Source organism: Delphinapterus leucas, chromosome 11 (assembly GCF_059928025.1).
Source record: "Delphinapterus leucas isolate spDelLeu-1000000601 "Yukka" chromosome 11, BTC_Dleu_Yukka2, whole genome shotgun sequence".
Taxonomy (NCBI): Eukaryota; Metazoa; Chordata; class Mammalia; order Artiodactyla; family Monodontidae; genus Delphinapterus; species Delphinapterus leucas.
Window position 1 is genome coordinate 37,878,203 of NC_143139.1, and position 136,484 is coordinate 38,014,686.

General features: G+C 42.1%; 2 protein-coding genes across 12 annotated transcripts; both read right to left on the reverse strand.

Annotated features, from left to right (window-relative positions):
- Positions 1–1,775: 1,775 nt before the first annotated feature.
- On the reverse strand, positions 1,776–104,441 carry RPAP3 (RNA polymerase II associated protein 3). 9 transcript variants are annotated; one of them, XR_016394914.1, is made up of 20 exons: positions 104,396–104,441; positions 101,481–101,664; positions 100,558–100,698; positions 95,349–95,471; positions 94,389–94,516; positions 91,084–91,205; positions 90,282–90,352; positions 89,008–89,133; positions 87,348–87,475; positions 77,302–77,423; positions 75,901–75,971; positions 75,683–75,784; positions 70,637–70,875; positions 67,004–67,190; positions 66,152–66,249; positions 65,583–65,683; positions 58,410–63,016; positions 35,419–35,530; positions 7,452–7,537; positions 1,776–1,958 (listed from the first exon to the last, which is right to left on the reverse strand). XR_016394914.1 is itself a non-coding variant. In XM_089920615.1 (13 exons), exons 2-13 carry the CDS (start codon positions 101,631–101,633, stop codon positions 67,185–67,187), a joined length of 1,293 nt encoding a protein of 430 aa, XP_089776741.1. In that variant the 5' UTR covers positions 101,634–101,664; positions 104,396–104,432; the 3' UTR covers positions 67,077–67,184. The 9 variants fall into 9 exon arrangements, 4 of the variants coding, with proteins under 4 accessions (XP_089776741.1, XP_089776742.1, XP_089776743.1 ...); XR_016394911.1 differs by lacking the exon at positions 35,419–35,530 and having other exon boundaries at positions 104,396–104,430; XR_016394912.1 differs by lacking the exon at positions 7,452–7,537 and having other exon boundaries at positions 104,396–104,430.
- An 11,346-nt stretch (positions 104,442–115,787) lies between these two features.
- ENDOU (endonuclease, poly(U) specific) lies at positions 115,788–131,408 on the reverse strand. Of its 3 annotated transcripts, XM_022571468.3 has the most exons (10): positions 130,630–131,404; positions 125,955–126,077; positions 123,321–123,392; positions 122,659–122,793; positions 122,009–122,180; positions 121,427–121,626; positions 118,676–118,789; positions 117,904–118,010; positions 117,041–117,183; positions 116,205–116,412 (listed from the first exon to the last, which is right to left on the reverse strand). In XM_022571468.3, the coding sequence occupies exons 1-10, from the start codon at positions 130,682–130,684 to the stop codon at positions 116,292–116,294; spliced, it is 1,242 nt and encodes a 413-aa protein (XP_022427176.2). In that variant the 5' UTR covers positions 130,685–131,404; the 3' UTR covers positions 116,205–116,291. The 3 variants fall into 3 exon arrangements, with proteins under 3 accessions (XP_030618972.2, XP_089776746.1, XP_022427176.2); XM_030763112.2 differs by lacking the exon at positions 117,041–117,183 and having other exon boundaries at positions 115,788–116,412; positions 130,630–131,408; XM_089920620.1 differs by lacking the exons at positions 117,041–117,183; positions 125,955–126,077; positions 130,630–131,404 and adding an exon at positions 124,216–125,948 and having other exon boundaries at positions 115,788–116,412.
- Between the last annotated feature and the right edge of the window lie 5,076 nt (positions 131,409–136,484).

Genomic DNA, 136,484 nt, shown 5'->3' on the forward strand with positions numbered 1-136,484 from the left:
CAAGCACAGAAAGCTCAAACAACTTGCCCAATGCTACACAGCAAAGAGTGGTGAAGTAGGGTTGGGGACCCAAGAAGCTGGCTCCAGAGACTGGACTCTTAACCACTAAAGCCAACTACTGTTTTTGGAAACAGAAGGCTTCCAAAAGAGAGTAGAGATCAATGATTACAAACTTAATTGTATATTTTTATTTTACATTCTGAAATACCTCAGACACAAAAAGGTATGAAGAATAATATCAAAAACCCTTGCACCCACCACTCAGTTTAAGAAATAAACCATATACAAACGATGCCCAATTGAAATCCCTGTTTCCTCTTACCAATCCTCTTCCCCACTTCCTGCCAGAGGTAATCACTATCCCGTTTGGTGTTTCCATTCCTACGTATAGCTTGAGTTTTCACTGGCCGTGTATGAATCTCTACACAGTTTATACCAACACTTGCATGTTTTTATGCTTCAATTTGTCAATACACATCTTTCTGCAACTTACTACTCTCAACAAGATAAATCTCAAAAACCTCATGGCGTTTTAAGTCAAACATTTATATCCCCAAAGAGAGGAGCTGTCAGGGAAGTGTCTACTTGGGAGAATTTGCTGTAGAAACAGCAAGATTAAGCTTTGCCTGTATGCAAATTCCTCTTGGCTGAAGGGGGAAATGCACCAGGACTTTGCAGGGCCCAGTATGTGCCCCCTTCTCCCTGTTATGTTATTGTAAATGTTGTGAGCTGAAATCAAGATCCTGGGAAGACAGAGGGAAAGCATTTGGTCTTTCATGATTAAGTATGATGATATTACCAGGTTGAGAAGATTCCTTTCTATTTCTAGTTTGTTGCATGTTTTTATCATGGCAGAGTGTTGGATTTTGTAAAATGTTTTTTCTATGTCCTATACGCTTTTGTATTAGCTATTTATTGCTGTATAACAAACAACCCAAAACTTAGTGACTTAAAACAACATCCCTTTTAGTGACTCTTGATTCTGTAGGTCAGGAATTTGAGCTAGACTCAGCTGGTCTTGCCTGGGACTGGAGTTGGATAGTCTAAGATGGTCCCACTTAAATGGCTGGCAGGTGATGCTAGCAGTCAGCTGGAACCCTTTTCATGTAGTCTGTCATCTTCTGGGTGACTAGACCAAGCTTCTTTTCATGGCAGTCTGAGAGCAGTGATGCAAGAAAGTGAGAGCAGCAGTCGCAAGTCCTCTTGAGGACTTGTTTGGAAATCACAGTTTGTTCTCTCACATTCTATTTGCCAGGGGTAGTTGCAAAGGACAGCCCAGTACAGCTCAGATCCAAGTTCAGCTAGGCTCAAACTTCTAATGGGAGGAGTGACATTTTAATCCACCACATTCATTAAAGGTCTTTTATTCCCTCCTCCTGAGACTCTGAGTGACATCTTCCCATAGTCTTTCTTCCTCACTCTTCTTTACTTGGAATTCCAGGCACAGCATTCTCTTGGGTAGATAAGAACCAATAAAGATCATTTGTTCTGTGGCTTATAACCTTCTCCCCAAGGAAGAGAAAAAGCTAAATAAATTTCACTCTTAGAAGATAAGTAGAAACGTCAGATCAGGGCAATGATAAAGTACAATTTACTGTTTGGCACCAGCTCCCATAAACACGATTGAGAAGCATAATCTTAAAGACTGTAAATAGAATTCAGTTTCTTCTGTTTTCTCTTTGGAGTCTGGTATTTCTCTTAACTAAGTGCATTTACATGATCTATTTGTTAATTGTTTAGAAGCAGCTGGTCCAAAATGAATGCAGACAATGATAGTAATTTGCATATTTTTTTATTATAATTAAAGTTCCAGAAACAAGTTTGAGCCTTTACAATGTAGAGCAGTTATCCAAGACTATGTTTTGCAGAATGTGCTCATGGAAAGTAAAGGATGTTGACGCCCTGGATTTGTCCAGTTGCCTGAAACCTTAAAGTTAACCAGAGTTTTCAGCACTCCACTGTGGAAAAAAAAGAAAGCAGTAAATCATTAGAAAACATTAACAACTGACTTATTAAAACAAAACAAAACTTCTTTCTAGAAGCAGTGCACGTTCAATTTCAATCTCTTGCAATTAGAGAGAGGCACTCAGGCCTGTAAATCAAAAAAAGAGGTTCAATTTTAATCAACACAAGGATGGATGAGGCATATTTAAAAGATTCCAGCATCAGAATGGAAACAAAGTGTGTTCTGGTGCTCAGTTAACCAGAAAAATTGATTGATAGTCTGAACAATCCAATAATGCAAGTGAGCTGGGGTTTTTTTAATTTAAAGTAGAGCCAATTTTATTGTTATTGATAATAATATCTACCATATATTGAATATTATCACATGATTTAGTGTATTATATTTAATCCTCACAATAGCTCTATGGATTAGTTTCCTAGGTCTGCCATAACAAAATACCACATATTCAGTGGCTTAAACAACAGAGATTTATTTTCTCACAGGTCTGGAGGCTAGAATTCCAAGATCAAGATGTCTGCAGGATTGCTTTCTTCTGAGGGCTATGAGGGAAGGAGCTGTTCCAGGCCTCTCTCCTTGGCTTGTAGACGGCCGCCTTCTTCCTGTGTTTGTACGTCATCTTCTCTCTGCATGTGTCTGTGTCCAAATTTCCTCCTCTTCTAAAGGCACCAGTCATATTGGACTAGGGCTCATCCTAATGACCTTATTTTAATTTAATCATCTTTTTAAGACCCTATCTCTAAATATGGTCACATTCTGGAGACCCTATTTCCAAATACAGTACCAGGGGGTAGGACTTCAACATATAAATTTTTGGGGAAGACACAATTCAGCCAATAACAGATATATATTCCACATTTCACAGCTAAGGAAATAGACTGAGAAAGATTGCTACTTGTCCGGAGTCTCCAGTTAGTAGCAGCAGAACCAAGACAAATCCAGATCTGTTGAAGTCCAAAGCCCAGCTGTTAACCATGATACTATACTACTGCTTTTACTAATAGTCAGGTGGATCTTTTCCCATCAGTATCCCCACCCAGTTTCAGGCTCCCATACCCCCAGGGGCTTTATTACCTTATACCAGCTATTCCTCCCCTGCCAGCCTCCAGTTATCCCCACTGTCCCCTCCCCAAGGTCCAGTTGAATATTCTAGCCAGGGCTTTCCTCCAATGAGAGTCCCTGAGTGATTGCCCCCATTCCCAGCCTCCACCACCCCTGCTTCCATCACTACCACCTCCACCTTCTAAGCACTCACTAGGGAGACACCCCTGGCTTTCTTTGAATCACATTTACGCTAAATTTCACAAGGGCTCTCTGCGCCTCTCAACCCACTAGCCTATAAATCAAGCCAAGACAATGAATTCAGGAGATCATTTAAGAGGCCTCCGAAATAATGTTGTGCTCACTGCACACCTGTCTCTCTCTCACAACTCACCTCCTTCATGAGTCTTTCCTAATCCCTCACGTACCCCTTCCAGTAGAACAACTTGCCCCCTCCATGCCTTATAGACCCCAGATAGACTTTTATCAGACAACAGCAATACCTTACTGTGAATATTTATTTTCATATCTGCCCCTCCACCAGACTGTGAGGTAGAAGCTGTGTCTTACTCATCTCTGAATCCCCAGTGTTTAGCATTTTTCAGTACTTATTGGTGAGTATTTAATAAGTGCTTGATGAATGAATGAATGAACTCTACCCTACACTTTAAGATCCTTCCCCCACCCAGCCAAATGATGCATAAAATTATAATGCTAGATGTTATAATATGAGCTTTGGTTTAAGAACTTGTGCCTTACTAAAGGATGAAGGATCTTCAGTTGTTTAAGCCTCAGTGTGAATGATTTCCTTAGGGGGACATGTACAGGGATGTTAGGAGACATGGTTGCTCGAGGTGCCTAATAAGAGGTGAAGGAAGGGGAAGATACAGAAAGATAGATCAAAAGACCAGAGGAGCCTTTCCTCTTAAACAGCTTTTCAGAGCAGCAGCTCTGGTCGCCATAGCAACAACATCAATTTGTGGTACTTCCTTTCAGCTTCCTACCTGCCTGTGAGGAGGACCTGAAAGCCACAACCTCTTAACCCAGCAGGGCATTCTCCTGGCATCTGAGAGTGGGAGTCAGGATAAGACTCAGGGAGATGGCAGCCTGGGCTGAACCAGCTTGAAGATAAGAAGTTGAGGGGGACGGGGCAGGACCACACTGCTGCCAGGAGGTGAAGGCTAACGCGTGGGCACAAGTGACACAGGAATAAAGAAGTAAGCTGCAACAGTCCGCAAATAATCGCAGCTCGGGCCACAGATCTCAGAGCTGATTACCGAGAGATCCTTTTACTTAATTGATTTTATACCACCTCCTGACTGCAAAATTGGGAGCCTCAAACAATAAAGGCAATTTTCAAAGGTCAGCTGCTTGCTCAAATGGACACCCCACACAGAATTGTTTACTGGAGCTTCTAATGACTTATTCTTCTCAACCAAGCCAGAAAATATTTTTCTAAACAAGAAATGGGAAGAATGCCAGATCTATAAATAGGAGATTGTGCATGAGGATGCCACTACAGTATGTACTTAGTAGTCTTCCTAATCAAATCAGCAGCTTTGTTGTGAGATTTGCCCATTTCTGCAGCAGAAATATGATTTGGAAATGCTAACAAAACAGAATCGTCTTTCTAGTTTCTTCTTTCTGCTCATTCTAAGTCTTGAGTATAACTCAGATCAAAAATATTTTTTTTGCAAAGTATGAGGAAAGGCGAGACAGGGGTAATCATAAATTCTATTTGATACATTTATTAATCAATCTCACTTATTTGTTGCTGTGTAACAACCAAAAATTAAGACATAAGAATTGTGAATTCAGAAAAGAATATTGGGACTTCTAAAGGTTTTCTTTTACAGAGAATTATCTTTTCTATCAACACCAAGGGGAAAATTTATCCAAACAATTTCTAGAGTTGATCATGGTTCACTGAGGAACAAAACAGCGGAAACATGCAATTTCACGGCAACTCACACAAAGTGCAGCCTCTCATTACCAGCAACAAGTCAAATAATTTACTTAGCGACTCTGGTGCTGACATTTAGTCTTTGTCTTTCTCACATCTGGTGCTCCAAGTGTGATGCATTTAATAAACATGCTTATAAGCTGGTAACTTATTTCTGGCACTATTTTTGCTTCTTTGTACACCAAACTTCATTCATGGGGAGGAAACATATTAATTCTCTCATTGTTAAGTGACCGTTCTTACTATATTGCTGTGAGATTTTACAAAGCATGCGAATCAGCATGGTCTTAGAAATCAAGCCTGGTATAAGCGGTAGGTTGACATTTTGTACAACAGTCAGAAGTGAAGCATCGAGTCAAGGTGGGGTGGGAGGAGGATCTACCTCAAAACATTCCCTGAGTCAAAACAACATTAGGAAATCACTCTGATGTATCTCATGACCTCTAGATGACAGTGTGTAGTGTTTCATTGTACTGCCATATATTAAGATGAAAAACCAAATAGAGCTAATTTGATTTGGTTTATGAAAATTTTATGTCAAAAAACGGGCAGATGGAGATGCCGGATAGTTACAGAACAACCAAAGATTATTTCATATGTCTTCTAAAATAGAAACTCGTTTTACAAAATCTAAATGGATCTCCTTTGTATAAGAATGTCATCCATGCATCCATGTGGCCTTTGTTGACTCCCTGAAGGGGTAGGTTGCACCAGAGGTTACTTCTCAGAGGACAGAGGATCAGCTCCTCAAGGGGAAGGCAGGTCGATGGACTCGGTAGTCTGGTATGGTAGACGATTCCTAGACAGGGACCAATAAGCAGCTTGATTCCACTCCTAGCTTTGCCGCCAACAACCTCTGTCATATAACCTGAACCTATGGGTCTCTGTATCAGTTAGCGAATTGCCATGTGGCAACAAACCACACCCCAAAACTTAGTGGCTAAAAACAGCAACCACTTATGATTTCTCGCAAATCAATGCTGATCTGGGACAGGCTTCACTGAGCTCAGCTGGGCTGTGCTCATCCCTCTGGGGTCAGTTGGCAGATCACTTGGGGGCTGGTGTTTCTGGGATGGCTTCAGCTTCATGCAGTTAATCTCGTCCTTCAGTAGGCTCACCCAGGATTGTTCTCATGGTAGGGGGCTAAGGGGTGGGCGGGGGAGAGACAGAGGAAGAGAGGAGGGGAGGCGTGGGGAGGAGGGAAGAGAACAGGTAAGAGAAAGAGCGAAGAGGTAAGGAGAGAGGGGGAGAGGGAGAGAGATAGACCGTGGCATCTTGAGACCCAGGCTGGGAACTGGCCCTCTGGCTCATCTCCCACATTCTCTTGGCCTGTCCTTTTCACAGTTGTCTTGAGGACTAAATGAGATGGTCTCTGTGTGGACTTTATAAATCATAACGTGTCATAAAGCAGATATAATGTAATAAGACATCCACTGACATGTCCTGAGTGCTGTCATTCATAAGATACACAGACTTATACCCTCACTAGAGGTGAAACCAGTGATGACATTGTGGGCAGGGGATGTCATGTGAGATATTTTATGTATTTCTGTCCTTGTTCCACAAGCTTTGAGGTAGCTTGCTACAAGAATGCATATGTAAAAATACCAGCATACCATAAATAAGAACAAAGAATCAGGACTAAGAAAAATATAATTGATAGTAGAAAATCAAGACCCAGGGTTAGAGGTGGTAAGAGACACCACCCCAAATATGCAAGCCGTAAGGACAATGCCATGACCATATTTGAGTCTTATATCTGGTTCTGTAATTCCCAGAAGTAAAGCAAAAAGAGATGTGTTTCCCCAAGTATAGTACCCAAGTTGATCTGCGGTGGTACAAGGCTGCCAGCATGCACCCACCCTTCCCACCCTCTGTGGACCAGTTGCTGAGAAGCCCTTCAGCAGGTGGCAGTGCAATGCACTTCCTGTGCAGGTCTCTCCTCACCACGCTGAATGCTGGGTATTGCAGGGAGAGGAACAAGGAACACTCTGGGCTCTCAGCTGCAGGGTGTGGAGAGCTCACCAAGGCCAGCAGCAGGGGCTGTGTGCAGGCTGTGGTGAAAACAACCAGGGTTTATGAGACAGGATGAAGGGCAAGCGATAGGCACTTTTCCATTCATGCCGGTGACACATGTTTCCTTTTTAAATAAACTTAAGTTTTCAAAGTAGGTTAACACAGATATCAATGTTAATTAACTAAGAGTACAGACGATGTATAGGTAAGGCAGACTTGTGAAGCTCTGATGTAAATGCCTGGAGTTTGGGAAGCAGCTCTCAAACATCCATTTATGAGCACTGATTGCCAGTGAACTTCCCAGGATGAGTTAGTAGCAGATATCTCTCTGCAGAGTCTGTGCACTGTAGAGGCCATGTAAGACTGGCATGCAGGAAGAAAATATTAGAAATATATTTAGATGTAACAATATGAAAGGAGTCAAGCTTTAATAGCACTTAAAGATTCCAACTGAGACAGACACCTCACCTGCTTGGTCAGCTTGCTAGATGTTGACTGCTGGGTCCCCCCATCCTGTGGTTCTCAGGGTGTCTTTGGGAAAGAGTGGAGGTTCCCTAGGTAGAGAGTTGACACATGTTTGTTCACTTTCACCAAATGGCCACATGTTGGAGTTCAGATGTGCCTAATTAAGCAGCTGTATGGAATGTAGCATCTAGTTTCAACTAACCTAACTTTCATAAAATGGAGAGGATTCAAGAAATGTCAGTAATAAACACAAGCAACAAAAACAAAATGGCAGGACTTCCCTGGTGGCCCAGTGGTTAAGAATCCACCTGCCAATGCAGGGGACATGGGTTCGAGCCCTGGTCCAGGAAGATCCCACATGCCGCGGAGCAACTAAGCCCGTGCACCACAGCTACTGAGCCTGCGCTCTAGAGCCCGCGAGCCACAACTGCTGAAGCCCGTGCTCCGCAACAAGAGAAGCCACTGCAGTGAGAAGCCCGCGCACCACAATGAAGAGTAGCCCCTGCTCGCCACAACTAGAGAAAGCCTGCGTGCAGCAACGAAGACCCAACGCAGCCAAAAATAAATAAATAAATTTATATGAAAAAAAAATGGCAGAGCCTGCACTGCTCTGATTCTTAGAACAAACTTTTTAGGAGCTTCATTATGAGGTAAAGCAGGGATTCATCATTATCTGACCAAAAGTCAATCTCTACATTTAAAATTAATAAAAAGACTACTTAAAATATGGATTTATGTCCACTCTCGTTAATGATGCGACTTGCCTTGAGTTTTTATTGTGCCTTTGATATTAGCTAATGGAAACATGAAGCCATCAGGATTAGCAAGACATTTTTAAAAGGAAGCAGCCTGAACATTCACCATCATAACATCATATTGTTCCATTAATGAATAAAATAAGAAAAAAGTCACCTTTCATCTTCATCCCATCCTTTTAAATTGCTATTTTATGTATGCTTTATAATATAGATAACATAGTAATATAATAGCACGTGTATAGAATTTATAAATAAATCTATACAGATTGGGAGAGCATGCTGACATTTTTTTCACTAATGAGGTATGTAATTAAAACAGTTGGGATACCACCGCTCTAAATAACTAAAAATAAATTAGCTGGTTGAATGGAAGTATTAAACTTAGAATCACTACATTTGGAGAACACCCACAAAATAATCATTTTAATTGTAGAATAGTTGATCTAAGACTAGACTTTCTGTTAGCAGTCTGATCACAGGATGTGTCACCCAGGGGCCACTTTCAGGTTGTGACATTGATGTTATTGTAGCGCGAGAAACTCATTCAACTATTTTCTATGGCCAATGGACAGGCAACTGAATTAACCAAAGTAAGCTTCAAACCATTCATATTTAACTTATGCAAAAGAGGGTTGCAGAACACAGTCCTACTTTATGCCACTGGACATTGTTAGCTGAATCATTAAAAGATAAGCCAGAAACAACATGTGTCCATCAATAGATGAATGGTAAAGAACATGTAATGTATAATATATAATATATATATATATAATATTATTCAGCCATGAGAAAGAGGGAAATGCTGCCATCTGTGACAACACGGATGGAGCCTGAAGACATTATGCTGTGAGATAAGTCAGACAGAGAAGACAAATATCACGTAATACCACTTATATGCAGAATCTAAAAAAATCAGAACTCATAAAATCAGAGAGTAGAATGGTGGTTACCGGGGACTGGAGGGTGGGGGAGTAGGAGAGATGCTGTGTAATGGTACAAATTTGCAACTAGTAGATAAGTAAGTCCCAGAGACCTAGTGCACGGCATAGTGATTATAGACAAAACACCGTCATATAAATATCAAACTTGCTGAGTGACTAGATTTTAATTATTCCTATCACAAAAAAAGAAATGATAAGTATGTGATATGATAGAGGTGCTACCTCACTGAAACAGCAATCATGACTTCTGTGGATATCAAAAACTATGACTCCATATGGAACTCATTCAGCCTGACCCAAAGCTGGCTTCTGTCATAGAGCCACATTTTAAGGAAAGGTCAGTAAAAACTCAAGCGAAGTGAAGGGTGCACAGTGGCCATGAATGAACAGGCCAAGATGAAGCTCATTTGTTCCTCATATAAAATGTTGGCCCCAGAGACCCAGAACTGCAGGATAGAGAGAAGAGAGCTGTAACATTGAGGTGAAAGGCCTATGGTCCATGAAATAGTTGTCATTTTTAAAAATGGGGTCCTATATTCTCTGAGTCTAACCAGATGGGATGATGTCTATTGCTCTGGTCTGAATTTTTGTGCACTCCCAAAATTCATATGTTGAATCCTAACCCCCAAATGTGATGGTATGAGGAGGTGGGGTGTTTGGGAGGTGATTAGTGCTTTTATATAAGAGGTTCACAGAGATCCCTCACCCTTTCCACCACATGAGGATACAGGGAGAAAGAGCTGACTATGAACTCCGAAGAGGGCCCTCACCAGAGCACAACCATGCCAGCACCTTGTTCTTGGACTTTCCAGCCTCCAGAACTATAAAAATAAATGGATGTTGATTACAAGCCACCTAGTCTATGGGCTTTTGTTATAACAGCCCGAAAGGACTAAGACATCTATGGAGTTCGTTAAAGTTTTCAGGTCGATAAGGATTAGTGCTTACCAGTATGAAAAATTTTAGACTAGTTCCAATGGGAAAAGGTATTCTTCTGCCATTTTATTGAATTTGAGCAGTGAGGAATGGTACCAGATCTCAGCTGACAGGTGCCAGGGTGTCCATGACCTTTGAAACAATTTCCCTAGGACTTTAAGACAGGGGTCCCCAACCCCTGGGTCGCAGACCGCTACCAGTCCTCAGCCTGTTAGGAACCGGGCTGCACAGTAGGAGGTGAGTTGCGGGGGGGAGGCGGGCGGCGCACGAGCAAAGCTCCATCTGCCGCTCCCCATTGCTTGCATTACCGCCTGATCCGTCCATGGAAAAATAGGCTTCCACAAAACCGATCCCTGGTGCCAAAAATGTTGGGGGCCACCGCTTTAAGAGATAGGTCCCTTAGGGAAGAGCCAACAGAAATAGAACCATTGAGAGATAGTCTGTAACCCTTAAGACATGTAATTTGAGGGGTGAAATGATGAAATGAAGGAAGTTCTCGCAGCAAATGCAAGGAGAGGCAATGGCCTCCACAGAACACCCAGAGTCAGAAAGTAAGAGGTTGTAGCCGTTTTTCAGGATCATCTAAAGAAAAGAGCATCTGATAATTCCTTATTCTTTAGACCAAAGTAACCATGGATACAGATGAATCATCAGTGTCTTTTGAGAATAAGCAGCTCTCTTTGCTCTAGTTCTTCATGCACCCAGAAGCCTCCTGCGCTCTTTGGGCTCCTAAACAGATGGAAGCACCAGAAAGGGCACTCCTTCCTCCAGGGGCTGGAGCTGGATCTGGGCCAGGTACGGTTCATTGCAAACACATGTCTAGGACAGACTTGCCACCTGTGAGTTTAGTTCTTGTAGCTCCTTCCTCCAAATCTGATTTATTTCCATGTGTACAAATACAACGGAGCTTCTTAACCAGCAAACTGAGGCTCCAAATCATTAAATGATCACATCCCTCAAAATAATTTGCCTGTTTTACGCATTTCCTCATTCATTCATTTATTCATTCGTCATTCTACAAATATTTATTCAGTGCTCACTGTGTGCCAGGCAGTGTTCTAGGTGCCAGAGTAAACAAAAAGGACAAAAATTCAGACACTGACAAGAAATACAGTAAATAAGTACAGTTAGATGGTGCTAAGTACTGTTAGTATGATGGAGGAGGGGAATGTAAAACAGGGAAAGAGAGTGCCAGTTGAGGGAGGGGGTGTCATTTTAAATAAAGTGGCTAAGCAAGACCTCACTGAGGAGCACACATCTGAGCAAATTCTTGAAGGACATGTGAAAGAGCAATGTGATATTTGGGCAGAGAGTACTCCCGGTGAAGGGCACAGCCAGTGCAAAGCCCTGAGGTCGGAGCGTGCTTGACATGACTGACGAAGAACTCATGAGGCCACAAGGGAGTGGGCTGGGAGGGAGGTATGCTGTGCAGGGCCTTTGTCATCTACTGTAGCTTCTACGCAGGATGACATGGGAAGCTGCTGGAGGGATTAAAACAGAGGAGTGGTGCTATCTGATTTAACCTTTCTCCTTTAACTGTGGAGCGTCCCGAGCCATAGCACCAGTTAGGAGACTACAGGAATCTGCGTGTGTAGGAGAGACGATGGTGACCTGGACCAGAATGAGAACCGTGGTAGTGGTGAGAAGTGGTCAGATTCTGCACATATTTTTTTAAGGAACAAGCAACCAGGTTTGTGATGAAAGAATGGTCAGGCATGACCCCAAAGTTTTCAGCCTGACATGGAAAGATGGAGTTGTCCTTACCCGACAGGGAGGACAGTGGGGAACGCTGGCTGGGAGTCGGGGCAGGATTAGGAGTTCGGTTCTGGACATGCTAAGTTTGTGATGCCTGCTAGAATCCAAGGGGAGGTGCCAGGTGGGCAGATAATTATTTGAGTCAGGAATTCAGGAGAAAAGTCCAAGCTGGAGATGTAAATTTAGGAGTGTGGGCAGGTCGATGATCTCAAATGACAAATGAGATCACTAGTCAGTGTAGATGGAAAAGGCAAAAGGGCCAAAGGCTGAGTCCCAGGGCATCCCAGTGTCTAGGAGTCCAGAAAACTAAGGAGGATCCAGCAAGGGAGACTGAACTGAGGAAAAAGCAAAATCAGGAGAGTGTGGTGCCCAGAATCCAAGCCAAAAAGTGGTTCACAGAGGAGGGGAGAGCTGTGTCACAGCCGGGTGACACTTCCCAGTGGCCGCTGCACTGACAATGCAGCGGTCATAGCGGTCTTGGCAGCAAGAGCCGGTTCAGTGAAGCAGGGGAAGCAAAAGCCTGATTCGAGTGAGTTCAGGAAAGAAGTAAAGGAGGAGAATCTAGATGGGAGTAGAGAGAACACCCCCAGGGAGCTTTGCTACAAATGGGAAGTGTGGGGTGGTGCCTTTTAATTTGTTTCAGTTTGTTTTATAAGATGGGAATAACAACAACCTATTTGCATATGGAAGTGATCATATAGAGTCAGATTGGTGAGGCAGGATGTGGGGAAGAATTGCTGGATGGGTGTCCTTAAAGAGATGAGAGGAGGGACTTCCCTGGTGCGCAGTGGTTAAGAATCTGCCTGCCGATGCAGGGGACACGGGTTTGATCCCTGATCTGGGAAGATCCCACGTGCCGCGGAGCAACTAAGCCCGTGCGCCACAATTACTGAGCCTGCGCTCTAGAGCCTGCGAGCCGCAACTACTGAAGCCTACGCGCCTAGAGCCCATGATCCGCAACAAGAGAAGCCACCGCAATGAGAAGCCCGTGCACTGCAATGAAGAGTAGCCCCCGCTCACCACAACTAGAGAAAGCCCATACACAGCAGTGAAGACCCAACACAGCCAAAAATAAATAAATAAATAAATAAATAAATGGAGAGCTCTCGGAAAGAAAAAGGGATGACAGGAGATGGCATCCTAGTCATAAGGAAAGAAGCACATACCAACTAACATTTATGTGCTTACTAAGCACAAAGTGCTGTTCTAAACGCTCGACAAACTATCTCATTCAATCCTCACAGTAACGCTGCAAAATGGGAAAAGCTACAGGTGAGGAAACAAAGGCCCACAAAGCCCCAGAGTTTGCTCACCCCAGGTGCTCTGAATTCCGAGTCCAAGCCCCTCGTCCTCAGGCCACACGGCCTGGTTTTGTTTTTGTTTCAACACCCACGGGAAGGAACCGCTCCATTCTCAGGAGGCAGGTCCCAGCGTGGGTGGAGGTGGAATCAGGGTGGGGACTTGAGCTGAGGGCTCAGGGACCAGATGCCCTTGTCACAGGGAAAAGCGGGATGGTGGCACGTGTTTGGTGAAGACCCAGAGAAGATCCAAAGAGAGGAGGATGCCCCTGAGGAGCAGCTGGAGGGAATGGGGAAGGAGATGGTGAGCAGAGGACAGAGAGACCCGTCTCAGAAGCCAGGCTAGGGGCCCGACTCCATCCTCCAGGCCAATAGCTGCTAGACTCGGTTTGCATTGCTTTGCTCTTGGGCAGTGGGACTCTTGATAAAATGAAATGTTACACGCGAAGTCCAGTAAGCAAAGCAGGCTAGGAGTAGCAGAGAGACTACATTTCGGCAGATGTGGCCCCTCGTTGCTCCTGGAAGCCACTGGGGAGGGGGAGGGGGAGGGGCGCTCAGAGCCCAGCTGTGAAGCTTTTGAGAGTTAGAGCCAGAGAGTGAAAGTGGGGGGCTTGGGGGGCTTGGGGGGCAGCGGAAACGGGACAAAAGGGAATTGCTAGGACTGATTGTTCAAGTCTTATTTTCTTTCTTTCTTCCTTCTTTCCTCTCTCTCTCTTTTTCTTTCCTCCTTCCCTCCTTCCTCCCTCACATCCATCCTTTCTTCCTTCTTTCCTAGTAATTTAGGCAGAAGGTGCCAAGGCTTGAATACAAGCACCCCAGGGTTTCTGATCCCCACTAAAATGTGAAGCCACTGCTCTGGGTATACAGGTGTTGAAATACCTTTCTGGGCCCAGGATGGAACAGCTCCTGCCCAGATGCTACATCACCAAACACAACTCAGCCAACTGTCATGTCCCTATAAAGGCTCTACTTGACTAGAAATGCAGTCTGTCCAGTCAGCCAATACCCACACGCCAAGCCAGCTCTGGGCTCTATATTTATTTCCTTATTCCTTATTCATTTTCTCCTTTTCTCTTCCTTGTTACTTATTCTTTATCCTATAAAAGTTTCCCAACTTCCACCCCATTTTCCAGTTCTCTGGACCCTTGAGAACAGAGACTACCTGCTTCATAAAGTGTTATATAAAATTTGTTTGCATCCCCTAAATTTCCTTCTTGAATCATTTTTAACACAGGGTGCAGAAGGGCATTCTCTCCTCTGCCGCCCACTTCTCCTCTTTCCCCATCTTCATCTTTGCTTTATGTTTTTTCCTTCCTTTTTTTTTTTTTAATATTAGCAAAGCAGCCAGTACCTACCAAAGAATACACTGTCTTTTCAAGTGTCAGTGTCTGTACTGTGAGCACCCGGGGTATAACCATGTGTGATGTGCATGGAAGCCTGGTGTCTGATCAGAACCTGCATGGAGCAGGCACTCAGGAAATGGCTGTTGAATTATGAATGACATAAGGGATGATATGCAGGATTTTTCAGGTTTGTTAATCTCAGATACTAAGGTCCTTTATTCTCATATTTAAAAAGAAAGAAAAAAAGAAAGAATGGGAAAGAGGGAGGGAGGGAGGGAAAGAGAGAGAAAGAGAGAGAAAGAAAGAAAGAAAGAAAGAGAGAAAGAAAAAGAAAGAGGGACTTCTCTGGTGGTCCAGTGGTAAAGAATCTGCCTTCCAATGCAGGAGATGTGGGTTCAATCCCTGTTCGGGGAACTAAGATCCCACACGCCGCCGAGCAACTAAGCCCGTGTGCCACAACTACTGAGCTCACACGTCTCAATTAGAGAGCCTGCATACCGCAAACTACAAAGCCCACATGCTCTGGAGCCCACGTGCCACAACTAGAGAGAGAAAACCTGCACGCCACAACTAGAGAGAAGCCCATGCACCACAAGGAAAAATCCCGCATGCCTCAACTAAGCCCTGTTGCAGCCAAAATATAATAATAAAAAGAAAGAAGGAAAGAAAGAAAGAAGGAAGGAAGGAAGGGAAGAAGAAGGAAAGAAAGAAAGAGAGAAAGAGAGAAAGAAAGAAAGAAAGACAGACAGACAGAAAGAAAGAAAGAAAGAAAGAAAGAAAGAAAGAAAGAAAGAAAGAAAAAGAAACAGTGAAATAGCAGCAGTGTTTTTCAGGTGTACAGATGCTGGTGACTGATTTTAATGTTCTCTCGGTCCAAGCCTCTAATAACCAGCACTGCCTGATTTCTACAGAATAATGGCCATTTAATAATGAGACTGCAGCACTTCAAAACTCTGAATCACTACAGGAGCACAAATTATGTTCAGTGGGATTTTAGAGTTGCACATTGCACTGTGACAGGCAGACGCTGGTACTGACTGTAATGGCCCCTGGAACTATTAGACCAAAGATTGAATGACGATCAGACATGGGGAGAAGGAACTCCTACAACTGCAAGGGGAGGGGAGAGGCAGACTGGATGGTGCTGTGACCCACTAATGTAATATTCCATGGTCATGATTTATAATTCTTAAAAACTGGCAAAGTTTCCTATCAGTAGAAAACTGGTTAAATGTATTCTGTTCTATCCACTGGAGCACCACACAAGGAAGGAGGTACAGCTATGTATAATGACATGGAAAGAAGCCCACAATCTGTTTTTTGTTGAAAAAGCAAATTACAGAAGATTATGTATATATAAACAATTTAATTTTAATTTTTAAAAGAAAACTGTGTGTGTTCTGGGGGAGAAAGGGGCTTTAAATATGGCTAGAAAAATCCAGATGGCTACAGACCAGGCTATTGGTGGTGAACTCTGAGGAGTAAGGTTGAAGGAGGCCAGGAAGTAGCAGGTTTTCACATTTATATCCTTTTATACACATTCATATTGCCTGAATTTTTTATAAGTAGGTATGTAGCATTATAAAAATACATAATCAGTCACCCATGTGTAGGTCACCACGGTGAGTGGTAACTTTCTGTTAACCAACATATGAATATCCTGTTTCTTTTTTTTTTTAATGATTTTTTAATAGATTTATTTATTTATTTATTTGTTTTATTTATGGCTGCGTTGGGTCTTCGTTGATGCACGCGGGCTTTCTCTAGTCACGGGGAGCGGGGGCTACTTTTCATTGCGGTGCGCGGGCTTCTCATTGCAGTGGCTTCTCTTGTTGCGGAGCACGGGCTCTAGGCAAGCAGGCTTCAGTAGTTGTGGCTCACAGGCTCAATAGTTGTGGCTTGTGGGCTCTAGAGCACAGGCTCAACAGTTGTGGCTCATGGGCTTAGTTGCTCCATGGCATGTGGGATCTTCCCAGACCAGGGCTCGAACCCGTGTCCCCTGCATTGGCAGATGGATTCTTAACCACTGTGCCACCAGGGAAGCCCTATCCTGTTTCTTATACAGGGGAGCTTGCAGCATTTGGAGCAAGAACAATAGCCCTGTCAGAAGGTCGAGACAGGGAACTCTACTGTACTTCACTGTACAGTAGAGACTAACGCAACCTTGTGAACGAACTATACTCCCATACAAAAAAAAAAAAAAAAAGAAAAGTCAAGAGACCTTGTCTTTTTCCTGCTCTGCCCCAGCCAGCTGTGTTCTCTTAGGCAAGTTACTTCATCTTTGACCTCTATCAAGAGGATGGAACCAAATTTCCTCTCAACTTCTTCCTAAGCTCAAAATTTCTAAAGAGGAAATAAACTTCAGGTAAGTGTCCATTTGAAAACCTGATTCAGCCGTAACTTCCTAAATATGATATTTCCTTAGTGAATCAAACAGTTCAAGATTTTGATGAAAAAGAATTCAGTGAGTATTAAAAAAAAATCTATTGGACTATTATGCCCAATGCTGATTCTGCAATAAACAACTATGCTTACTGCCCATGAGATTGAACTTTTCTCAGTTCTCTGATCCTGTTTGTGGTTTGCCCAAAGTTACCAAGAACTGCAGACTGCTTTTCCCCACAGCCTCTTGCGGCGTGCGTATTTCTAACTCTGGGGGAAGAAATATGGAGTTACAAAAGGATTTGCTGTGGAGGGAAATCTAAGCAGCCAGTAAGCCAAACAAACTTGATGACAAAGTAAGAGTTAGGAAGGGCGACAAAATGATTTATTTTGAACCTAACTAAACATTTAAATATTAAAGTGGATAATATATCAACACCACGAGACTTCATACAAACCCAGGAAACCAGGAAATTTCAGTTCTATTTCAATAATAAATAAATTTTAGATCAAGCCTGTCTAACAGATTGTGTTTATCAGTCTGAAGGAGCATAATTAATAAATAAGCGTGCTTAAATACCTTTTCTCAAATGACGTGACTACCATGTGAAGAAATATGGCCTGGAGAAGAGATACATTGAAACATCAACCGTAACAATAGCACAGCTTTCCATGAATCTCCATAAAGACAGTATGTGCAGTTCATGAAAGAAGGTTTGTGGATACTGGGACAATCGGGCTGGGACAGCACAAACACCCCAGTCAAGACTACCCTTGTTTCAGAGAAGCCCGCTTTGATGGCCCCACTGGAAAAGTCTAATTGAGGGTTGTACTCCATGCTCCCTGGCAGTTCTGTGCTTTGGAGTCAGAGAAGACAAAGGTTAAATCCATCTCCACTTCTCGCTAGGGCAAGCCATGTAACTGAACCTCAGTTCTCTCATCTGTGAAATGGGATAATACATAGCAACACAGAAACATGGTCACACACAATGAAAGTATACGGGTAAAATGACCTACCACTGCTGCTTCAGAGTAAGTACTCAATAAATATTAGTCTCAAAAAAAAATAAAATAAAAATAAAAAATTTAAAAAAATAAATATTAGTCTCCTTCCTTCCAAGTAAAGATTCTATTTCCAAAACCATTGGATACCTGAGTGAATTTAGGAGCTATTTTACATTCCTGGTCTGATGATTTCACTGAGGCAAAATTGACCACCTAAGTAAGCTTCTTAAGAAGCTCTCTAAAACTATTTTCTTATTTGTAAAATTGGAATTACATCTCCTTTCCAGCCTACTGCATATCGATGTCATGAAGACAGATTTTCTATTTCTGCAAGTAATGAAGTATTCACACAGCAGTAAGCAGTAACATCATTATTACTATGCCCTTCTGATGAAATGGCAGGTAGAACTTCTCTTTCCTAGGTTTTGACATTGGAAAACTGAATCCAGAGAGGTGAAGCAACCTGTTCTAGATCACACAGCTTGTTAGGGACAGAGCTAATAGTAGAACTCAGTCTCCTGAAGCTCAGAAAAGTACAGATACCACTGGACCTCAGCCGGGAAGGGGAATCCATCCCTTAAAATCTCTATATACTCCAAACTCCAGAGTCTACTTCTAGACAACTCAACCTGTGGTACTCAGATACTCAGATGGCTAAAAAAAATGTAGTATTTTAGCCTGTGGTTGTGTGTATTCCATAGTATCCCCTTAGTAGACTTTGCACAAAGTCTAATATAAAGGAGGCATTCAAAATTATTTATTGAATGAAAGAATGAGAGTGATTGAGTGGATGAATGAATAACAGGAATCCCCAGGGAAAGAACAAGGGCCCAATTAAACGTATTAGTTATACACATATTGGGTCATATGGGCATATACATAAACACCTGAGGTACAAGTAATCAGAAATGTACAAATAGATTTTAAGACACTTACTCTAATCTCACCTGAAGAAAGAGAAGAGCAGTTTCAAAGTGATTTTAAAGTCATATTTGTAAGAAAGGGGAAGAAATTTTTGTGTCTCATTTTCGGTGAGAATTGCTAATACATCACGCAGCTAACTGAGGAGGGTGCTTTTTTTGTTTTGTTTGTCCACTTGTTTTTGCCAAAGCATAGCTTGGGGAAAAATACCTGCAGTCTTGTGGGAATCTTAATTCCTTGAGACAGAAGGGAGATCAAAAACCTTGTACTTTGCAACACATTTCACGTGCCAAGGAATCTTACAAAGAAAGAGGAAGAAATTAATCTATAAAATGTATTTTACAAAGAGAGAAGTATATGTACTTTTCCCAGGAGAATATAAAGTTGGCAGACTCAACAGTAAATGGCCTGTGGATGAAATACAGCTGCGGGGGGAGAGGAGAATTGGGGGTAAGTGGTCAAAGGAGAGTGCTAAGGCCACAGGGGTAGAGCCTGGGAGCCTGGAGGGAGGAGTCAGAGGAATCTGGCAGCCAGTGCCCACGATGCTCTCCAAGGAAGGAAACTGAGACCCTGGAACAGAACACCTCCCATGTAACAGTACATCAGTAGCCTTCTAGGGGTCATGGCTGGTGACAGAAATTTAGGTAAGTGGGCAAAGAAGACATTCAGGGGAGATGAGGGTCTCAGAGCAGCCTGAGTCCCTCTAGTCCTTGGGCACATACCCTACATTCAAATGAGAACCCAGAAGAGAAGCAAAATGAAGGCAGCATTCAACCTGTGAACAGAACCAAATGGCTTTTTGATGCAATAGGCTGTCAGTGAAAATAATCAATAAACAATCTATAATAGGAAAAAAAAGGGTTTTATTTGAATCAAACTGAGGACTATAGCCCAGAAGACAGCCTCTCAGATAACGCTGAGGAACTGCTCCAGAGAAGCATGGTTTTCAGCAGTTTTATATCTTGTCAGAACAAAGAACATCAAACAAGTCAGGGATACATTCCTTCAAAGTTTCAAAAAAACAGGTCAGCACGTACACAGTGAGTCAGTATGGCCTTGGCATCTGGGAAGGGAGTCCTATCATCGAAGGAGTACCAGCATTGCATCCCAGGAAGGGAGGAACTTAGTCTTTATTTTAATTTTATTTTCTTATTTTTTATTTTTTTAATTGAAATATAGTTGATTCACAATGTTGTGTTAGTTTCCTGTGTACAGCAAAGTGATTCAGTTTTATATATATACACACACATACATATTCTTTTTCAGATTCTTTTCCCTTATAGGTTATTACAAAACATTGAGTATAGTTCCCTATGCTATACAGTAGGTCCTTGCTACTGTATAAAATAGGTTATCTATTTTATACCTAGCAGTGTGTGTATGTTAGTCCCTAGCTCCTAATTTATCCCTCCCCCTCCTTCCCCATTGGTAACCACAAGTTTGTTTTCTATGTCTATGTTTTCTATGTTTATGTCTATGGGTCTATTTCTGTGTCATATATAAATTCATTTATATCATTCATTTTATCTTTTAGATTTCACATATAGGCGATATCATACGATATTTGTCTTTCTCTGTCTGGCATACTTAGCATGATAATCTCTAGGTCCATCCATGTTGCTGCAAATGGATGTCTTTATTTTTAACATGGACGTTCTTTACTTCTGGTCAATGTGCCCTTTTCCTTAATAATTAAAGCAGACGTACAATGTATGTTTGATAGGCCATAAACACACTGTTCTGGTTAGCATCAGATTCAAGTTAACTCACGTATAAGCCAGAATGACTTCCCCGTACCTCAACATGTGAAAATTTCTTTTGTCAAGGCCTTTTAAGAGACTTCCATAAAGAAACAGCCTGGACTCTTGCTGTGAGGAGTCACAGTTCTTCCTAGCCCTCAGGGACCAGGAAGGTCACATCCGAAACCCCACAGCCAAAGCTAAACACTTTTTCTGACATTCAGTTTCAATCGGACTGTTTTTATTTAATGTCCAGCCCAAGATGGACAACATGATACACTTCTATTTTTCTTCCAGAAAGTACACAAATATAAGGTTTTGCACAAGAGAAAAACAATGAAAGCCAAATGTGGCTATCATTCCTCATTAAAAGTTGAAGTGTCAAATTCTAAACCCCGAGGAAGCCGCTGAGCGGCAATAGCTGGGAGAAATTTATGAACTAGAGAAAGGAAGTGATGATAGATAGTGAAAAGTAATACAATTGTGCTTTCCCCATCCCTCTGCTATTTCCCAGGTCTTGCTGAGGGGAGCCTGGGCTGTAGCAGGAGTTTCCATCACAGGCCAAAAGACACATCTGTCATCCTCTAGTCCCAGCTGCAGAAAACTCTCTCTACTTCGCTCACACCTGGAGGGATGAGGTGGGGGAACTCTCAGCACAGCAAAGGCCACCCCGTGGGCAGCAGAGCCTCAGATGAGACCTTCCATAACAACCCAGACGTCATCACCAGTAAAAACAAAAATGCCTTATCTCATTTAATCCTCACTACAACCCGATAGAAAGGTACTATTTTAATCCCCATTTTATATGTGAGGAAATTAAGGTTTAGAGAGATCAAGTGACTTGAAAGAGGTTTCCGACTATCAAAGGAGGACCCAGTATGCAATCAATATGCCTCTTGTCTGAGGATGGGGTGGGGTGAGGATGAGGGGAAATGGCAAAGTGCCCCTTTAAAAAAAAAAAAGAACAACGTATGTCTCCTACATTTTCTAGCTGCTCATGAATAACATGAGTAGGGCAGTACGTTGAGAGGAACACATGAGTTGACAGATGTCAAAACAGAGCAGCCCCCAGCGAGCACTAGGGCAATGGTAAGAATCACCGTTAATCCTCAGCATCCCTGGGAGAAAGTGGTATCTCCCCCACATTGACCTGTGGAGAGACAGAGGCTTCACCACGTGGAGATGGGCCCAAGGCCATCCAGAGAGGAGATAGAGCTGCAGGAAGGGGAGCCCAATTCCTACCCGGTCTGGAACGCTCGCCCCCCAACTCAGCTGCTTTCCCCACCCTTCCTGCACTCCTGGTGTGTACCCCGAGCTGCTGTGCATTCTTGTTATTTTACTCAATGCACATAACAGCCTGGTGAAGACGGCACATGACTGTGCATTAAAAATCGCCTAGTATTAGAGCTTTGAGACTTCCAAACGAAACGCGTGTATCTTTACTTTTCAGCCCCTGTGTTGGTACCAAGATTTGGGCATTCTGAGGACAGGCAGGGAACACATCGTCCACTTTTACACTCTTTCAGCTCTGGGTCTGGAAGACCTAAATTAAAAGAGAGAACAGGGCTCCCCTGGTGGCGCAGTGGTTGAGAGTCCGCCTGCCGATGCAGGGGACACGGGCTCGTGCCCCGGTCCGGGAAGATCCCACATGCCGCGGAGCGGCTGGGCCCATGAGCCGTGGCCGCTGAGCCTGCGCGTCCGGAGCCTGTGCTCCACCACGGGACAGGCCACAGCGGTGAGAGGCCCGCGTACCGCAAAAAAAAAAAAAAGAGAGAAAACAAAATCGTATAAAACGGGGAGAAGATTAAAGTTCTCTGAGTGTTAAGGGGGGGAAAAAAGGAGAAAAGTTTATTTCTCATTTTGATTCGACCACCCCAGGTAACAAACAGTGCCTCCGGCCACCTTTTAACATCACTACAAGCATAATGACTCTGCAGACAGTCTCTGGAGACCTTACCTTCACTCATTTGAAGCCGGCTCTGAGGTTATTTTAAATAACGTTTTAATTTCTTCATCCCACCATGGTAGTATTATGTGTTTGCCTCTGAAGATCCTTTATGACATTATGTTCTCAGAATTAGCTGTGAATCAGGAATGAGTCTGCCCCAGGGCTGCTCCATTTCCTTGATATTATAAAGTGAAAATTGCATGTCTAATAATGCATAACTGAGTCGTACTGTTCTGTACAACTGAGATGAAAAACCTTTTGAACCAAAGGAAAAATGTAAAATCTCACTTTGGGGGCAGGGGTAGAGACATACTCAGAAGAATTTTAAGGGCGGTGTTCTGAACTTTGTCTTTGATTCTTAATAGCATCCTAAAACACACTCTGTGGGGGTAAGAGGCTTTCTCACTGGGCGGTGGTGACTGGGGTGCAGGGGGAATGGAAGACTCCTAACGCCTGTGGGAGGCACGGTGTGCTGCCTAACAATTCATTAAACTGTGCATCTGTTTCATGTGGTTTTCTGTGTTTGTGTTATAGTTAATGATTTTTTTTAAGTTTGCTTGTTTGCTTTAAAGATGCCTACCTATGGACAAGGCAGGATGCCAAGCTCCATGGGTTTAAGATGCCTTGTATCTGTTTTGTTCACTGCTGAATCTTCAGCACCTAGAAAAGTGCTTGGCTCACAGTAAGGACCTGATAAATATTTGTTAAAAAAAAGATTATACATAGGAAGAAGACATTCATTCCTCCATCCCTTCACTGAGATAGGCTACTTGAAAAAAATGCAGATACCAACTAGGGCTTATGTTCATTCAGTAAGTCTGGATTGGGACCTAGGAATCAGAATGATTTTTAACTTTTTTATTATAAATATATTCAAGCATAAAGAAAAAAAGAGAATGGTATACTTACCACCTACATACCCATTTCCTAGACTAATAATTGTTAACATTTTTACCATGTTTGCCTCATCAATCTTTTTGTTAAAGTGTTTTCAATAAATTTGAAATTATTTTGAAATTATATTGACACCACGAAAATAAGAACATTTTCCTTCTTAAAGTCAATATCATTATACAGCTAACAAAATTAATTAAAATTCTTTATCATCCTCTAATACCTGATCCATATTCAAATTTTGTCAATTGCTCCAAAAATATATGTTACTCCTAGTTTAGTCCTACCAGGATCCAACCCACATTATATTTGGTTGTTATATCTGTTAAGTCACTTGTAACCCAGAAAAATGCCCCCCTCCCATTTCTCTGGCCAGGCCAGCTGTTCCTCAGAATGGCCTACTTTCTGACATTGTCCAACTGTTAAATTTGCAGTGTCATTTAACTTATTCCAGTCACCCAAGCATTTCGTGTAAACTGGAGTTCGGAGATAGAGGCTGGATTACATTCTGGTTAAACATTTTAGGCAAGATATCATTATTGATGCTGTATCATATTGCAACACGTTGCGAAGTACGTCATATCTAATTGACCCATTATCAGTAAGCCAGAGACAACTTTCATGCCTCCATCGTAAAGTTCCATTTTTCTTTTTAAATCTTCAGACAATCTGTGGAGTAATACTTCAGCAGCACTGGAGCACCCAGTTCTCCATCACTGTATATATAATGGCTTTCTCATCTGTTGATGATTTTTGCCGCAATCGATTACTACATTAGGGGTTGCAATGTGATGATGTTTTTGTCTCTAACATTCATCCAACATTTATTAGCTGATAATAGGAGAGAGAAAGAAAGAGTGAGAGAGAGAAAGGGAGATGTATCTCATCAACTGCTCCTTCTGGAAAGGCAAGGTAAATAATTATTTATTTAAATTATCACTTTTCAGAGTAAGGGATAGGTGACAAATGGTATTTCGTTTGTTTTGTTTTGTCTTTGTTTTTCTCTTTTCTGAGCATGATTTTATAGACTTACAGATTTGTATCTATTCAGTGTTTTATTCCATTACAGTCTTTCTTTCTGAAGCTCAAATTGTCCCATCTCTGGCCAATGAGAACCAATTATTGGCACAGAAATGTAGCCCAGTCTCACCTTGTACCCTGACCCAAAATCAGCCATTTCTCTAAAAGAACCCTGATTCCTTTCAGTGGGAATAATGGTTAGAGATCAAAATCTGGGTGTTAGGGATACTCACTGCTACTGAGTTGTTAATGCTTCTAGGTCCTTCCAATGGATAGAGGTAGGGGGAAATATACATGTATATATTTTTAAATCATATGTTCATATTGAAATTTGCAATTCAAATTTAACAATACAGAGGTCTTTAACTTTTTTGATTTTTAACTTAACACTGCTTTTCTCTTATACTAAAAATTTACTTGCTAACATTAACATATCACTTATTTGCTTTATCTTGCAATATATATTAGTTTCAAAATTAAAATATCAGGGACTTCACTGGTGGCACAGTGATTAAGAATCTGCCTGCCAATGCAGGGGACATGGGTTCGAGCCCTGGTCTGGGAAGACCCCACATGCCGCAGAGCAACTAAGCCCGTGCGCCACGACTGTTGAGCCTGCACTCTAGAGCCCACAAGCCACAACTCTTGAGACTGTGTGCCACAACTGCTGAAGCCCACGTGCCTAGAGCCCGTGCTCTGCAGCAAGAGAAGCCACGGCAATGAGAAACCCACACACAGTAACGAAGAGTAGCCCCGCTCACCACAACTAGAGAAAACCCACATGCAGCAATGAAGACCCAACGCAGCCAAAAATAAATAAATAAAATGAATAGATTTATTAAAATAAATAAATAAATCAGCTAACTGGTATGATTTTTTTTTAATTAAAATAATATTATAACTTGTTTTAAAATCCTGAATTAAATTTGAGATTTTTTGTTCTGAGAATATATCCCACTAAGCAGGTTAAAACATTGTCTTCTAGACTTAAATAGACATTTCTCCAAAGAAGACATACAGATGGCCAGTAAGCACATGTAAGATGTTCAACATCGCTAATTGTTAGAGAAATGCAAGTTAAAGCTACAATGAGATACCACCTCACACCAGTCAGAATGGCCATCATTAAAAAGTCCATAAACAACAAATGCTGGAGAGGGTGTGGAGAGAAGGGAACCCTCCTACGCTGCTGGTGGGAATGTGAATTGGTGCAACCACTATGGAGAACAGAATGGAGGTTCCTCAAAAACTAAAAATAGAGTTGCCTATTATATATGATCCTGCAGTTCCACTCCTTGGCATATATCTGGAGAAAACTATAATTTGAAAAGATACATGCACTCCAGTGTTTATTGCAGCACTATTTACAATAGCCAAGAGATGGAAATGACCTAAATGTCCAACGACAGATGAATAGAAAAAGAAGATGTTATACATATATACAGTGGAATATTACTCAGCCATAAAAAAAATGAAATAATGCCATTTGCAGCAACATGGATGAAACTAAAGATTATCATCCTAAGTGAAGTAAGTCAGAAAGAGAAAGACACATATATGATCTCTCTTATATGTGAAATCTAAAATACGACACAAATGAACTTGTCTATGAAACAAAAACAGACTCACAGACATAGAGAACAGACTTGTGGTCGCCAAGGGGGAGAAAGAGTGAGGGAGGGTTGGATTGGGAGTTTGGGGTTAGCAGACGCAAACTATTAAATATAGGATGGATAAACAAGATCCTACTGAATGGCACAGGGAACTATATTCAATATCCTGTGATAAACCGTAATGGAAAAGAATATGAAAAAAGAATGCATATATATATATATATATATGACTGAATCACTTAGCTATACAGTAGAAATTAACACAACATTGTAAATCAACTATACTTCAATAAAATAAATTTTAAAATATTGTCTTCTAAGGCATTTAAAATAATTTGATTTTCTTGGTATGTTTGATATATAATTACATTTATTTATTTTCAAATTTAAGAATTCTCTTTTTGAATATTAAAAGAGTCACTTGGTCAAAAAATCAGAATTAAATAAAAATGTACATGAGTCTTGATTCCATCCCTGTCTCCTCCATCTTGTAATTAAAAAAAAATTATTTAAATGCTTCCACTGTTTTTCTTCCTCTGCTTCCTCCTCCCAACGTTGCCTTCCTGAACTCTTCAGTCCTAAAACTCTTAGCAGGTCAGAGTAAAGCAAGTGGCTATGGAGGAAGGTAGGCATTGCTGTGATGGCCCAAAACAGGGGGCCAGAGCCCAAGCTGGGTAAGGAGGGTATCCACAGGTGGCAGGGGCTGGGCATGGGTCATCAGAGCCCAAGCAGGGTGAGGAGGGGTTCACCTGGGAGGGCTACCTGGTGCAGGGTGCTGGAGCCCTAGCAAGGTGTTAAGGGCTCTGGGCAGTGGTTCCAACTGATGCAAGTATCAGAGCACAGGTGGAGTGAGGAGAGCATCTGCATAGGGGCAGAGGCAGTGATGGGAAGTGGGTTACACCAGGTGGATTGAGCAAATACGTGACTATATTAAGGAAAATGGGAGCCAAGTTTCTCAGTGTCAGAGAAGGGAGTTACAAATAATAAGTAGAAAACTAGAATGAATCCTGTGATATTAGATAGGAATTGGAGATATCAAGGTGAACTCTTTTGAAATATAGACATAGAAATAAATACAGATGTAAACATATATACACAAACACACATATATATCCATCTGTCTACTGAGAGAGCCTGAGAGCAGTGACACCCCAACCGGAATGGGCACAGCTAGCACATAAATCTTAGTTTCTAAACACCATTCACCACGAAAAGGAACCAGGGATCCTTGGAGAAGTGACCAGTTCCAGGGCTGGGTCAGGGAAAGTCCAACATTAGAACATCTTGTGCCAGAAAACAAGCAAGAACGCCAAGAATAATGACACCATCTAAAAAGGACAAAGAAGCTCCTACTAGTCCAATCTGGGACAATTTGGGCCTCAAAGTAAGTAATGATAGGACAAATTATAATCCATGAATAAAATAGGGAATCACGATATTAATTAGTTAATCAAAAGTTTGTTGAGAAACGATATTTACATAGTTTCAAAGTTCCTTCCCATAGGTACTTAACAATTACAAGGGAACGGAGGGAGGGAGGGAGGGGAAAGAAAGAAAACCACCATTCTGTGTATGTGTAATTTTGCACTTATGCAGGTCTATGCTTAAAATACATTTCTAGGAGTGGAATTGCTTGGTCAAAGAATAAATGCTTCTTTAATTTATTACCCTATAATGTATTGCCACATTCCCCTGCATAGTGCCAGTTTACATTCCCACCACCAATACACAAAAGGACCTGTTTCCCCTACAGCCTCACAAACAGAATGGGTCCTGAATTTTTGTCAATGTGACAAGTAATTTGCGTTTTTGTGTGTGTGAGTGTGGTTGAGAGTTTTTTCATATGTTTCAAGGTCACAGAAATTCTGTTAAGCCCCACAGGCACCTACAGGGTGCCAGGTTTGGAAGCTGCTCCATTGTCCTCTGTGGTTTGCATAGCTAAGAAGAAGCACTGAACTAGTCAATATTGTTTATGTTTACTGGTTTTCACTGGAGTTGAGACAGACAAGGGAAGATAAGTTTGATCTATTTAAATATCACCTCCACTATGAAACAAACCTTCCCCAGCTTCATTGAGCTGGTCTTAGCATGGTGCCTCCTGGCGTTTTGTACATACATCTATTAGCACTTATCTCACTGTATTAAATTTACTTGTCTAAATGACTGTTCCCACTGGGGTTTTGAGTTTGGAAGATAAAACATTATGCCTAATTCAGCTTTAGATCCTTAGAATCAAGCCTAGCTTCTGACACACGGTAGATACTCAAGAAGTGTGAGTTTGAATCAATGAATATGCAAAATGTATAAGATAAATAAGTACTAGGGATGCAATGTGCAACATGATTAATATAATCAACACTGCTGTACGTTATATATGAAAGTTATTAAGAGAGTAAACCCTGAATTCTCATCACAAGGAAAAAATATTTTTTCCTTTTCTTTTGTATCTATGAGGTGAGGTGACGGATGTTCACTAAACTTACTGTGGTAATCATTTCAAGATGTATGTAAGTCAAGTCATTAATGCTGTACACCTTAAACTTATACAGTGCTGTATGTCAATTACATCTCAATAAAACTGGAAAAAGAAAACAAAAATCAACTGAAAAAAGGAATAAGCAATTGATTAATAGCACTCGTGTTAAATTCACACTCAAATCTAACATAACACTTCTCTATAAACACACACAGCAGAAGGGAAATGATCTTTCTTTCTTGGACACCTTGAACTTTAAAGGACCATTTATTTCTGGCTTCTGATCTCTGCCTAGCATTGCTCAGCTTCACTGAGAAAACAAGTCAGTCTCCAGAGTTCCTGGTCCCTTCCCTTCGCCAGGGCGTAGGGGTAGGAGCCCAGCTCCTTCCACAGGGATATCTGGGGCCGCCCAGAGGGAAGGCCTCTGCACCCCTGCCTCAGCAGCACATCTGTCTCGTTTCCAGGATATCTGGAGTGAGTAGACTTGTCCTGGGATCCTCTCTGATGCCTCTCCTTCCTCCCTCTATGCTCTAGGGAGTTGCACTTCATCTTTGAAATTTTCATTACATTCGGGTTAGAGCCCCATCATTTGAATCCAGAAGGTTATAGGCATAGTGTTCCGCCTTGACTACTGGGGTTCCATTTTTCTCCCTAAGGGAGAAGTTCTTACACATAAAACAGTTGCGACTAATGATGCACCTTAGGAAACTAAACTCACCGTTTAACAGTCTCCTTCCCAGTTGATGGTCATATTTATTCTGAGAAATATTTTAAATCTGTCTTAGAAGACAGCCGTGTTTCTATTACAAAGAGTTACTATAAAAGTGTATGCTAAAAACCCCAGGAGCCACAGACACAAACAAAGTAGATATGTTTAGTCACATCCTTTGTAAGTTAATTTAAAAACATATAAAGGGGCTTCCCTGGTGGCGCAGTGGTTGAGAGTCTGCCTGCCAATGCAGGGGACACGGGTTCTTGCCCCCGTCTGGGAGGATCCCACATGCCGCGGAGCAGCTGGGCCCGTGAGCCATGGCCGCTGAGCCTGCGCGTCCAGAGCCTGTGCTCCGCAACCGGAGAGGCCACAACAGTGAGAGGCCCACGTACCGCAAAAAAAAACACAAAAAAACAAACATACAAAGATTGCTGAGCTGGTCTTCAGGAAAGCTGTTCTGTGTAATAATAATTGCATTTATCACCTCAATATTCTTTTCTTTCCTATTCCCCAAAATATATCTGTTCACTTCTAATAGAATAGTGAATCAGTTCCAAACTATCCATTGCTATTTTTTTAAATTTTAGTTCCAAATCAAAAATGCTAGCTAGAATTCCAGCTTGGTCACGAAGAATGTCGGGTCGTCTCATATGAGGGACGAAAGAAAGTGAAATGTGATAACGTGGAAAGAAAGCAGCAGGTGTTGTGGTTCCAGCCTGTCTCAGAGACGGGTGAGCCCACAGAAGGCTGCCAGGTGCTCCCCTGTGCCGTTCTGGGCCAGTAACCTGTTCAGGCAACCTTAAAGGCCACCGGCAACCAGCACAGATGCAGGATGGAGTCTGTACTTTCTGCAAAGTACATGGGCTCTGCTATCCAGCAGCTTTTACTTCCACCAGTTACTAGGTTTATAATCTCAAGCAAGTAACTTGACTTCATTGAACCTCAGTTTCCTGACCTTTAATATGGAGATAATAACACCTACTGTGCAAGCAAATCAGTCTGTGTCCTCAGTATATGTAGATACTGTTATCTAACAGCATCCAACAACAACAATAATAGTAACCATGGTTTGAGCTCTTAATACGGAATTGGCTCATACAAAGTGCTCTCCATCCATTATTTCATTTAACTCTCTAGATAAGGCTATGGGGTGAACAGCATTGAACTGAATCACCATTTTACAGATGAGGAAATGAAGCTAGAAAATGTTACATTTTTCACCGGAAGTCACATAGCTAGTAAGTAGCTGCCGACCTCCAGTGGCGTGCTGGTAAACCAGCTCACTGGGCAAAAATAAATGAACAAATAAATAAAGGCCTGATCTGTAGCACTTGTCAATTTCCACAGTGTAAATATTCCGTGGCTGATTTCAAGCTACCAATGGTTTACCACGCACCTTGCAAAGTTCCTGCATATTTCGCTATCGGCTCTTGGGAGCCTGTTCAGGCTGCTTCCCGCACCCCGCTGCCTTAAACCCAAGTCTGATTCCAAAGTTTGCTCTGCTGAAACTTAATCTACTGCCTTCCCAGCCACCTAACACAGTGACATATTAGAGGAGTGTAGTAAGTATCTGTCAGGCTGTGAGAAGTGGGAGGTTTCTATTATAAGGAACTCACACAAGCCAGTCTTTTCTCAGTGATTTCTCTTCACTGTCTGGATCCCTATGGACCAGCCTGCATGGTGCACAGCTGACCTCTACCAAGCTCCAAAAACCCTCATATACAACACGTGACTACAGAATTCTATAATCTAGTGGACTGTTTATATTTACATCAGCATATATTCAAATGTGTTTTCCCCCTTTCAACTGTCATGCTGGGCAGACACAGTCCAATGATGCCCCCCAGTGGGGGGCCCACCCTACTGGGAACAGACCCTGTGGACACCCCATCTCACAACAGTGCCATTAAGCCTACCCTTCCCTGGAGACATACTCCTCACAACAGGTAATACCTGGACCAGAAATGGAAATAGTTAAGCCAACATGTATAAAACAAATAGTGTTAAGTAAATAATTTGTAGCCACCACTGTCTAATAAAAGAACAGAGTCAAATTTTTCAACTTTTCTGTGACATTGTACAAATATATTTTTTAAAAGTGTTCACTAGGAAGTGGGTCAAAAAGGATCTTGCTGTGATTTATGTCATAGAGTGTTCTGCCTATGTTTTCCTCTAAGAGTTTGATAGTTTCTGGCCTTACATTTAGGTCTTTAATCCATTTTGAGCTTATTTTTGTGTATGGTGTTAGGGAGTGTTCTAACCTCATACTTTTACATGTAGCTGTCCAGTTTTCCCAGCACCACTTATTGAAGAGGCTGTCTTTTCTCCACTGTATGTTCCTGCCTCCTTTATCAAAGATAAGGTGACCATATGTGCGTGGGTTTACCTCTGAGCTTTCTATCCTGTTCCATTGATCTATATTTCTGTTTTTGTGCCACTACCATACTGTCTTGATTACTGTAGCTTTGTAGTATAGTCTGAAGTCAGGGAGCCTGATTTCTCCAGCTCCATTTTTCGTTCTCAAGATTGCTTTGGCTATTCGGGGTCTTTTGTGTTTCCATACAAATTGTGAAATTTTTTGTTCTAGTTCTGTGAAAAATGCCAGTGGTAGTTTGATAGGGATTGCATTGAATCTGTAGATTGCTTTGGGTAGTAGAGTCATTTTCACAATGTTGATTCTTCCAATCCAAGAACATGGTATATCTCTCCATCTATTTCTATCATCTTTAATTTCTTTCATCAATGTCTTATAATTTTCTGCATACAGGTCTTTTGTCTCCGTAGGTAGGTTTATTCCTAGATATTTTATTCTTTTTGTTGCAATGGTCAATGGGAGTGTTTTCTTGATTTCACTTTCAGATTTTTCATCATTAGTGAATAGGAATGCCAGAGATTTCTGTGCATTAATTTTGTATCCTGCTACTTTACCAAATTCATTGATTAGCTCTAGTAGTTTTCTGGTAGCATCTTTAGGATTCTCTATGTATAGTATCATGTCATCGGCAAACAGTGACAGCTTTACTTCTTTTCCGATTTGGATTCCTTTTATTTCCTTTTCTTCTCTGACTGCTGTGGCTAGAACTTCCAAAACTATGTTGAATAAGAGTGGTGAGAGTGGGCAACCTTGTCTTGTTCCTGATCTTAGTGGAAATGCTTTCAGCTTTTCACCATTGAGGATGATGTTGGCTGTGGGTTTGTCATATATGGCCTTTATTATGTTGAGGAAAGTTCCCTCTATGCCTACTTTCTGCAGGGTTTTTATCACAAATGGGTGTTGAATTTTGTTGAAAGCTTTCTCTGCATCTATTGAGATGACCATATGGTTTTTCTCCTTCAATTTGTTAATATGGTGTATCACATTGATTGATTTGCATATATTGAAGAATCCTTGCATTCCTGGAATAAACCCCACTGACATAAATCACAGCAAGATCCTTTTTGACCCACCTCCTAGAGAAATGGAAATAAAAACAAAAATAAACAAATGGGACCTAATGAAACTTCAAAGCTTTTGCACAGCAAAGGAGACCATAAACAAGACCAAAAGACAACCCTCAGAATGGGAGAAAATATTTGCAAATGAAGCACTGACAAAGGATTAGTCTCCAAAATTTACAAGCAGCTCATGCAGCTCAATAACAAAAAAACAAACAACCCAATCTGCAAATGGGCAGAAGACCTAAATAGATATTTCTCCAAAGAAGATATACAGATTGCCAACAAACACATGAAAGAATGCTCAACATCATTAATCATTAGAGAAATGCAAATCAAAACTACAATGAGATATCATCTTACACCGGTCAGAATGGCCATCATCAAAAAATCTAGAAACAATAAATGCTGGAGAGGATGTGGAGAAAAGGGAACACTCTTGCACTGCTGGTGGGAATGTGAATTGGTACAGCCACTATGGAGAACAGTATGGACGTTCCTTAAAAAACTACAAATAGAACCGTATGACCAACCCAGCAATCCCACTACTGGGCATATACCCTGAGAAAACCAAAATTCAAAAAGAGTCATGTACCAAAATGTTCATTGCAGATCTATTTACAATGGCCAGGAGATGGAAACAACCTAAGTGTCCATCATCGGATGAATGGATAAAGAAGATGTGGCACATATATACAATGGAATATTATTCAGCCATGAAAAGAAACGAAATTGAGTTATTTGTAGTGAGGTGGATGGGCCTAGAGTTTGTCATACAGAGTGAAGTAAGTCAGAAAGAGAAAGACAAATACCATATGCTAACACATATATATGGAATTTAAGAAAAAAAAATGTCATGAAGAACCTAGGGGTGAAACAGGAATAAAGACACAGACCTGCTAGAGAATGGACTTGAGGATATGGGGAGGGGAAGGGTAAGCTGTGACAAAGTGATAGAGTGGCATGGACATATATACACTACCAAACATAAGGTAGATAGCTAGTGGGAGCAGCCGCATAGCACAGGGAGATCAGCTCGGTGCTTTGTGACCACCTAGAGGCGTGGGATAGGGAGGGTGGGAAGGAGGGAGACGCAAGAGGGAAGAGATATGGGAACATATGTATATGCATAACTGATTCACTTTGTTATAAATCAGAAACTAACCTAAAAATAAATAAATAAATATGAAAAAAAAGTGTTCACAAACTAGAATGACTGGACTGAAGTCAGTGAAACACATGCAGCCTGTTTTCTGCCTGAAACCTGGGAGGAGGGGACAAGGGGTCATTCTTGGACTCTCTGTTTCTTTAGTCCTTGTGACGCCACTGCCTACTCTATATACCTTCAGTCCCCAACCTTTTTGGCACGAGGGGCCGGCTTCGTGGAAGACACTTTTTCCATGGACTGGGTGGGAGGGGGCGATGGTTTCGGGATGATTCAAGCGCATTACATTTACTGCGCACTTTATTTCTATTATTATTACAGTGTAATATATAATGAAATAACTATACAACTCACCATAATGCTGACAGGAGGCGGTACTCAGGCGGTAATGTGAGCAATGGGGAGCGGCTGTAAACGCAGATGAAGCTTCGCTCACTCGCCCGCCACTCACCTCCTGCAGTGCGGTGGGGTTCCTCATAGCCCACGGACCGATAGCAGTCTGTGGCCCGGGAGTTGGGGACCCCTGCTACATACTGTACCGCCTTCGTAGCTCTCGTTTCCACCAACGCCTCGTTATATCATACCGCATTTATTCCAACAGCCTTGTAATTGGCCTCCCTGCAGCCACAAGCCCGCCCCAGACCTTGCCACGAGTCAAAGGTGAGCCTGTCTCCTCTGCCTGATGCCCCTTAATGCATGAAAGGCCCTTTCCTGGCTGCCTTGTCTGTCTTCTCTAGTCTCATCATTTCTCTCTGCCTTCACCTCCACCTTCACCATGTGCCATTTGCCCCAACCCGACTTGAAGAAATGCGGTTCCCCCACACAACACGCTCTTTGATGTTCTGAGTTGTGTACTTACTGGCTTGTTTATTTATGGTTTGTCTCCCTTCACTAGAATATAGGGTCATGAGAGTGGGAAACTTGTCTGTCTTTTATATAGCGCCATCCCAGCATTTGGAATGATTCCTGCACCTCAAAGGCGCTTTTATAAAGATTCGTTAGATGAATGAATGAATGAGTGCCCCAGTGCTTTTGCACATGCTGTTTCTTCTATTTAAACTGTCCTTCCCCCACTGTTCTTTATGACTTAAATCCTATTTCTCTTCCAAAACTGTTTAAATGTTAATCTCCTGAGAGGTTTTTGCTATCATTTCCCTTCCCTCCCCCTGACCCCCTGCACACACTTGGGTTTCTCTTGCTTCTAAGCTCCCACTACACTCCTTCTCCATGCATAAGTCCCAGAAACAGGGGGCTGTTCATCAAAGACTAAAGTTCCTCTTCCATAGTGTAGAATTGTTGCCAGAAAGTGGCTGCCTGGCCACGGCATTACATGGGCCAATGTGACTAAGCTATGACAAATGGCTGTGTGCACCACTTCCAAACCCGGCCCAGAAAGTCTTCCTGTGCATCACTTCAGTGTCCTCTTTCCTCTATCTGAGGACTGGATGCAGAGGATCTGGAAGAGAGCTCGAAGGCCATGGAGATCACTGGAGCCGTGTGAGGACTGCCTTCCCAACACCTCATTACTCTAACAGAAGAGGGAAACAATGTCTGTGTGGTGAGTCACTGAGGGCTTTGGGGCTGTTTGTTGCAGCAGTTAACCAGTCTAGCCACCAAGCACATCTTTACCACAGTACAGAGGACTGCTGCTGTTCATGCGTCTCTCCTTCTCTGTAGTCTGTGCTCCTCGAGGCAGGAACCGTGTGTCACATCCCCACCTTACCACGGCCTCGTTCAGGGTCTGGAACATAACAGTGTGTGCAGTTAATATGTCTGGCAGCTGGTTCATGACTCCAGAAAAGACACACACAGGGCCAACCCTTGGTTTTCTTCCTAACAATCTTTTCCCCATAAATCCCTCTGCCATTTCCAATAGAGAACTTCTTGTATATGTGGTTTTTACCTTGTGCATCACTTGGACCCCTACTGAGACACCCCACCCATCTTTCCAAGGACTTCTGCCCTCTGAATTTTGTTACCAGGCTATTCAACTCTCAACCTCTACCCAAAGAGCTCATTCAAGAGAAGTACTTTTGAGAAAGCAATCTGTGCCTATGATTAATTCTACCCTTCCCTGGAATGCTTTATTTTTTGTTTTAAACAGCACTGTTTTCCTGTTAAAAATGAAATAAATTGTGCCTAACTTCTCTTCTCTTTTCCAACCTAAAGTCATCATTACTGCTTCTGACATTGGTAAATTTATTTGGTGAGCCCTACATTTAATTGAGAGCCTAAAAAACCTAGGTGGGAGTTAATTCTATTTCTAAAACAAAGCATAAAACCTAAATGAATTCTATAGTAGAAAACGAAAATGAAATGTTCAGTTCTAAGCTCGTGTCCAGACTCACCACATCAAGTAAACCACTTAGATCAGGTGGAGCATCCTTTCAAATAATTACTACTAATAATGAAAGGTACCATCTCGAGAATCTATGTGCCAGACACTACAGTAGACGGTTGTAATGCCATCCTCACCACAACAACAGAAGATAACAGTTATCCTCATTTTTACGGTCACCATATAATCTACTCAGGGCACTTGAGGTAGTGAAAGGAGACTTTTTTAAAAAAAATTTTATTTTTTGGCTGCGTTGGGTCTTCATTGCTGCACACAGGCTTTCTCTAGCTGTGGTGAGCGGGGGCTACTCTTCGTTGAGGTGCTCGGGCTACTCATTGCAGTGGCTTCTCTTGTTGCAGAGCTCGGGCTCTAGGGCAGGTGGGCTTCAGTAGCTATGGCTCGCGGGCTCAGTAGTTGTGGCACACTGGCTTAGTTCCTCTGCGGCATGTGGGATCTTCCCGGACCAGATCGAACCTGTGTCTCCTGCATTGGCAGGCAGATTCTTAACCACTGCACCACCAGGAAAGTCCAGGAGATGTTATTAATAAGGATTCCAGGACACAAAGCATAAGCCAAGATTGGCCAGGCAAGGCGGGGCATATGGTAACCCAGCTCATGTTCCAGCTAACAAAACCCTGACCTACAGGACCAAGTGCCTGACCAGTCACACAGCTTAGGAGTTGGCAGGATTCAAAGACAGGTCTGTCTGATGCCAATGCTCATGCTCTTTCTACTGCCTTTGTCTGAAGTATTGGGGACAGTGGGAGGAGGCAGGCAGATGGGGGGAAGCGGAGAGAGAGGGTGATAAGATGATGGATCTGGTTACATCAACGTGCTCAACCAGGTCAGCCTGGTCCATTCCACAGGCTACCTCTCCCACTGCTTAATTCATATCTCCCCACATTCCAAACCACAAAGAGCCTATAATGGGAAACAGTCAACACATGTTGACTAGCGATAAATTTTCCAAATGATTTTTCTGGGAGAGAGAAAGAGAAAATGAGACAAGAACGAACTGAAAGAGGCTTAAGAACCACAAGGTAATCTAACAGAGGTTCACCGGAAAAACCAAACTAACATATGCAGGAGACTTCACAGACCATCATGGATTTTGAGCTACAGGAACCATAAGTAAGAAAGGAGAGAAATATATACTTTTAACAGAAGGTATAATTTATTTTTCAACCTGTAAGACTATTTCATAACCAACCGATGGTATTAAGGAATTATTTACCATTGCATATGCAGATGGGCTTACATAATAAGGCTTTCACAATAGCAAGTGTTTCTCATAAGGTTAGAAAATATATCCGACTTCTACAGGCTGCATTGTTTCAAAGCAGTTACTTTTTAAAGAAACGTTTGACTTGTGCATTTTATATTCACTAACATGTCTTGATTGCCTCTGAAGAAATATGAAATGAAAAGAAACGACAGGTACTTCAAATGAAAAAAATAAAAAAGCAAAAATCAGTCACTCCCCAGGGGCATCTTACATGTCAGTTCAGACTATGCGGCTTGCTTGATGTAAATCTGTTTATCACTCTTCAAGTGCCATAAACAGATATTCACTTGTTCATTCCACTCCACACCCCATCACATCCGTTAAGGGAAGGGCATAATTATTCCAGCAATTAAACCTACCAAATGTTAAAAATGACTTTACAAGGGAGCACCATAGAGATTGGACTGGGAGAGCTTCAGGATAGAAAAACTCAGTAAAGAAGACACCAGAGAGAAAGACTGAAAGAGAGGAAAGAGAGAAAGAGCATTGTAAAGAAATCAGTACCTCAAGTCGAGGTGGGCTCAGGGGCCATAGAGACGGGGCTGAGGGGAAAGCTGGGTTTTCCATTTAGCTAATGGCTGCAGGGTCTGATGGCTTAATCACGTGCTTATCACTTCACTTTTCCATTAAATCTCTGAGGTCCCTGAAAAGTCATCACTGACAGTACACGAGATACAGCGAAACGAATATTCATATTTCTTAAACAAGCTCAAAAACTTGTTTAAAACCGATGCTGCTGTCACTAAAATCTAGCTTTTATTTCTACCTTTCTGTGTAGTTACATCTTGATGTTTTCCTATACTAAAAGATATCAGAGCCCCTCCTGAAACTCACCTGACAAGCTCTGTTTGATTCTTTTTTTTCTCCCTCTGTTCAGCGATCTGAAGAAATTGGGCGAGGCCAGCTCACCCTTCACTAATGCTGTGACCCAGATAGGGTCTGTTTCTTTCAAACAGGAAGAGTTTTAGCCTCAGGCTAGTGATACATCTAAGGCTGCAGTGAATCCACAGTTTGTATATGAAGGATGTTTTTGCCTGGGGTAAAATGTAGGCATCAGCCGTTAATTTCTTCTGAGTTTATAGAATGGGCCGAGATTCAGGAAAATTCTTTACTCTTCAAAAATGCACACACAAAGGGCTTCGCTGGTGGCGCAGTGGTTGAGAGTCCGCCTGCCGATGCAGGGGACACGGGTTCGTACCCCGGTTCCGGGAAGATCCCACATGCCACGGAGCGGCTGGGCCCATGAGCCATGGCCGCTGAGCCTGCACGTCCGGAGCGTGTGCTCCGTAACAGGAGAGGCCACAACAGTGAGAGGCACGCGTACCGCAAAAAAAAAAAAAAAAAAAAAAAAAAAAAAAAATCTCACAGAGGTGTTATCTTTGTCTCTTAACACACTCAGAAAACTTTGTAAATTTCTTCCCCTTCTAAACTTGGCAATTTCTGTCCCCTTCTAATAACTAACAGGAAGGAAAAGACATTGCCCCTCAGCACTGACTGCAGAGATAGCACTAAGTCATCCTCAGTTCAATGACTCACTTCCAAGTCTCCTCGATTCCCTTTGATAAAATGTTATCATATTTGCACAGCTGCAGTGGGAACTAAGTATTATTTATTGAGCACTTATCGGGTACCTTGCTCAGGGCTAAGCACCTTACATACATTAACTCATCGAAGCCTCATAAGTACACCATGAGGTAGATACCATTAATATCCCATTTTACGGATAGCTAACGATACACGGTTATTAAGTAGAAGAATTAAAACTTGAGTTCGTCTTACTCCACACAGACTTAACTATTATAGAACTATTCTAGGAGTGCATAGGACTGCAGATCCTTAACCATCTCAACCATTAGTAATGATGGGGTTCAGGACACACTATCCCCAAATATGGCACCTTCGTATATTGAGTATTTTAAGCTGAAGGAGTGTGAGAAAACCGAAGAAGCAAGAAGGTCACTTTGGACTTCTCCCCATCTTTTCCCCCTGAAACAGGTCATAAAACCCTCTTGTGAAAAGTGCCCTCCCTTTACCTGGAGGAAAGGAGCATCCTTATCTCTGAAGACCAAGGGACCCCAAGAAGAATCCTGAGAAGTGGGCCTTGCTAAGCTTCCCCAGTTTACTATACGTACTTCATACTCCTTGACCTATCCTATTTCTCCATGACTACCCACTCTTCATCAAACCCAGCATTAAAATAGTCAGTTTAACTGGTTTATTATGTTCCATTCTTCATTTCCTATGAAGCCTCTTGTGCCACATGAAATTTATATTAAATAAATGTGTATAATTTTCTCTTGTTAATCTGTGTCAGTTTAATTTTCAGACCTCAGAAAGGCTGGGACCCGGGACCTGAGACCCTTTGCTGCAGCACTTGCGCCTGGACGCACATCTCCTCAAGCAACAAAATACAAAGAACTTATAAGGGACCAAAAATAACTGAGTGCATGCGCTGTTGGGGCAAATTAGGGACAAAAAGATACAAAAAGACCAAAAACACCCAACTGCCACTACTTGAGAGCCAGGAGCAAAAACAGGTGTTGGGAGCAACAGCAGGGCACTGCGCATGCCCCCTGCATGCAACACCACCTAAGGGGTGGGCAAACCACCTAAGCCACTGAACCCTGGACCCACCCCTCCCCTCACCCTGTATAAAGAACGAGCTCACACTCCCTCAGGGAGAGAGCTTGTTACTTGTTTTCACTCCCCCCCTGCAGGGGCCCCAGGAAAGCCTTGCCTGAGTTTCTTGTCTGGCCTCTTTTCAAGTTCTATTGATTGGGAAAGGTTAAGAACGCTGGTCAGTATTGGACCCAGACAGGGACCCTAAGAGGGTTGAGGGAAACGCAGCCCCACTGCAGGGACCCCACGTGATCCTAAGCACAGTGCTCTCAAGTGGGTATCATTCTGCTGTCTTTCAGATGAGGGAATTGAAACTCCGAGAGGTTAAATGACCTGCCCAAAGTAGGGTTGCCAGACTTAGGGGGGAAAAAACACAGGATACTCAGTTAAGTTTGGATTCCAGATAATAACAAATAATATTTTAGTATAAATTATTCATTATCTGAAATTCAAATTTAACTGAGTGTTCTGTACGTACATGGCAACCTTAAGCCCTTCCTTACAGTGCCAACATGGCAGTGTTGGGACTTTAAGGCTCTTTCCACCAGCCTGGGGTCAGAGGTCTAGACTCCCCACCCAGATATGCAAATGGACAGTTATCAAAAGCTGCCTCGGGTTTCCCTGGTGGCGCAGTGGTTGAGAGTCCGTCTGTCAATGCAGGGGACACAGGTTTGTGCCCCGGTCCGGGAAGATCCCACATGCCACGTAGCGGCTGGGCCCGTGAGCCATGGCTGCTGAGCCTGCGCGTCCGGAGCCTGTGCTCCACAACGGGAGAGGCCACAGCAGTGAGACGCCCGTGTAACGATAAAAAAAAAGCTGCCTCTAGCAGATACTCATAGTCAAGTAAACTAATATTTGTCACTATAGCTAAATTAACCTTGTAGCCACTATGAATCTCAAGCCATATACCCTGGGGTCAAAAATTATACCTTTCTTTTTATAACTCAACTTAGTTTCTATTTTAAATCCCCCTCCTCCCAGAATAGTGGAAGCACTACTTCTCAACCCTCTCCCTGGGATGTGCCACCATAGTGAAGTGATCAAACACTGGTCTCTGTCCCAGTTCCTGGCACACAGCTCCTAAAACCCTTGTAATTTCCTGAGTGATAAAAGCCCTAGGAGCATCTTTTGCTCTCATATTTGGCCTTTGACTCTGGTCTCTGACACAGAGTGTCTAAATCCCTTGGAATTTCCTAAGTGATAGTAGCGTCTTTTGTTCTAACGAGGCAACTCTGGGTGGGCTCCTGGATGGGGGCTGGTCACCGGAAAGACCGAGCCACCATTAGAAGCTTGGAATTTTCAGCCCCGCCCCTTCATTCTCCAGAGAGGAGAGAGGGGCTGGACATGGAGTTAAGAATTGATCACACCTGTGTCCCAAAGCATGGTGTTCAGAGAGCTTCCAGACTGGTGAACACATCCACACCACGTACTGGAGGGGTGACGCACCCCAACTCCAACTCCACAGGGAAGGAAGTTCCTGTGCTCCCGGACCCTCCCAGACCTCACCCTTTGGATCTCTTCATCTGGCTGTTCATCTGTATCCTTTATCTTATCCTAAAGTAAGTGTTTCCCGGAGTTCTACGAGCCACTCTAGCAAACACTCAAATCCAAGGGGGAGGAGATCATGGGAACCCCTGATCTGTAGCCAAGTTGGATGGAAGTTGCGGATAACCTGGGGACCACCCACTTGTGATGGGCAGCCGAAGTGGATGGAAGGCAGTCTCGTGGGACTGAAACCTTAACCTGCAGGATCTGACGCTATCTCCACATAGATGGTGTCAGTTAACTTGTAGGTCACCCGGCTGGTATCAGAGAATTGCGTGGTATGGGAAAAAACAAACCCACATCTGGTGTCAGCGGCGTTGTGAGTGAGGTCATAGCGTGAGAGAGCAAAGGAGACACACAGGGAAGTGTAGGCTTCCTACTCAGCCACAATCCTGGAATGCGAGCCAGCATCAGGCTGCTGTGGGGTCAGTGTTCCCTCTCGTGACCCTGATGTCTGCTCACATTAGGCACTGCTGAAATCCCAAGCGCTGATGCTGCAGGGACACGAAGTCCCAGGCCTTTGGGGAGCTGCCGGAGGCCACATCCTCCTTGTGCCGAGCCCGGGAGCCTGGCTGCCTCTGCAGGCCCTGACTGTGCGCTCTGATTGGGAGCAGGGTGCAGGTTCTCCCTGCTCTCACCACCTCTCACCCCCCTCTGTCCACCCTGGGGACAAGATGGAGATTTTTCTTTTCTAGTCTTTGAGAGATCACACCTCCCTTCAGTGTCTGACCAGGAACTTCTATCTATTCTTCAGAATCGTTTCCCTGTTCCTCGGAGTTTAGCCTTTTGAAAAAAAAAGTCAAGAAAATTCCCACCCCTGGATTTTGAAGCCAGAATCCTCACTTTTAACCATGAAGCTTTATTGTTTTTACTTTTTTCTGGCTGTATGTAGCCCACAACTAAGCAGGTTTTTGCCTATTATCACCCAAATTACATTTCACAATATAATCTTGTAACATTCCAAGAAAACCAAACTTGAACACGAAAAGCAAGTGTTCTTATCCATACTTCACTACAAATTACTTTATATAACATAGTAAAGGCCAATATTCAAACTCTCATAAATAATGATTATGACCTTAACAAATATACATATATATGTAAAAGTAAATTGCTTTATAAACTAAAAAAAAGGATTCCCACACTTATATACCTCTACCCCATCCGCTTCCCTCTGACAAGGAGCACAGGACCAACTAATTGCTTACATGCGAAAGAGACAGAAGGAAATTCAGGGAGAAAAGAAAACTCTGTTGGTATCTTAAAATAGTCTTCTGCCACAACATAATGTAAGAGTTATGCTTTTGTAAATAAAATGTTTATATAACATTTTTCATTCAATACACTGCTGTCTACAACTCTGCAATTAAAATTAATATAATCATCTCGCATATTGCACCTAGACCAATTTTCTAAAAGCCGACTCATCAAATTACATCTGAACTCAAATCCCTCTAAAGGCTCTCCTTTGTCTCCAGAATATAATCCATGCTCAGTCTTTTCCGCAGCAACAATGGATGCCAGAAGACAACAGAACAGTGTCTCCAAAGTACTAAAAGAAAGTGTAACAAAAACTATGTATCCTGCTAAACGATCATTAAAGATAAGGGCAAAATAACCACATTTTAAATATACAAAAACGAAAAGATTTTTTTTTACCACCCATACGCTCTCTATATAGAAACTACTAAAGGGTGTTCTCCAGCAAAAAGAAAAGTCAAACTAAAGGTATGATGTGAGCAGCCCAATGAACCCAGAAATTGTAAAATACATTGGCAACTTTCATTAACTAGTAACTATAGCCAGTCAAAAAGCACCATCAGTTACCCCCCACCCCAGCTCTACCCATGTGTTACTGAAAATAGCAACAGGGTCCAGGACTGTTCACAGCTGACCTTTGACAACATTCTCAATCCAGCACATAAATCTGAGCTTCCATAGCCATTACTACACCTCTAGCTTGCTGTTACGTGTCGTTCTTTGTGGGAGTCTATTTACTCATCCAAAAAAGAGTCACACAAGCATGAAAGGCAGGACCTCCTCTGCTGTCCTTGGACCTCTGGCTTCAGAGCCTGTGGGGGAGGTCCTGGAAATGCTGATGGACAAGGGCTTGGCTTTGAGACACCACTGGTGGCACTTGCTGAACAATTACCCGGCGGCAGAAAAAAAAGAAACAAACTCTCGGAGCCCCTGTGGTCTGGCTGAATGTGCCGAGCAGGCGGAGCCTGGGGGATCCCCGGCCACGGCAGGAGCCTGGGGCCTCCTTTACGGGAGATCCAAGTCTTGACTACTGTTCCAAAAATAGGTAAAAGCCAGAGGGCTCCCCAGTGGACTGGAGATCTAATTTAGATAGAGCATGCAGAAGGAAGCCTGAGATCTGAACCAACAGCAGATAAAGGGTTAGTATGCTTCTTCCAATACGTGACCCAGGCTCCAAATGAGAGAAAGCCATCTCAACGACATCACATTATTAAAGTCATTCATCAGCATCCCTAATCAAAGTGTGCTCACTGCTTTGGGGCTGCTGCCTCCCCTGTAACAAAGAGCCTGATTCTCGGGCTGTAGGTAAGTGGACGAGAGCTCAGGTACGATCCTTCTGGTACTGTGGTGCCAGTGAGGACCCTCGTCACTAACGTCTCTCCTTCAGAGTGGTTTGCTGATCTCGGTCATGGGTGTAACTAGATGGATACGGGTCCTCAGTGAAATCTGTCTGAAACAGGTCTCACCTTAGATGTCATTGAGGCAACCTACCCTTCACCTTCCCTCTCACCCCATTTATTACATTTTATCGCATTCTTTACATTTACAGATTTGCTCCCCATAATAATAAAACACCTTTATTGTCCCTGACTATGTTGCAAAACCAATGCCAAGCACTTTAGACAAATTATCTCATTTAATCCTCACTTCAACTCCGTGAAGTAAGTGCTATTATTATCTCCTTTTGAAAGATGAAAAATCTGAAGTTCTGAAACTCTGGGTCATGAGCGCCAGAGCCAGAATTCAAACTCCTGGCTGTCTGAATCTTGAGTCTAAGCCCAAAAGCAGCAACAGTGTTGTTCATTCATCCACAAATATTTATTGAACAACTACTACAGATTATTCTAAACTATATGCTAGGAATAAAACAGGCAAGGGTCCCATTTGCAAGAAACTAACGTTCTAGAGGTTAGAAAACAGTAACTGATAAATGAAAAAGATAATCCAAAAACTGATAAAGGCTAAGATTGCAATAAATGAAGCAAATATGCTAGAGAATGACTAAAGCAGTTGTGTGGCCGGGAGGGAAAGAGTGACTTCAGTCTGTGTGGGGAAGACCTCAATGAAGAGGTAACCTTTGGGCTGGGACCTGCAGGATGAGGAGGGAAGAGAAGGCCAGGCAATGGCTTAAGGTGTGTTCAAGAAATAGAAAGGAAGCTCATGTGGCTAAGGGGAAGGGAACAAGGAGATTCTACCTGATGCTGGAAGTGAGGTTTTTTTGTTTTGCTTTGTTTTGTAACATCTTTATTGGAGTATAATTACTTTACAATGGTGTGTCAGTTTCTGCTTTATAACAAAGTGAATCAGTTATACGTATACATATGTTCCCATATCTCTTCCCTCTTGTGTCTCCCTCCCTCCCACCCTCCCTATCCCACCCCTCTAGGTGGTCACAAAGCACCGAGCTGATCTCCCTGTGCTATGTGGCTGCTTCCCACTAGCTATCTATTTTATGTTTGGTACTGTATATATGTCCATGCCACTCTCTCACCTCGTCCCAGCTTACCCTTCCCCCTCCCCGTGTCCTCAAGTCCATTCTCTAGTAGGTCTGTGTCTTTATGGAAGTGAGGTTCTATTTTCAGTGTAATACACAGCCAACTTCTCCTTTACCACCAATTCTACAGCACTTAGCGATGTGTTCAAGGTACATGTAATAGTCACTGAAAGACAGAACAATACCCAGCTTCCGGCTCTAAGGAAGGAGGTACAGAATGGTGGATCCTGTATCGACCCAGGATATAGAGTGTTCTTCCTCCCACCTCTGCTCTCCCCTGCGAGCCTGACTGGTGGCTAGAAACTCCAGAGACACAGCAGAAATGGAGAACCACAAATCAAAGGCTTTTTGCATTTTGTGGAACACCTGTATAAGGCGTAGGAGATGAATGTGTCATTGCTGGGTGCGTGTGTGCGGTTCCCCTATTCACGATCTGCGTAAAAGCTTCCTTGTTTGGCTACACGCACCATCCTCTTCCATCTCTGGAGGACAAAACATGTGTAACGTATGGGAGGACGCCATTTCCCTGTGGAGTGCAGTTCTCGTTCTGGGGTGACAGATTCTGCAGAGCCATGCTTGCTGCTTCCAAGGCGCCCTGAGCATAAGCAGGAAGGGAACTTGGTGAAGAATCACACCAGCCTTCCCAAGGATGGGGGACGAAGGGCTTCAGCCAGTCTGTAGCTGACACCGTTTGCCCGACTCTCTTCCTTCACACTGCTTTTCTAGTCTGTGATATGCCATCTGATGAAAACGGTTTTCTGATTATCTCCAAGCCACGGACTCACTGTAAAGCAAGCATGCAGGCCCCTTTAAATAGTCGTTTGGCATATTCTTATTTGGCTGAGAATTTTATCAGCCTATCCAGCCAATGCTTCTACACTTCCAAGTGCTGTAGACAGATAGCACATAGATATGGTCAAAGAGACAACACCTGGCCTAGAGAGGCAGTACTCTTCTCAGGTTCAGCCCATAGTGTGCCTGTGACCTGAGTGAACTTTGACCTCCACATTCTACATCTTTATCATTTTTTCCTACCATGCTCACCACTGCCCCACCCCCACGTGACGTCATGCGATACTGAGAGAGGCAGATGTAGAGAGGCGGCACAGCTTTAGAAGCAGAACTGGTTTTGAATTCCAGCTTTACTACCGCTAGCAGTGTGACCTCAGGCAAGCTACCTAACCTCTACGTGCCTCACTGGGCCAGTCTCCAAAATTAAGAGAACAGTGTTGAGAAAATTAAAATGCAAAAAGCACCAGGTTCCATATCTGGCATAATTCAGTACTCAACCTTCTCGTCCTTCCCCTACAACCAAACGCGCATCCCCTTGGTTCCCTAAGGACACTGGCTAGCACAGAGGAATATGCTCACACATTCATTCTCATGAAGGTGCTAATACCCATTAACAGTTTTATGTGTTTCTCTTCCCAGGGATATTTGTGTTCCAGCCACCAAAGCTGAATCCATGGCAAAGAATTTCTAGTTCTGAGATTTCATGCTACGTGGTCATATGGGCAGAGGGTAAGAGAGCCTTCTCCTAACTACAGCACATCACCCTATACCAAGCCTGCAGAACAGGCAAACCAGGGCTGTTGGTGAGTTTACCATGCCCTAGCTCCCCTTCTTCATGGTGCCACCATAGTTCACTCAGATAGAAGAGGCTGACGGAAGAAAAACTACATAAAGCTTTGGAAATACAATTTTAGACAAAGCAAACTTTTACTGACCCTTGGAGGTAGATCAAAACTTCATTAACTCAGAAAAGAATGAAAGTCTGTTCATTCCGTCGTGCAGCCTGATTCACTTTAATGCTTTCATAAGTGCTGTGAAAGTCCAGCCTGCTCTCAAACAGCTAACTAGCCAGGATGTGTCCTCTTTCAAGCCCCTCTGCCTTCACATCTCCTCTTCTCTCTGTCTGGAAAGCTCTTATCACCCTTTCTGCACCTGGCAAAAGCCCGTTCATCTTTGCAGGCCTAGCTCAAATGCCATCTATTCTGTAAAGCTTTTCAAAATCTTCATCCAACCATCCAGCAAAATTAGTCACACAATTCTTTATCTCCTAATGTTTTGTTCCTACTTTTGGCATAAGGCTGACCGCCGTTTATTCACACAGCACGTTACAGTACAGTTAGAGGTCTGTGCTCTGTCTCCACACCAGCCTGTGCGTAATTAGATGGCAAGAGCCCTGCTTTATTCACATTTGTATCCCTGGTATCATGCACTGTGCCTGGCATGAAAAGGTGCCCCCCGTAAATGTTGGTGGAATCAAACTCATTAACTTTGGGGGAAGGACTGGATCTCTTCAAGCTTCCATCTCCTCCTTTATAGGAGGTGACAAAGATGTCTACAACAAAACATCAACATTCAGGTTCAATGATATGTCAGATGCAAAATATTATCTTGCACCCAACATAAACCCTTGTACGTCATTAGCTCACTAGGAATTGATTAAATTCATCCATTCAATAAAAATTATTTAGATACTGTGTCCCCAGCGAATCTCAGTAGACACGATAAGCAGTGACCCTGATGTCATAGAGTTTATATCTCAGAGGGAGAAGACAGCTGATGGCTAGTACACAAATAAATATAACAAAAGTTGCTAGTGATAAAATGCTTTGCAGAAAATTCAACAGGGTGTTGATACAGAAAGTTACTTGGGCAAGGGAGGTGGTGGGAGAGGCTTCTCAGAGGCCACGTTTAAGCGGGAATCCACGTGACCAAAAAAACCTGTGAAGATTTGGAAAAAGAGCACTTTGAGCCCTCCATTGGCAAGTTCATACCCTGAGGCAGGTACAAGTTAGAAGTCTATATGAGAGGAAAATGAGGTAAGTATGATGAGAGCATTTTTACTTAAGAGAGGAGTGGAGGAGATGAGGTTGGAGAGGTAGGTATGGGGTAGATTATTTGGGGACTTAATAGACTAGGATAAGGAATTCATATTTTATTCAAGGTGCAGTGCTAAACCAACTGGTTTTAAGAGTTTCTTAATCAGGGTAGTGACGTGAATTGATTTATGTTTTTAAAAGTTCACTCTAACAAGTGCTTGCTCCAGACTATAGTAATCTAGGAAGGAGATGATGACTGGACCTTGGCTGACAGAAGCGAAGATGGAGAGGAGAGGATTTGAATACGTTTCAGAGATAGAGCCAAGAGGACTGACTGTGGAAAATGAGGGAAAGTAAGGAGCCAAGCTTGATGTGGAGATTTTGACTTGCTTCTGGGTGAGATTAAGTTTGAAAGTACAGAAAATATTTTCAAACAACTAGCAGTAGGTGTACTTTCCCCTATTTCTCCTGCTAAGTACAATTAAAAATCCTGGACATTATTTATAAATCAAATATAAGAAGACTCTAAAAAGTAGAGAGGAGGCAGATCAGCTAGGGACTCTGGGACCCAAAAAACACAGTGGTGAATACCCTGGGCTTTCCTTTTGCCTCGTATATCCCAAATGTGGGGCTAATGAGGATAGCAATCCAGAAACACCAGGGTGCACAGACCAAAAAAATCCCCCCAAAAGCGTGCTCTCTCTAACCAAAAGACTAGGAAAGGAACAGCCAAGCAAGACAGAAACTTTAAAATTTTTTTTAATATTTATTTATTTATTTTGGCTGCGCCAGGTCTTAGTCTTCACTGAGGTAGGTGGGATCTTTTAGTTGTGGCATGTGGACTCTTAGTTGCGGCACGCGTGCGGGATCTAGTTCCCTGACCAGGGATTGAACCCCAGGCCCACCTGCATTGGGAGCACGGAGTCTTACCCACTGGGCCACCAGGGAAGTCCCAAGACAGAAACTTTTAGATAATACCTATTGTACTCCAGGCAAACACTGCAGAAGAATCTGTGGCCCTACTCTCATCCACACCATCAAAACCAAGTAGGAAGCCTAGTCTCCCACCCTTGTAAGGCTCTAATGAGGAGCTCTGATACCCAAGAGGCTGGTATAAGAAAAGGCCAAGTAGGGAGCCAGGAATTTTACCCCCACTGGCCAGTAACAAACACCCCAACCCTCATGGTATTCATGGAGACCACACGGGGCAAATGGACTTCTACCCCCACCCAGCAATAATGAGGTACCCATTCCCCCTCCCCACTGGGATGGGGTCAGAAGAGGAGGAGGCCTGATGGAGAATCAGGACTTTCAACACCGCTCAGCAATAAAAAGACTGCCCTTACCACAGTGTCAGTGGAGACCACAGTGGGAAACAACACTCCCATCTCCACACACCAGTAAGGAGGAATCCTTACTCTCACCCCCACCACTTAGGAGGCTGAATGGAGAACACAGATTTCTACCTCCATCTGACAGTAACAGGGTGGCGGTGCTCCTCCCCACTCTCCTACTCCACCCCACCCCTGCTGCCAGAGAAGTGTCAGATTAAATCAGTTTTTAAAATAAGGATTAAATAAGGTCCAGAACCTCATACGTAATATGAAAATGTCCAGGTTTCAATAAAATAATTCATGATACAAAGAAATAGGAAGCATTCAAACTGAATGAAAAAGACAATAGATGCCAACACAGAGATTTCAGAGTTATTAATATGACCTGATTTTAAAGCAGCCACAATAAAAATGCTTCAACAAGCAACTACAAATATGCTTCAAACAAATAAAAATAGGAAATAAAAGATATAAAGAAAAGCCAAATGGAAATTTTGGAACTGAAAAATACAATGACTGAAATAAAAATCTCAGTGGATGCGCTTAACAGCAAAAGGAGAAAACAGGAGAGAAACAGTGAACTGAAAGACAAGACATTAGAAATTAACCTGAAAAATGGAGAAGAGAGACAAAAATAGTCTCAAAGATCTGTGGGATTATTTTTTTTAAAAAAGATCTAACATTTATGTAATTTGAGTCTCAAGGCAAGGAGAAAAATGGCAGGGCTGAAAAAGGACTCTAAGAAATAATGGCTGAAGGGCTTCCCTGGTGGCGCAGTGGTTGAGAGTCCACCTGCCGACGTGGGGGATGCGGGTTCGTGCCCCGGTCCAGGAAGATCCCACATGCCACGGAGCGGCTGGGCCCGTGAGCCATGGCCACTGAGCCTGCGCATCCAGAGCCTGTGCTCCGCAATGGGAGAGGCCACAACAGTGAGAGGCCCGCATACCACAAAAAAAAAAAAAAAAAAAAAAAGGAAATAATAGCTGAAAACTTCCCAAATTTCCCAGGAGAAAAAGACCTACAGATTCAAGAAGCTAAGCAAATGCCAAACAGGATAAACCTGAAGAAATCCATACCAAGACACATCATAATTAAACTTCTGAAAACTTAAAACAAAGAAAAAATCTTGAAAGCAGCCAGAGAAAAATGACAATTCACATATAGGAAAATAACAATGACAGCAGATTTCTCATCATAAATCATGGAGGCTAGAGGAAGTGGTATTATATTTTTCAGTGCCAAAAGAAAAGAAGTGTCAACCAAGAATCCTACATCCAGTGAAAATATCCTTCAGCAATGACATGGATCTAAAAAATTTCTAAGATAAAGGAAAGCTAAAGTCTTACCAGGAAACCTACCCAAAAAGAATAGCTAAAGAAATTTCTCTAAACAGATAGAAAACAACACAAGGAGGAACCTTGGACTATTAGGGAACTAAGTAAATACAACAGGCTTTCCTCCACTTGAGTTTTCTAAATTATGTTTGAAGGTTGAAGCAGAATTTATAACATTGTCTGGTATGGTTCTAAATGTATGTAGAGGAAATATTTAAGACTGTTATATTATAAATAGGGAAGGGTAAAGGGATATAAAGAGAGGTAAGGTTTCTATACTTCACTTGAACTGGTAAAATGACACCACCAGTAGACTGCAATAAATTTTATATATTTATATATATATATATGTATATATATGTATATGTATATATATGTATATATATACATATATATACATATATATGTATATATATACATATATATAATGTAATAGAGAACCAATAAAAGAGCTATATTAAAATATATACTTTTTAAAAAGATAAATCAAAATGGAATTTTAAAATAGATTCCAGAAGCACACAGGAAGGCAAGGGGAAAAAAAGAAATGAAAAAAAATAGAACAAACAGAAAACAAAAAAATAAAATGCCAGACTTATGTCCTAAAATATATTGATAATTACATTAAATATAAATGGTCTAAATATATGAATTAAAAACAGAGATTAGCAGGTTGGATTATAAACCATGACCTAACTATATGCTGTCTACAAGAAACTCACTTCAAGTATAATGATATAAGAAGGTTGAAAGGATGAAAAAAGGCATATTATGCTAACATAAATCAAAGGAGTGCAGGAGTGGCTATATTAATATCAAGCAAAGTAAATTTCAGAACAAAGAAAATTATTAGAAACAAGAAGAGACATTACATAATGACAAAGTAATCAATCCACCAAGAAGACATAGCAATCCTAAATGTACATGTACCAAGAACAGAGCTACAAAATATATGAAGCAAAAACTGATAGAACTGAAATGAGAAATTGACAGATTCCCAATTATAGTTAGAGACTTCAACATTCCTCTCAAAAATTGATAAAATATCTAGGCAAAAAATCAGCAAAGACATGGAAAAACTCAATACCATCAACCAACAGGTAGGAATTTATAAAATATACACTTAACAACAGCAGAATCCATAGTTTTATCTCAAGTTCCCACAAATCATTTACCATATCCTGGGTTATAAGACAAACCTCAACAAATTTTAAAATAATAAGGATAATAAGGGAATACTACAAACAACTTTATACACACAAATTAACAATGAAGAGATCAATCAATACCTCAAAAACCACAAATTAGCATATATCACTCAATATTAAATAGATTATTTGAATAGCCCTATAATATTAAGGAAATTTAATTTTTAATTTTAAACTCCCAAAAAATAAATCTCCAGGCCTAGATAGTTTCACTAGAGAATTTGATCCAACATTTGAAGAAGAATTAGCACCACTTGTACACCATCTTTTGCAGAAAATAAAAGAGGAAAGAACATTTTCCAATTCATTTTGTGAAGTTAGTATTACCTTGGTACCAAAACCAGACAAGCAAGGAGGGAAGGAAGGAAGGAAGAAAGAAAAGGAAGAAAGGAAGAAAGGGAAAGAAGGAAGAAAGAGGAAAGGAAAGGAAATGAAAGGAAAGGAAAGGAGAAAGGAAGAAAGGGAGAGAAAGAACAACACAGGCCAATATCCCTCATGAATATAGATGTAAAAAAAAAATTCTTAACAAAATATTAGCAAATAGAACTCAGAATTATATAAAGAGAATTATATACCATGACCCAAAGGGATTTATCCCAGGGATGCAAGGCTAGTTCAATATTTGAAAATCAACCAATATGATCCACCATATTAAAAGGCTAATGGAAAAAAAAAAATCACATGATCAGTAGTGCCAAAAAAGCATTTGAAAAAACTTTAACACCCATTTTTTATTTAAAAAAAAAAAAAAACTTTGAGAAAAATAGAAATCAAACGCACTTTCTTCAACTTGATAAAAACTTTCCTTATGTTCCTTCATGGAAATCCTTTTTATAAGTCTCTCCACCTTCATCTTTCCAAAATTTGTTGATATCTTATTTCCTAATGCCCTGTTGCCTTTCTTTTTGCTGTTTGTGATTTATTTGTAATCCTTTACTATTATTTTAGTAGGATCTGAGGAGAGGGGGGAAAGTGATGGTGCTTAATCCACCCTCTTTATCCAGAAGTCCCTACTCATTCTTTTAATTATCACTCCCTCTGAAAAGTCCTCTTGGTGATGTTAGACCACGGAAATCTCTTAACTCCTAATTCATTTAACATATAACTGTCTTCTGTTTCATTTTTATTAGCCTTGTGAGTCCACATCTAGGTTTTAAGCTTTTTAAAGTAATAATGGCTTTTTATATTTCTATTTACCCACTGAATATCCAGTGGGTATATCCAGTATTAAGTGTTCACTATTTGATTGCTAAAAATAAGTAGATTAATTTTATGAATTTATAATATGACCCCATTCCTATATTCCAATTTAATTTTTTATTAATGTTTTAATGTGGTGGACCAATGAACATATTACATCATGGATTTCACAATGCACCAGTCCTATTATACATGACAGCTTATGGGAGAAGGTGTAAGAGTTCACATCCAAGTCCCCAAATGAAAAGCACACTGCCATCTCCTGGATCAAAGCTAATAATGCAGCCCTTGAAAAATGACGTGAATACAGCTCCGAGTAAAAAGCAGATCTATGAAAAGTAATTATAGGTGAAAATGAGACTCTTTGCTTTCCTTCTAATGTTAAGGATAATATAATTAAAATCAATATTGATCACTATGGTAATGAAAATCTTAGTCCTGAATTCAGGTCATTTACAGCTAGTTAAGGTGACCTGTTAAAACTGTCTTCCAAGTTCATCTAAGGAGCCGCATTCCCTTACATGATTTTCTCCTTCTCTGAATGTCCACCCAGCCTGGACTCAAAGCTCTCATGTGGTCGATATTAGAGAAAACTTTGTTCTGCTTTGCTCTATCAAAAGCAATGACAATTAAATGAAATGAAAAATGAGATGGCAAATAGGCAGTGCAACCTGACTGTAGCATTTCAGACTGCAGGCTGGAGTTTTTACCACAGACTAGAAATCCACATTTTGACTGACTCTGATTATCCAAATCAGGCTTTCTTGGATGGGAAAGAAGGTGATAGGGTGAGTCAAAAGGGCAAAGTCCAATCCCAGGTACCCAATGTAACAGACAAAATCAAAATCAAAATGAAGCCAACATTTGGAGACTCACAAGCATTTCTGCATTCTTGTGTGTTTCCCGGCTTTTCTTTTTCCTTTGGGAAGATTCTCCCATTGTTCTGGGAAACACAATTCGGGGTTTGGTCAAGGGAAGTCCTGAAAGCAGGAATAACACAAGTGCCAAGTGCAGAGGTTGCAGGCTGAGATGCTGAGCCTTCAAATGTAAGGCCCGTCTTCACAGAGAGTAGTGAAGCTCTGCAGAGACTATGAGGTTTGCTCATAAACTGTGAGGTTTGGAACTGGGCTTGTTTCACCTGACTTAGGCAGCTCGTAGTGGAGAAGGGGCACCAGTGCAAAGAAGCAGTGGGCTCCGGGAGCAGGGATGCCTGCTCTCTTTTCTGTCCCCTAATGCTCTGATGGCATCCTCAAGTATTCGGTAACGTTTTGTTAAACTCTGCCTTCTGGTATCAGCTGAGTTTGGGAAGCTAACGGAGAGGCCTGTACCCACACGTGGGATTAAACCGGCCTGGGGAGGAGCGAAGCCTGGAGGCTGTGAGGGAAGCCTACAGCAGCCGTCCAGAGAAGAGCTGACAAGGAGCAGTCAGGATGGACTTGTGCGTGGGTAAGCACTCCCTGGGCTGGGTTGTCGCTGGGACCCATTAAAGCCTGGTGTCTTCCAGTGACACAAGGAGGCAGCTCAGGTTGTTTGGGGGCATCAAAGTGATGAATGATCCCCTAGAGCTGGAGCCCTAGTGATGATACCTAAGTCTATTTAAGTCTGGTACCCTCTCTGGATTCTGCATCTTGGGGGCTTCACATGGCCTTACTGTTTGGTCTGCAGTAGAACTGAAGGCAGATGGGGGCCATCTTACAGCATCCTCACCCTCTACTAACCTCAGCCCAGCTGTTACTGAGGCAACAATAACCAGAGCTATAAGTTAGGAGCGCGTAGCACTAAACTGACTCAGGAGAACGCTCACCCTGGAGACTCATGGATACTCAAAGTCAAGTTGTGAGCCCGGGACCTCAGCTTCTCCAGGCCCCACTCAGGCAAAGCTCTGAACCTGTGGGAGGCGGCAGGCTCCCTACCTTACGCTTCTCCATTTCCCCAGTTAGATCACCCTTTTCACTTCTGGATTACCCTAAACTCCACCTTGGCTTTGGTGTCTCAAGGCCTGCCTTTGGAGTTTTGCAGAATCCTCTTCTCCAAAGCATGAGGATGGTGTGGGTTTTATCAGATAAAATTATCTCTGCTAATGGGCCAATTCGCTCAAATTCAAACTATTATAAGGCCTGGGCCGAGTAAAACTGTTTGTGTTTCCAAGAGGTGTAGAATAGGTTTTCCAGGCACTGCAGCAAGCCAGCGGGGAGACGTATCTGGCAAGGGGCCCTCTGGCACTGCTCAGTGGCTGTCTAATCCAGGGCTAGAGCCGAGAACACGATCAAGTCTACAACCAAGCAGAGCTTCCACCCTTGCCAGACTCTCTGGATAACACTGCTTGGGTCTTGAATTGTAGTCTCCTGGTGCTAAAATAAGATCAGTAGCTAGAGAAACAGATTGGCACATCAGTGGTCTCTATCTATTGCTGGCTAATAAATACATGAGTGCTTTCCTTTGGTCCTCTTGCCATCCTAATAAACTACCACTTGACCAATGAGCAAGTAACTAATCACAGAGAATTCCAGGATGTTTAGCACTCACAAAAGGCTTCACACAAAGAGTAGAAAAGAGAGGATGGAACATGATATAATCTTTGGGATATCAAACCAATGACCACAAAACAGTGACAACTTCTTGGTCTCAACTTGGCCTTTTGCCACTGCAAATGCACTCCTTTCCCAACATTCAGGATCTGCCTTGATGAATTTTTGCTCTGATGTCACAGAACATACATATTCCATGATTCCAGTGAGACTAAAAAGCAAAATCACTATATTTTATTACGTAAATGGACTCTATAAAGCAAATAGCAAAACAATTTATTGATGGTAGAAACTGGGAGGCAGGGGAAATAGAAGAGAAACAGGTATCCCTGTATGCCGGTAGTTAAAACACACGACTATCGTATACAGACACAGCCATTTCCCACCGCACACGCGGGCGTGCATGCACACACAAACATGTAACTTCCCTCTCTCTGGCCCAAGGAAAGACAGACATTCCTGCACACTGCGTTCTGACTGCATTTCTGGGACGTCTCTTCCTCTTCAAAGCCCGGTCTGATATTTATTTTAGATCCAGGTCCCATGCACTAAAGTACTGAAGGAAGAATACCCTTCCACATCCTACGGGTCCCTAGAAAGACCTTGTGAAACTGGAAAAGGGGACTCTGCTTGGTGTAGGAAGGTGGGGCTTCTGACATGGTCAGTATGGGGCACTGGCTTTGGGGTGTGAAAAATGCGTAAAGGGGGTCAACTGAATGGTGACAGATGGAATTTTGGTGGTGAGCACACACTATAGTGTATATGGAAGTAGAAACATGTTATACACATGAAACTTACAAAATGTTATATATAAACCAATGTTACCTCAATAAACAATAAATTCACTTTCATTTTGACTCCTATGCTTTCGGCCACGTACATGCTATTTTCTGACGATCCAGGGGGTGGCAGTAATAAAGAAATCCCAGCTGCCAGCCTGCCTCTCCCCTGGTCCTGCTCTTGTGTTATCACGAAGATTGTTCAGCTGTGACTGCAGCGTAGAAGTAAGAGTGTCTAAGTCAGTCTGACCTCTGTTGGACTCCCAGCTTCACAGGACAGCCTATCTCTCTGAGCATATTGTGAGCATTAAGTGAGATGATATATGCAAAGCCCTGGTACAGTGCCCAGCATACAACAGAGTGCATACAAATGGTAGCTAACAGTATCACTAGTCTGTTTGAACTGTTAGGACCAATAAGAGAGTTCCACAAAATTCCTATTCCCTTCCCACACTAATTTAGTATTCAAAAAATGTTTGCAGGTAGGAGCTCTCTGAACACAGTCCTGTAAAAGAGAACTGAAATAATCCCCATTGACGATGAAAAGGTCTTTGATGTTCAGGCAAGTGCTTTGAGCCAAACTTAAAAGGCTCTTCATCTGGATTCTTCAGCCCATTCTATAGTACTTGAATCCATTCATTCATTTATTCAGCAAATATTTATTAACTTCCTATTATGAGCCAAGTAATGTGCTATGGAAACCATCTCTTGAAAACACATTGCATGTTTATATCCCACTGATATGCAGACTAGTTCTAGTTCCCATTGAGTCCACACTCAATGGTTTGTGGTGTAAAACTTGACTCAGTAAAGTCCGTATCATTACTGGATTCCATGTGAGGAGGCCTGATAGAGGTTTCTGGAACCAGCACAGAGTTCTGAGTTACATCACTATTCACATGACTTTGAGCAAATAATTTAACCTAAGTGCTGCCCTAAATCTCTCAAGTTTCAAAGGTCAAATAGGACCAACTAAGTGTCAAGGGGAGCGTTTATCCTGCGCCCAGCTGTGCTCTGCTCTATGCAAATACAGTAGGCCTCCACCCCCAGACAGGAAGCAACTCAGGAGGCTCATCAGTGGAGGACAACCGGACAGGGGTTGGAAGAGCATTTGATGTATTTCAGTAGCGTATTAGCAGCTGAGAATCTCTCATTACTGACGACATTTTCACACACTTTTCAATATTTCTTATTTCTATACTCAACCTTTACTAAGTTGCATATTTTATCCTGATTTCATCGGCCCCACACCACCCAAGGGATGTCCTTGGTTTCATGAAACTACATTTTCCCCCAGCATCAGCCTCAGGGTCATCATCAATGTGTTCAGTCTGATGGTTTAAACGTCCGTCAGTAAAGCAGGCAGATTAGTTTAAGTGGAGTAAACCAGACCACCGGAACTCAGGCACATCGTCCTCATTTACACTATTCCCCAGAGATTTAAACAAAAGGAGGATTCTAATGAGGCCTGAAGTCAGTTTCACCCATGTCAACTACACGACGGCCTGTTCCCTTTTTTTCTCTGACCCCTCAAGCTGATTATTTCAAAACGTGAAGTTTAAATGCTGCAGGGTCATTATGTAAAATATAAGATCCTCCAGGAAACACACCAAATGACAAGTCTACTACTGCTCTTCTCCCTGCGACCTCTCCTGCGTGAACAGCACTGGGTTTTGCTGTGCCATGAGGGAACTGCTGTCACAGCAATTTCCACTTCACTGCCCATCTGCAACTCAGGACAGTTAGAATGTCGTCACCCCTCCCCCGCCTAACCAGATCCCACCTGTCCTTTGAGGCCCGCTCAGACCCCACCTTCTCCCTGCAACCTTCCCCGTCTGTTCCCCACATCTCCAGCTCCAGAACCGTACCTCCATTGGGCCTTTCATCACCCTCAGTCCTGCTGGCTTTGCAGCTGTCAACACAGCACCAGTCACTGCCAAAGCACCATACTGATTCCATAAGCTGCGCGGGAATCTACTATCTCCCATCCCCCATGTGCTTGGCTGGTTGCCATCAGAGAAGTCAACACCAAGTGAAGGAGTGCTGTCTTCTTAGATAAGCTGCCCACAGGCCCTGGATCCTGGGACAGGAAGAGCCTAGGAGAGCTGAGACACCCAGCCCTCCGCAGGCCCTCTGCACTACTAACCACAGTCGCCCCAGGAGTTGCATCTAGTGGGGCATACACAGCACACGAACATTTATGAAGTACAATCACCCAGAGGCCTTTCTTGCAAACTTTTAAACGCCACGGTAAGCATCAGTTAATGAAGGTCTCCACATGCTGAGGTTCTCAAGCAGGAGCAGCCCTTTTCAGATGTAAGGAATTCTGCCCCCTCACCACTGCCAGGCTGGGAGTAGAAGGCCACGTGGACTGCTGTATAGAGAAGTAAAAGACATCGCTCATCTTGTTAAATGTCCTACGGCTAGATGAGCTGGTGTTAGGGCTGAGTTAAAGTGAAGCTATCCATCCTCATGCTTCAAGGAGAAATAGTTGAGTTTTTATACCTATACAAGCTCAATAAAACAATCATGTTAAAAAGGATTTTTAATCAAGTCCTTTTGTTGCCCCGAATTATTATTGATTTTAATCCTACTGATATGGCGATAACCCATACGATGTATAGTTTCATTTTTCTTCTATTTTCCAAGTGATTTCTGTGAAAAAGTTGTGAATAGTGTCATTCTCCAGTGAATTAGACATTCTGCTTTATTTTGTAATGCCACCTGCTTTATAACTCACTTCATGAAAACAATTGAATCTCTCACCTCTTTTTCAAAAGCAAATGTGCCTGAAAGTCTACTTTCTACCTTCTCAGATTTTTAAAAGCATGAAAACAAGGTTTCTTTAACCACATCTGTGAAGATTAGCTGTGGCAAAATGTCTGCAATCAAAGCCAATCAGTAGCAGCCCCCAAAAAAGGAAGGATTTGGTATGTGGTAAACTAAATTGATAGCTTCTTTGTGAGTTGGTTTCAACATCACTGAATCTCACTAAGGAGAAACTGTTTTCCTAGAGCCAGGATTAATGAGGGTCCTACATTAAATAACCACAGTGAGAGAAGAAATGCACTAACTCTAACCTAATCTAAGAAGAAAGGTGGTACGACTGATCCATCAATAAACGCTAACGGAGCCTCTGTCATGGACAAGGCCAATGTTAGCACTAAGAACACACATGACAGTGTCACAACCATCAAGGAGCTTAAAATCTAGTATGGAGTCAGGATGCGCGCACATGAAAAATTAACAGATAAAAACAAATGAAAGGAGGGACTTCCCTGGTGGCACAGTGGTTAGGAATCCGCCTGCCAATGGAGGGGACACAGGTTCAATCCCTGGTCCGGGAAGATCCCACATGCCGTGGAGCAATTAAGCCTGTGAGCCACAACTACTGAGCCTGCGCTCTAGAGCCCACGAGCCACAACTACTGAGCCCGCGTGCCACAACTACTGAAGCCCACGCACCTATAGCCCGTGCTCCGCAACAAGAGAAGCCACCACAATGAGAAGCCCGCGCACCACAACGAAGAGTAGCCCCCACTCGCCGCAACTAGAGGAAGCCCGTGCACAGCAACGAAGACCCAACGCGGCCAAAGATAAATAAAAAAGTAAAATTAAAAAAAAACAACAATAAAACAAACGAAGGGAGACTGTAGCCAATCAAATTCAAACTCTATCCCATACAACAGCCTTGATAGTGCATGGAATTGCCTACAACCCCCAGGGCAAGTCAAGGGGCTCATGACATGTTACATGACCTCCACCTATGCTGATCCCTCTGCCAGGACCCTTTCCCTCCCATCGTGCACCTGGACCATCGTTCTCATATCTCAAGTCTCATATCAAACACTGCCTCCTCCTTCCCTGTGCCACCCAGTCTGACTCAGAGCTGCACCCTCTATGCTCCCCCAGTGCCCTCTCCAAACTATCAAGGCACTCATGACACTGTACTGTAACCGCTGGTTTATCTGACTCCCCAGCTACACTGCGAGCTACTGGAGGGCAGAAACTGGGCCTGTGTTTTCTCCAGTGCTTAGTCACCTACCAGCACATTACAGACACTCAAGAAATGTTTGAATAGACGTGAATGAATACCACCACGCCCTGTGGATTCTCCCTCCTTAAGATATCTTAAACTCAACCTGTCTTCCATCCCTTTGCACCAGTCAGCATAGTTAGAACGGTGGTTGGGCAAGTAGCCTTTGGATACAGACTACCTGTTACCAGGTGACCATAGGCAAGTTACATAACCTATATATGCCTCAATTTCCTTATCTGTAAAGTGGAGATAACAGAACCTACCTCCTAGGTTTGTTGAGGATTTAAATGAAAAAAGACATAATGTCAGGCAAATAGGCAGTACTTCATGTTACCCATTATTATTAGTTCAAATGTTATTTACCTCCTGCATTCTTGTATTCTTCAACTGGTCTCCCTGTTTCTAGCCACACCATCACCAATCCACCGCTCATCACTGCTACCAGAATGATCTTAAAACTCAAACCACATGTCACTCTCTTCCTTAAAACCTTGAGTGGTTCCCCATCACTTTCAGAAAACCAGCTTCTCTGTCACTGCATGGAAGGCCCTTCATGCCCTGGCTCCCACCCTCTCAGCCACCTCCCCACAGCCAAGCCCCCACAAGCATCCTCCTGCCTATCACCTTCTTATTAATGACTGCAAAATCCCTGCAAAATCACCTTCTTATTAATGACTTAAGAAAAACTCAAGTCATTCCAAATGCATTATTATTATGTATAAGCTATACTTTATGACTAAATTTCATTGCCTGTTTATATATCATAAGACTATACATTTAGCAACATATAACATTAATAAACTCCAAGCATGTTGTAAAACACTGAGCTATACAAATTATGATCTTAATAAGATCATATACCATGAACTGGGGAAATTATCTTTTTAAACAGATTGATTATTCCTCAAGTAATTGTAGGCATAATAATATGTATGCTGCAACAAAAATAAAGTCTTAAATTTGACTGTCTTATTGATGCTAACAGCTATAGGATGGTGACCTAGTATTTTTTTTAACATGACAGCCTCTAAAATTAAATTGATTTTAGCAATATTTACAGGATGCCCAAAATTTGCTAAGTTGCTACTTTGAACATTTACTAAAACTGATTCCTACCATCAATTCAATTAAATTTTATATTTAATTAAATTTACCAAGCGGGCACCTAACTATGTGCAAAGGGCTGGGCCAGGGACCGTGCAGAACAAGGAGAAGTAGAACACTAGCCTGGATTTCAAAAGCTCACAGACACCACACTCACATGAACCACGTACACACAAGCTATACACTAATTACTACCTTGAACATTCCTAGTTTTTAAACTTTTACACCTTGCTTTAGATTATCTGCATTCAGTTGACATATAACATGGACATGGATATCATGAGGAAAAAAAGCTGTAGCACTGAAATTTAAGTATGCTGTGACTCTCCAAGTAACCTATTTAAAAAGTCTAACTGAAAGTCTCCTTTCAACATAAATACTAAAAATACACATCCTGCAACTAAGCAATTTTATGATCGTGAACTGGCACAATGGTACGAAAACATTTTATAATGAAACAATCTGATATCTACTTAACTCCCTCTATATAACTTTATTCATATGCTAAGGAAGCAACCTCGTCATGTGGTTACAAAAACTCATGAAAATATTTTTTAAAATGTAACACTTATGGGGCACTGAAGAATGTATCTAAACTTAACATTTAAAATGACTTATAGGACTTCCCTGGTGGCACAGGGGTTAAGAATCCGCCTGCCAATGCAGGGTACACGGGTTCGAGCCCTGGCCCGGGAAGATCCCACATGCCACACGGAGCAGCTAAGCCCGTGCGCCACAACTACTGAGCCCACGCTCTAGAGCCCGTGAGCCACAACTACTGAGCCTGCATGCCACAACTACTGAAGCCTGTGCGCCTAGAGCCCATGCTCTGCAACAAGAGAAGCCACCGTAACAAGAATTCTGCCCATGCACCGCAACAAAGAGTAGCCCCCGCTCACCACAACTAGAGAAAGCCCAAACACAGCGACAAAGACCCAACGCAGCCAAAGGTAAAAATTAAAAAAAATTTGTTAATAAAAATAATAAAATAAAATGACGTAAAACACCGATCTTTACACGTATACCTCATTATTTATATTTTTATTTTCAGAAAAAAACTTATAAATAGTTCACTTAAGTATATTTCTCACTAGTTAAATCACAATTCACTTCATATTTAATTAGCTTACATCCAGAAACGGTACTTTTCCTGTATATCATTTTCTTAAAAAGCAAAACATTTTATTTTCAGTAGAAAAAAATTTACATATGAAATCCAAAGGCAATAATTTCAATAAAAATGGAAATCAACCACCGTATCTTTTCTTGAGTTCTTCAACAGAATTATCATTCAATCCTGATTTGTCTATGTGATTGAATAATACACGTGCAACTGGAAAAGAAAAAAAAAATTCATTTTAATCTCCATTTTTAAAAAGTAAAGCAAAAATTAAAGGGAGTAATCAAATCTGTTAAATATTTTTTACATTATAAAGCAATCATTAGGATTATTTATAAATTCTAATTCAGATATTTAAAAAGCCAACCTGAGAACAGAAAACTATACAGCAGTCCAATGATGTTTCTTAGCAGAATATTTTGCTTTGGCAGTAAAAAATTTCCCCTACATCCTCAATGACATTAACTTTGCAGATGAAACATAATTCATTCTGTACTACCCTAAAGATTTTTGACCTGTGTAACAAGTATACTTTTACTTATTTAATATTCCAATTAACTTTTTCAAAACTTAAATCATTTTATTTTAAAAGAAAAATTTATATCGCTACTATAAATTAAAAATTAGCAATAACATTCACAAAAATCATGTTCGATGGGCAAGCTGTACATTTTTATAATAACAATTAAAAGTTAAAAAAAGATTTGCTTATGAGTCATTTAATATCTTTCACACCACTGAAATGGCTGGTCTACACTCAACACTATGGAAAACGCTATTATAGTTCATACATTCCTCAACATTAAAACTAGCTAACAGTTTTTAATAATAATGACAATAATAAAAGACAACAACAGCTACTATTTATTGAATATTAAGTTACATGCCAGGAACCACTGTAAGTGCTTCCCACGTTTAACTTAGTGGACAGTGGTGACCCCACCAAGACAGTACTGTTGGTAGGCCAGTCTGAAGGACCAACTCACATTCTTTGAGCACACTTCAAGTTATCCCATCATAGTGGCAAGAAATCCATTCACTCATGCACTTATACTAAGAGGTTATTATGTACTAAGCACCGTTCTACACGCTGAGGCCTAGAGAACAAGGTAGACAAAGTTCCTGCTGTCATAGAGCTTCCATTCTATTAGGGAGAGAGAAATAATAAACAAATACTTAAAATACTGTCAGCTCGTTCTGTATTATGAAGAAAAATAAAGCGAGGTAAGATGACAGAGGGTGATGAGGAAAGGGAGGCAGGCAGTATTGTGAGTAGGCCTGTGAGGAAAGGCGTCTCTGAGGAGGTGACTATTAGGTGGAAACTGCATGAAGTGAGGAAGAGGCAGGGGAGGATAGTCTAGGCTGAGGGGTAAGTCAAACACAAAGACCCTGAGGCTATAAGAAGTTTGGTAATTTGGTATATTAAAAAGACACAGTCAGTGAGGTGGGGCAGAATGACTAAAAAAAGTGACAAAAAATGAGGTCTGCATTCAACTGAATGCAGATAATACTTTCAGGGACTGTTTCTGATTAAAGATTAAGCAGAAACTTCTTCTGGTTTACCCCTATTAGGAATCTCTCTAAATTACATGTCCACTTCCCTAAGTTCAACATACAGAGTATTTTTCTTAGTGATTCAGATTCAATGTCACTGCTACATACATAAAGAAGAAACAGAAAAGGAGCCCAAAGTATGTTTAGTCCAGAAAGTATCTGAAAACCATAGTTTTTGCTATTTTTAAAACTAAAAAACTGGTACTCCTGCATTCTAATGATTTTTCTCTTTTTCCTAAAACTACAGTATAGCCTTAAAACTCCAAGTACAACTGACCCTTGAAAAACACAGGTTTCAACTGCACAGATCCACTCAAAGGCGGATATTTTTCAATAGTAAACACTACAGTACTACATGATCCACGGTTGGCTGAATCTGTGAATGAGGAACCTCACATCCTGTGGACCGACTATAAAATTGTACGTGGATTTTCAACTGTGTGGAGAGTTGGCGCCCCTAACTCCCATGTTGTTCAAGGGTCAATTGTCATTGAAGTTTCTCCATAGTTTGATTTTACTTAAATTAGGGTTCCCCAAAACTGACATTTTATGCCAAAGACTGAGATGTAGAAATAAACAAGGGATCTAACTCTTCAGGCTCATCATCTGCCTCTTTCTACCCTCTAACTCTACAATCCAGCCACACTGCGCTCCTTTTAATTTTCTGAGCTCAATTTGCTCTCTCCTGCCTCAAAACCTCTGCACATTCCCACCTCCTTCATCTGACCCCTGCACTTTTTTGAGCATTCAGCTTAAATCAAAGAAACTCAAGGAAATTAGCTCAAAAAAATGGGTGAGACCTCCGATGCACCCACGCCCGGTTGCAAGTTCCTGTGGCAGGAACCCTGCACGAGTTCCATCATGCCAGGAGCTCAACCATTATGCTATCACTGCGTTTTCAAGTAGAAGAGCCCAGAACACCTCGGTTTAACTCCTGGGTCTGGCTTCCTAGCTATGGAACCTCGGTCAAGTTCCTTACCTGTGTATGCTTCAGTTTCCTCCTTTGTAAAACCAAAATGATAATCATACCTACACCTCACAAAGTTGTTGTCAGGATCAAAAAATTTAACTTTACTTAATCTAATAGTAATTCAATTTAATTAGCTTAACTGTAATTAATTTAATTGTACATAACTGACATTCAATAAATATTTGCTATCATTTGCTGAATAAAGGAACACACAAGAATAAAGAGATATGAAAAAGCTTTCTTCACAGAACTCACTTTTCTTCTCAGGTTCTGACATAAACATCACTGCCATATCAAACCTTCTTAGTTCAGAAAGTCTTTGTAAGATTTCAAAGATGAGTGATGGCTTTTCTTTCCTGAAATAATCCAAATAAAAAAACAAACGATCAATTAAAAGCAGCTCATTCAGTCTGCTTACTAAAATAATATTTCTAATTATATATAAATAAGGTCTTCATGTATCATTTTCCCCTGCATACTGTCTATATTTTAAGTGCCCAAATGAAGAATTTTATCAAGTCAACTGAAAAAATTGTAATATTCTTAAATGTGTGGCACAGCACAGACGTTATTAATCGGCTATAATATTTGCCACTTCCATACTCTACCTTTCTCTAAAAAAATTTTAAGTCATTTTTCCTCCTAATCATTTCCTTTTTCATTGTTTGTACTTGTCATCTCTTTACAACTTCTGCAACAGCTAAATTTACAAGAGAGCTAATTTTGCTATGCAAAAGGTAATATGACATGAAAAAGAACGAATTTCCCAAATCACTAGAAACAGCTGAGCATTACAACATGAAAGCATAACTAAACTTACTTACTCAATGTAAAAGTCATGCAGAATTTTAATGATATGGTTGAATACATCTGGATCTAGATTTTTCTGAAACAGCTTGGGATACAAGGATGGTTCAATTTGCTTGGGAAAAATATAAGGTGTTAGAAAATTCAATTATGGCAACATTCCCAATCACAAATTATTTATATAATAATTGCTTAGTTCAACATAGTAAAAAATAACTATTATGCATTAGTATTCAATGAATAATAATGGAGTCACACTGAAATGTAACTATGATAGAAGAATGAAAGTCAGAGGAACTATAAAATAATCACTCTGTTCAAGACAGAGAAAAATCTCATGGGGAGATGTGTACTACCCAACAGAAACAGGAAATGAAAGAGAGCTCTCAAGGACCAATAAAAAGAATTAGAGAGTTTAAAAAATAGAACTACTTGAAAAAGACAATGCTAAAAATCCATTATTTGGTAAATTTCATATGAGTTAATTCTTTTTCTTGAGCAAATAAAAGCTCATTTTCAGGAGACTGACGGCCTAAATATTGCAAGCATTGCTTGGCACACAGAAGGCACTCAATGTATTTTAGCTTCTTTCCTCATCTTGAAGGATGAAGAATTAAGTTTAAGTCATGATGTATGAAATTAGATTACGTTATTTTAGAAAACAAAATTTAACACAGAACCTTTTTCAGAGGTTCACTGGTTGCAAATATTTAAAATGGTCTGACCAGGCCGATATACGTATCAGGCAAGGGATAAGAGCATTTTCTACAATCATATTATAAGCAAATATAGTACTATTATTATATAGTGACCAAAGAAGTTCTCTGACCTCTAACTTACAGGAGAACTACCAGCTTCCTCCCTCTTACCTTCAAATATTGATACAACATATCTGGAGAATTTTTCAGTTGTCTGAAATCAGATTCAAGCTGAAATGAGTTTGCAGGAACTGGAGGAAGAGCAGTCCTGATAAACTGAGCAGGTGTTTTGTCTACCTCTATAGAAATCTTCTCACTGAAAGTCTGACATACATCCTTTTTCAAATTGACTTCAGGTCTGAAATATTTCAGAAGCATCACACAATTAGAAAAGAACCACAGGGCTTCTCTGGTGGCGCAGTAGTTAAGAATCTGCCTGCCAATGCAGGGGACACAGGTTTGATCCCTGGCCCGGGAAGATCCTACATGCCGCGGAGCAACTAAGCCCGCGCGCCACAACTACTGAGCCTGTGCTCTAGAGCCCGTGAGCCACAAATACTGAGCCCACATGCCACAACTACTGGAGCCCACGCGCCTAGAGCCCGTGCTCTGTAACAAGAGAAGCCACCTCAATGAGAAGCCCGTGCACTGCAACAAAGAGTAGAGAAAGCCCGCAAGCAGCAATGAAGACCCAAGGCAGCCAAAAATCAATAAATAATAATAATAAAAAAGAAAAACAAAGAGAAGAACCACAAATAGTCAAAGCTTATATAAGGAAACATCAACAGAGATTTTAAAATTTCTGACTTTATTAATACTGTATTATCTATTTATATTCTGCCAGTAGTAAATTCTTTCAGCTGATAATATATGTATACTTTTGGCAAGACAGATTATACTTGTGCAAATTTTCAGATGCTAGTTACGTAATGACTATTCTCATTAGCTGGGCTAATAGCCTGGCCACCTTTTGACAAAACATTTCTATACACTGCATTATTATATCACATATACTCACAAGTCAACATTTCACTCTGAATTATGTGAATTACCACAGTTTCAAGAAAGATTCCAAGAAGGAAGAAATGCTTCCTCCTTTAAAAAAAAAAACAAAAAAAAACCTGCCTACTTAAAGTTTTCCCACAATCTATGTCACTGTAAACAACTACTGAAGTTCAAAGTTTAAAACAAAAAACCTTTTAATAGGACTGTTGAGTAGCAATGCAAAAATATATGAATAAAATTTCAACACCCCAAAGTAAACTACTAAACTATGTCTTTTATATTCTCATCATTAAGAAAATGCATGACTTTTTGAAAAATTCCAAACAAAATTTAAAGAGCCCATGAATATCTTAAATATTAATGGCTAGAATAATGATAATGCCTAAATTCTACATTGTTTATGAAGCTTCCCTATAAAAAATTAAAAATCCTGAATTACAAAGTGAAACATATTTACTGAACTTCTAGAAAAGAAAATGCACAAAATCAATTTGTTCAATATACTTTCATCACTGTTTGCAGATGACATGATGCTATACATAGAAAATCCTAAAAATGCTGTCAGAAATCTACTAGAGCTCATCAATTAATTCAGTAAAGTTGCAGGATACAAAATTAATACACAGAAATCTCCTGCATTCCTATATACTAACAACGAAAGATCTGACAGTGAAATTAAGGAAACACTCCCATTTACCACTGCATCAAAAAGAATAAAATACCTAGGAATAAACCTACCTAAGGAGACAAAAAACCTCTACTGTGAAAACTATAAGATGCTGATGAAAGAAATCAGAGATGACACAGATGGAAGGATATACCATGTTCTTGGATTGGAAAAATCAATACTGTCAAAATGACTATACTACCCAAGGCAATCTACAGATTCAATGCAATCCCTATCAAATTACCAATGGCATTTTTCACAGAACTAGAGCAAAAAAATTTTTAATTTATATGGAAACACAAAAGACCCTGAATAGCCACAGCAATCTTGAGAAAGAGAAACAGAGCTGGAGGAATCAGACTCCCTGACTTCAGACTATACTACAAAGCTAGAGTAATCAAAACAGTACAGTACTGGCACAAAAACAGAAATACAGATCAATAAAATAGGCTAGAAAGCCCAGAAATAAATTCACACACCTATGGTCAACTATCTACGACAAAGGAGGCAAGGCCATACAATGGAGAAAAGACAGTCTCTTCAATAAATGGTACTGGGAAAACTGGACAGCTACATGTAGGAGAATAAAATTAGAACATTCTCTAATACCATACACAAAAATAAACTCAAAATGGATCAAAGAACTAAATGTAAGCCTGTACACTATAAAACTCTTAGAGGAAAACACAGGCAGAATACTCTTTGACATAAACTGCAGTAATATCTTTTCTGATCCACCTCCTAGTATAATGAAAATAAAAACAAAAATAAACAAATGGGACCTAATTAAACTTAAAAGTTTCTGCACAGCAAAGGAAACCATCAACAAAACAAAAAGAAACCACAGAATGGGAGAAAATATTTGCAACCGAAGCAAATGACAAGGGATTAATCTCTAAAATATACAAACAGCTCATGCAGCTCTATGTCTAAAAAACAAACAACCCAATCAAAAAATGGGCAGAAGATCTAAACAGACATTTCTCCAAAGATGACATACAGATGGCCAAAATGCACATGAAAAGATGGTCAACATCACTAATTATCAGAGAAATGCAAATCAAAACTACAGTGAGATATCACCTCACACCAGTCAGAATGGCCATCAACAAAAAATCTACAAACAATAAGTACTGGAGAGGGTGTGGAGAAAAGGGAACCCTCCTACACTGGTGATGGGAATGTAAATTGGTACAACTGCTATGGAGAACAGTATGGAGGTTCCTTAAAAAACTTAAAACAGAACTACCATATGATCCAGCAATCCCAATCCTGGGCATACATCTGGAGAAAACGATAATCTGAAAGGATACATGCACCCCAATGTTCACTGCAGCACTATTTACAAAAGCCAAGACATGGAAGCAACCTAAATGTCCATCGAAAGAGGAATGGATAAATAAGATGTGGTACATACACATAATGGAATATTACTCAGCCATAAAAAAGAATGAAATAATGCCATTTACAGCAACATGGATGGACCTAGAGATTATCATGCTGAGTGAATTAAGTCAAAGACAAATATCATATGATACCACTCATATGTGGAATCTAATTTTTTTAAAAAAGATACAAATGAACTTATTTATAAAACAGAAACAGACTTACAGATATTGAAAACAAACTTATCGTTACCAGAGGGGAAACGTGGAGGGGAGGGATAAATCAGGAGCTTGAGATGAACATACAAAAACTACTATATATAAGATAAATAAGCAACAAGGACCTACTGTATAGCACGGGGAACTCTACTCACTATTCTGTGATAATCTATATTGAGAAAGAATCTAAAAAAGAATGAATATATGTATATGTGTAACTGAATCACTTTGCTGTACACCTGAAACTAACACAGCATTGTAAATCAACTATACTCCAATAAAATTAAAATATATTTTTTTAAAAAGATACTTTCTCTTATTTCTAAAGTCCTCAGTGTGGTAAAGGAATAGTGATCATTCCTTCAGCAAAACCTCTCTTACAGTTAAAAGAAAAACTACAATGTAAAGCTGGATAGTTCAAAAAACTATGTGGATGAGTACAAACCAGAAGTCTCATGAGCAATATCTATTTTCTAGCGGGATTACTGCCATTCTAGATGACTATCAGATAAAAGTATTTCTACTCACTGCAGAGCTGAAGTATCACTGATTTCTTCTATTTTCAATACTTTTGCTTTGGGGATATCACTTGTGGGCAAAAGGTCATCTTGGCTTGAGTTCTTCTTACTTGTGCCAGTGGTTGCTGTTACCTTTGCTGGATTAATAGGATTACGCTCTGGAGCAGCAGCAGTAGTAATGCTATCTGGCACATCAACAGTCTGTATCAAATTACCAGTTTCTTCAATAATAAGCTTCTTGAGTGGTTTCTAAAACAATTAAAATCAATTCTTTGCATTAACATACAAAGGTTTCCTATTTTAGGGACACAAATTAAAAGGTTACAGTGTTTTTACAGCCAATATCCCAGTTGTAAGTAAATTCAATTTGGAGTCATACTGCCAGACTACTACCATATGTAGGTCTAAATGGGGGAAAGAAGATGCATATATAAATAATTACAAGGCAATGGAATACGCATTATAAAAGGTACAGGTACAAAGTGCTAAAAGAACAGAGGAAGGAAGATAAAAATTGACATCGGGGGGCTTCACAGAAAAAGTACCCAGGAATGGCAGTGTTGAAGGGTATGGCATGGTCAGTGGAAAGGTGAGAAGTCCAGTAGGGCTGGTGCAAGGGGAGGAAAGGTGGAGACAAAGCCTGAAATGCTGCTTAAAGGCAGCTTATAAAGGGACTTGTGTGCTGTATCAAGGAGTTTGAAGTTTATCCTAGAGGCAACAAAGCCAAGAAAAAAAATATGACCAAGTGACATCAGTATTGTGGGCTGAAGGCAAGTAGAACAAGGCCAGGCAATAACCTGCATTCTGTATGAAAGAAAAGATCCTGCATGCCGCAACGAAGATCCTGCAACTAAGATCTGATGCAGCCAAATAAGTAAATAAATAAATATTTTTAAAAAACAAAAACAAAAACCTAACTGCATCCTCTAACTGCTGGATAAAACCAGCCTAGAATTAAAGATTTGCCAAATAATTTACACAAAGTTGGTAAGTACCTGACCACAATAATGGTTTTTAATTTATTAAAATAAATAGCATTCACTATTTATTTCAATCACAGGAGATGGCAAATATTTTCAATTTCTTCCTAAGTTTACATGTAATACTCTTTGCTTTTTAATAAAAGACGTTCTTCAGTATACTCTAAGTTTTCATTCCAACTCTACAGTTGAATTTTAAATCAGAAAGCTGTAAATATAAAAACTTTTGACATATATACTAAACTCAGTGTTAAATCCAGGCATTCCATTAGCATAACTAAGAAAAGACCTAATGGTAACAACTGAGTGTTACTAGATAAATGCACATAAATAAAAAAAACTATTAGAAGTCTGTTAACAGAATCCCGTTAAGGTTCTATCTTTAAGGATAATCATGTTAATCTAAGGCCTTTGCTTTGCTGATAACTATCAACACCAATAGTTTTCTATCAAGATATTGACCAAGAATGGATACGTGTTAGTGTTAAAAAATAGTGTTAAAAAAAAAAAAATAGTGTTAAAGAAGAGACTATAAAAAAATAGACTATAACCACTGAATTGTATCAATGCAGTTCCATTTAAAACCAAATCCTTTCATTGACAACAGAGGTGTAAACATGATCCTAGTTAATGAATTTCCTAACAGATGATCTCTTTCAGGGTAGACCCGTGGCTACTGAGAGCTGCTCAATGCTACTGATGACTGGGAGGGATGAGGGGATGACAGTATGCTGGTAACAGGAGTGAAACACAGAAGATACCACTACAGGGCTTCCCTGGTGGCGCAGTGGTTGCCGATGCAGGGGACACGGGTTCGTGCCCCGGTCCAGGAAGATCCCACATGCCGCGGAGCGGCTGGGCCCATGAGCCATGGTCACTGAGACTGCGCATCCGGAGCCTGTGCCCCGCAACGGGAGAGGCCACAACAGTGAGAGGCCCGCGTACCGCAAAAAAAAAAAAAAAAAAAGATACCACTACAGTTGAAAGATGTAAGAAAATATGAAAGGATCAATTCATCTGTTCTTAAATTAAGATTTAGAAGCATACATTTTATTTAACTCTATATTATACCATTTCAAGAAAAAGAAAAGAGAAATAAGAATAAACAGAGGGCTTCCCTGGTGGCGCAGTGGTTAAGAATCCGCCTGCCAATGTGGGGGACATGGGTTTGAGCCCTGGTCCGGGAAGATCCCACATGCTGCGGAGCAACTAAGCCCATGCGCCACAACTACTGAGCCTGCACTCTAGAGCCCGCGAGCCACAACTACTGAGCCCACGAGCGGCAACTACCGAAACCCACGCACCTAGAGCCGGTGCTCCACAACAAGAGAAGCCACGGCAATGAGGCGCCCGCGCACCGCAACAAAGAGTAGCCCCCGCTTGCCACAACTAGAGAAAGCCTGCGTGCAGCAACAAAGACCCAACACAGCCAAAAATAAATAAAATTATTTTTTTAAAAAAAGAATAAACAGAAAAGGAGAAAGAGACAAAGGAGACCAAGCAGAAAGGTGAATTTTTGATATGGGGAAACAGGAAAATGAAAAAAATAAAATATTTTAGTGGAGACCAAGAGATCAGGACAAGCTCTCATTTACTACCATCCTACCTAGGAACCCCAGGCCCAGCTGACCTACATTACTGCTCTCCTACAGTCTCTCTATAGAAGATATATTAAGAGTACTCCCCGCTGCAAACCCTCAAGCACAGGACACCCCAACCGAGCCTCTCGCTCGAATAAAGTAACCCCAGGACTCTTTTTTCTCCACCTCCTGGGCTTTCCGTTCTTTCCTGACCACTTTCCTCAGTGTCCAGGTGGCCTCACACATATATGACTGAAAAGGAAATTAACATTTGTTTTACGTGAAACTGCCTTAGCATTATTGGACATTATTTCCTTTGATCTCAACTAACCTGTGAGTTATTCTCAACTTAAGTAGAAAAAGTAAGAATCACATAGGGTTCACACTCGCCTAAAATTTTAAAGCTTATGAAATGGGGCTCAAATCAACTCAAAAGCATCATACCAAACTGCACCTACTATTTTTTAAATAATGCCCATTTTTTTAAATGGAGACCTATTACAAAAATAAATAGCAATTTTTTTCCCCTTCCCACTAAGATAATGATTTTGTTTCTGTTGGATCAGTTACAAAATGGTTTACCCCACATCTCTCAATTCATGGAAGTGTTCTGTTTTGAGATCCAGCCACAAAAGATTCAAATTTATGTTGCATTTTCACAACTATTAACATAAACTGATTTTTAAACTGAGGGAGAAGAGTACCCAACAGATTTATAAAAGCTGTTTAGGGTATACTGGCCATGGGACATTCTTCCATACACAGATATCTGATTTACCACAAGGTAACGTCTTTATAATTATGGACAGCAAAAGTCTGACAAAGGCTTTGTTTTTACCTTTTGAATTAACTTCTGTGACAAAGTTTTACAAAGAGATAAAAGTTTAAATCACATTGGATTAAACATTTAATCACCTTTATTGTTAAGAATAGAATAATACCAAGTGAATATGATGTATGAAAATGAACATGATATATGAAAATGTATGAAAGCAACTAAGATTTATGCCTGGCACATGAAACAATTATTATCTCAGAAAATTCAAGAATAAAGTCAAAATAAGAACCCAAGAAAAATATTAAACAAAGAATTCCTCTATCTCTTACTAACTTGAACTATGAGCTTGGCAAAACACAAAACTTTCTTTGCCTCACCTTCTTCCTTTGTAAAAGGAGGATAAAAATATCAGCTCCGACTTCCTTGTAAAATTGTTATTTCTCTCAAAGCATCATCCATGCATAACAGTTACTTCTAGGGTGTAGGGAGATCATGATCAGTGAGGGGCACACAGGGAGATTTTTGGAGGCTGATACCTTTCAATTTTTTGACCTGGTTGGTGGTTTCATAGATGTTCACTTTATTCTTTAAATCTTAATCTGTTCTGTGTACTTTTCTATATGCATTTTATCTTTCATAATTTCTATATACAATACCATGTAAATGTTAGAAATTACCATAGAGTCACACACTATATAGATATATATATAAACAAAACAAACCACTGAATTTTACCAGCTACTCCTTCTGTTCCAATATCGCAGGAAAAAACTGGCTTTGTTGGATTTAATGAAAAACAGTATGGCATACCAAAAACAATGCGCAGTGTATATTCTTAAGAATAGCTCTGCCTATACAGGCAGTACCGTGGAGATATTGCAGGTTCAGTCACAGACCACCACAATAAAGTGGATATTGCAAAAAAGCAAGTCACATAAATCTTCTGGTTTCTCAATGCATATAAAAGTTATGTTTACACTATACTGTACTGTTTGAAGTGTGTAATAGCATTATGTCTTAAAAAAACGTACATACCTTAATTAAAAAATACTTGCTAACCATCATCTGAGCCTTCAGCAAGTCTTTTTGCAATAGTAACAAAGATCACTGATCACAGATCACCATAACAAATATGATAGTAATGAAAAAGTTTGAAATATTGCAAAAATTGCCAAAATGTGACACAAAGACACGAAGTAAGAAAATGCTATTGGAAAAATGGCGCTGATAGACTTGCTCAGCACAGAGTTGCCACAAACCTTCAATCTGTAAAAAATGCAGTATCTGCAAAGTGCAATAAAACAAGGTATGCCTGTACTAGATTTCTGCCAAAGTGCTAACTTTAGATCAAACCCCACAGAAGATGCAAGACTACTGTAATAAAATCCCAATCTCAAATAATAGTAATAGAAATATTTAATTACAAAATGTAAAACAGCTCCAAATTCCTTTAAAGCCAGAAAATATGTAGAAATATTTAGTGTTAAATTAGAAGTCGCTTTAAAAAGTTACCCCAGAACTTTAAACAGCTCAATTTTCCCCAATTTGATTATGCCAATATTCCTAAGAAGTATTTTTTAAAGATTCTAAAAATGGCTCTTGGAAGAGATTTCAACATCTCTTTTCAGAGTCTACTAACTCAACATTTGTTTTCAGCTCTTATTAATAGAACACTGATATTTAAATAGCAAGGGAAAAAATTAAAGGGCTTTACTTACAGTTGATCCAAGATGAGGTGGATTATCAATGGGTTTTATCACATTTTGCCTTTGAGTAGAATCAAGAAAGACATCATCCCAGTGTCCTTTCTCAATTAATTCCTTGAAAATAAATTTGTAATCATGACTATCAAAATATGCTCAAGTTAATCACGCAACAAATAAATGTGTTTATGCTTCAGAAAATAAGACCATATTTTGGTGGAAAGAATGCATACCTTTTTAATTTTGGAAAGTTCAGTCACTGCCTGCTTATTTCCAGGTTCCAGAAGTAAAACAGTTTCAAAATCTAAAATGAATTTTTAAGAAATATAATAAATTAGTGAAAATACTTTATGGAGTTCAAGAAATTATATATTTAGTTACTAACCCCATATTTATCTCAAGAAGTTTTACTCAGGATGCTAGGAAACTGGTGAGCAGTAATAAGAACTAACATTTACCAACTGCTATTCTAGTTGCTTTATATGAATTCTCATGTAACCATGACTACAACTCCACTTTACAGTGAAACAACTGAGGCCTTGATCTAGAGGTCATCTAACTTACCAAAACTCACACTGTTAACAAATGACAGGGTAATCACCAAACATAAGACAGAATCTAAGAGAATCCCAGATAACGGAATATTATTAAGCTTTAAAAAGGAATCAAAGTCTGATATATCTACAACATGGATGAGCCTTAGAGACGTGCTAAGTGAAACAAGCCAGACACGAAAGGACAACTGCTGTATGATTCTACTCACATGAGGTACTAGAATAGTTAAATGCAGAGACAGAAAGTAGAATGTTGATTACCAGGGGCTGGAGGAAGGGGGCATGGAGAGTTATTGTCAAAAGGGTAGAATGCTCAGAATGGAATGATGGAAAAGTTCTGGCGATGTGTAATGCTGATGGCTGAACAACAATGTGAGTGTACTCAATGCCACCGAACTGTACACTTAAAAATGGTGAAAACAGCCAATTTTATGTTATGTCTATTTTACCATAATAAAAAAATGCATGGGCTACAGCTGAAGCCAGACTTAAACTGCCAGATTTAAATGAACATTCAAAACACAAAGGCTGAAAACCAATTATGTAAGTATTGATGTGTCAAGAAGTTAGAAAACCAGCAAATTAAGCCAAAAGACAGATGAAGGAAGGAAATAAAAAGCAGAAATATGTAAAACAGAAAACACACAAGAGAAGTAAGTTGGTTCTTCAAAATAACTAACAGAATAAATACATAAAAGATCATGAAAAAATAAGAATAACTAGTATCAAGAAAAAAAGCGGGGGCATCACTACAGTCTCATATTATCCTCTACCTCCTGGTTGCTGACTCCCTTTTCATTCTTGCCTTTTTCTTGCTTTTTTCCTTCTCACCTATAATTCGAATCTTTCATTAATTTTGGTCAGATTGTACTGTATGCTATTAAAAGATAACCAGGTCCACTATGGAAGCTGAATTCCTTCAAATCTCTACAAACGTATTCATGATCTAAACTGTGAAAGAAAATGTACTTTTCTAGGTTCTGTATCCTTGAAACATGGGAAGGCTATGCAAATCTCTGCTTCTACAACAGGAGTGTCAACAGGAAGAGTGAGGGCCGGGTGTTATAAAAATAGTCTTACCTTGTTTGGCCTCATTAAGCTTTCCCAAAAATGTTCTTGCAGTTCCCCTTCTGGCAAAGGCTTTAGAATATGAGCCATCTAATAAAATAGCTTGTGTGCAGTCTTTTTCAGCCTCTTCATACCTATTAAACATGATAAAACGACCAAGTGGAAAAATGTAGCTTACAGCAAACTTCATATAAACTGAGTTTCTAATACAAAAATATACATATAATTTCAATTACCAGCTCCCAAATCTGTGTTTGAGGGAAAAGACTAATTTTTAAATTTTTTATTCTCACCAAATTTTGGAATCATCTGGTGAGGAGAGAGAAGGTATCAGATTAAGGGAAAGTCAGGAATGAGTCTGCTGGAAGGATGAAATTAATGATGATAAAATATGAGTAGAGCAGACAAAAGAACACCACTGCTGGCAGTGTACCTCCCCTCCAACTCTCAGTATGTACAGGTGCTATAATAAAAATTATAACTGGCATTAAATCTCCAAACTTCATTAATATTTACCCACAGTACACATCACCTAAGGAAAACAGCACACCAGAACTCAGGATCCATTATATACGTGAAAGCATACCATCTACTACTTTTCATAAATTCTACTCAGTCATGCAACCAGCAATTAATTCAGTCTGAGTACTGCTTTATGACAACAAAAAGCTAAGAAAAGCTAAAAGAAAACCAAGCAATAGAAAAAACCTGAGACCCTCATATATATTAAAATGACATTAATGAATTATTGTGAATTTATTTGGCATAATAATGGTATTGTGGTTATGTATGAAACATCCTTTAGGGATGAAATCTCATAATGTCTCTGATTTGCTTTACAATAATTCGGGGGGAAAACACCTGAAACAGATATGACAAAAAAGGTATGGCTAGTGAACACTAGATGACTTGGTACATAGAGTTTATTACGAAAAGTTTCATAATAACAAATATTTTTTTAAAAAAGAATCTTCTGTGATCACATTCTTCCCAAGGCCTAAGTGAATGCCATTCTACCTTCAAAACAAGACCTAGGGTGAAAAAGATTAAACACCTCTGAATTCTTTAATTCACTTTTCAGCAAGAGAAAGAACATGTTTGTGTGTGTTCGTGTCCACGCCCCAACCAGTATATTTTCTACTTGACTGATTATATCATTCTCCCATTCAAGATACTGCATGGTCCCCACATTTTTTACAATAAAGTCTGCAGAGCACGAAGTTGGGGGCTTGCATGACGCTCCAGCCTTATCTCTGCCACTGCCCCTGCATACCAGCCACCATATGGACCACTTGTCCCTTCCAGAGGTACCATGGAATTTCCCACTCCTGTGCCTGTGAACCTGCACGAGGACACTCGACCTGTTTTTTCACCTCACTAATCATACTATCCCTTTAGATCTCGGTTCAGGTCAAACTCCTGTTTGAAAGAGTTGCTCTTTTCCTTGTTCCTCATCTAGTCTGTAATATCTGACAGCAGTCACTATGTAGCAGAGAAAACTTCTGATATTAACTGAATCTAAAAGACACACTAGAAAAAGATACAAATAAGAGTCACATAGGGAGACCTTCAAGATGGCGGAAGAGTAAGACGTGGAGATCACCTTCCTCCCCACAAATACATCAGAAATACATCTACATGTGGAACAACCCCTACAGAACACCTACTGAATGCTGGCAGAAGACCTCAGATCACCCAAAAGGCAAGAAACTCCCCACGTACCTGGGTAGGGTGAAAGAAAAAACAGAGACAAAAGAATAGGGACGGCACCTGCACCTCTGGGAGGGAGCTGTGAAGGAGGAAAAGTTTCCACACACTAGGAAGCCCTTTCACTGGTGGAGATGGGGGGTGGCGGGGGGAAGCTTCGGAGCCACGGAGGAGAGCGCAGCCACAGGGGTGTGGAGGGCAAAGCAAAGAGATTCCCGCACAGAGGATCGGTGCCGACCAGCACTCACCAGCCCGAGAGGCTTGTCTGCTCACCTGCCGGGGCGGGCAGGGGCTGGGAGCTGAGGCTCAGGCTTCGGTCGGAGCGCAGGGAAAGGACAGGGGTTGGCGGCATGAACACAGCCTGAGGGGTCAGTGTGCCACAGCTAGACGGGAGGGAATCCGGGAAAAAGTCTGGACCTGCCTAAGAGGCAAGAGACTATGCTTTCAGGATGCGCGAGGAGAGGGGATTCAGAGCACTGCCTAAACGAGCTCCAGAGACAGGCACGAGCCGTGGCTATCAGCGTGGACCCCAGAGACGGGCATGGGATGCTGAGGCTGCTACTGCAGCCACCAAAGAAGCCTGTGTGCAAGCATAGGTCACTATCCACACCGCCCCTCCCAGGAACCTGTGCAGCCACCACTGCCAGGGTCCCGTGATCCAGGGACAACTTTCCCAGGGGAACGCACACGGCGCACCTCAGGCTGTTGAAACGTCCCGCTGGCCTCTGCCGCCGCAGGCTCACCCCGCATCCGTACCCCTCCCTCCCCCCGGCCTGAGTGAGCCAGAGTCCCCTAATCAGCGGCTCCTTTAACCCCGTCCTGTCTAAGCTAAGAACAGACGCCCTCAGGTGACCTACACGCAGAGGCGGGGCCAAATCCAAAGCTGAACACCGTAGCTGTGCGAACAAAGAAGAGAAAGGGAAATCTCTCCCAGCAGCCTCAGGAGCGGCAGATTAAATCTCCACAATCAACTTGATGTACCCTGTATCTGTGGAATACCTGAATAGACAACGAATCATCCCAAATTCAGGAGGTGGACTTTGGGAGCAACGATATATTTTTTTCCTTTTTCTCTTTTTGTGAGTGTGTATGAGCACGCTTCTGTGTGTGATTTTGTCTGCACAGCTTTGCTTTTACCATTTGTTCTAGGGTTCTGTCTGTCCGTTAATTTGGGGGGTTTTTTTTGTATAGTTTTTAGTATTTGTTATCATTGGTGGATTTGTTTTTTGGTTTGGTTGCTCTCTTCTTTTTCTTTTCATATTACTTTTTAATTTTTTTATTTTAATAACTTTATTTTATTTCTTTTTTTTCCTCTCTCGTTTTTTCTCCCTTTTCTTCTGAGCCATGTGCCTGACAGGGTCTTGCTGCTCCAGCCAGGTGTCAGGCCTGTGCCTCTGAGGTGGGAGAGCCAAGTTCAGGACACTGGTCCACCAGAGACCTCTCAGATCCACGTAATATCAAACGGCGAAAGCTCTCCCAGGGATCTCCATCTCAACGTTAAGACCCAGCTCCACTCAACGACCAGCAAGCTACAGTGCTGGACACCCTATGCCAAACAACTAGCAAGACAGGAACACAACCCCACCCATTAGCAGAGAGGCTGCCTAAAATCATAATAAGGTCACAAACACCCCAAAACACACCACCGGACACGGACCTGCCCATGAGAAAGACAAGATCCAGCCTCATCCACCAAAACACAGGCACTAGTCCCCTCCACCAGGAAGCCTACACAAGCCACTGAACCAACGTTAGCCACTTCGGGAAGACACTAAAAAACAACAGAAACTACAAACCTGCAGTCTGCAAAAAGGAGACCCCAAACACAGTAAGTTAAGCAAAATGAGAAGACGGAGAAACACACAGCAGCTGAAGGAGCAAGATAAAAACCCACCAGACCTAACAAATGAAGAGGAAATAGGCAGTCTACCTGAAAAAGAATTCAGAGTAATGATAGTAAAGATGATCCAAAATCTTGGAAATAGAATGGAGAAAATACAAGAAACGTTTAACAAGGACCTAGAAGAAATAAAGAGTAAACAAACAATGATGAACAACACAATAAATGAAATTAAAAATTCTCTAAAAGAAATCAATAGCAGAAAAACTGAGGCAGAAGAACGGATAAGTGACCTGGAAGATAAAATAGTGGAAATAACTACTGCAGAGCAGAATAAAGAAAAAAGAATGAAAAGAATGGATGACAGTCTCAGAGACCTCTGGAACAACATTAAATGCACCAACATTCAAATTATAGGGGTCCCAGAAGAAGAAGAGAAAAAGAAAGGGACTTAGAAAATATTTGAAGAGATTATAGTTGAAAACTTCCCTAATATGGGAAAGAAAATAGTCAACCAACGCCACGAAGCACAGTGAGTCCCATACAGGATAAACCCTAGGAGAAACACACCAAGACACATGTTAATCACAGTATCAAAAATTAAATACAAAGAAAAAATATTTAAAGCAGCAAGGGAAACACAACAAATAACATATAAGAGAATCCCCATAAGGTTAACAGCTGATCTTTCAGCAGAAACTCTGCAAGCCAGAATGGAGTGGCAGGACATACTTAAAGTGATGAAAGGCAAAAACCTACAACCAAGATTACTCTACCCAGCAAGGATCTCATCCAGATTCAATGGAGAAATCAAAAGCTTTACAGACAAGCAAAAGCTAAGAGAATTCAGCACCACCAAACCAGCTTTACAACAAAGGCTAAAGGAACTTCTCTAGGCAAGAAACACAAGAGAAGGAAAAGACCTACAATAACAAACCCAAAACAATTAAGAAAATGGTAATAGGGACATACATATTGATAATTACCTTAAATGTAAATGGATTAAATGCCCCAACGAAAAGACATAGACTGGCTGAATGGATACAAAAACAAAACCCATATATATGCTGTCTACAAGAGACCCACTTCAGAACTAGGGACACATACAAAGTGAAAGTGAGGGGAAGGAAAAAAGATATTCCATGCAAATGGAAATCAAAAGAAAGCTGGAGTAGCAATTCTCATATCAGACAAAATAGACTTTAAAATAAAGACTATTACAAGAGACAAAGAAGGACACTACATAATGATCAAGGGCTCAATCCAAGAAGAAGATATAACAATTGTAAGTATTTATGCACCCAACATAGGAGCACCTCAATACATAAGGCAAATGCTAACAGCCATAAAGGGGGAAATCGACAGTAACACAATCATAGTAGGGAACTTTAACACCTCATTTACACCAATGGACAGATCATCCAAACAGAAAATAAATAAGGAAACACAAGCTTTAAATGATATATTAAACAAGATGGGCTTAATTGATATTTATAGGACATTTCATCCAAAAACAACAGAATACACTTTCTTCTCAAGTGTTCATGGAACATTCTCCAGGATAGATCATATCCTGGGTCACAAATCAACTCTTGATAAATTTAAGAAAATTGAAATTGCATCAAGTATGTTTTCCAACCACAATGCTATGAGACTAGGTATCAGTTACAGGAAAAAATCTGTAAAAAATACAAGCTCATGGAGGCTAAACAATATGCTACTTAATAAGCAAGAGATCACTGAAGAAATCAAAGAGGAAATCAAAAAATACCTAGAAACAAATGACAATGAAAACATGATGACCCAAAACCAATGGGATGCAGCAAAAGCAGTTCTAAGAGGGAAGTTTATAGCAATACAATCCTACCTCAAGAAACAAGAAACGTCTCAAATAAATAACCTAATCTTACACCTAAAGCAATTAAAGAAAAAAGAACAAAAAAACCCCAAAGTTAACAAGAGGAAAGAAATCATAAAGATCAGATCAGAAATAAATGAAACAGAAATGAAGGAAACAATAGCAAAGATCAATAAAACTAAAACCTGGTTCTTTGAGAAGATAAATAAAATTGATAAACCATTAGCCAGACTCATCAAGAACAAAAGGGAGAAGACTCAAATCGACAGAATTAGAAATGAAAAAGGAGAAGTAACAACTGACACTGCAGAAATACAAAGGATCACGAGAGACTATTACAAGCAACTATATGCGAATAAAATGGACAACCTGGAAGAAATGAACAAATTCTTAGAAAGGCACAACCTTCCAAGACTGAACCAGGAAGAAATAGAATATATAAACAGACCAAAAACAAGCACTGAAATTGAGACTGTGATTAAAAATCTTCCAGCAAATAAAAGCCCAGGACCAGATGACTTCACAGGCAAATTCTATCAAACATTTAGAGAAGAGCTAACACCTATCCTTCTCAAACACTTCCAGACAAAACCAGAAAAAGATGTCTCAAAGAAAGAAAACTACAGGCCAACAGCACTGATGAACATAGATGCAAAAATCCTCAACAGAATACTAGCAAATGGAATCCAACAGCACATTAAAAGGATCATACACCATGATCAGGTGGGGTTTATCCTAGGAATGCAAGGATTCTTCAATGTATGCAAATCAATCAACGTGATACAGCATATTAACAAACTGAAGAATAAAAACCATAAGATCATCTCATTAGATGCAGAAAAAGCTTTCAACACAATTCAACACCCACTTATGATAAAAACCCTCCAGAAAGTAGGCATAGAGGGAACTTATCTCAACATAATAAAGGCCATATATGACAAACCGACAGCCAACATTGTTCTCAATGGTGAAAAACTGAAACCATTTCCACTAAGATCAGTAACAAGGCAAGGCTGCCCATTCTCACCACTATTATTCAACATAGTTGTGGAAGTTTTAGCCACAGCAGTCAGAGAAGAAAAAGAAATAAAAGGAATCCAAATCAGAAAAGAAGAAGCAAAGCTGTCACTGTCTGCAGATGACATGATACTATACATAGAGAATCCTAAAGATGCTACCGGAAAACTACGAGAGCTGATCAATGAATTTGGTAAAGTAGCAGGATACAAAATTAATGCACAGAAATCTCTTGCATTCCTATAAACTAATGATGAAAAGTCAGAAAGAGAAATTAACACTCCCATTGACCACAGCAACAAAAGAATAAAATACCTAGGAATACACCTACCTAAGGAGACAAAAGACCTGTATGCAAAAAACTATAAGACACTGATGAAAGAAAATAAAGATACAAACAGATGGAGAGATATACCATGTTCTTGGATTGGAATAATCAACACTGTGAAAATGACTATACTACCCAAAGCAATCTACAGATTCAATGCAATCCCTATCAAACTACCAGTAGCATTTTTCACAGAACTAGAACAAAAAATTTCACAATTTGTATGCAAACACAAAAGACCCCGAATAACCAAAGCAATCTTGAGAAAGAAAAACAGAGCTGGAGGAATCAGGCTCCCTGACTTCAGACTATACTACAAAGCTACAGTATCAAGACAGTATGGTACTGGCCACAAAAACTGAAATATAGATCAATGGAACAGGCTAGAAAGCCCAGAGATAAACCCACGCACATATGGTCACCTTATTTTTGATAAAGGAGGCAAGGATATACAATGGAGAAAAGACAGCCTCTTCAATAAGTGGTGCTGGGAAAACTGGACAGCTACATGTAAAAGAATGAAATCAGAACACTCCCTAACACCATACACAAAAATAAACTCAAAATGGATTAAAGACCTAAATGTAAGGCCAGACACTATAAAACTCTTAGAGGAAAACATTGGCAGAACACCCTATGACATAAATCACAGCAAGATCCTTTTTGACTCACCTCCTAGAGAAATGGAAATAAAAACAAAAATAAACAAATGGGACCTAATGAAACTTCAAAGCTTTTGCGCAGCAAAGGAAACCATAAACAAGACCAAAAGACAACCCTCAGAATGGGAGAAAATATTTGCAAATGAAGCAACTGACAAAGGATTAATTTCCAAAATATACAAGCAGCTCATACAGCTCAATATCAAAAAAACAAACAACCCAATCTGCAAATGGGCAGAAGACCTAAATAGACATTTCTCCAAAGAAGGTATACAGACTGCCAACAAACACATGAAAGGATGCTCAACATCATTAATCATTAGAGAAATGCAAATCAAAACTACAATGAGGTATCATCTCGCACCAGTCAGAACGGCCATCATCAAAAAAATCTACAAACAATACATGCTGGAGAACGTGTGGAGAAAAGGGAACCCTCTTGCACTGTTGGTGGGAATGTAAATTGATACAGCCACTATGGAGAACAGTATGGAGGTTCCTTAAAAAACTACAAATAGAACTACCATATGACCGAGCAATCCCACTACTGGGCATATACCCTGAGAAAACCATAATTCAAAAAGTCATGTACCAAAATGTTCACTGCAGCTCTATTTACAATAGCCAGGACATGGAAGCAACCTAAGTGTCCATCGACAGATGAATGGATAAAGAAGATGTGGCACATATATACAATGGAGTACTACTCAGCCATAAAAAGAAACGAAATTGAGTTATTTGTAGTGAGGTGGATGGACCTAGAGTCTGTCATACAGAGTGAAGTAAGTCAGAAAGAGAAAAACACATACCGTATGCTAATACACATACATGGAATCTAAAAAAATCAAAATGGTTACGAAGAACATAGGGGCAGGACAGGAATAAAGACGCAGATGTAGACAACGGACTTGAGGACACCGGGAGGGGGAGAGGTAAGCTGGGACGAAGTGAGAGTGGCATGGACATGTATATACTACCAAATGTAAAATAGATAGCTAGTGGGAAGCAGCTGCATAGCACAGGGAGATCAGCTCAGTGCTTTGTGACCACCTAGAGGGGTGGGATAGGGAGGACGGGAGGGAGACTCAAGAGGGAGGAGATATGGAGACATATGTATATGTATAGCTGATTCACTTTGTTATAAGGCAGAAACTAATGCACCATTGTAAAGCAATTATACTCCACTAAAGGTGTTTAAAAAAGTCACATAATAGTTCCTTCAAATTAAAAAATACTGTTAACTTGTCATAATATACTTAGGTGGTTATCAACTAAAGCAATAAAACACAATAAATTAGAGCTCTCATAAATGTAAATATAATCACCTATTAGAAGGTATTATTCTTGGCACTAGTCAAACCTAAAAATGCAGACCTTACAATTTTTAAATCATGTGCAATTCTGGAATAGCAAAATTCAAAATTTTCCTAAGTTAGTAAGATATGCAATGATCTTTACTCTGACTAATCAAAATAATACACTTCTAATGTATCTATTAATTTCAATGAGGTTAAATATACAATCACAATTTTCTTATATGATAGAGGTTCCTATCCTGAGATCCTGTGAGATATCTGAAAACTTGGATGGGAAAAATACTGTACCCTTATTTTCATTAACTTTTAAAGGAAATGCAGCTTTCCTTTCAATTACAAGTGTAGATAACAAACCACAGTAGTAAAAACAGTACCTATGACTTTGTCACCAATAAAAATCAGTTATTTTCATATCACATTACATACTGGTTGATCAATATGTGGAAGATGTGTCAAAGAACCCCCAAATTCTAGTGGCTTTATTCAAACTTTCACAATAATATGTCTTTAAAAAAATTTTTTAACTTTAACTTGCCTGTATTTTTATTTGTTTTTAACTTGCCTGTATTTTAAACATAGTTTCTCATTTTGTACTATGTTCATTTTTAAAAGTATGTACACCAATGTGTCACAAATTTTAATATTTTTAAAACTCTATTTCAACATAGTTGATTTCCTTTGTAACCCTAAATGTATCATTATGCAGTTAAAAATATTATCTTGAGAAAGGTGCACCACGCAGCCAAAGTGGTCTACGGCACCAAAATAGTTTAGAATCCTTACTTATAATATTTATAGGAATTTTTAATTCTGTAACTAGTGTGTAAAGTATTATTACAACAGATTCAAAGACATAGTTTCTGTCATCAGATATTATCCTGCTGACTGTCCAACATGGAGCCCTTGAGTGCATCCAGAAATATGTGGTTAGTATCACAGGACCAAGTTTTAGTTGTATATGTAATCAATCAGCAGTTTCAATGACAGCAATTCCCTTTTGTTATATATGTATACACTTCCAGATAAGATTCTGCCCAAAGGGTTCTGAGGTTAAAAATAACTTTCAAATCACTAATTCAGAATAACATAAAGAAATTAAAGAAGTGTTAAACTGTGTAATGCCAGAGCATTAAAACTGGAAAAATATTTTAGAGCTAACTTTTACTGAATATGTACTATGACACACATACACACTCTCTCTCTCTCTCTCTCTAACTTTAATGCTTAGAAGTAAATGAATTAAATTTAAATTTATTATTTAGCTAATATGACAATTTATGGTAAATTTCATTTTTCATCTTGAAAAGAATTAAAAGTAACCAATACTTACTTCTGAATCTTCAGATAGGCCATTGCTCTGTTAGCTGGAAGAAGGGCATTAGCGCCATCTGCTGCTATCCCTCGAGTATAGCATTCGATTGCTCTTTCATATTTCCCCTCTTTGAAAAATGCATTCCCCTGTCATTTTGGAAAGAAGTATGGAGAAGAATAAAAAAGAAAATGCAAAAAAAAAAAAGTTAGTTGAATTCAAATCTTTAGCAACACTTCAAGTATACCCATCATTATTATATCAATAATTAAACTATATTTTAATTGCTAAAATTACATGATACATGTTTTAGAATCTGTTAGTTTGGATTGCTTTCATAATGGTGTTAATCTCTTTTGAGTACTAAAAAAAAAGTATGCTACTTGCGGCATTAACCATTATTTTATTAATTAAGATTGGACAAAGCTTAAATTAAAAACACATTTTAATAAATATAAGCCCAGGGGCTTCCCTGGTGGCGCAGTGGTTGAGAGTCCACTTGCCGATGCAGGGGACACGGGTTCGTGCCCCGGTCTGGGAAGATCCCACATGCCGTGGAGCAACTAAGCCCAGGTGCCACAACTACTGAGCCTGCACTCTAGAGCCCGTGAGCCACAACTACTGAAGCCCATGCGCCAGAACTACTGAAGCCCATGTGCCTAGAGCCCGTGCTCTGCAACAAGAGAAGCCACCACAATGAGAAGCCTGGGCACCACAACGCAGAGTAGCTGCCACTCACGGCAACTAGAGAAAGCCCGCGCGCAGCAACGAAGACCAACATAGCCAAAAAATAAATAAGTAAATAGGATTTTATAAATAAATATAGGCCCGAATATTATACTCTTTAGTAATATTAGAATCTGTACAGGGAATTCCCTGGCGGTCCAGTGGTTAGGACTCCACGCTCTCACTGCTGAGGGTCTTGGTTCAAACCCTGGTCAGGGAACTAAGATCCCACAAGCCACAAGACACAGCCAAAAAAAATAGAATCTCTACAGAAGAATTTCAAAACTCAAATAATTTTTGTGAAAGAACAGAGTATCAGACTGTACAGCTGACTCTTCAGTAACATTAATATGCCTAAACATAGGATAAATTAAACTGTATTGGAATGTGTATACTAGAGTTCACTAACATTTATTTCTAATCAGAATCAGATATATCACAATCAATAATCATTCCATAAGTATTTGTTGTGGGTCCATGAAAGGCTATAATATGTTAAATTAAATCTCAACTCAGGATTTCTAAAGAAATTTTTATCAGAAATAGTTCAGTGGGAGTTAATGAAAAATAAGTAAGAATGAATTGTAATTTATTTGTATGTTAAATTTATAACCACAATATGTAAATATATGTTAAAATGCTCAAAAGTAATTTGTTTCCTAAACTTAAATACTTTTTTAATATTATGTATTAAGTCATCAATTACTCAAAGTTTTAATTAGTAGGTCCCAGTATATATACAGTATATATACTGTATATATTAGTATATACAGTATATATACTGTATATATTAGTATATACAGTATATATACTAATATATTTTAGTATATTTAAGTTTCAGTTTCTACTGAAGAAGAATTTTAATATAATATTAGGAAAGACAGAAACTTAACTGATACACAAAAAGCTAAGAGTAAGCTCAGAGAAACATATATTTGTTGGAATCCTGGATTACCCGATCTTTCTCTGAAATGGCCTGCTGTTTATTCTGTTGCTCTTCAATTTGTTTTTTCTCTCCTTCAGCTGACTTAGTCATTGTATCAGCTTCCTCTGGATATGAGTTTTCTTTAGAAGTTAAAGCCTAGGAGACACAGCAGTCAGCTAAAATAAAACAAGTAATGGAAGACGCATACATATTTGACTTTAAAACAATAAATTATTCAAATATATTAGAATTCCTGCCACATTTCAAATAATTAAAATAATATTTACGCCAATTTAAAATCTTTCTACTTACTAAAATAAAAAGCAAAGAAATTTAATGTGCATCTTATTCCAATTAAAATAAGTAATATTCACTAAAGACAGTTGTTCATTTATTCAACAAATATTTATCGAATTTCTACACTGTTCTAGGAACAATTTTCAAAAATAAAGAAGGTAATTGAGACCACATCACCAAATTTCTCAAATTTAATATTCATAGTCAAGAGGGAAGACATATGGGAACATATGTATATGTATAACTGATTCACTTTATTATAAAGCAGAAACTAACACACCATTGTAAAGCAATTATACCCCAATAAAGATGTTTAAAAAAAAAAAAAAAATTCATAGTCATTATTTGACCTAGGACAAAACACGAAAATATACAATACAGTTCACAATTATAATCAAGTTGATATATCTACCAACAGATTTTATGTGCAATAAGTAATGGCAATATTTAAAGGCAGACTTTCCCCAATCATTGTCACTTTTTTATCAAAGTTTCAACAGATGGTAAAATAATTATAACTGATTCAACAGCAAAGTAAAAGGAATATGTAACTGTTCAGTATCATTTGACAGCAAATTTTACATTTAAGTACCTATTTTCTTACTGTTAAAAAATTAGTATTATTTTTGCTATATAGACCATAAAGATGGAGCAACTTTAAAACTATACAAAATCAAAGAAATATGCAAAAGTACAAAAATCAAAGCACAAGCCAAATAAGAAAAATCAGTGAGATTAAAAAAAAATGATTCTAACATCTAGGAAAAAGTGAAGCAGCAGTAGTTCTAAATATCTCAGGCAACTTTTTAAGATAATAACTAATTAAGAATCTTTAAATACCATTATACCACCTCTAGCTTACAAATTTGTTTAGTAAAAATCTCTATAGTACAAAGAATTAAAAGTAGAAAAATGTCTATGTTACATAGTACAAAGTCTATGCAAAAACCTTTACTTTATCAAATAAAAGTAATAAGTAATGTACTTAATTTAAATAACCAGTTTACCTGATTAATTTTCCTGAGTTCATTTGTAGCTTCAAAGTTATTGGGTTCCAGTTCTAATACTTTTTCATAATCTGGGTAAAACAGAAGATAAAGAATATTTGAAAGACATATGAGATTAAAAAACCGGTATAGAACAACAATCATTTGCTTACATGTGACAAATAGGTAAGTATCCTGTAGCAAAATTAAGAGGAACTAAGAAACACTAACATTATGCCACTGGACTTCCTCCATTCCCCCAGGACAGACAAAACCCTGACAGAATCCTTGTGACAGATCACCTCCTTCTACCAGCCCCGGGGAGAATACTTGCTATCATAAGTTATACTTCATAAAACCAAGAAGGAGCACAATCTTTCAGACATCAGCGTCATTCAGATTTTGTGATTTGTACTATGCAAACCTATTTTATGGAATAATGGAAGGCTTAGAATTTACAAATAAATAAAAATGTGTTAAGGCTTTACATGCATTACTTCTAGCCTCATAATAGCCAACAAGATGTTTTAATCCCTATTTTACAGATGAGAAATTGAAAATCAGAGAAGATACGTAACCTTCTCCTGGTCACACAGCTCATGGTCAAATGAGAATTTGAACCAAAGTCTAATTGGTGGCAAATAACATGCTCTTTTCCCAAAATATCAAGACACATTTTAAATTGCAAAAATGAGTTTTATTCAATAATAGACAGAGCTCTGAAGGTAGTAACTGTCATTCTCTATTATTCTTCGTATAGCATCAGTTAAATTAAAATTTTAAATAATTTTTTAGATATGGATGACTTGGAAAATATTAATACCTTTTTTGGCATCCTCTAATTTTTGCAAAGCAAATCGAGCAGCACCTCGTCTTGCATAAGCCTTTGTATAACTTCTATTCAAGGCAATTGCTAAATTACAATCAGACTCAGCAACAGCAAATCTGCAATTTAAAAAAAAAAAAAAATCATCTGTTAAACCAAAACTTCAAAAAATTTGTTTCTGAAATCTCTGAAAAGGGAATTTACTTCCCAATTGAAGGCATGTTTCCCATCTCCTTTTAGTGAAGCCCACTAAAATCAATAATTCCTGATGGTGAGACTTGAGCACTACTCCCTTTAAAGCAAAGAACAAAAATGCCCACTATCACTGCTTTTTCTCAGTACTGTGCTAGAGGTTCTGGCCAATGTAGTTCCGTAAGAAAGAAATAACAGCCAAAAGAACTGTAAAGGAAGGAACAAAACTGACATTCTTAGATGATATGATGGTCTATCAAGAAAACTCAAAAACAATCTGGAGACATTGTTAGAAATAATGAAAGTTTAGCAAGGTGGCTACTCTACTAGAGATCAGCAACAAAAAACTGATAAATCTAACAAAAGATGTACAAGATCCATATGCAGAAAATTACAAGACTGTCTTCAAAGACATCAAAGAAGTAGAGCAATTTCACATTCATCTATAAGACACAAAAACACAACAATATAATTCTCTCCAAACTGATCTATAAATCCAATGCAATTGTAATCAAAAGTTTTCAAGGAATTTGACAAGATGATTCTAAAATTTATACTGACAAGTAAAAGTTCAAAAATACCCAACATTCCTAAAGAATAATAAGGTAGGAGAATGCCCTATACTAAATACCAAGACATTATAATTATAATGCTATAATAATTAAAGACAGTGTGGAATGGTTATAGTAATGGGCAACAGATCAATGTAAAGAATAGAGAGATGAAAAAGAGATCCGTGCAAACCTGACATATGACAACAGTGGAACTGCAGATTCATGGGGAAAGCATGGATATTCAACAAACAGGTCTGAAACAACTGGGATATTCATGTGAAAAGATATGAAACTGGGATTCTACCTTCAGCATATATAAAAAGACTTAAGCGTGAAAAGTAAAACTTTTAGGAGTAAATATAGGAGACTGTTACGAACTCAGGGAAGGAAACTACTTTAACAAATCATATTTTTCAAAGTGCCAACATTTTACAAAAATCAATAAATGAAATACATTAAAATTTCTGGGACTTCCCTGGCAGTCTGTAGTTGAGACTCTGAGCTCCCAATGCAGGGGGCACAGGTTCAATCCCTGGTTGGGGAACTAAGATCCCACATGCCACATGGTGGGGTCGAAAAAATAATAATAATAATATATTTTTAAAAAATAAAATTAGGTGGCGCAGTGGTTGAGAGTCCACCTGCCGATGCAGGGGACACAGGTTCGTGCCCCGGTCTGGGAAGATCCCACATCTTCCCAGATCTCTGCCCTAGCGGAGCGGCTAGGCCCGTGAGCCATGGCCGCTGAGCCTGTGCATCCAGAGCCTGTGCTCCGCACCGGGAGAGGCCACAGCAGTGAGAGGCCCGCGAACCGAAAATAAATAAATAAATAAATAAATAAATAAATAAATAAAAATAATAATAAAAATAAAAAATTATATTAAATTAAAAATTTCTGCTCACCAAGACTCCATAAAAAAAGGAAGACCAACTACAAATTGAGACAAGATAATTATTATAAATAAACACTAAAGAATTAGTATCTAGAATAAAGAACTCTTAAAAATCAACAGCAAAACAGCCTAACAGAAAAATGGTCAAAAGATAAAACAGACATTTCACAGAAAAAAAGTAAATAAGTGGTGAATAAACATATAAGAAGACGCTCAACCTCATTAGAAATTGGGGAAATGCAAGTTAAGGCCACAGTGAATTACCATTTTACACCCCCTAGACTGAAAACAATTCAGAAGCCCAATTATACCCGTGTTGGTAAAGATACGGAACATTCACTCTTATACACTGCTAACAGGAATGTTACAACTCCCCTTGCAGCAACTGGTTACCACCATTTAAAGTTGAACCTGTGCACATCCTATGACCCAGCACCAAGAAATAGGTACAAGAGTGTTCACAGTATCACTGTTGTTAAATAAGAAAGGGAAGGAGGGTGGAAGGCAGGGAAAGAAAGCAGGGAGAAGAAAAGGAAAGAGAGAAAGAAAGGAACAAACCAACAATCCAGCAACCGGAGAATGGATACATAATGGTATATTACTAAAAAGGAACTGCATATAACAGTGAAAATGAGAGATCTACAGCTATATGCAAAATACAAACAAATCTTAGAAAGATACTATTCAAAGAAATAGACAAGCCACAGAAGACTACATCCAGTATGAAATACTTTTAAAGCTCAAAAATAAGCAATGTTATACAATATATTATTTAAAGATACATACATATATAATGAACTTTTTTTTTTTAAATCAAAAGAATGATATACAACTCAAGATAATGGTTTACTGGGAGGGACAAGGGTCAGGATATGGAAAAGAATATCAAAGGTAGCTTCAAAAATAATGTTCTGGTTCTTAAGCTGGGTGGCAGGCTCATGCAGGTTTATTTAAAAGTTTTCTTCATCACTTACATAGTGTAGATGTCAAATATTATAAAATGTAAATATTCCCCTAATTTGTCAGGATATGAATAGCACGAGTTTCAAAGATCTAAAAATATTCTATTTAAAACAGTAAAAACTCAGACACCGATATAGTTCGTATTTCCAAATAATTAAAACAGTAAGAATGTCCTCCTTGATGGTATTTGTCTTTTTACAATTTCTTATGATAGGTCAGTTCCCTGCTTAGGATTAAGACCATACACATTTATGTTCTTCAACATTAAGTATTTATTTAAAGGGTATGACTTAAACAAATGTTGAAACATATTTTAAGTTTACCATAATAAAAGTTCTCTGTGTTAAATAGTGGATAAATAATTTTTCAAAATAATGAAGCAAAATTAATTTATAAAAAATTTTTACCCCGCTAACTTTTTTTGCGTCTGTGAATTAGGTAAAGAGCATCATTACTCAACATTTAGAGGAGGAACACCTCAGTAAAGTGAGCTACAGGAGCAGGGTTTGAGCACCTGAATGTTTAAAATGGCTTAAGTGAAAGAACTAAATAAAAGGGAGTGAGTTATAAAAATTTATAGTTGAAAAGAAATGTAAAACTTTTTCAAGCATTCCCACACATTTTATCACGAAAGGTTTTTTGTTTTTTGAAGTCTCCATATACACATAAAAGATTCACACACATTATGGAAACTCCTTACTTTTTCAGTCTAAAGTATGCTGATGCTCTGTTTGTTGGTAACACAGGATTATATGGGTCAGCACCCATGCCTTTGGTGTAGCATTCAATCGCTTCATCATATTTTCCTTGTTTGAAGTATTTATTACCCTGAAAAAGCACACAAGTCAGATATATACTGGCACAGAATTCCAGAGCCATTTTCTTTCATTATTATCCATCTCTTCCTATCTCATTAGCCATGTGATCAAGGCTCACAGGAAAGGCAAGGGAATTAAGCAAAGTGGTCTTTTTACAAGTGCTAAAATTCACTACATAGTCATAGTTTGGTCACAATCCAAGAGCCCTGGCAGAAAAACGAGTAAAATACCTAGCATTATATACTTTTTGTTGACAATAAGAACCCACAGAAATGTAACAAAAGAAAGGCATAAAGATAAATTTTAATCTGAAAGAGTGCCACCTCTTTGAAAAGCAATATAGCCAGTTTTACAATAATGAGGCATTCCTCAGGGAGATGTTGAACGTTCCAAAAAGCAACCAAAGATGGTCTGTGATATGGAGGAGTGGGATATAATGTCCATGTCAAGAATCACGCGCTGATTTGATTAGTACTTCAGTCTACTACTTAAAGCCCTGGAATAACTCTCTGTATGCTCCAAGCACTTTACATATAATAATTCATTTAATAACACAACCACCCATTGAGGTTTAGTAATAATATTAATCTTATTTTACAGCTGAGAAAACTGAGTACACACAGGCAATTTAAAGAACTTGTCACAGGATGTGAACCTAGATAATCTGGTTTTAGAGCACATACTCCTAACCACTACGCTATACTGCCTCCCAATAGCGATATAGCCAATAACAGCTTAAAGTCTGAACACCCCCTAAATTATGCTGTAGAAATCTTGGGATGGACATGATTTTCTACATATCCTGCTTACTTGAAGGAACCAACGGCTAACCTAAAGAGTACCTTTTCTTTTAGAGCAAGAGCCTTTTGTGAATCTACATGAATCCCATCTTCTTCTGACTCCGATTCTTGAGACAAAGAATCATGGGTACTCTCTTCTTTGTCAAGCTCATCAAGGATACTGTCCTGAAATCAAAAGTAGGGAAACAGTGTTCATAATTACATGACCATTAAAAACAGAAGATAAACTCCGCCCCCCCAAAAGAACATTCAACAGAACATTAAGTTGTTACAATCTAAGGACCTAAAGGCCTACAAAAGCAACTCAAGTAACCTCTCATTCTTAAGACTAAACCCAGACAAAAGGGTATTCTTGCTTAGAAAACCAAGATCCAAACCACTTAGAGAATCTGACTTTGAATTCATAAAGTAAGCTAAGTCAGTAGAGTCTAAAAATCACCCCTAAATCACAAACTATTAGCAGTGAAGTATTATTCCTTTACATAAGAGAAGTTTGCAAATAACCCCAAATCTATGTAATTGCATCCAACAGCAGAGAAAGGTTTTATCTAAAAACCTTTTTTTTCTCTTATTTTTAAAACAAAAACTGCTTGTAGAGCACAATTAACTCCTGATTCTCACGGCAACCTATGAGGTAGACATAATTACCCATGTGTTTCACTTGAAGGAAATGACAAATAGAAGTTAGTTAACTCACTCAGGGTCACTCAGCTAGTAAGTGGCCAAATGAGGATCTGAACCCAGGCAGTCTGCCTCCTCCAGAGGGCTCTCAATGACTATAGTATACTGTTTCTCAGTGTATTCCAAAATATAGCTGACTCTACCAAAGAAAATACATAACATGCTAGTCCAGCAGTTCCCAATCTCTTCTGACTCACACATTCCTTTCACGGTAATGAATCATTTCATGGACCCCCATCAGTATTTTTTTAATCATTTTTTTTAGCACATATAATAAAAGAATGATTTTTAGTAAGAGATATTTCTTTTTTTTCCCACACCACTTGGCTCACGGGATCTCAGTTCCCCAGCCAGGGACTGAACCCAGGCCACGGCAGTGAAAGCCCAGAATCGTAATCACTAGGCCACCAGGGAACTCTCTAGTAAGAGATTTTAAACCAGTAACCATAAAAGAGTTCATTAAAACTCAGGTAAACGGGGCTTCCCTGGTGGCGCAGTGGTTAAGAAACCGCCTGCCAATGCAGAGGACACGGGTTCAAGCCCTGGTCCGGAAAGATCCCACGTGCTGCAGAGCGACTAAGCCCGTGAGCCACAACTACTGAGCCTGCGCTCTAGAGCCCATGCTCTGCAACAAGAGAAGCCACCGCAATGAGAAGCCCGCACACGCAACAAAGAGTAGCACACCCTCTTGATGCAACTAGAGAAAGCCCACACGCAACAACGAAGACCCAATGCAGCCAAAAATAAGTAAAATAAAATTTAAAGATTTATTAAAAAAAAACTCATGTAAACAAAAACTTAATTATTATATAAACAAAATCCTTTCTGTATTTAACAATATACTATTTTAAATAATTTATGTAGGAAAAAATTGTTGATAAATTAAAAAACAAAATAAGACCTATGCTTAGTTTCATTGAATGAACATTCAAAGATGGACTGAAATTCAGCTATGTGTTTTAGCATGAAGATTCTAGAAATTCCATCAGCCTACCAAGATTAAAGCCAAGACTGTCCAACCCTGTTACACAGACATGTGTAGAAAACTAACAGCAGCAGAACACCAAAGCCGCTGCTCAGATCTGAACTAGAATGGAACAATCATGACTGCACTGGCCACACAAACCAGGAGTTCAATCAATATCTGTTGAATGAATAAATGACTGTAGAAAGCAACTCTCTAAGAAATCATCTGACATGATGCCTTTTAGGAAAGGGCATTATAAGAAGATTCCAATTTATGAAAAGGAAAAGGCTACATAGAAGGGGGTAAAGTTACAAAAAATGAAAGCAGACTAAATAATACTTAGCAGAGAATAAATCATGTTCAGAAAGTATCATTTCCAACAGTAATAAATTCAAGACCCAAAATCATACTTCTCTTGCATCGAGACATTACTAAAGCAGATGACATACTATTTAAATAATAATGTGTGCTCTCTCTGGACTCAATTAGCCTTGGTTTCATTAAGAAAAATACAACCAGGGCAGAAGACCTAAACAGACATTTCTCCAAAGAAGACATACAGATGGACAATAGGCACATGAAAAGATGCTCAACATCACTAATTATCAGAGAAATGCAAATCAAAACTACAATGAGGTATCACTTCACACCAGTCAGAGCAGCCATCATCAAAAAGTCTACAAATAATAAATGCTGGAGAGGGCGTGGAGAAAAGGGAACCCTCCCACTCTGCTGGTGGGAATGTAAATTGGTTCAGCCACTATGGAGAACAGTATAGAGGTTCCTTACAAAACTAAAAATAGAGCTACCATATGATCCAGCAATCCCACTCCTGGGCATATAACCGGAAAAAGACAAAAACTCTAATTTGAAAACATACATGCAGCCCAATGCTCCTAGCAGCACTATTTACAATAGCCAAGACATGGAAGCAACCTAAATGTCCATCGACAGACGAAGGGATAAAGAAAATGTGGTACATATATATAATGGAATATTACTCAGCCACAAAAAAGAATAAAATAATGCCATTTGCAGCAACATGGATGGATATGGAGATTATCATACTAAGTGAAGTAAGTCAGACAGAGAAAGACAAATATCATATGATATTACTTATATGCAGAATCTAAAAAATAAAAAAAAAAGATACAAATGAATTTATTTATAAAACAGAAACAGATTCACAGACTTAGAGAACAAACTTACGGTTACTGGGGGGAAGGGTCGGGGGGCGGGGACAGATTGGGAGTTTGGGATTGACATGTGCACACTACTATATTTAAAATAGATAACCAACAAGGACCTACGGTATAGTACAGAGAACTCTGCTCAATATTCTGTAATAACCTAAATGGGAAAAGAATTTGAAAAAGAATAGATACATGTATATGTATAACTGAATCACTTTGCTGTACACCTGAAACTAACACAACATTGTTAATCGACTATGCTCCAATATAAAATTAAAATTAAAAAAAAAAAAGAAAAAGAAAAAAGTGATACAAACGAACTCACTTACAAAACAGAAACAGACTCTCAGACATAGAAAACAGTTTATGGTTACCAAAGGGGGAAGTGGGGGAGGGATAAATTAGGAGTTTGGGTTTAACAGATATACACTACTATATATAAAACATAAACAATAAGGACCGACTGTATAGCACAGGGAACTATATTCAATATCTTGTAATAACCTATAATGGAAAAGAATCTGAAAAAGTACAGATAAGTGTGTGTGTATATATACATATAAAACTGAATCACTTTGCTGTACACCTGACACTAAACTGTAAATCAACTATACTTCAATTTAAAAATTAATTAATTAAAAATAAATGTTTTATAAAAAGAGAAATACAACTAATTTGAAAAACCATTTGGCAGTATCTTCTAATGCTAAATGCATATACAAACTATGACCAAGCAAATACCATCCCAGGTGCTATATCCATCAAAAGACATGTACAAGAATGTTCATAGCAGGTTTATTCATAACGGCCCCAAGCTGAAAACAACTCAGTGTATATCAATAGGAGAATGGATACACAAATTGTGATATATCCACACAATGGAATTCTGATCAGCAATGAAAAAGAAGAAACTACTGCTACTGACAGTACAGATCAATCTCAGACAATAACAGCAAAAGAAGCCAAGCAGAGAACCGTGCATACTGTACGATGCAACTGTAAGAAATTCCAAAACTGGCAAAACCTATCTACAATATTAGAGATCACAACAGTGGCCACCTCTGGGAGGTAATCAACCGAAAAGGGAGGTTTCTGGGATACGAGAAATGTTCTATATCTTGATCTGGATGGTAGTTTCTCAGTTTTGTACATGAGTGAAAATTCAGGAAGTTGTACATTTAAGATTTTGGGACTTTACTGTATGAATGTTATACATCAATAAAAATGTTAAGCAAAAAAGTGCAAAGAAAATAATACACATAAAAATCAGGATAGTAGTTACCTCTGAAGGTAGAGAGGAGAAAAGAAGATGGGACAGGGAAGGAGCACACTGGCAGCTTCAATGGGATTGAAAAAATTCTCTTTATGTTAGGTGGTGGGTTTATGTATTCATTTTATTATCATGCTTTAGAACACGTATCTCTACAAACTATTTTGTATGAATCAAATATTACATAATGAACACTTTTAAAAAAGACTAAAAGCGAGTGTGTATTCCAAATCAACCTAACAAAATCAACCCTTAGGGTGGGTCAGAGTCTGGAATAAGGCTGGCCAACAGGTTCCCGTTCACAGGTTGGCCTGACAGTGGCTGCTTGGAATACTGGGTAGAGGGTTATGAGGCAGAGTAATTAATTCTCCAGCTGCACTGTGTCTCATGTGTGGGAGATGGGAGGCATGCACCTCACCAGCCTAGAAGGGCCCTTCCTGAAATCAAGATAGCCCTAATTCTATTGTCACGCAGCCCTAGCCCTAAGACTAAACCCAAAGGCATTCTCTTTTAGCCAGTATTCTACAGGTCCTTCGGTCTATTAAAAAAAAAAAAAAATATATTGGTAGAGTCCTTCTTTTCTCATATTATTACTATCTTAGAATTCTGGCTGTTTAAGGGTTAGAGATGATGAAGAGGAAGGAGGTAGGCGCAACTATAGGTGGAGAGGTCTTTGTGGTGATGCAATATTTCCGTACCTTAATTGCAATGGTGGTTACCCAAATCTACAGGTCATAAAATGGCAAAGAACTATACATACATTGCACCGATATCAATTTCCTGGTTTTGATACTGTACTATAGTTAAATAAGATGTAACCATTAGGGGAGATTGGGTGAAGAGTACACTAGATCTCTTACGTACTATTTGTGCAAAAGGAGAAAAAAAGAAAAAATAGGAAAAAAGAAAAGAATCCGGCTGTTTTAGCCACTATTCACTGAAAGAGGACTGTAGGAGAAAAAATAATCTAGTTAACGGAAGAGCTAGGTATTTAAGTTTTTATTCCACACAAAATAGTCTATAAGAGAAAGACACAGGTCCTAAGAACTCTACATTATTTTTCATTTAATCCATGACTCTTAACTAACTCCAAGAAAATTTTACTCAAATACTAAGAAGCATATAACCAGATTAACTTACCACATCAAGTTTTGCCCATGCCTCATAATCATAAGATTTTATCCTGTTTTTTGTGTTTTCATCTTTGGTTTTTTTAGATGACTCTTTAACTTTGCCTTTCTTCTTTTTCCTAAGATTCCCATTTCGAATAGGAGGTAAATTCTAGGAAGGGAAAACAACACAACGTTTTAAGACTGCTCTTTTCTTTTCTGTATAACTAGCGATGTTTAAAATTCTCACTAAAGTATATTTTCAAGTAAAAGTAATTTTTAATTTAATTTTCAAGTGGTTAGAAATAACAATTCACTCATTTATAATGATAACTTATGCCTGAAAAGTTTAATTCATCCTTTGACAAATATTGAACATTGTTCAGTCATAAGAAAAGTATTGATATTACCTAGAAATTTTAATTATACACTTTGCATTTTAGGATTTGCAATCCTAAATTCAAAAACTGCCTGATCTTCAGCCTTGGTACAATGATTTAGCAGCAGTACAATGGCACACTGAACTGACTCCACGTCATTACAAACAGTATGAAAACGCTATCTGTATTTGAATGCACTGTCTTAAGAAAACCATTTGGTTGAGCCTAGGTACTACCTAAGTTTTTACGGCAATACTGTATGTTAATATATCACTAAATATATAATTATATATGATATACAGAATTATATACAAACCCACATATTTTATGATTCTGTTCATTTACCTTAAAATTATCACATGGTCTTCCTTTCAGGAACTATTCACTAAGCCTTAAAATGTCTTAATATAGTTAATACAATTATTACAAAGACTTTAAAAAGTAGAATTTTTCAAAATGTTGGCAGAAAGCAAATCACTTCAATCAGTATTTCCACAAAACATTTTAAAGGTGGTGCTTTACTTTAAGATAGTTTTGCTGGATGCTAAAGTAGGAATTTAATTAACCAATTTACCTCTTCAGGAACACCACTCTGTCTTCTAAGTTCCATATCCTTTTGTTTAATATCTTTTTCCCAGTTTTCTAAATCCCTCATAAAGTCTTGTAACTCTTCTGCATTTTGTTTCACTTGTAGTTGTAATTCAATTGCTTTACTTGCTGAAGTCATTGTGGCCTGCACAGTTTGTATCAACCAACCTCTGATAAGAATTAAATAGAATTATTTGGTTTATTTTTTTTGAAACCCAGCTAATTAATGATTTTTACCTCTTCATAAATGGCCAAGATACATGTAAGGAAAGGAACCTAAAGTGATGCAGAAGAAAGAAAATATCAGTATATTATGCTTAAAATGAGTCAATCAATGTTTGCTGAATAAACAAACGCAAAATAAACAGATAGGTTGGGCATCCATGCAATGTGCATGAAAGGCAACAGGGAGGAAATCACTGAAAATTAGCAAGCAGCCTATGGGAGCAGATTGGCTGCTCATCTCTAGAGTTTATAAGTTTAGCCTAATTACCTCCTTTACTCTTTTTTTTTTTCAACATTTTTTGAACTTTGGCTATGTGAAAGGCCCTGTATCAAGATTTAGGGATGCAAAAACAAGACAAGGTCCCTCCTCTAGTGGAGGAGAAAAGAAAACAATCGAAGTACTGAGTAACGAAATATTATGCTAGGCAGGGTTTCTCAACCTTGGGACTACTGACATTTTGGGCCAGATAATTCTTTGTTGTGGGTTGGCTGTCCTGTGCATTGCAGGATGGTTGGCAGCATCCCTGGCCTCTACTAACTAGTTGCCAGTATTACTCCCTTCCCTCTGGACTGTAACAACCAAAAATGTCTCCGGACATTTTCAAATATCCCCTGGTTGAGAACCACTGTGCTAGCGGTACATGCAGATGCTATGGGGCTGACCACAAAGGACAGGTATAAATCAGACAGTAGGGTGGCAGGTTCAAGGAAAGAGTCCCCAGAGGTGCTGAAATTTAGCCATGTTTCAAAAGGGGCCAGCCAAGTGATTAATGTGGAGGAGTGGGCCAGGAGAATGAGGGACTGGGAGGGAGAATAACGGAAGAGAAGGCAAATATGGGACAGATCAGGAAATGCCAGGCCATGAGGTCTGACCTACAGTCTGAAAGCTATAGGAAGCATTAAGGTGGTAAAATAAAAGGGACATGATGACTCATTAGATTGAGGAGTTGGTGAGCAGAGAAGGACTCAAAGTCTTAGATTTCTGGTTTGGGAGCCTGGTAAGATTAGTGGTACCACTTTGAGTCAGGAATCACAATTTTAAAAGGAAAAGAGGTTTCAGGATTGCAGAACATGTGTAAAGACAGATGTTTTTCAGTTTGGGATAAGGTGACTGAGTTCTTATGGGACATCAGGACATAGCCAGTATGTAGTTACGGAGGGCTAGAAATATAAATTTGGGTGTCACTAGCATAAAGGTAGAAGCTACAATCATGAGATCTGGATATGTTTAATTACTGTGACAATGGGGGGGGGCGCTGGGGGAAGCCTGAAGAACACATATCTAGGGAACAAACCAAGGAAGAAATGCCAACACAGTAAAAATCAGGCAGTGGCATCTAGAGAGCTGGGAGGAAAACTTGGAGTACTGTCACAGAAGAGAAGTTTTAGTTCAAAAAGACGGAAAGTTAGCAGTGTCAAAGGCCACAGAAGTCACATGGAGGAAATAAAGTGCATTATATTTAGTCATATAAAGATTATTTAGTTTTAATGGGATTTTTTTTAAGGACAGAAATGAGCTGAGTAAATGAGATTATATGGGGATTAGCATAATTTTGCCTTTCATAACCTAAAATTGCCCACGAGTATGGGGGGGAATTGAGGAACAAGGTAAAAGAAAATATAGGAAAGGGGATGCGTGATGCGGCAAGGTCCCCAAAAAGGTGGGAGGGAATTCAAAGCTTAAGTGTGTATGGGGTGGACAGGGGGGTGAGGGTTGGTTAGGATGGGAGAGACAGAAGAGATTAGAAAAGGGATTCGTTTAGGAGGAGGAACAGATGTTTGCAACCGCATATAGGTCTTCTGACCCCCCGGCCTTGCGTCAGAAAGTAAACTAAACTTAAGCTTCTTTCAGGCAGTGCCCATGTTTGATCACATACGTATATCTCATTAAAAAACAAAGCTAGTACAATGTTTTGCCGAAGGACTCAAAAATGTGAATAAGGGCTTCCTTGGTGGCGCAGTGGTTGAGGGTCCACCCGCCGATGCAGGGGACGCGGGTTCGTGCCCCGGTCCGGGAAGATCCCACATGCCGCGGAGCGGCTGGGCCCGTGAGCCATGGCCGCTGGGCCTGCGCGTCCGGAGCCTGTGCTCCGCAACGGGAGAGGCCACAATAGTGAGAGGCCCGCGTATTGCAAAAAAAAAAAAAAAAAAGTGAATAAAATCGCAGCAAGCCACTGAGATACTTGGGGGGGGGGGGCGGGGCGGGGAAAGAAACCTCTTCCATTTCACCTATCACCTCTGCTCCCACGGAACCTGCGTCCAGGCAGGGAACCAGTAACTTCCAGCGCCTGGGGTATCACTTTCATACCCAATATCCGGGCGAGCATTGCACACCCACGCCAGAAGGGGGCGGGCCCCACCGAGGTCCCCTGGGGAGGGTGGATCTGCGGTCCTCACCACCGCAAATCGCCCAATAATCCGGGCAGCCGGGGTGGAGAGACCGACAGCAAGGCTGTCCGTCCAGGCCCGGGCTGCTCGGGGCGAGCCCCTACCGGAACGAGCTCCCCGGTGCGCCTCTACCCTAGACACCAACGCGCCGCCCCAACGCCGGGCCCTGCCGCCCGCCCTTGCCCTCTCGGCCTCACCCGGCACCCACGGCTGCACCCCTTCTCCCGCAGGGCGACCCCAAAAGCCTCCTCGCTGCTGCAGCCGGTGATAACCGCAAAGCCGGCTCACCTTAACGTGCTGTTACCGTCCCCACTGCCGCCCCGCAGTGACTCACGCCGGGCCCCGCCTTCCTGGGCTTTCCCACAAGTCCCTGCGTGCCCTCGCCCCGCCCCCTGGAGCCGTGTCGGAGCTTGCGCAGAACGTCAGATACACTGTTCCCTCTTCGGGGTAGAACCAGCCTAGAGCGCTGACAGGTGTGTTAAAGCAAAATCTGCTACTTTGCCTGCTTCTGGTATGACCAAACTTCACACTAGGTAGTCCAAAAACTGCAGGATCATCCTGACTTGTTCTGATTCCCCAAATAATAACGCCTTGAATAATTCCTTGGATTCCCCTCAGTTTTTTTGTTTTTGTTTTTTTTGCGGTACGCAGGCCTCTCACTGCTGTGGCCTCTCCCGTTGCGGAGCGCAGGCTCAGCTCAGCGGCCATGGCTCACGGGCCCAGCCGCTCCGCGGCATGTGGGATCTTCCCAGACCGGGGCACGAACCCGTGTCCCCTGCATGAGCAGGCGGAGTCTCAACCACTGCGCCACCAGGGAAGCCCGCCCCTCAGTTTTAATATTTGCCTTGCTGTGTGTAATGGTATTTAACAACCTTTGTATGATAATCATGTGAGAAAGTTACTGTTTGTCTACCATAAACAGGCTATGTAAACTAATAACTAGAAATTTTTGTAGTAGTTTTTTTTTTCTTTAAGTTCTTGTATTCGGCAAACCAGTTTCTCAGTCTGCCTACCTTGCACCTTTGCAAGTAAACTCTTTCCTTTTCTAAATGTATCTATCTCTGAGTCTTTCTTGGATGCGTGTCGGTATTAAGGTCTGTCTTTAGATTTCCCTGGCCACAAAGAAAAAAGAATATGAAGCTTTTAATATTTTGTGCTTCTGCTTCCTGTATGAGTGAACTTTCTCTCATTTTTCATAGCAACTCTAAAACTGTAAAACAAAAGTAATTTTAAAAGCCCACAAAAACAAACAGAAACAAACAAACCTTTCCATCTGAAATAGCTCTATGATCTTAAACATTAGACCAAAAATTCAGATTAGTGGCTCTCAAGCTTGGCTGAACTTTGGAATCACCTTGGGAGTGTGGGGAAAAGAAATACTGATTTCTAGGACCTCTCCCCAGAGATTGTGATTTAATTAGCACAGCCTGGGCATCCTGATTTTTTTAAAAGCACAAGATATAGCCATGCAGTTGAGGCTGGGACCCACTAATCCAGGTAAGGATCAGTGAAAAACCACCCTGGGGACCTTCCTTACAAAGTCATCAGCACATCTTTCCCACTGTATAATTATTTGGTATCTTTGTATTTTAAACTCACAGTAGTCAAATCATTAACTGTCACCAAAATATTTACTAAGGGAATGATTCTTTTGTTATTTGTGTTGGCGGACAGAAAACTGACTTTTAAGGGTTTTTTTGTGTGTGTTTTAAAATTAATCTAATAATAAATAATTTTAAAACAGATATTGATTTATAGATGTTCTTAACAAAAGCAACTCTGTTGGGGTTTTTATGGGGTTTTTTTGTTTGTTTGTTTGTTTTTTACCACACCGCAGGGCCTGCTGGATCTTAGTTCCCCGACTGGGGGTGGAACCTGTGCCCCCTGCAGTGGAAGTGCAGAGTCTTAACCACTGGACCACCAGGGAAGTCCCAAAGCAACTCTATCTTTAAAAATTAATTCTGGCAGAGTCAACTGAGATGAGAGACAAGGGGGCCAGCTGGCTGTTCTAGTAAAACCTCATAGACCCTGTCACATCTCTCTCTCTCTCTCTCTCTCTCTCTCTCTCTCTCTCTCTCTTCACATAATAATCATTTGTTGCTTGGTGAGTACAAAATCAAAGTGAGAGGAGTTAGTCAGATGGTCTTGATGGCCACCATCACCTAATCCTGAGGCTCCCACTGTCCTACAAAAAACTATGCCTGTAATGGCAGCCTTCCCTCTGCAAAGGAGGTTGAGGGTTTTTTATTATTGGCAGTCATGTGCTCATCTAAAAACAAGAATTTGGTAAATAAGGAAGGAGAGGAAGGGAGCAGATACTGAGGGGCAACCAGTAACCTCTATCAAAGGCCTTAATTATTTGTCAAAAGAATAGTGAATGAATGAGTTGATACTGCTAGAAATCCAGGCTCACTATAACCTGAGGAAGAAGGTTGAATTCTGCAATGCTGATTCTTCCACTTACTGAAAATGTAATCTGAATGTAATCTGTACACTGAGGCTTAATGTAAATTAAAATTAAAATGGAGAAGATAAAAATACCTACTGGAGTAAGAAAATGTATGTAGATGGCCTACTTAGCACAGCTTGGGACATGGTAGGAGCTCAACAAATGTTATTTCCTGTCTCTCCCTCCTGTAAAGCTAAGGTCCAGACCCGGGGATTTAATAACTCTCTCCTACATCTCTCCCTGTCTCCCACGTGACTATCTGGAAGACCTCTGAAGACGTCTCTAAGAAGCACAAGTACTGGGCACCAGGAGATAAAGGTTAAGGTTGATAGCAGGGAAGGTAAACTGCCTCTCCTAATGCAAAATGAAATCTGTATAATAAGGAAGACAAGTAAGAATTGTAATAAGAAATAAGCATGTTATTTTACATTCCTCATCTCACAGCAATGGTAATATTATCCCCATTTTACTGATAAGGACGCTGACCTGAATAATTACGAAATTTGCCCGTACAGCCAGCAAATGACAGAGCCTGGTGAGGTACCTGGGCAGTCTGTCTTCAGAGCTGGCACCTGTGACTGCCTGTTCTACTACCCCCTGTCTGGCTCATTTGACTGTGACCTCCCTTGAGGAAGGGTAAGAGTGGCCCTATTTCTTAAATCTGCACTCTGTAACTTACCTGAGGCACTACTCCATACCTGTCATTTTCCTAGCATCTGTGGCCTAAATAATCTGTTTACAGGTGAGAAGTCTCCTTGTATCTCTCTGGCACTCCTCCTCCCTCAGTTTGGTCAACCTCTGTAACCACAGAAACTGCATCCAGAGGTGTCCTTATGTTCCCTGTGTACGTGGTCAAGGGGGCTGGTTACCAAGGCTAGGGACCACCAGTCTCCATGTATCCCCTCAGAGTCTATGTGCAATGCTCCTTCCGTTCTTTTTTTTTTTTTAAAGACTTTATTTTCTGAGAGCAGTTTGGGTTTACAATAAAATTAAGATAAGGGTACAGAGATTTCCCATACACCCCCCTACCCCAAGATATACATAGCCTTCCCCCTTTATCAACATCACTTGCCAGAATGGTACATTTTTTACCAGGTATGAACCTACATTGACACATCATAGTCACCCAGAATCCATAATTTAACTAAGGGTTCACTCTTGGTGTTGTACAGTGGGTTTGGACAAATGACTAATGGCTATATATCTATCATTATAATACCGTACAGAGTATTTCCACTGCCCTAAAAATCCTCTGTGCTCTGCATATTCATCTCTCCCCCTCCACGCTCACCCCCAGCAGCCATTGATTATTTTTACTGTCTCCATAGATTTGCCCTTTCCGCAATGTCAAATAGTTGAAATTATACAGTATGGAGCCTTCTCAGTTTGGCTTTTTTCACTTCGTAATATGAGCTTCAGATTCCTCCATGTCTTTACATGGCTTGATAGCCCATTTCTTTTTAGCTGTGAATTATATTCCATTGTTCGATGTACCACAGTTTATCCATGCACCTGCCGAAGGACACCTTGGTTGCTTCCAAGTTTGAGCCATGATGAATGAAACTGCTAAAAATATCCATTTGTAGAGTTTTGTGTGGACAGAAGTTTTCAGTTCCTTTGGGGGTGTAATTATGAAGGAGTTTAATTATGGAGGAGTGCAATTGCTGGATTATATGGTAAGAATATGCTTAGTTTTGTTACAAAATCAAACTGTCTTCCAGAGTGGCTATACCGGTTTGCTTTTCCACCCTCGATGTCTGAGAGATTCTATTGCTCCATATCCTTACCCGCATTTGGTGTTGTCAGTGTTCCAGATTTTGGCCATTCTAACAAGTGTGTAATGGTGTCTTGTTTTAATTTGCACTTCCCTGATGACATATGAGGTGGAGCATCTTTTCATATGCTTATTTGCCATCTGTACATCTTCTTTGGTCTATTGATGGTTGATGTCTGTTAAGGTCCCATTCTTTAATTGGTTGTTTACTTTTTGTAGTTTCAAGCATCCTTTTTATATTTTGGATAACGGTCTTTATCAAATATTTTTGCAAATATTTTCTCCCCATTTGTGGCTTGTCTGCTAATTCCCTTGATATTGTCTTTCCCAGAGCAGAATTTTTTTTTTACTTGAAGTATAGTTAATTTACAATGTTTCAGGTGTACAGCAAAGTGATTCAGTTATATATATAATTGGGAGCAGTACTTGTTGGAATTAATGGTTTGGCTTTTCTGGAAGGAGCTCATAATAGAGGACTCCCTTCCAATTCCACCATATACACAGCATCACCTTCTTTGGATGAAGATTGGCCTTTGGTGTGGTTGGCGATGGTTCATTTCACTTGCCCCACGATCTCTTCCGTTACACATTATTGTACAGTATCCACTTTTCATCACCCATCACAATTTGTTTTAAAACTGGAACGTTTTCGTTATGTTTAAGTAGAGAATTGCATGCGGAAATATGGTCAAGAAGATTTTTTTCGCTTAACTTACGTGGAACCCAAACGTCAAAGCGATTCACATAACCAAGCTGGTGCAAATGATTTTCAACGCTTGATTTGGGTATTTTGAGTATGTCGACTATCGCCCATGTGGTATAGCCACGTTGATTGTTCTCAATTAATGTCTCAATTTGATCGCTATCAACGTCAACTGGTCTACCCGACGGTGGAGCACCATACAGCGAGAAATCTCCAGCATGAAACTTTGCAAACCACTTTCAACACGTTCAATCAGTCACAGCACCTTCTCCATACACTGCACAAATCTTTTTTGCATTTCAGTTGCGTTTTTACCTTTCTTGAAATAATAAAGCATAATATGCTGAAAATGTTGCTGTTTTTCTTCCAACTTCAGTATTAAAATGGCTACACAAAAATTCACCAATTTTGATAAGTTTTTTTTAATGCATGCTGATATGCTGTCACAATACAATCTAACAAAATTGTTTCGAATGAAGTTAAAGACAAGCACGACTAGAGCCATCGTACAGAAAAACATCAAACAGACTCTGGCCAACCCAGTAGTTCCCTGTGCTATACAATAGGTTCTTGTTTATCTGTTTTATATATAGTGGTTCGTATCTGTTAAACCCAAACTCCTAATTTATCCCTCCCCACTCTTCGCCCTTTGGTAACCATAAGTTGTTTTCTATGTCTGTGAGTCTATTTCTGTTTTGTAAGTACGTTCATTTGTATCATTTTTTTAGATTCCACGTATAAGTGATAACACGTGGTATTTGTCTTTCTCTGTCTGACTTACTTCACTTAGCATGATAATCTCTAGGTCCATCCATGTTGCAAATGACATTACTTCGTTCCTTTTTATGGCTAAGTGATATTCCATTGTGTGTGTGTGTGTGTGTGTGTGTGTGTGTACCACATCTTCTTTACCCATTCATCTGTTGATGCACATTTAGGTTGCTTCCATGGCTTGGCTATTGTAAATAGTGCTGCTGTGAACACTGGGGTGCATCTTTTCAAATTAGAGTCTTCGTCTTTTCCGGATATATGCCCAGGAGTAGGATTGCTGGATCATATGGTAACTCTGTTTTTAGTTATTTAAGGAACCTCTGTACTGTTTTCCATAGTGGCTACACCAATTTGCATTCCCACCAACAGTGTAGGAGGGTTCCCTACTGTCTGTTTAGGTCTTCTACACATTTTCTGATTCTGTTGTTTGTTTGTTTTATATTGAGCTGTATAAGCTGTTTGTATATTTTGGAAATTAATCCCTCGTTGGTTGCATCATTTGCAAATATTTTCTCCCATTCTGTGTGTCGTCTTTTTGTTTTGATTATGGTTTCCTTTGCTGTGCAAAAGCTTTTAAGTTTAATTAGGTCCCATTTGTTTATCTTTGCTTTTGTTTCCATTACTCTAGGAGACGGATTCAAAAAACTATTCCTGCAATTTATGTCAAAGAGTGTTCTGCCTATGTTTTCCTCTAGGAGTTTTTTGGGGTTTTTTTTGTTTTGTTTGCGGTACGCGGGCCTCTCACTGCTGTGGCCTCTCCCGTTGCGGAGCACAGGCTCCGGACACGCAGGCTCAGCGGCCATGGCTCACGGGCCTAGCCGCTCCACGGCATGTGGAATCCTCCCGGACCAGGGCACGAACCCGTGTCCCCTGCATCGGCAGGCGGACTCCCAACCACTGCGCCACCAGGGAAGCCCCTGTAGGAGTTTTATAGTATCCGGTCTTACATTTAGGTCTTTAATCCATTTTGAGTTTATTTTTGTATATGCTGTTAGAGAATGTTCTAATTTCATTCTTTTACACGTAACTGTCCAGTTTTCCCAGCACCACTTATTGAAGAGACTGTCCTTTCTCCACTGTATATTCTTGCCTCCTTTGTCATAGATTAATTGACCATAAGTGCATGCATTTATTTCTGGGCTTTCTGTCCTTTGCCATTGATCTATGTGCCTGTTTTTGTACCAGTACCATACTGGGTTATTTTGTGTGGGTTTTTTTTGGCTGCACCACACAGCATGCAGGATCTTAGTTTCCTGACCAGGGATCAAACCCATGCCCCCTGCAATGGAAGCACGGAGTCTTAACCTCTGGACTGCCAGGGAAGTCCTGAGTACCATACTGTTTTGATTACTATACCTTGTAGTATAGTATGAAGTCAGGAAGCATGTTTCCTCTAGCTCAATTCTTCTTTCTCCAGATTGTTTTGGCTATTTGGGATCTTCTGTGTTTCCATACAGATTTTAAAGTTGTTTGTTCCAGTTCTGTGAAAATTGCCGTTGATAATTTGATAGGGATTTCATTGTATCTGTAGATTGCCTTGGGTAGTATGGCCATTTTCACAGCAGTGATTCTTCCAATCCAAGAACACGGCATATCTTTCCATCTGTTTGTGTCATCTTCAGTTTCTTACATCGGCGTCCTGTAGTTTTCAGCGTACAAGTCTTTTGCCTCCTTAGGTTGGTTTATTCCTAGGTATTTTATTCTTTTTGATGTGATTGTAAATGGAGTTGTTTCCTTAATTTCTCTTTCTGATAGTTGTGTTAGTGTATAGAAATGCAAGAGATTTCTGTGTTATAATTTTATAACCTGCAACTTTACCAAATTCATTGATGAGCTCTAGTAGTTTTCGGGTGACATCTTTAGGATTTTCTAAATATAGTATCATGTCATCTGCAAACAGTGACAGATTTACTTCTTCCTTTCCAATTTGCATTCCTTTTATTTCTTTTTCTTCTCTGACTGCTGTGGCTAGGGCTTCCAAAACTATGTTAAATAAAAGTGGCGAAAGTGGGCATCCTTGCCTTGTTCCTGATCTTAGAGGGAATGCTTTTAGTTTTTCACCACTGAGTATAATGTTAGCTGTGGGTTTGTCATAGATGGCCTTTATTATGTTGAGATACGTTCCCTGTATGCCCACTTTCTGGAGAGTTTTGATCATAAATGGATATTGAATTTTATCAAAAGCTTTCTCTGCATCTACTGAGATGATCATATGGTTTTTATTCTAGCAGAAGTTTTTAGTGTTAATGAAGTATAGGTTACCAATTTTTTCTTTCACGGATTTTGCCTTTGATGTTGTACCTAAAAAAGCATTACCAGGGACTTCCCTGGTGACACAGTGGTTAAGAATCCACCTGCCAATGCAGGGGACACAGGTTTGATCCCTGGTCTGGGAAGATCCCACAGGTCACGGAGCAACCAAGCCTGTGTGCCACAACTGCTGAGCCTGCACTCTAGAGCCTGTGAGCCACAACTACTGAGCCCACGCACTGCAACTGCAGAAGCCCCTGTGCTCTAGGGCCCACGTGCCACAACTACTGAGCCCATGTGCTGCAAGTGCTGAAGCCCGCGTGCCTAAAGCCCGTGCTCCATAACAAGAGAAGCCACCACGGTGAGAAGCCCGTGCACCACAACAAAGAGTAGCCCCCGCTCGCCGCAGCTAGAAAAAGGCCACGCGCAGCAACGAAGATCCAATGCAGCCATAAATAAATAAATAAATAAATAAATGTCCTTCTAAAAAAATAAAAATAAAAAATATATATCTCTTCTGTTCCTTTTCCTCCTTCTTCTCCCGGTATTCCCATTATGTATATGTTACACCTTTTGCTGTTGTCCCACAGTACTTGGAATGTCCTGTTTTTCTTAGTCTTTGTTCTCTTTGCCTTTTGGTTTTTCAGGATTCTATCGAACTATCCTCAGGTACAGAGAGTCTTCCCTCGGCAGTCCAGTCTACTAATAAGCCCATCAAAGGTATTCTTCATTTCTATTACAGTGTTGTTTATCTCTAGCATTTCTTTTTGATTGTCGTATGATCAGGCCACCCAAGATGGCTGTTCCCTTGCTCTCTGTACATCCCTGTTCAAGCAGTCCCTGCCTTACCTACACCCTACTCACATGACTGACCTTCCCTCTTAATCACAGAGCCTAATCAGTAAATGTCTGCTACTCGCCCCAGGTTCCAGCAAGTGATTGTTCTAACCTTTAGATCACAATGTCTCCACTATGATAGTTTCACCGTCATACTAGTGTTGCGGCCGTAGAGGGGCAGTGAGGGGCGTGCTGAGGTCAATTCCCTCTACCACCAGTAACCTCGCTCTCCTCTACCCACCCACCCCCGTGGTAGTGAATACTGCTGCCTGCCACCTGCTGCACAGAGCAGGGTGTTGCTCCGGGACCTTGCTTCAGGCATGTGAGATCCCCCTATCCACTAAGCCATTGATGTCTCTGTCCTCGATCCTGGGCTCTTTCCTCAGCCTGCAGGCTGGGCAAGTACAGGGCTTGCAGGCCTGCGGGGTGCAGCCCAGTAATTGTTTCTTAGAACATCCATCTCTTTGCTTACATTGCCCATCTATTCTTGCATGCTATCTACTTTATCCCTTAAAGCCCTTAGCATATGAATCATAGTTGTTTTAAATCCCTAGTATGATAATTACAACATTCTTGCCATGTCTGGTTCTGATTATTTGCTCTATCTCTTCAAATTGTGTTTTTTGCCTTTCGTTATGCAAGCAGATAGGGTAGGGAGTCCCCAGAGAAAGAGAACCAGGCATGGCTTTCTTGACAGAAGAGAAGCCATTTGGGGCCTAAGCCATTCTGTAATCTAAGCCTGGCCACAGTGCTTGCCCTTGAACAGGTCTGAGTATTTAATGATCTTAAGGGAACAAAAGAATGCAGAAACAAAGGACTGTTACCAGGCAAGAGAAGTAACAATAGCAAAGATCAGAAAAAAAAAAAAAAAAAAAGATAGCAAAGATCAGTGGGAAAAACTCCCCGTTCTGTTTCAGTAGTAAAGATTAGCCTGGGGGCTTCCCTGGTGGCGCAGTAGTTGAGAGTCCGCCTGCCGATGCAGGGGACACGGGTTCGTGCCCCGGTCTGGGAAGATCCCACATGCCACGGAGCAGCTGGACCCGTGAGCCATGGCCGCTGAGCCTGCGCGTCCGGAGCCTGTGCTCCGCAATGGGAGAGGCCACAACAGTGAGAGGCCCGCGTAACGCACACAAAAAATAGAAAGATTAGCCTGAAGAGCGCAACCACCACATCAGCTGGAAACTGAGGGGTGATGTTATTGACCTTTTCTGACCCTCAACTAAAGCTTGGACTCTGTCAGACAGCCCAAGCCCCTCCATGAACATGCATGGGCCCTTAGCTTAACACTTCCCCAGTTTTGCTGTTTGGGGTGACACTGCTTTGAGAAAGATCCCCAGTGTTCTCCTTACTGTGGCTGCAAGTGAGAAATCCTTCTTCCTCCCTATCTTTGGCCTGGTTGTCTTTTGGCTCGACACCCACCAAAAGGGGAGCCCCGTTTTTGGGTAACAGTTTTTTCTTGATAGCCAGACACAACGTACCAGTAAAAGAAAGTGCTGTAAATAGGCCTTTAGTAATGTGGTGGTGAGGTGTGAGGGGAGGGAAGGCATTCTGTAGTCCTCTGTAGGTCTGTCCTTCAGTCAGCCTATGCCTCTGTACACAAGTGTTTCTCCCCACTTGTGCGGAGAGGATGGATGGAAGGGGGCTGGAGTTGGGTAATTTCTCTTCTCCCACTTGGAAGGCTAGAGTTGGGTCTCTCGCTTCCTGTCAGTTAGGCTCTGACAATACCCCAGCAGCTTAGGCTCTGGCGAACTAGCTTCCCCTCAGGGCAGACTTCGTTAAGAAGGACAGAATGCTCTGGAGTATTTCAAAATGGTTTCTTTTCTCACACCTGTGCGGGAAGGCTGAGGGGATTTTTCTCACACATCTATTACGGGAGCTCCTGGAGGTACATTTCACAGCATTGCGCAGGCACCCTGTGACTGGGTCCCCTGGAGTTTTTAACGCTCAGAGCCAGCTGCACTGAACCTCCAGCAGTTATCGATTACAGTTCAGGTTTTTGAACCACAGCCCTGGTTTCTGTGTCTTCCTACATTCACCCGTCTTTCCAGTCCGAGGGTAGCAGTTTGCCTGTGTTCTCCCCTGTCTTACAGATCCAAGAAGAATCGTTGGTTTTTCACTCTGTTCAGTTTTTACTTGTTGTTAGGATGGAATGGTGACTTCCAGGCTCCTTATATGTGGAACCAGAAGCGGGAAGGGCTCTCCTTCCGCCCTTCACATTACAAGTCCACCAGGTGAATTCTCCACCCGTCTTAGCTAGAGAGACTTAGGTGAGTCAGGAACTTTACCGAGATACCACATCCTCCAGGTCATCCCAAAGAGCCACTAAAGCCAGAAGCATCACTCCCAACCCTGCTCCACAGAAAAGGCTGGGAGACAGACAGTTGAGGGGGGGCCATGTGCAAAGAAGAGACACATTTCAAGTTTTCTGAAATGACTTGAGACTCAAGACTCTACAGCATCGTTCAAGCCTTGCCCTGTGGGACAGCATCTGGTTCCCAATGTGATTAGGGGAGAAATGCATAACTGAGTGCAATAGGGAACCCCAGTCTCCCTGTCTTCCATTCTAAGAGCTTATGCACATTATGGCTGCTGAATTAGACTTAAAATAATTATGTTAGTGACACCAAGCTCTAGGTTCCTTTCTTCTTCTGATGCAAAATCTCCCGCCTGTGAGGGGAACTCTTTTACAAACTATTTGGAATCAGAATACAGCTCTGTAACTGCACGAAGTGTCCACAGTTAGGAAGCTTCTTGTCGCAGTTACCTAGCTGACTACAAAAAACTCAGGCCTGGAGGAGTCCACTGCCGCTCCAGCCTACTCACTGCATCAGCCGTTACCCTCTCGCGGACCCTGTTCTGAGAGGATCTCACCCTAGAAAAGACCAAATACCCACCCTTGATCTCCATAGCCTGATTTATTTGAGGCCCCAGTATGGGGGTGATTACAGTTTGCAGAGCTTTGTACCATAACAGCCATTAGGGTAACCTTGAATTTCTCTCGGCCATTCTTCCTAAGAACAATTGAAAACATCTTCACAGTAAGAATGTCATCAGGTTTGCCTTCTCACCAACCCCCGAAAGAGGAAATGGGGCAAACCCCTTCCCTTTGCATTAAAAGGAAACATGAGGCCTGGAGACCTCAAGGACTTATTCAGGGTTCCACCACCCAGCAGGGCAAAGAGCCATTGAGGGTCCCCACCTTCTGTTTCCAAAATGTTGGAGGACAAAGGTGTGACTGTTTCTCTAATTTGTATCTTTTCTCTCTTTTTCATATGGGCATTTCTGGATTGGGGAGTCCCTCCCCGTCTCCTCCATTCCCTCCCCCTCCAGCGCAGAGCAAATAGCATCTCAGTCCGACAAGAGCCCTTACTGCCCTCCTGCCCCTTTCTAGCTCGAAGCTCTATTGGGTAGGAGACACCACGTAGGCTGTGGTGATGTACTTCTTGCCATTTCCGTAGGTTGACTTGTCCCAGGCATAGGTCTGGATGGCCAAGGGATGTCCACCCAGGCTTAACTGGCACCTGTGGGGAAAGATCAGCAAATCATAGGGACCTGCTTCACTCCACCTCCGCCCCCAAGCTGGAAGGATGAAGTTCAGCCCACGCGGAAGGGCTCCACCCTGTCTTAGCCTCTAAGGGAGCTGCCACAGCTTGCTTCAGCCTCTGCCTCTGGCTCCCCACGTGCAGAGGGCCCTCTCAAACTCTGTCTTCTTTTCTGTCTTCTTAGAGAATACTGCTTCTCATCTGTCCTACAGGAATATTCTCAAATCCAGCTCTAGAGCTGCAACCCCCAGAAATGAAATGTCCGCTTAGGGTTTCGGAAGTGGTTGGGCCCAGAGTCCTCAAATGTTAGAGAAGATGAGGGCCAGTGGTTTCTAACTGTACTCTCTGGGGCTCCAGCGTTCCCCCAAACAGCCTCAGGGGCCAAAAAGAGAGGCTTGCAGCCCCAGGGCGACTCCATTTCTAACTGTTTTGTATATTAAGCTCCTGCATACGATTGCACTTGGAGTGCAGTTGGATGTGGTTCTGCTGCTGGGATGAAGGTTGGCAGCTACACGACTGATCTGATCAACAGCTTCACGTTCCAAGACAGAAAACCGAGGCCCAGAACGGTGATTTGTCCAAGCCCTCCTGAGCCACCAGGACTCACACTTTGCCTGGCCTGGCGATGAAGCACAGGGAGTAAAGGGCAAACTCAAACTCGGGGCTGCTGCCAATGAAAGTTGAACCCATTTCCTTGTAGTAGCCGTCCCAGCTGAACTGCAAGGCCAGCACCCTGGGGTAAGAATCCCCCTGCGGAGAGAAGGGCGGTAAAGGGGGTCTGCTGAGTGCCACAGTGCGGAGTCGCACAGAGGGTTGGCTAGGATTTGTCGAGGGCCCGTGGGGGTCTGTGTGAGCTTTCTGGGGAGACTGGATTCTTTAAATCGACAGAGGATGCAGTCTGCCCTGCTAGGGTATCTGAGTCCTGCGCACACCCTCTCTCTGGAGCCGCCAGCTCGCATCTCCCAGAAAGGCCACAGTCAGCATCCATGTGCCCGGTGCCAGGGGAGCAGGGGCATAACTGTGGCCCTCACGTGCGGAGGAGAAGGACAGCTTTTTGCCCCCAAATTATTTCCAGGCTCAGGGCAGCAAAGGGTTCTTTTTTTTATAAAAATATGAGAAGTTTAACTCAGACTAGCCAGACTGAAACTTCAGCTGATACCACATTCTAAGGAAATTCAGGTCTTTGGTTTTCCCCTCTAAGGATTCTCCCCTGCCCACACTCTCCCATCCAGAGAGGACGCCCTCTGCCCCCTGCCCCCTGCAGCTCGGGAGCCTTCACTGTTTGGAAGCGTCCTGGCTGGCTAAACCCTCTTTCCAGCAAATAGGGAAGTCCTATTCACGATCCCCGTTAGGCTGCCAAGAGGGTCAGGGTGGGAGACAAGTCTGCCTGTTTGGAATTCAGAATGAGGACAGGACGTCTGGGTACTGACGGCGCTTTTCCAGCCCACGGGGTCAGCACTCAGTACTCACAGGCCCGTCACAGATGTGACTGTAATAGTCAACCAGGCCCTCCTTCTCCTGCATGTAGAAGTGGATCCAGTTATGGAAGCCAGTGACCTTGCCTTTTTTGACTTCACCTGTAATAAACAGATCAAGGTGGGTGATCTGGGCCTCCCCTCCGACCTCTTTCCCCACTCCCGTGCCAAGGCTGTACGCCTTCTCCAGTCTCTTATTCCTAGAATGTCCACCCCAACTTCCCGGAGTCCCTCACGCCCCTAACTCTCACCTCAGAAAGCTACACACACACACACACACACACACACACACACACACACACACACACACAACTCCCATTTCAGCTGACGCCCTTGGGAGAGTTCCTTCTCCCCGCTGACCCTGGGCCAATCTGAGATACTCCTCTAGCCATTTCCCTAGGAGCAAGCCAGACTTGGTGGGAGCCTTACGCTGGGGCAATGGGGCCTCCTTAGGAAACAGCTGACCAAGCCCTGGAAGCAGAGGACCATTGAGAGGTAGACAGCCAGGGCCTCAAACACGTCTCTCTTCTTATGTGTGCACCTTGGGAGCCCCGGTGTCTGGGCTTCTTTCTCCTTCTGATACTCCAGAAGAAACTGGCCCTCAAACATGGCCTCTCAGTCCCCTCCCTCTTGGCCAGGGAGCAGACGTGCCCTGTCCTGCGAGCTGGCTCGACTACTGATTCATCGGTGCTGATGCTGCCCTGTGCCCGAGGGAAGCATCTCTCTTCATCCCTCCAACTCTTTCTTCCCAAGCAGAGTAATCCCACCTGAGAAGACATGTTCAAAGCCACCTGTGTGCCCCTCTTCTTTGCCTCTTGAATACAGCCCAAACCACATGTTTTTCAAGTCGTTGACGAACTCCTGTTTTGTGCTGTAGCGGCCTGGGGAGAGGAACACAGAGGACTGAGGAGAGGGGAAGGCAGGGCCTTCCTGGAAAGCAAGGAAGGGCCACCTGCTCCAGCGTGACAAGAGCCGGGTGGGTTCAGCCAACATAGTCAGTTGTTCGCTCAGCAGTTATCTATGCCATAGATTCTATGGGGCGCCTGTTTTGTGCCAGGCCCAGATCTAAAGGCTGAGGATTCATCAGGGAATCACAAGGACAAGATTCCTGTCTTTATAGTTTATATTCCAGTGGAGGAGACAGATAATAAACAAACAATAAACCGTATGATTTCAGATAAGTGCTATGAAGAAAATAAAGCAGATTATCCCATGATGCCTGGAGGTGGGGTTCGGGTGGGAGCTTTTCTAGAAAGGCCTCTCTGAGAAGGTAGCACTGATCAGAGACCTGAAGGGTAAGGAGTCGGCCATGCAAAGACCTGGGGGAAAGAGCCTTCCACGTAGAAGGAACAGCAAGTGCAAAGGCTCCAGGACACCTTGGTGTTTAGAGAGCTGAGGGCCCATGTAGCTGGAGCACAGCCAGCAGGAGGGGAGAGTGGTAGGAGAGGAGGTCTGAGAGGCAGGCAGCTGCCAGCCCATGCAAAGAAGGTTGGAGCTCAGTCAAACCTTAATAATAAGAAAAATAGTTTAGATTCACTGAGTTTGTTCTGTGTACCTGGCACTGTTTGAGTGCTTTCAATCCTCACGTTGATTCTTCATGTCAGGTTGTTACCAGGCGTTCCTGGTGGAGGAAATGGAGGTGGGGAGTGGGGAGGTAAAGAGAAGAATCAAATATAACCCCTGGGCTTTGGGCCTGAGCAACTGGATGAAGTATGGGGTCGTTTATGAGATGGGGAAGATGAGGAAGGAGCAGGTCTGGAGGAAGAGGCGGGAACCGTGAGTTCTCTTTACACTAAGTTCTGAGTAGATGCCAGTTAGACAGGCAGGGAAATGTCAGGGCTGGGGATCTGAATTAGGGAGCTATCAACTATCAACGGTTCACTGCCCAGAATTGTGTGTAGAGGACACTAAAGAGATACCAGGCATATTCCCTCCTTTCAAGGACTTAAAACACAGTTGGGTGGTCCAGTGGTTAAGAATCCGTCTTCCAGTGCAGGGGATGGGGGTTCGATCCCCGGCCAGGGAACTAAGATCCCACATGCCGAGGGGCAACTACTGAGCCTGCGTGCCACAGCTAGAGAGCCCACGCACCGCAACGACTGAGCCCACACGCCACAACTAGAGAGAAGCCCGCGCACCTCAACGAAGAGCCCGCGTGCCGCAACTAAGACCCCACGCAGCCAAAAATAAAAATAAAATACAACAAATAAACATTTTTTTAAAACCACACAGTTGGAAAACAGGACTAAGAACACACGATATAACAGAGAACGCCTTCACAATCTGAATGGCTATAGCTTACCGGGTGCCAGGCTTTCCACTGAGTGTTTTATATGCATGAATCCCCCAAGACCGCATTGCACAGACAAGGCTCAGCTGGGGCCTGAGGGTCAAACGGCCCAGGATCACTTGCGTCATTAGCAAGTGAAACCAAGTCTCTCTGGCCCAAGGCTATTTTAGGACACACTCCAAACCCTTGACCTCTGAAGAGACTCTGAAAGCCAGCTGTGAGCTGCAGCTTCATAAATGAGGTGGAATGTGAGCTAGAACTTTAAGGATAAGTGGGATTTGGACAGGGAGAGAGGCAAAGACCGGGTGGGTCGTGGAACAGCCTGGACTAGGGCTCAGTCTCGACCTCCAAGATCCTCTCCTTTGTTTACTACAAGGAGAACACCAGGGGGCAGTGCAGGATCGCGCCCTCTTCACAGGGCTTGCTTGTGTGTCACCGGCTTTACCTAAAAACAGCGTTACTAACTCTTAACGGGGCCACCGGAGGGTGGAATGCAACGGCTCCGAGCAGAGGCGATCCCACGGCCAGCAAGGGATGACCAGGACGGAGCCACCCCCAGGCAAGGCCCAGCTGCCCGGAGTTCAGGAAAGGAATCTGGAGGACACTAACAAACACACCGCGTGCCAAGAAGTCCTGCGGCCCAAACCTTTTTTGGTCTGATTCACATGTATCTGTATCTGGAGTCTCTCCAACCAGAACCCTTCCCAGTATAACGTCCCCCTCTGAACCTTTGTTGATTTTCTGTTGCTGTGGCCCCAGCAAAAATGTGGAATGGGCCGGCCTCCTTCCTGGACGTAGTGCCAGGTGAGGGAGCAGGAGCAGGGACCCTACGTGCCTGCAAAGTGGTGCTGAGTCCGGGATCAACTCAGGTGGCAGAGGAATGCCCTGGGGGCTGACGGGGAGCTGGGTGACTCACGGCCTGCGGAGAACCCTGAGGCTGAAGCAGCAAGTGGGGGGCAAACCAGGCTGCTAAGATTAGGTCAAAAGATGGGTTGACTTTGAAGCCGGACAGAGGATTCTTCAGCTCCTGCTTGGGTCTGTGGTCTCTTCTAGGCCCCTCTCTGTCCCCTCCCAGAGGTACACTGGCCTCCACCTAGTCCCCACCTGCTCTCTTAACCTGCCCGCCGTGGAGCCCCCAGGGGTGCCTGGCCCGCTGTGGGCACACCGCGACCTCAGCAGGGCCTCCCTCTCTCTCGGGACCTGGGGGAGGCCTCACGGCCTCACTCACTCTGCTGGTGGAGGAAGCCGTAGAGTTCCTTCATGACGGCCGTCTTCATAACCTCGCTGAGGAATGTGTCCTGCTCAGCCAGCTGCTGGGCTGTGAAGTGCTCCCCGCGGCCCGCGGCCCGCTGGTAGTTGTCGAGGAGGTTGATGAAGGCGGCGTAGGTCGGTTTGGAGAAGAGCTTCTCATTGACATACGTGAAGAGCCTGGGGCAGGTAGAGGGAGGCCCAGTGAGAGGCCTGCACGCAGAGCAGAAACCCCTCCAGAACTTCCAGGTGCAGGGGCAGGCATGAGAGGGTTGGGTTCAGAGGCAGAGTGGGGACTTCACATACTCTTGGGGACAATGCATGAGGTCCCTCTTTTCTTCCACTTCATCTCTTGGAAGGTCAGTTCTATTCTCAGCCCAGCCAATCCCAGAAACCCTCCCAAATGGATCCCCACAGGTCCTCAAATGGCTTTATCTGTCTCTGGAGACCTATTTTTTCCCTCTCCCTTTGGTCCTGCCTGCCTTGAGGAGAAAAGAGCTGAGGCACCAAAGCGAGCAAAGCTGGGGGAGAGACTGCAGGAAGAGGCTTGAAGGGAACTCACGGCTCTGGGCAGCGGTCTACTTGGTCTCTGGCCTCCGAGGGCGAGATGCACTTTTGGCTATTGAGAACAATGTCTTCCTTCTGGGCTTTGTTGGTATCTGCCCTATAGATCTTCTCAGAGATGCTCTGCGGTTCCCCCTTGGTTATGGCTTCGCTGATGTGGGAGAAGCCCTCTGGGAGGAATTGGGGGAGGGGTATTTCAGAGCCTGAGGGAGGCCAGGGGGCAAGCAGCTGTCTGTGTGCATCCCCTCCTGGGCACCTTCCAGAAGCCAGCAGCGGGGGAGAGGGGCTGCAATCAGGCGCCCTAGTGATTGTACGGCAGGGGCCTAGCGGCCTAAAGGATCCTTAAGTTCAGCACATGGCCTTGCCCACAGAATGTCCACGAAATATCCACACTGCCCCCTGCCCCTAGGAAATTTCTCATACTTTGGCACGCATCAGAATTGTCTGGAGGGCTTGTGGAAACAGATTGGTGGGCCCCTCCTCCAGAGTTTCTGATTCAATGGGTCCGGGGTGAGCCCTAGAGTTTCCATTTCTAATAAATTCCCAGATGATGCTCATGGTACTGGTCCAGGGACCACACTGGGAGAGCTGTTGCTCTAGAGAGTTCCTCTGCCTCTGGGGCTATGCTAAAGGGAGCAGGAGACTGACCATGGCGACACAGGCTCTCGAAATCCTCGCAGCAGTTTCCGAACTTTGGGCAGCGGGCGTTGCAGTGGCATAGGTGGTGCTTGTCGAAGGCTTCCAGGCAGCGGCCCCGGCAGGAGTTGGGTGCCAAGTACAAGTCTGAGAGGACAGAGGGGAGGTGTGTCCTGGGCTGACCTCTAGGGGTCGCTCCCCGCAGCGGCCAGGCCGTGCCCACTGCATGAACCCCACCCCCCCGCCCCCCCCCCCAGCCTTGCTTTCCTGATGCTTCCTATTAAAGAACTCCAGGGAAGGAAAACAAACAAGCCTAATTGGTGCACACCCTTCACAGTCAGGAAGTCCTTTCTGGTGCCGAACTCTACTTTCTGGCCTGTTGTTTTTATAATCTTCCCTCTCTAAAAATAAAATCTCTTCCCCTTCCCTGTCGCTCTCAGCAGGCCTCGGACTCTTTCCTGCCTACCCCCCAGGTCACTGAGGCCCTGGGGCTTCCTCCCTCCCAGACCCCAAGAGTCCAGCGAGCTGCTCTCACCACCTCTAGGTGCTGGATTTGGGGTCCCATCTGGCTTTGGCCTGGGCCTGTGGCCGCTCACGTGGCTGCCCCCTCCTCCTCATCCTCTCACGTCCCTCATCTTTACCCCGAAGGCCCCCCTCTGGGGAGGCAGACTCACCGCTAGCCGGGGCCCCCTCCGTCTCTTCTTCCAGCTCCAGGAATGGCTCTGGCTCCTTGAGGTCCTCATCAGCTGTAGGTCAGAGAAGTAAAGTCACCAAACATCCCCGAGGGGCCCCTCCTCTTTATCACTGATTCTCAGTCCTCCCAGCTTCGGGGACAAGCATGTGCAGTGGAAGAAAATACAAAACAGGGGCGAGGGTACTTTGAACAAGTACCAGGTGAAGGAGGAGAAAATCTGAAAATGTTAAGACAGGGGGATTGAAAACTGTTCACAGAAGTGAAAGAACATCCCCAGGCGACAGCCCTCCTCACCATTCACCCTTCTGGTACCCAGCGTGCCCATCTGTAGAAAGGGGAGGTGGTGGGCAGGAGGTAGTCTCTTCTGGGCTGAAAACTCTGAGGTTGGGATGACTTTTATTTAATGTAGATTGATAGATGGATAGGCTTGAACTCTCCAAATGACAAGACCCTCACTTAGGAACATTGCTTACCTGTAATAACTCCCAGAGTCAAGGGTGAACTCCTCCCAGGCCTCATGGAATAAGAACTGTTTCCTGAGATACCAGATTCCCTTCTTCCTTCGCAATTACACTTGGCAATGGCCACAAAGGTTGCATTTGGGAATTAGGCGCATTCAGAAAAGCACATTCCTATTGCTGGCCCATTCCCTTGCCTGCAAGCTGAGTAACTGCAAACTTGGCTCTGGGCAGAGCAGGGTGGAGCGGGGCTGGGGAGGAAGACGAGGGAATGAATGTTGCTGGGGACTCTGAGCTTCTCTCTCATCACGGAGGGGAATAAATTCTACCCCTACACCACTCCCCCCAAAACCCAACACTATTACAAAGTGCTTCAGAATCTGTCAGCGCGGTCGTCAGATAGTATCTTGTTCTTACCATCAGAACCGTGGGGCAGGTTATTCATTCAGTCAAAAAACTTCTCCTGATCACTTGCTTTCTGCCAGGCTGTGTCTTTTGTTTGTTTTTCTTTTTTTTTCAGGCTGTGTTTTAAGTGCTGACAATCCACAGGGTTCTTAACTCAGCCACCGTTTATGCTAAATAGACCTTTGTGAGCTGATCTAGAGTCTCAACCACCATTGATAATATTTTTTCTGTGGGAAAAGGATTCTGAGTTGCACATCAGAGACAGTGATGAAATGGCTGCTAGGCTGAGTATCGTCTCTATCTTGAAATGCCAGCCTGATTGTCCAAGGTGCACAGGCCTCCCTGTGTCTGCTACATGGGGCACAAGGCAGCAGAAAGGGGTCGGCTCGTAGAAAACAAACTTATGGTTACCAAGGGGGAAGGGGAGAAGGGATAAATTGGGAGATTGGGATTGACATATACAACTACTATATATAAAATAGATAACTATCAATAATAAGAACCTCCTGTATAGCACAGGGAACTCTACTCAATACTCTGTAATGACCTATAGGGGAAGAGAATCTAAAAAAGAGTGGATGTATGTACATGTATAACTGATTCACTTTACTGTACAGCAGAAACCAACACAACATTGTAAATCAACTATACTCCAATAAAAAATAATTTTAAAAAAAAAGAAGGGGCGTTGGCTCTGATTCTGGCACTGAGTGAGCTCTGGGCCTGGGTTTCCCTGCCTGGGCCTGATGAGCAGAGCTGCTAGTATGTGTGGTGTTTTCTGTGTAAATTGACTCAGCATTCTTTTGGGTGGAAGTAGCTCTGAGGGCACATTGCTGGGCCAGCAGAAACCACTCTTGGGCAAATTAGGAAAAGGTACGCCTTTCTCAGCAGACACAGCTCTTCACCAAGACACATGGCTTAGCGAGAAGGATACAAATTCAACTTTGGTCCAACTCACCTTCTCAACCAGGGGCCCTTGTGCAGTGCACAACCTGCGCAACCACATGCAGTGGTCTTGCTGGCCATTACCTACCATGGGACACAGGGTTTGACGGTGAACTTAGCAAGGCTTCATGTCACAAAGCAGAAGACCATTTATCTGGGAGTCTAAAATATTGGAAGCATCCAAACAAGGGAATTATTCAAAGTGAGTTTTTCAAATTTTAAACTGTGTAGTTGGAGTAGCAGAAGAACAACTGGCTTTTGAGGGCGATGCATGTCCCACTTAACCTCTGGCCTGGGAATGACAGGTCAGAGATGTGCAACCACTCAGTCCACTCGCGATAGGAAGAGTGGTGTGAATTGTCAGTTACTGATGCCATGCGGTCTTCCTGGTGGCATGCAAGTTGGGAAAGTTCACTACCACTTCTTTACTTTTGAAAATGATAATTGGTAATGTAATACATGCTAAAATGATATTTTCATTCTTTTGCTTTTTTTGGGAATTACTTAAATTTTCCAGATATTATTAATCCTGGTAGTTCAGACAGATATTCCAGGTAAACGACATCTACTTTATTTTAAGTTGGGGTTTTATGTTGGAGACATCCTAGAATACCCAGGACAAGTGGTGGCCAAAGCCCTGACCCCCGCTCTGCTCTGGTTTGGGCCCTTTGAGCCCCCAGTCATCAGTCTGGAACCCTGCTCTGGACTGCTAGATGCCCCAGCCAGCAGCCCTTCAGGCAGGCTAGATATGGTCATGGCCTGGCCTGCCATGCCTCCTAGACCCTTCATCCCACAAGGAACCTCACCTGTACACAGGCGCTCATAGTCTTCACAGCAATCCCCGTGCCGGGGACACCGGCGGTCACACTGGCAAGCAGCATCCCGGTCAAATTTCTCATTACAGCGAGACGCGCATGACTCCATTTGGCCTACGGGCAGTAAAGGTCACAAACTTAGCTCTATGGGGATCCTACTCTCCTCATCAAGGCACCCTCTGCAGAAGGGTTCACAGACAGGGGCAGGAGCCCCACCTTGCAGGGAAGGTCATTGCTAGCTGCCGGGGAGAGGTACATGCACAGCCTCCCATACACAACATAAGCCTCGTCCCCACCACCCACCACCTGCCACCCACTGACTAATAATAGAGACCAGGATCACAGAGTCAGGTGCCAATCGGGGCTAGACCTGTAACACAAATGAGTCAAGAAGCAGGAAGGCAGTAGAAAGAGGTGGGGACGGTGACAAACTTGGGAACGATGCCCTGCCTGAAATTGGCAGCCACTAGCAGCTCCAGCCAATTGTTGCCATGTTGAGATGCAGGCTCAGTGTTGCCAGAGCCTCCAGTTTTTCAAAAGAAGGCTTCATTTCTATGTGAACTTTTCCAACTTTAAAAAATTCAGACAGACCGAAGAAAGAGGTCTGTGGGCTGGGCATGGCCCAGAGGCCACCATTCACCTGTCACATAGAGGCTGGTGAGTCACCTTCGCTCCAGTGATCCCACCTGCCTTCTCCCCTCTGACCTCTGCCTCTCATCCTGTCCCTTTGATGTCTTCTGCTTCTCTGTTCTTCCCTCCCCTTCGTTTGGTCTCCTCTGCACCCTCTTCCCCCCCGGTGTCACGTCTTTCTGTCTCTTCTAGTTTGGATTAGTTTAGCTCAGGGTGGGGAATGAGGTGGGTTTGGGTGAGAATTGGACTTTGGAATAAGATCTGTTATGTAACCACAGACCACATCCCTTACTCCAGCCAAATGGCTTGCAGAAGCCAGCTTTTGGTCACAAGGGGCATAAGACAAGAAATTTTGAAAGAAATGGTACAAACCCACCAAGCACTCCTAAAAAAACAAGCCCGCCACAGCAAAGACAGTGGAGGGGGTAGCTGGCTGGGCGCTCTTTCCTTTCACTCTGGGCTTTAAGGGTGATAACAGAGCCTTTGTTTCCATTTGAGGTTCCTGAGGTTTGGATTTAGTGGGTACTGGGTTTAGGGTCAGGCTGTGGGTTATGGAGAATGTCAAGATCAGAGTCAGAGTCACAGTTAACACTGGAATTTGTATGAATGAAGAAACTGAAACCTAACTGGGGCCCGGGTTGGGGTGGGTTAGGTTTAGATTAAGAGCTAAAGTTAGGATTTGGGCTTGAGTTAATTATTGGTAAAATAACAATTTTGTGTTGCTGTTCGGGTAAGGAAAGGGAATAGGTTTAAAACTGCAGGGTTGAGGAATGTGTCAAGACTAGGAGAGGAGAAATAATCCCAATTTTGCCTTAGCTTAGATTTGGGGTTTGGTCCTGGTTGTGATTCCACACAGGTGTAGCATCGAAATTTAGCCTGGATTGGGGTGGAGGTGGAGAAGAGAGATATGGGTTTAGTCACTGGTTTGCGTTCTGGGATTAGGGTTTATACTGTGCTAATGAGGGCGGCGCAGCAGAGAGACAAAGAACCCGGACTCTGGCACCAAACTGCTCGAGGCCAGGATTCTGGTTCTTCTGCTTTCTAGCTATGTGACCTTGGGCAAGTCATTTGACCTTCTTTGCCTCAGTTTCCTTCTCTGTAAAAGTGTGATAATAATGGAGCCCATCTCATAGTCTATTCATAAGAATTAAGTGAGTTCACTTTTGTAAAGCACTTAGGACACCGCATGACACATAGTAGCAGCACTTAGATGTTAGATAAATAAACAGTCAGTATTTCATGCCCATCTTCCAGGTGGCAAGTGTCCAGACTGGCTGGAGCAGTCTTCCCTGTCTACCTACTCAATCTAGCTGACTCCCTCCCTGGGTTTCAACTGGGCCATTGCTTGGGCTGGGGTGTCAGCACATTTATGTTGCTGACAGTTTCTAGCTGACATTTCCGCTATGAGTCTGTGTTCTCTACATCAAAGAGGCGTCACGATGAACCCAGGTCCTGAGGCAACTTCACACGGTGTAAAGGGCTTCCAATGTGGCCAGAAAGGCAGATCCAGTGGATTGTCCCTAAAATAGACCAGGCCCAAGTCCACTTGTCCCTCCAAGCCTAGGGGAACTCCCCCTGAATCTTAAATGATGCTCCCTTGGTGCAACCCAAATGCAAAGACCTTAAGGCGAAGTTTTCAGCCCAGGAGGAAGGCTGTGTCAGCTGCCTGCTCAGTCAGCCTGGCAGTACACCCAGAATCCAAAGGGAGAGAATTCAGACAAATCAGGGCAATGCTCTTAATGGGCCAGATCAGCAGAGTCCAAGGAAGGAATTCACCCCATTCCAGCAGCTGGCACCAGTCGAGAAGGGCTTCAAGTCAATAGTCAGCTCTGTAGAGCTCAAGAGGACACCGCCCCACTGGCCCTGGCTGAGTGGACTTTTTCATCTCTGTTCAAGAACTTTGTCCCCAGTAGGAACCCCAGGCCAGGGATCCTTCACACTTCCCTGTACACCTCACCATGTGCTTCAAGAGGACCTTGGGACTTGAGGGGGGAGGTTAGGAGTGGGAGGGACTTCTCCTCATAGGTACCTCCCCGGGCTGCTCTGGGGACACTCAGGTAAGTGTCAGAGCGTCACCCTGACTACTCACTCCAGCGATCCCACCCGGTACCTCCTGTTCATACAAACACTCTGTGTGCGCCTCGCTCACTAGCCAGGCGCCTGAATCACCGCTCCAGTAATCCTCTACCCCATCTCTCTGACTCTCTTTCTGCCTTACTCCATTTTGGCCTTTCTTCTCCTGGACAGAGGTACCCTCTCCATTCCCCGGGAAGAGCTTGTCACCAGCCCCCATCCCTACACGAAATGCTAAATTTCTCCGTACACTCCAACACTTCAGTATGCCTCAACACCCAGTCCCTAACCACACTGCCCACCAAGAAACTTGGTCCCAAACCTGGGTGTCCCTATATGCCAGCCCTCAGCCCCTCTGATGGTTGGGGACTCCTACATCTGTGCTTCTCTGGGGGTCTCAGGGGCTGTTTCCGTGGACACCTAGCCAACCAAGTAGACACTTCCAGGACCAGATTCCTGCTTCAATTCACTTGAAACAACCAGGGACCTAAGATTGGCTCCCATGCTATTCATACTCTTGCATCTAAGTTCTGAGATGTTGGCATAGGACAGACAAGAACCGAGCCTCTTCCTCCCACTTTAGGAAAGAAGGAGGCATCACCCACTGGACCCTCTCTTCCCCATCAGTCCCACAGCAGGATCAGACCACCAGCCCCAGGGGCAAGGGCTCCATCTGCCCTTCTGAAGCCACCTTGGCCTCTGCCCTCAGGGATGTCCCCCAAGGATCAAATGTCTCCAGTTGCTCTCCTCTCCTGAGACTGGAATGCCTCAACCCCACACCACTCCTTCACAGTAAGCTAGAGGCTCTCGCACCCTCCCTCACTCCCTACCGAGAGCTCTGCACCACCTCGGGCCCAGCTCTCTGCCATGTGTGCTGGAGAGGGGGTACACGATCCCATCCAGCGTGGGAGGCCTGGGAATGGCTTTCCCCTCCAAACGTTTTCCATTTAGGAATCCTGTTAGGGGTCTCCTTATCCACAATCTGACTGGAAATGATTCCAAGAGTAAATTTTATGTTTATATAAATTATTTTATATAAATAAATACTTGTTATATTACTAGAATTAATATGTTCTAAATATACTTATAAATATTATAAATGATTTTATATGTATTTATCTTTATAATGATAATCAAAGACCCAATTTATTGAGATCTCACTCCATGTAGGGGGCTTCTTGTACATTATCTTATTTCACCCTTACGACAGTCCTATGTAGGAAAAACCTGAGTGGGATTCTTTCTCCTTGGGCAGAGGATTCCCCCCACATCCCTCAGCCCAGCCCCCTCCCTCGGCACTCTCCCTACTCACCCAGCAACCACTAATGACCACATCAGCGTCCGCTCTGCAGCTGCTCAACAGGGAAGTGTTGCCATCCTTAACCACGGGTCCTATCCCTGCATCGCTAGTACCTGGGGGCCAGGACCCTTCTCTGCTTTAGGTCCTCTAACACGGGACAAGACTGATTCCTCTGACCACGTGACCTGCCTCCTGGTCAGGGGCTCTTCCAGTTTCCCCGGACCCTGCCCTCCTCCTAAGCCTTTACCCAGGGAAAGGTCCCACGCAGACAACTCACCTACCCCCAGGTAGCAGAGGAAGTGACCAAGGGCGACCAGGCCACTCAAAGCCAGTCGGCCACAGCCCAGCTTTACGCTATAGTGGCCCCAGAAAAAAAAACAAAACCTTGGTGAGATCAAAAGTCAGGTTGGACTAAGGGATGCTTGGGGCTCATCTTCCAAGTCGTCAAGAAGGAGCTTCCGTGACATCGGCCCACCAGCTCTGCAGCTCCCTTCACAAAACCCAATCCACTCCAGAGGCAACTCCTGCCTCAGACCAGGCTTGGTCTAAGGTGTCCGTGGCTTTAGGACAGAGCTGGCTCTCTCTCTTCTCACTACCCTCACACTCTCCCAAGTACCCCAACTCTTGGCAGGACTCCTGTCATCCCCACCAGTAGTGACTTACCAGCCCAGGCCAGGCCGCAGAGCACGGCCACTATCAGGGGAACACAGGCCTTCATGGTGTCCAGTTGGAGGCCAAAAGGGGATTGGCTGTTGGACTTTCACTAAAGTCAACGTGAATATCACAGCTCCCAAATGAGCCTTGTTGCCCAGGCTGATCCTTTTAAAGACATCAGAACTTGTGGATCTGGTGCTTCCAGATCCTTCCAGGTGGAAGGAGGTGGAGAGTGGGTAAGCCCAACAGCTGTTTGAAGCCAGAGGCAAGGGAACTAAGCAGGCAGGCAATGCCAGATGTTTAGAACAAGGAGTGCTAGCTCTTTGTAGCTAGAAAATAGGTCATGCAAGCAGGCACAGCAACTTGGGTCTAGTGGGGGGGAGAGCACTCATGAACTCATCTTTGGGTGATGCCTTTCAAACATCCACCTACTTGCAAGCCAGGGTCTTGACCTTCCAAGGGCCTCAACTGGCTCCATATTTGAACTCCAGGTGCTCAGCATGAGGAACATAGTAAGAGGGTCATTATGTGTTAGACAAACAGGAAGTGCTTCAACAAGCTTTGGGGTACCAGAAGGAGCGATCTAGGAGGCATAGGTCAGAAACAAGTGCTGTTCTTACTACATCAAGCCACACGTAGCCACATCACCCTTGAAATGTCACGCAAATGGGCCTTTGCCTCTTACTGAGTCAGCATCTCAGGTTTTACCTCTTTCAGGTTCTCCCAGGCTCCAGGTTTATGAGGCCTCTTAAAGGCAGCCAAAGGACCATCATTTCTCTCCTCCCTTCAGCCCTCTTACACTCCTCTCCCCCAGGGACCCCTCCCCAGAGAGAGACAAGGCTCTCAGGGCTCCCATCTTCCCAGGTCTGGGAGCAGAGATGCAGCAACGTAGGGCTGCCAAGTTTTCCCTCCTAATAAAGGTAAAATGTTCTAAGTAAAATGCCCTTTCCAGAAAGAGCACTGCATGGAGATTCTCAGGCCTCTCAGAAAGGAAGTCTCATAGAAAAAGGCAAAGCTGATGAACAACTGAGACCACGCTGCAGTAATTTTTCCTGGGGTGGAGTCGGGGTGAGCACATCCTCCGTCCTTCTTTAACAGTGGAACTTTCTTCCTCTCTCCCGTCTTCAGTTTTCCCATCTTTGAAACGATGGGGTTGGAGCTAATGATCCCTTCCAAGTTCTCAGATTTTAATTTTCAGGCCCCCCAGGGTGCACAGCGGCAAGGTGGGGCAGTCTCCACCTTGCAAGGGACTCACACCACCAGCACAATTGCCTCACCATTTTCTCCAGGAAGGAAGCCCGCTTAAAGGGAGTAGGAGCCCTTTGTTTGCATAAGTGTCATTTGCACAACCGGAAAGCGGAGGTTGAGCCACTGCCAGCCAGGATCCTCACCCTCCCTGGACTTGGAGCACGGGGACATATCCTGGACCCCAGGTAGTTTAGGGAATAAAGGAGAGTGTCCCTGGCCGGGCAGGAAACAATGGTGCCTCAGAGTTTGGGATTGGAAGGTCTGTCCCTTCCAGGGTGGGACCCTGGGTGAGGCCAAACCTATCAGGGTGGGAGTGGGGTCTGGCCAGGGTTGCCCTGGTGTCCAGCTGAACCGACTGTGGGATGGAGTTTCAAGGGTGGGAGCGCTTCCCTCCATCAGGGGAGTTTTAGGTCAGGAGCAAGGCTGGGAGCTGGGGAGACAGTTGAAACTGACCCCACAGAGCCAGATGGGCCATCTGAGGACCGAAGTGTCCTGGATGGGGTCCTCCAACAAGAACCAGAAGGTTGACCTTCACCATGACCGCCAGCACTGACTGAACACGTACCACGTGTCACCCACGAAGAGCTTCCTACATGCTATCCCGTCCACGCTCACTGCAACCCTTTATAGGTACTATCGTTACCCTCATTTTACAGGTGAGGAAACTGAGACACAGAAAGGTTGGGAGATGTGCCTCAGACAACAACCTTCAAAACACATCAACAACCACTTAATTATGTCTGGGTTGCTATGCAAAGTGGTCTGGAATCAGATGCATCGGAATTAAAGGGACCTCCGTGGTCACCTGGTTCCACTTCTCATATGATGTTGCAATGCCCTAAACAACACTACATCGTCACTCTGCCTCCATGGGAGGGCCTCTGGTGTTGAGGGATCACGGGGCTGCTTATCCCCCCTTCCCAGATCAGATTCCCAAACCCCAAACCCCGAGACATGCTGACATGGACAAAAGTCGACAGGACAGTAGGAAAAATCCATTTGGCCAATATAGGAGCACACATCCACACATTCATGCAAAGATGCCTCATAAACTTCGATGCGCATACGTATGTACACAGAGACAGACACAGTGAATTGTATTTCAGACAGCTTTCTTTTCCTGGGCAGACAATGCCGTTGCTCCTTTTTCCAAGTTCTCCCCCAGTTAGGTCCCCCTGTCAGCTTTCCACCCTTGATGGAAAGCTCTACTTCCCAAGGAGCCACCGTGGGGGCCAGCCAGCAAGGTGGGAATCCCAGGAGGCTGGGGCCCTGAGACCCGGGTGGGGAGAAATTGGCAACAGGTGCTTGTGGGTAGTATACCCACAATGAGGACACCAACGGAGGTGGCTGCTCCACATGAGGAAGGGAGGGGAGGCTGCAGCTATGGCCTCTGCCAAGGTTTGGAGGGTGGAGAGGGTGCAGCTGCCTGGGCAAGAATCTAGGAGGCTGTCAGCCGTCAGTGGTGTGAGGAGTGGGGATTCCAGCAGCAAATATTTACTGGTGCTCACTTTGTGACTGGTGCTCTGCTGACACTGGACTGGCAGTGTTCAGGCTGGGCTAGAAAACTGTTCTTGGAACCCACTGGTTTCTGGTGGGATAGAGGACAGAGAAGCCCCAGCGTTAGGCCGCTGTTTGAAGTAGATCACACTCATCTCTGGGCTTCCAAGAGGGTCAGGGGTCTGTGAGGACCAACAGGCTATGGGAGAGACTGACCCAGGGGGCTACTAAAGGAGACGTATGCCCAGACCAGCCTAGACCACCACCCTTGTCCTCTCTGAAACCAAGGCCAAGTCACTTCTGCACACGACCAGAGACTGGAAGGGCCCTGCAGCTGGTCCAGCACAGGCGAGGCCTGGAGTCACTTACCAAGGGGACCCTGGCTGACCTGGGAGTGCCCCAGGATGGCAGCCCGCATCTGATCACTTGTGAGCCACGTCAATCTGTAGTCTCCTCTTATTGAGTGTGTCTTAGCATGGCTCCATGTGTGGTTTTCTCCCACACTGCTTTGTGTGCTGTGTACCACGATTTGGTTCCCAAGCTTTGTTTTTTTTTTAAGTTTGTGGGCATCCTTGACATTCAGCATCACACTCACCGCCAACCCCAGGCATGTTAGTCAGACGTGCCGCCTGCCCCGCTCATCACAGTGTGCTATGAGGTACCCAGGTGGTACTTCTGGTTGTGCCGGCCATGCCCCATGCTGGCCCTCTGCCTGAAGTGCCCTCCCCATACACATCAGCTGTCCGTCTCCTACTCATCCTCCAGGCCCAGAGCAAACCCACCCTTCCACAAAGCCTAACTTCCTCCTCTGCTCCTGCCTATGGACTCAGCTCTTGATATTTGTCATGTGTGCCTTTGAAACACATCACAGCCGCCTCTCACAGACAGTGCTGCCAACGAAGTGTCGGTTAACCCCTGCACTGCCGGTTAACTTTTCATCCACACAGGTTGTTTCTTCAGCTGGCCTCTGAAATTCCTTGAGATAGGAACCCTGCCTCCTGGGTCCCCTCTACTGCTTTGTATTGCCCATGCGATGTGTGTTAGATAACTGTCAACTTCTGCCTGGGACCAGCAATGAATCAGTGAATGAGTGAGTGACTGAATGAGCAAACTGAGCCTTTGAGCCTCACTTGTGATAAAGGCCCAAGGGAAGATGACTAGCAAAATGGAGAGAACAGATGGCTCCCTCCAGGAGCTCTGGAGGCTCCTGGGTTGGTACTGGGGGCGGGGGGAGAGGGCTTATGGGCAGTGGCTGGAAGTGGGTGCAGGGATTCATTTTGTAGTTGTATTTTCATAGCAAACACATTCAGGAGTAATGGAAACTTTGGCGGGGGTGGGGGGGGACCCAAAGCCCCAAACCACCTGTTGGCAACACCACCGCCAAGGGGCAGCCAGTGCAGGGATCGGCTAGAACTCAGAATGCCAGCAGCTTCTGAATCCACGGTGTAAAGATCACTCAGCTTTACCCTGCTTTTTAGGATCCCAGATAACCAGCTGCCTGCGCTTTTTGCCAGCTGTGTTCATGTTTGTTTTATACCGCCTGCTAGTGATTGTAAAATAAAACTTCTGTTTCATGTCCTCAAACCCCAGTGGCTTTGGAGAGGGTCTGGAGGCACAGATGGGAAAAAGAGAGGTGGCTGAGACAGGCAGACAGTGATAAGGAGGCTCGGAGAGACAGCGGGGGAGTGAGCAAGGGCAAGGGGCGGAGGCCGATCAGGAACGAGGCAGGCGTGAGGCACCTCGCACACCTCTCACCCCAGGTGTTTGGGCACAGCCGGCTGCTCTGTCCTCACAAAGGCGATGACAGGACTGGCAGGGGCAGTTCCCGACCCACGGTCTGGAGATCTACAATCTGTCAAAATTACCATAATTACTGTGCCGAGGCAGTTGGATGATGGACAACTTCCCCCTTCCTCATGCATCTGAGCATGCGCTCCGCTATGCAAAGCGAAGTGGATGCAAGGGTGAGTTGCTCAGCGTTTTACAGGACGACGGAACGGAGCGAACTGAAAGCTTGGATTAGGGCCAGCAGAACACCATGCTGAGACCACTGGTTCTAAGCCAGACTGCCTGGGATTGAATCCCAGCTCTGCCGCTCACCTGCTGTTCAACCCTAGGCAAGTTCCCTGACCTCTCTGTGCCTTGGTGTCCCCTGTAACTATAGAGCGAATAAGAATACCTTACAGGGCAGTTGTGGTGACTTGAATGAGTCAAGACCTGCAAAGCCTTAACACAGTATCGGGCACGTAACAAGACCGGATAAGTGTGTGTTTAAAAAAAAAAAATAAGGTCACATAAGATCTAATTTACATGGGATGGTTAGGGAAGGCCTCCCTGAAAAAATTACCTTTAAAACAGAGACATGAGAAAGTGGCAATCTTTCTTTTTCTTTCTTTTCGTTTTTGCCACGCTGCGAGGCTTCTGGGATCTTAGTTCCCTGACCAGGGATCGAACCTGTGCTCCCTGCATTGGAAGTGCAGAGTCCTAACCACTGGACCGCCAGGGAATTCCCCATAAGGTGATTTTTTTAAAAAAAATAATTCCAAAAATAAATTTACATTTCAAAATGTACACTTTGAGTGCTTTCAGGTCTTGGGGATGATTCTTTAACGAGTCACACATCATCCAGCTCACCTGGTTCGGTTGCCGAAGGTAACACCTATTTTCTGGGGTTGCAGCTGTAGCCTGGGGAACTGAGCTTTGCTCTGCGGGAGGCCAAGAGCTTCAGTGGGAACAGCTCTGGCCTCCTAGGCCTTGGTTCTGTTTGATGAGATTGCCAACAGTTGCACGGCCCAGGAGACAAGAAACGAGAGGAGAGACAGAGAAGGCTGGCCTCCTCCGTGGGCCACCAGAGTGCAGCTTGGATCTGCGGGCTCCCCCTCCAGCACCCAGGCTACCCTGCAGGGCCCTACCCAGAGGAGCTGGCCATCCACTTCTCCCTCCCACTCTCACCCTGGGAGACTCTGCCGTGTTCCCTAAGTCATACTCTGGACCTTGCCCCGCACTTGATGTCATGAAAATGCCCCTTATGCCCCTGCCCGGGGACTCTTCCTTTCCTGCTCTCCCCCTTAAAGTGACCATTAGAATCCTCCCAAGTTACGTACCTACATAAGAGGGGT

Bases quoted from the DNA above. Each gene is read 5' to 3' on its own strand.
- ENDOU (XM_030763112.2), bottom strand. From the start codon at position 130,684: ATGAAGGCCTGTGTTCCCCTGATAGTGGCCGTGCTCTGCGGCCTGGCC. The intron at 123,393-125,954 runs GTGAGGTTCCTT...TCTGACCTACAG, and splicing joins CTATGAGCGCCTGTGTACAG to CTGATGAGGACCTCAAGGAG. The intron at 121,627-122,008 runs GTGAGTTCCCTT...TACCTGCCCCAG, and splicing joins GTAGACCGCTGCCCAGAGCC to GCTCTTCACGTATGTCAATG.
- RPAP3 (XM_089920615.1), bottom strand. From the start codon at position 101,633: ATGACTTCAGCAAGTAAAGCAATTGAATTACAACTACAAGTGAAACAA. The intron at 87,476-89,007 runs GTAATCCAGGAT...CCAAAATGACAG, and splicing joins CCATTTCAGAGAAAGATCGG to GGGAATGCATTTTTCAAAGA. The intron at 75,972-77,301 runs GTAAGACTATTT...AATTCATTTTAG, and splicing joins GCTTAATGAGGCCAAACAAG to ATTTTGAAACTGTTTTACTT.